The following is a 144,179-nucleotide window of genomic DNA, read 5'->3' on the forward strand; positions in this document are numbered from 1 at the left end:
GGTTACTGCAAAGGTTTTAAAGTTTAGATTCAAGGGGCCCCTTAACAGAATGAGGGATTCATGAGTATTATGGCCATAGTTGTCAGGTTCCATTTTCAAGATCTAATTTTGTATTTCCATTCCAGAATTTTCCATTTTGGGATTTACAGAAATGTCCGTAAACTTTACTGAGGTACTGGTAATTTTCTGCCAGGACATTATACGTTTAAAAAATATATTTTTCTGCACACTAGGCATTTCTCATGAAAGAGCAGCCTATATTAACTTAGACTTTATTTTGCACCGTGGTCATCATGGAGTTATGGTAAAATGCTAAATGCTAAAAGGACAAAGCAGTACAACCCCTAAGTGTCTACTGAATTGAGAAATGGTGTGTTTTATTGCTTATAAATATCACTTTTCATTCTGTTTCCTCTTTTAAGTTCAGTTTTAAGGACTTTTGGAAATGTCTTCAAAACAGAAGTAGCCTAAATTAAGTGCTGTAAGTGACATGCTGTGATTTCTATTTATGTATTGGAGGAAAAAAGCAGTTAATGTAGACTTCAAGTCACTAAATATTTCAAAAAGTGCTGGGGAATATTTCAATAATATATCGACAACGATAGATGAGGCTAGATATCATCTTAAAGTTTGGATATCATGACATAACACGTGCTGTCTTTTCCTGGTTTTAAAGGCTGCATTACAGTAAAGTGATGTATATCATGGACTTATTAACTGTTCTGTTATTTGCCTTTACCCATTGTATCCACATTATTGCTGGTTATTTATCAAAACTCTCATTGTGTTAATATTTTTTGTGAAAGCACCTATAGTATACCATCCGCACCAGCAGATACCCGGGCCAGGCACCAGAAATATTGGCTGTTGCCCCTAGAGGCAACAGCCAATATTTCTAGGGCCTAGAGCTGAATCATCATTTGAGCGATAGCTGACGGGTTCCGAGATTGGCTAAATATTAATAAAACTTCCCCTGATCCCATGATTTCATTTGCATATCTAGAAACCCCACCTTGGGTCCAGACCCCAGGCTCCAGAAACTTGAGTGACTCTCCCAATGCATTTCTGTACATAAATAAGTGGAGTGAGTCATATTTTGTCGATTGTCTACCATTCTCCTACAGTGCAGTCCTAAGAAGCCTTGATCTGCTTGGCATTTTCAGACTTGGGTGGTATGATCTGAACCTGGAAGGGGATGAAGAACTCTAGAAGAGCTAGATGTCATTTTCTGACTTTTCTTATTTTCCTTTACCCACTTAGTCATTGTATCCACATTACTGGTGATTGTTTATCAAAACTTTCATTGTGTAAATATTTTTGTGAAAGCACCTAAAGTCAACCCCACAATACTGTCACAATGTTGGCATCAATGTATTTGGTCAACATATTGTGGTATTTGATTTTGAGTTGTATAATAAACTAGGCTTACAATAGTGTGTAGGGCAGCATAAAGCCTTCACCTATGGTGCATCACGTCACTGAGGTATTAGAATATTTTTTGACATATTCTCAGATATACAGTATGTTAAACATAGATGTAGCACAGTGAATCCTTAAGCTTACCTGTATCTGTGGATGGCTAACCTTGGCTACCTTACCTACAGTCTAGTAGCCTGTCATAAATATTGTTCAAATTTTAAAATCACAAATAGGCCAATTGATTTTTTGCTAATAACATGTTGGACTCGTTTTTATGTATATTTTAGGCATTTTTTTTAAAAATAATTAGACTATACATTAACTTGGGGTTAGGTACTTCAAGTACCCCATATTGAAGATCTTTGCACTAGCCTACCTGTTAGCTAGCTAGCTAGTTAGCTGTTAGCGGGCCGAGGGAGCCACTTCACTCATTAGGGCTCCTTTAAGCCTCTCTCCCCCCGCCGCCCCTCCTCATTTTCTGCATGACGCTCCCTGCGCTCTCCCTCCCCTCTTCCTAACTTTGTTTCGTCCCTTAAACAAACGTCTCAACAACCATATTGATAAGTTCTCTAAAACCACTGCTGTTAAGACAAAGAAATGAGCGTTGTGACGACGGGAATACGTTATCGTGAGCAGCTCTTCTGACAGGTAGGTCGGCTAACGTTCTCCGCTTTTCCTCCGCTGTTCCAGCGCTTTCTGTGGTCGACACACGAACAAGGCTGCTTTGTGCGGATAGGATATTTGGATTATCAATAGCATCGATAACTGATATTACTGTAGCTCCTGTTCCCTTCACCGTTTGGTGGACAGGCATTTACGAAACTAAAGTAAAGCGCAGTCGTAGGACAACAGACTTTTTAAATAAAACTGAAAGACATTTTACTGAGGAAAAGTTAGCATAAAGTTTAAAAAGTTTAAATGAAGGTTTATTCCCATGAAACAGAAGAGGCATCAGTGTCTGCGGAGGGACTGGCAGGCGTGCGTTTTAAGGGTATAATAACAAGAACTCCTGGTGGTTAGCAGTTCCACAACCGTGGAACAAATGGGTGGTAGATATTAATCCGTCATTACTGTATTTGAATAGCACTAAAATGACACTGTGAACGTGGAAATAATAGACTAAGCTACAGGCCTGAGGCAAGGTTCAAGACTAGGTTCAAGTTTGCTTTTAGCATATTGGTTTCAACAACCACAGCTGCATTTTGTTATCACTTTTGTGTCTAATTATTCCCTAATTCATTAAATACAATTACTATCACTACATGAATGACTCCAAGTACCATAATGTGAACAACGTCTGTGACATTGTTAGCAGGGCCGCAGCTAACATTAAGGACCCTGAGGTCTATGTCATGTATTCTTTGTGGGTATTGGGCTGTGTTACCAACAGTAGAGGAGTTTATATTTTACAATTTAAATCATACACCACAGTTCTTTTCCTGGCTCTTTCTGGTTTGTAACTTGGTATACTTACCACTTTTTATTACTTTTAGACAAAAAAATAGATGAATAAACAACTAGGGATAAGTAATCAAGGCCGATACTGATTATTAGTAGATGCAGTAGTAGCCGATTTTTGGACATGCATTTACAGTAAAAATGGAAATTAGGATTTCAGAATGTTAGAAACTCCAACACAAAACTTAGTTTGAATGCTTTAAGCAATTATTTCATAAATTAGAAAGTTATCATGACATAATCCCCAGTAACAGAGACTCAGATAATGTGGTGGGGGGGGCATTAAGTCAGACTCAGTGGTGAGTGACAGACACAGAGCTGGGCGATATGGAGAAAATCAAATACCACAATATACTTTACCAAATACCTCAATATCAATACCGCAACAATATTGTAGTGTTGACTATTGGTGCTTTCACAAAATATTTACACAATGAGATTTAAAAAAAAACAATCATCAGTAGTGTGAATATAATGACTAAGTGGATAAAGGATAATACAACAGTTACAACAGTCTGGTAAGTAGAGAAAATGACTTTACTGTTACGATTATGATATCTAAAATCTAAGACAATATCTAGTCTCATATCAAGATATTGATATAATATTGATATATTTTTGCCCAGCCCTAGCTGTAGTGGAGCCAAAGTAGACCAGTTTTTTTTTTATTATTATTCATTAACTTTATGGCTTAGCAGGCAAATACAATGCAGATACAGATCATTTGTTAATTGCCGAAGATCTGCCCCAAAAATCGGCCAGGCGGTCGATCCCTGATAAAAATGATGTCGAGCCAGTCCCCCTGCTCATACCTTTACACTTGACACTGTCCGACTTGGATCCTCTGTGCTACAGACACAGGACATGACACATGAAAATATTGGGTCTTGGTACTCAGCCCTTTAATGAATATTATATTCTTATTACAGCATTCTGGGGATGGCTTGGAAACAACAGTTAATTTTGAGAAAAATCATGGGCTGCAACTAAAAATAAGTTTCTTTATCTAATCATTTATTGGGCTTCATTGTTTTTCTGATAATGAAGCAATCACTGTCTATAAAATGTTAGGAGATTTGAAAAAGCACCATCGCAGGAGCCATTTTCCCAGAGCCAAAAGGCACGTCTTCAAATGTCTGCAACCCAAAGATATTTATTTCACAATTTTATAAAACTGTAAAATCAGCAATAAATCTTCACATTTGAGAAGCTGGGACCTGAATATTAAATGACTTTTGTATGCATTATATAATTTACCGAAAATGCATTTAAGTAGGGCTGCACAATACGAGGAAAATCTTTAATTGAGATTATTTTGACTGATATTGCAATTGCCATATGATTCACGATATTGACGGGAATGATCATTTTTGTATCATTATACTCATTTTCATTGAAAATGATTAACATTGAAAGAAATTAAAATGATTATAGCGTGATTTTTGCGAGGATCTGTACCAAACAGAGATGTTTTCTTCGGTCTGTAGGGTAGGATGTGTAGGCCGAGACGTCTCTGCAGCAACACAATACTTCACTGATCCACATCTTTTTAGAGAACAAACACCTGATCCAGAAAATAATCTACAGATTCAACAATGAAAATAATTGTCAGCTGCAGCCCTAGCACAGACCTACTGCAGATCCCTGCCAAAATATGATCAGTGATTTAGTGAAATAGGCCAAAGCAGGTACGTTTGAGATCTTATTCCTGTGTCCACAGTAAGAATAGATCCTTGACTCCTGATGCAGTTTCACTTTCACAGCTTTAGTGGGAGAATGAGTCCGGAGTGTTCTTGATGCGTTCATCTTGGCTACAAGGCCACCATCCTCAGGTTCACCACGGCATTTTACGGCTGATCATCAGGGCAGACATTAGCAGATTATCTGTATCAGTGTTTCACTTGGACCGTTAAATAGGCCTGCACGATTCAGGGAAAATCTCGATTTTTAACTTTTTTAACTAGAATTGATATCACGATTCTCTACCAAGATTTTTTGGCACCTATAGCACCTTGCGCATCACCACAAGCCTGTAAACAGAGGCTTTGATGAAGAGGAGGGAGAGCATTGCAGCACTTTAAAACCTATTTTATACAGTCTATGTTTAAAACTCACAGAAGAAAATAGTAGCATTATGATGCAGTTGGCTCGTAAAATTAAATGAGAATCAAAGTCATTGAAAAAATTCAATTATTATTATTTTTTTATAAATCAACTTTATTTAAAATTAAATCGGGAAGAGGGTGAATCGAGATTGCGATTTTATAGAGAATAATCGTGCAGGCCTACGGTTATCTGATAAAGTTAATTCATTAAAATAGCGCCCTGCTTTGGCTTTGCCACAGCTCTGTAAACAGTCTGCAACACTTTAAAACAAACTGGTAGCACGTTAAAACTCCAGGAAGCTATATTAGTTTGGATGTATTCATTTTTTTGACTTTTTAAAGTTTCAGTTTTTTTAAATAATTTTGTAAAAGCAAGTTTTTCACTTTAAATGCATAGCAGTTCTAAATATTGGTAATTATCGGTTTCACCAACTACTAATAATTAGTATTGGCCTGGAAAAACCAGTGTCGGTTGACCCCTCACGCTCCTTGTTGATCAAACACAACACATAAGACAGCTCAGTGCATTGGGATGGAGCCCTGTCCAGACGCTGCTGAGATCACTACCACAGGGTTTTCCAGCTGGCCTTTGCCAAGTGCTCCACAAAGGTTATGGAATTTACTCTCATGTTCAGAGCAGAGGTGCTGGGCCAGCTCTTGTCCTTCCGTAAAGCACAGCACTTTGGTTTCAGACGTGGTTTTAACAGATCAGAGTGATCTTACTGCAGTAATGGGCCATTTATGACCCCCAGGCCTGCTCGGCTGGCCGTCTGTTTGTGCATGGCTCGACTCCTCTGCACGGTTCAAAATTAACTTTATTTTGTCCACCAGCCAACTAGCTAGTTAATGTTCATAGATTAACATTGTGTTTTCTTTATTTCTGGCTGGCGAGTGAAGGAAATCTACCAGCAACTTGCATATTTTACCAGTATTTGGCTGATAGATGGTGCTCATTTTGAACCCTGCTTGTCTGACAATACCACCTCAGAAATAAACCTTTGGAAGTGCATAATAGGTAACACACTGCGCAGTGGATTTGACTGCCACATGGCGATAGTAAGTGCAGATTTTATAGCATAAGGATATCATTGCATTCTTGTGAACTATAAATAAATTAGATTTGGAGCATGTTTAAATGACAGTGACTCCTACATTATGGCACGGTAGTATGATTGGTTCTGAACTGTGCCTCTCTATAATGGTCGACGTTACTATGGAAAGCCTGCATCATCGGGACTACAGCTGTATCTAATTATTCGAGGAATGCAGGACTTTTTGTAAGAAAAGGCTGTGCAGAATATGGGCTGGCTTTCTCAAATCCTTCTCTTCCCCCCACTGTTCCCTCTCAGCTGTGCTCCTTCGGCAATGCCACAGTCCCCACTCTGATGAGACGATGAGAACCTACACCCGTGGGGCCCCCACAGTCTTCTTCATAAGTCTGCTGTGGCCCCTGCTCGCCCGGCTGGCGGCGGCGGAAGTGGACCCCAGCGGAGGAATCCCCTTCATGGGAGGCAACTACAATGGCCATCCCATGCTGTACTTCAGTCGGGGCGATGTGGAGGCGCTGCAGTACGCAGCCACCGGCACTCATCGGGACATGGCGAGGAGGATACGCGAGGCTGGGGAAAGCATGCTGGAGCATCCCGAGATGTACCTGCCCCCCTGGAGCCCCGCAGAGTTCAGCGCCCGCTGGAACGAGGTTTACGGAAACAACCTGGGCGTGCTGTCCATGTTCTGCGTGCTGTACCCACACAGGGCCGGGGCCCTCGACCTGGTCAAAGACTACATGGAGAGGATGGCGTCTCAGCCTAGTTGGTAGATTTTCTGTCTTTTTTATTATTTCATCTCTTTAATTTGACACAATGATTTGAGGCCATGTGCAACAGTCTGTTCACTGTGAAATATTCTCTGTAAGAAATTTAAACCACCCTTTTTCTTTTTAACGAGACAAACAGGAAATCTGAGTTTAATCAAATTTATCTGAGATGGTGCTTGATATCTGTTTCCACCCCCATGTGTGCATCGGCCGGGTATTCATGCTAAATCCTCCCCTCAGAGGCTTTCTAGTCCGCCCCTTCTCCAGAGCGTTCTCACTTTCCTCTGTGGGCAGAGCTCTGGTAAAGATGCATTGTAGTCTGATAAGCCTGTGGTCCAGGAAATATGTTTAGCAGCTGTTTGCTGAACATGAAAGGAAATGAAATGTTCAGATGTGAGCTGAATAGCCCAGTGCAGGGGCCCCGAAGCTCAAGGCCCAGGTGACCAGACAGGGATGCACTCCACTCGGACTAATTTGATTAATTGTCAAAATGATTTAAACCAGGGTTCCCACAGATCCCTTTTTTAAAAAGAGTGTCCAATTTTTTTGGGAGGAAGACAATCAGTTTAAAATAAAATGAGCTGAAATGATCCAGTAATTTAAAAGGAAAGAGCAAAGACTAGAGCAAGAAAAGGTTTCTGCCCTTTGAGCCACTGCTTTACAGTATTGCTACGATGGATTATTAAATGGCCCTAGGATTACGGAGGTCACAGATTAAAAACAAATTAATTTAAAAAGAGTGCACAATGTAAGCACAGCATGAGCTAAAATAATGAAAATCTAAAGCTAGATATTGATACTCAACATCGGGTAATGAAACAGGGCCCAGTTTAGTCCTTATCATCTCCTTTGATATTATGTTGTAGTTGTGAATATTCTCAATCAAATGTACTATTGATCATATTAGCGCTAACCCTAAAATCGGAGATTCTGTCACGTACATAAATAACGTAGTTAACAGGAAAGAATAGTTATTGTATTTCCCTCTAATGCTCTAGATAATACACAGTTCCATAGATTTTAATCACAGATTCATACCATATATACAAAAAATACTAGGGCTGGGACAATATGCTTTTGTCCCGATTCGATTCTTTAAAGATACGTGAGTGCCAATTGGATTTGTATTGTCATTTTTCATTTATTGCAATTTTAGAAGTATTGTGAGTGGAGAGTATTGAGTATTGCGATTTTCTTTTCCTTCTTTAACAAAAACTAAAGTTTGATAATGAGACATTTAAAAAAAAACTGTTTTCTAACATGTAAAAAATACATGAATGAAAAATATTGAAAAGAATCGCTTTAAAAAATTGTTGCAAAAGAAATCAGGGTAAATACAATTTTAGATTTTGGTCCCCGACCATAAGAAATTAAATTATGTAGGAATCAGTAAATAATCCGCCGTGAGAATCAGCTGAATCCATCCATTCAGCCCATTTCTGGACAATCCTCTGGCTTTTCAGTGTCAGCCATGGCCGAATGCCACGCAGGCGTCAGCCTTCAACGCTGCGTCCTTATTTCCCTAACAATGTAATTAAGTCGGAAGTTAGTTCTGCCTCCAAGTGCAAAGTGGCTGAGAGGTGGAGTACAGCCATTCACTACGCCCCACAGCTTCCTTCTCCACAGCTTTTATTTCAAAGACTAAAGGAAGGAAGGTCTCAGAAAATAATGCTTGGAGAAGGTGTTGGGGACCATGGTAACCTCCTGTTCATTCACACATATTCACATCCTCTCACACAATCAGTGCTCACTAGCTACATATGGGGATTTTTTAACATTAACCATCATTGTTTTAGTTCTAATGTATATGTAAAAACATGTACATTTATCCATAAACTAAAGTCATCCAATCCCAAAATGTGGATACACGTTATCTTGTTCTAATGTTTAATTACATAACATGACACTGCATTAATATACTCTATATGTATTATTTTTACTGCAGTGTGGTTGGATCTGTAGACATGAGAAACCAAAGGTCCACAGAGGCAGAGCAAGTGTACGCCACTGCTGTCTGTTAATAACATAAACCTTAACTCTTCCTTCACACCGAGGATTGTGGCTGCAACAACTCTGAGACCATAGTTTCTCTTTCACAGGGGAAGACATCATATGTTCATAATGCTACAGAGACATCCGGGCTAGGGGTTTATTACCAAGGGCTTGCCTAGTTACAGCTGTTCACCCTGAGATGAACATTTTCACCCTGAGATGAACCAAATGTTATTTGAATGAATCGGCCACATATTCTAAAGGTTTATTTTCTCTCCTGATAATATGCCAACACTTAATAAACGTGTAGAAATGATTAAAAAAAAGACACACATATGCCTAGTTCCCATATGGATCCAAACACTTAATTGTATAACAATAACAGTTGTTGGGCAAATATTAAAACAGCAATGGGATGCCTGGGTAGCTCACCTGGTTGAACGTGCGCCCCATTTACAAACCCGTCAATAGAGGCAGAAAAACAGTATGAGCCTGGCTGCAATTCTCCACCATTACAGATGATTGATGCAAAATTAATTGTGGCATACTTACGTAGCTATCCAAAGTCCACACAAGTCAGCTCCCAAAGTATCCTGAATAAAACAGGCAGAGCAAGAACTCCAGTCATTTGGACTGTACTATGTGGACATAATTGCAACAGTAGTTGCGCTGTGACTGATGACTGATGTCGACAAGAAGAGACAAGAGTGCAGATTAAGAAAGAAAGGACTTTACTGAAGACCTAGAACAGTCTTCATCTCACAAATGCAAAGATGAATTTGTAGGCAGTAAAACACCACGTGTTCTCCTGTATGACCAGTAGCTCATAGTGGCTGGTGTTAATGTACTAATGTCAGCACAGGGGTTTCCTTTTTTTCCCAAAAATTAGATGAATCAGATCATGGGAAAAGACGACCCATTTCCCAAGGAATTCCGGGAAATGGTTGTTTAAAAAAAAAAAAAAATTGTAAGCTTGAGTAATGTATTGATAACCTTCAAATATGCGTTCCCAAATCCCAAACAGACTTTTTTTTTTTTAATATTATTTATATCATTATTTTGCCAGGTGGAATGTAAGGGACTTTTTGCAGAACTCCATTATAAAAACTAATGAAATCTGCCAAAGTAAACCATTGAATGATTCCTAAACCATTCTATTAAACAAAATCCATTCTGTGGCTGTTGAGATTTGTAAGCCCGACGCGCTGTACCATGTTTCATGTTTCTGCAGAACCGGAACCTGCTGAAAAGCAGTTTTTAAACTGAGTCAGGCCCGTTTACATTGTAATGTAATGTTACTTGTAACTTTCCTGTATAATAAATATGAATGCATGAATGAAAAGCGTACATACTACACATCAGTCAATCTCTACTTTAGATACATATCAGTCAGTCCTTTGCCTTTACAAATCTTCTCTCCTTGATAGATATAGATAGATAGATAGATAGATAGATAGAAGATAGATAGATAGATAGATAGATAGATAGATAGATCGATCGATCGATCGATCGATCGATAGATAGATAGATAGATAAATAGATAGATAGATGGATAGATAGATAGATAGTTTTTTTAGACATCCCGAAGGAAACTTGCGCTATTTATGTGAAATACATTTTAGCATTTCCCATTATCCTGTTCCTGTTTTAACAACAACATATCCACATTTGATTAAATGCCGATATCCACTGACTACATATACATTCTTCGTACTTACACTACTTTATTCTATTCAATTCCTTTCCTTGACCTAACATTTTTACTCCCTAAATCCTGATTACAAGATTTTTTTTTTTTTTGTCATCAAAGGTTCTAGGATTTTGTAAGATTCGATCAGCTCAGCATCATTTTCTGTGATTGCTCAAGCAGCCCAATCCTTCTTATTCGGCTGCCTGGCTGCTGTGTTGCCTCCAGCCGTTAGACAGGTGGGAGGGGGGGTTTACTCGGCTTGGTATTAATGCAATTTGCAGGACATTTTTCACAATATCAGTATGTGTGCCACAGAGCAGAAGCAAGAAGCCACTGAGCATGTGTTTTCACATCTTAACAACACACTGTGAGTTTTCTCCTTGGCTGCACTTTTCTTATGGTCACTGAACCTCTGAAGGCTTGTGCAGAGTGGCTCCAGGAATCAGTCAGCTGTGGTATTCACATCCTTCAATTAAGTCTCCGTCAACTCCAGGAACCATGTTCCGACGGGGAACTCCTACTTTGTGGCATACTGGTGCCTGCTTCATTTTTTTTCTTTTTACACAGTCTGTGCAAACATACAGAAGGGAGATTCTGTGTGCTTTGGCATAATTCAATATACAGCTCAACTGTGACCTGGCATACATTTCATTATAGTCTTCCCTTTTGCTATATGGGTAAATTGCAACATAAAGAGCAGTCAATGAGCTGACAGGAAGTCATTTAAAAAAAAAAAACTCAGCTGCCACTTAACATGTGGAACCCATGTATTACTAACACCAAAGGGATTTTTTTGTTGCCCTTTCCTGCTTTATTTCCAACACACTTTAAGGGTGCTTTCACACCTATAGTGTGATGTTGAATTTTTCGTTTGGTTCTGTTTGCGCTGCATTTTGTTAAATCTTTTAAATAGTACTGGCACAATTCACAAACACATTCGTACACTGGTGGCTGAGGCAGCCATACAAGGTGCTACCACCTCATCAGATAAACATTCATGCACATTTACACTCAGCGCAGTATCAGGAGCAGTTCTGGGTTCACTGGGTTCACTGCGACATGGGACTGCAGGGCCAGGGATTGAACCAACAACCTGATCCTTGTTAGGTGACTGCTCTGCCACCTGAGCCACGGCTCTAAACATCACACACGGTCAGAACGATCGCTTGTTTATTGGACGGAATATTTGAGTGAAACTCTCCAACACTTCTGGTCTCAAATTTATAACGTATTGGGGTTTCTGATTCTGCTATAGTGTTTCTTAGACTGTATTTTAGAAGAAGGCAAACTATGTGAGCAGCTGACAGACAGCGAGGGAAGGAGAGGGCGGCCCTGATGGAAGAGAGATTATCATGTGTTGTCACACAGACGACCAACGATGTGTGCTCAGAATAACTTATGGATCTGAAACGTTTCATTCCTTAATTCAGATTTTGCATGCTAGTAAATGCACTTTTCTTACCTAAAGTAACCTAAAATCTAGTGCACATAGAAGCAAACTGAGGCCCCTTTTTTTTGAAGCGTCTGAGCGAGGGGGGGGGCAAATCTTGCTAGCTTTCCAACCTTACCAACCCTGCCTTCAATGGATGTCAACGAAAAACACAGCATTGGTTTCTCAAATGAGTAATGAAATATAAAATAATATAAATAAAATGTCCAAGGAATCAGCAACAGTAGACTGTCCATGTCAGACGTGTTCTCACTTCCTGGAAATTTGGATTAGACATCAAGACGTGTGGATGCGGATTACACCGCAGCCGGATAGAAGTTCCTGAACCTTGTCGTCTCTCCAGTTAGACATTTTCTTTGTGTGTCCCATTTTCTTTTTCACCCTCGGATGTTTGTTTTCTTCCCGTTCTTACAGCCGTACGTCCAACGTCATCAACACGGCCACCCGCTCGCTGTAAGTTCTCACAATATTACTTTACACAGACTTTGTACTCGGGTGCTGGAAGGGTAAATTTTAAAGGTTTAATGTCCAGTCCAACTGATTGGGACATTTGAGTTCTCACATGTCAACTCTTGTGTCTAGATGCATTCAGGGTCCCAGTGCCTGTGTGAAAGGGGCTTTAGATCAGAGCTATGGTCTGAAGGGTGTCACTGTTCATTTTGTACTGCATTAAAGTTAACAGTTAGAGAGCAACACTCTGTCAGCGGCAGGTTAACAGCTGTGTTTTGTTATTGAAAAGCCTAAAAATAGTAAATTCATTCCCGTATAGTAATATATTCAGACACCACTGTGTAGACTAATGCAGTGCAAAACAAAGAGTCCGGGTTGTCAGACCATGGATTATGAAAACGAGTTTGAAGAAACAAGTGCCTAATGGTGCAACCCATGTACCGATAACCGAACCAAACAATTGTGACATGGATGTGGTTCCAAAATCACTACTAGGAAATACATGCTATCACAAAACTTTTTTGTCCTCCAGCCAAATGGCTAGTGAAGGTCCACATTTTTTGCAGCTCCTCAAAAATGTTGTTTTTTGGCTGGTGGGTGAAGAAAATGCCCCAGCCACTTGCATATTTTACCAGCATTGGGCTAGTAGACAGTGATAATTTTGGACCCTGCATGGTGTATAACTAAGTTCCAAATAAACGATCAACATTAAATCCCAAATTAAATACACAGCATTCAGTGTATCTGTACCCATATCCTTTATTATTATTGGCAAATGAGCTAACAGTTAACAAAGAAATCAAATCCGACATGCTCTGTCGCAGGTAGCATAACCATGGCTGTAAACTGACGGCTGTTCACAGAGCTGCTTAGTTTTGATGTAATTTTGTTTTGATTGTTTCAAAACCTCAAACTTATTTGAATGAAAGCGTCAGTGAACCGTGGCCAGACATCATGACGTCGGTGCTCGTTTAGATTTCGACAGAATCCTTGTGTATATTTCAGCATGATTTATTGACCTAGTTCAGCACTTGGTTTCAACACCACATCTGAAGTTCCCTTCTCTTTAACTACAGTGAGCAGAATGATTACAGAACACCTTTCTCTCTTTTACAACGTCAACACTAAGAAGTCAGCCTTCTCAGATCCTAGCGCCGGTTAACAAGGAGACAATTTGCTAGACTAGGCTATACTTTTACTGTCTCTTTATTGGTAAGCAATGGTGCGGCAGTTGCGGTGTAAAATGCTACTCAGCATCTTTATTTTTGCTCTCAAAGTGAATCATTGTTTTACAGCTGTGGTGGGGATAATTACACGGCTTCTTGTTCATGATAAACATTTTCCAGTGCTTGATTTAAAGAGTGAACATTTCACACCTGATTACCGCGGAGTGTTTATTTTCCAGCTGCTCTGCATATGTCCTGACGCCTCGCCTTTAGCCCGTGTGTTGGTGTTTGTGTTGCAGGTTGGTTAAAGATGCCCCCTGGGATGAAGTTCCTTTGGCGCACTCTTTGGTCGGGTTCGCCACCGCTTACGACTTCCTGTACGAGTACTTGAACAAGGGCCAGCAGGAGCGATTCCTCCAGGTGATCGGCAACGCGTCCCGCCTGATGTACGAGAAGTCCTACGTCCGAGGCTGGGGGTTCCAGTACCTGCACAATCACCAGCCCACCAACTGTGTGGCGTTGCTCACTGGAAGCCTGGTGTACATGACCCAAGGTTAGCGGATCAGGAGGCATGTCTCTGTAATGTGTTTTTAAAGCAGGGCCAGAGCCAGACGTTGTTAACATCCAAGGTTGAGCCCAAACCTGGGGGGGGGGGGGGGGCGCATGCTCCATTTACGGCAGCTATATGGATTATTTTTCAAACCATTTGATTATAGAAAGCCTAAAAATCTGCAAATCATTTGGGCAAAGCATAGACAGTAGTTGCTAAGGAATAATACATCCTGTTTTTTAGGATGTAGCTCTACATCCTTCTGAAACCAGAACACAAACCATGTTGAGGATGACCTTTTTCCTTCCTGCCACCTAAATAGAGCCAATAATTGTCTGATGTTATTATTTTACAGTTACATAAGATTAGTAGGGTCAGAATTTGGCGTGCACTGCATTACTAATTTGAAAAAAAGGCAATATTTTCCCAGTAATGATTTGGCATCCAGTCTGAGGGGAAATGACACAAAGTTGAAGTTATTTTAAAAACCTCAAAGATTAAGGGCTTTTGAGAAAACATGGGCCCCAGGAGCTCCGGCCCTGTCCCAGAGCCCAAAGAGGAGCATGTTGGTCAGTTTGTACTGTGTGTCAACACTTTGGTCCAGAGCAGGAGACCTTTACAACCAGCGGCTAAGATAGTGATGAACTTTGGTAGAAAGAGATTCACATCCACCAAGGGAGGATTGGGGGATAGGAATATCCCCTTGTATTTCCTTTATATCTTCAATCAAAAACTCTTCATCGGCTCTGATATGAAACAACTAGTGATTTCCTCCTTCTCTCAGCCAGCGAGCTCGTTGCAGTTCTGTGTGCAGCTTTAGGAACCTGCTTTGCTTACCTCAGCATTAACAAGCTTCAACTCAACTAAAGAACTTTCATTAGTCTGGGTTTAGTCTCACATGGTCTCAGGGCTGATTCAAGGTTTACACCCAGCTAAGGTGCTGTTGTAAAGGGATTACAGTAAAAAATGTCATTTTTGACATAGCACTCCAGATTATGAAATGTTAAAGGGCTGGGACGGTATACTTTTATCCCGATTTGATATTTTCCCGATTCCCATGATTTATATCATGGGATTTTCATTTATTGTTATTCTAGAAGTATTGTGATTCTCTTGTCCTTCTTGAACAAATACAAGTTGAATAATACACTTTTAGAGACAATATATCATGAGACATTTTAAACAAATGGACTTTGTTTTTTCTGCTTTCGCTCTGTTTTACTGGAAACAAATGTGACGTAGTCACCGTCAGCGGTACCATAGAAACAGGAAATATTTAGTTGAATCATTGATATATATCAATGATTCAACTAAATATTTCCTAAACATTGGGTTTCAAAGTTCACACAACATACCCACAGATTTAGATAGATAACAGGTTAAATAGATAGTTATAGAGTTGGTAGGGCTGCAACTAACAATCCTTGTCATCTTGATTAATCTCCCAATATGTTTCTCACTTAATCAGACAATCATGTTGTCTTCACATTTGAGAAGCTGGAACTTGACTGTGACTCATTTTTTATTAAATGAGTAGCTGCTGATTCATTTTCCATCAATCATCTACTGAATTAACTCATTATTTCTGCTCTAAAGGTTACTTTAACTTTGTTTAGTTCAAATAATGTCAGTATATAAAGTATGCACTGTATATACACAAGCATGAGTAAAATGATTCATTGTTTATCATGGGAATAGTTTTCATAGATTCATTTTCTATCCATCATAATAATCCTTTGTAACTGTTCTGCAGATGAGCTTTTGCACATTGTGCCTTCAGGTCCGGGCTTAATTCTCTGCAGCATTTCCTTTGTGAGAGCCAACATGATTGTGTCTTTTTGCACCAATGTCATGCACTACATATTGAAAGCGGCAGCAGAGAAAGGTTTTCAGAAGGTAAATGCCTGCAGTGCAGCTTGCTTTGCATGCAGCTATCTTGATTTCTGGTTGAAAAGATCCAGCCCTGATGTGAACGTAGTGACGGCTGGTTTACAGAGAGCCGCTGTGGTCTCAGCGGTTTTTATCTGAGGCTTTTTTCGTAGAGGGTAACAACAGGCGCAACGCTCTGTGGACACTGAGGAGAGTTATGGCCTGATTAGTCTCGCAATGCCAGACCAGCGCTGTGGAGGGTCTGGCGAGTCCACACAATATTCCGGGATGGGAGAAAAACGTGCTCTGGTTTATTGGTATCTCTTTAAACCAATCACAATCGTCCTGGGCCGGACTCAATAACTTGTTTTGGTGGAACATGTGTACGTTCAAAAGTAGTTTTAGTCGTGCAACAGCAAACTCCGATTGGACAGATAGTCTAGCTAGCTGTCTGGATTTACCCTGCAGAGATCTGAGGAGCAGGTAACCATAGTCCTCAGAAATCCACCACAGAGCCAGAGGAAGGAGATGGACAACAGGTTGAAAATGAGGGACATCCGGCACAATTTCCAGCGGCACCTGAACAAATCCAAAACATTGTGGATATAGGTTGTGGCCTGATGGAATGGACTTGTTTTGGCTTCAGTTCATTTCATGTTGCGCTTAGGAAACACTGAATCTGTCTGTTACCTGCTCGGTTTTTACGATGGCAAAAACAGCAGCCCTCATGTGGAGATTATAGTTTAGATCTAGCAGGGGTAAACACAATAGCTTCTTAGAAGATTGCTCACACATAATCTATTTGCAATACTCTCATTTAACTGCTTCATTTAGCAGTCTCACTCAAGTGTCTGGCTGAACACTGTGCAGAGGCCTGACTGCATTCCATTTTTGTATATGTATCATTCATTTCCTGTGCAAAGGGATGACATTATGTCCAAATATTATTCTGCCAAGTTGCCTGTGTATAAATGGAAAGTTTCCAATGACCACTACCAGAAGGAATAACTAGCTCTGTCTTCTTCTTTATTAATTATCTGATACAAACTTAAGGCCCCATTGCTGACTGTTAGACCCTAAAATAACTTTAGGGCAAAATGCTATTAGAATGAGCAATTCATTTCACTCACTGAAATTGGAAATATGCATGCTGCTGTCTGTGAGAGCAGTGACAGACTTTGGTGTAGATAAGCACATAGGAAGGAGCAGCACATTCCAGATACGGGTGTTTGCTTGTTGGTGCATGAAGCTGAAAGTTCAATTTGACTGTGCAGTTTACCCACAGTTCATAGTAAACCCCACCTCCCCTGTCCGTCACATCCTTCCCACTGGCCAGCAACAGAGTCTTGCTTAAGCGGCCTACACATGACCCGCGGTAAAACCGCTCTGCGCTGTGCCGTTCCATTGTTACAAATATCCCCCAAACTCCTGCTCCTCTCCTTTCCTCTGTCACTCTATCACTGCTTTTCATTTGAAGCCTATACCACGTCACATGAATGCACCTCCCCCAACCATTGAGCAGTCAGACTAAACATAGTATTTCATCATTGACTCGGTCCTGCCCCTGATATTAAACAGATGAGAAAACAAAAGGCCAGCAACGAGGTCAGTTTTACACAAGATGCTTGCCGTGCGCTCTGATGTGCAGACAAACTGAAGGCCGAGCAGAGAATAAGTCAACGAGCGTTGTTGGAAACAACAAATCCCCTTGACCTTTCACATTCCTGTAGACATAATGTGTGCTGAGGGAGGGATGTGGGTGTCCAGCCACATCCCTCAGCAGCATTATCCCCTCTGTTAGTCATTAGGCAAGCCAGCCACATCAGTAGACTGGGGGGAAATTAGAGCTGAGAGTTACTGTACACCAAGTGCATGTATGATGGAGTTTGTCTGGTATGTGTTTTTCCTTTTAATGTGGTGATCATTCTCTCTTTTTATTTCTCCTTTCTTGTTATCGTGTTTGGTATTTCAGTAATTTTAGTCGTATGTTCAGCACTGTGTCATCATTTTCCTTAGATTTAGTGTTGATGACATTGGAGTTCCAGTACATGGTACTTCCTTTTCTTGGTTCAGTTATGGTGACTGACCTTGCTCCTGCTTACTGGCCATTTTCAGTTCTGTTTATTTTTTATATTTTTATTTAAATAACAAGCTGCTGATGCTACTGCTGAACATCTAAATTGCATTCTCTTTAGTTGTGTTTTCATGCACTTATTTTTTGGTGCATTTTGAAGCATCGCATTACAAAAGCTGGATGGAAACGGCAACATTTTGATAAAACTTTCTCAGTTGCACTAAAACGTTTTCACGCTCTCTTGAGGTGGTTTTTATATTTGTGGAAAAAGAGTTGTTGCTCTAAAAGCATCAACAGAGAACACAAAACATAAAAGAATAGCAAGGGCGTTCCACAGAGTCCGAGCAAACCACTTCAAAGGCATGGGCACTTTTTTAGGCCTTTATTGACAGGACAGCTGAAGAAATGACAGCGGGAGAGGGGGGGGGATGACATGCAGCAAAGAGCCGCAGGTCGGAGTCGACTGAGCTATCCAGGCGCCCAGCGCTTTCAGTTTTTGAGTGCGAGGGACCAGTAACTACTAAAGGAAACTACTAGAACTGTTGGGTCCTTGTAAATTCTGGAGTGTGGTCTAGACCTACTCTATCTGTAAAGTGTTTTGAGATAACTCTTGTTATGAATTGATACTATAAATAAAATTGAATTGAAATTGAATTAACCCTGGTCAGAAGATAAGAGTGACCAACTGATAATGTAAGGATGGAGCAGGTCAGATGTGGTCACATGGTGCCTGACCATGCAGGGCTCTACATGTCAGAACACCAACCTTAAAACGAATCCACAACTTGATAGGAAGCCCCTGTATAGAGGGTAGGATAGGAGTGATGGGAGTCATCCTGCTGGACCGGTTCAGCCGTGCAACAGCAACCTGGATAGGATTGGGCATCGAGAACCGGTTCCAACTAAATTACATTATTACAATGATCGGCTTCAAAACCAAATTTTCCAAACACTTCCAATGAAAATACGATTCCATTGGAATCATTTGGAAGGTTGCACTCGGTTTTTAATCTGATCATCGGTTCCAAGTTTGACACACGCACGTTTTGGTTTCCGTAGCGGCCACCGTTCTTCCAGGGGCTTGTTGTGTTGTGTGGCTTTATTTCACGTTGAAAAAGCCCTGTAAAACTGTAAATCACCATAGAGTCCAAATAAAATGTTCCTCTTATTTGTAAAATAAGCATGGGACCTGTTTCAGCTCCACCCCTCAAAGAATCGGCAACAAGAATTGATCAAATCCAAAATCGAAAGGAAGAATTGGAATCAGAATTATTGAAATCAAAATGTCGCACAACCCTAAAACTGGACCAGTGTGTAGATGGTCCAGAGTTAAAGTAACTTGAACCCGGTTGTTTCTCAAACGTTGTGTGTATTTTTCCCAGAAAGCTTTGAATGAGAATGAAATATGTTGAACGTGCGGCCCTGGACTGCGTAAAACTCTGTTTGTGCAAATATGTTTTTTGTGCGCGCCAAGAGTTCCTGTTTGATGGTAAATACCTGCTCTGTGTAGACCAGCCCCAAAACCAAACAGTGTTGGGGACGACCCCTGTGGGCGGGAGCTGGCCAGTTACCAACGATGGCCCCAGGATTCCTCAACGAATGGAGCTAGAGCGTTTATGTGGTTGCTTGTTCTCATAGTAAAGGCTATGTGTGTGTGATCTGGTGTGTGTCAGAGAGTATACACGGTGTGGTGTGCCCTGGCGGAGTCATGCTTTCCATCCCCACAGCTAAATTGTGTGTGTGGAAGGTTTCTCCAGGTAACAGACTAAGACGTTGTTGGCTGGAATGCTGTGTTTCATTCATTCCATTAGTGACATAACACACACACACACATACACACTCTAATATACTATATAACACGGCGCCTGAGTCACTTTGTAATGCAGGATCTCTCATTTTAAGTCTTGTTGCAAATATGTATAAATAAGTGAAGCACTTTCATGGAAAAAACGATAACTGCACAGTAGAAATCTATTTATGTTATGTTGCTATGTATAATACGTGTCGGCAGTGATTGTAGGCTGGGGCACTTTTAATGAAAAACAGCTCTTTTAATCTGATTTAAATGTATCAACATAGAAACAAGGGAGTTCCCCTTTGTGCCAAAAATGTAATTCTCCTTTCCGGTAATACAGAAGCAAGAAAGTGTTCTGTCTAAAGATAGCTGAACTTAACGAAAATTGTTTGCATGGTGATTTTTTTTTAACAATTTTACAATCAATTCTTTTCACTAGAATCAATATGTTTTACCGATTTTAACGATTTACCTAAAAATGTCCTGTTTATACGCTACCGTCGACAGCAACTACATCATATACACGTTTCCAGGAAACATAGCTAAAGCAAAAAAAAGCAGAAATTCCATGATATGTTCCACTAAATGTTGTTATTTACAAGTGAAATAAACGTCAGATTGACATGTGATGTGCATTCTCTGTATTATGTGTTTTTAGAAATCTCTCATTTCTAAAAACACAATATATTGTCTCTAGAAGTGTTTTATTCAACCTAAGAAGGACAAGAAAATCGCAGTACTCAGTACTATTGAACCACAATACTTGTTGGGCCCTATTTTACCGATCTAGGCGCACGACATGAAACATTATTGACTGTAGAACAGATTTTTGTTGGTCAACGGCACAATCCCTTCCTGCTGCCTCAAGATAGCAATACGCCAAGAATACACCTGTACACACCTCCCTGTAAGACCAGCATGCCCAGAATACACCTGAACACACCTACCTATGAGACCAGCATGCCCAGAATGCACCTTAACACACCTCCCTGGAAGACCAGCACACCCAGAATGCACCTGAACACACCTCGCTGTAAGACCAGCATGCCCAGAATACACCTGAACACACCTACCTATGAGACCAGCATGCCCAGAATGCACCTTAACACACCTCCCTGGAAGACCAGCACACCCAGAATGCACCTGAACACACCTCCCTGTAAGACCAGGACACCCAGAATGCACCTGAACACACCTCCCTGTAAGACCAGCACGCCCATGGGCGCACTAATGGGTGCTGGACGGGGATTTGAGTCGGTCTTAAACTAGCAAAGACACTTGCGTCAGGCTTTGCGCTGCGCCCGATGCAAGATTGGGTCTGTGATGCATTCTTTTTAGAAAAAAGTCAGTTTTTAGAAATGTCTCAGTCTCTAGAAGTATATAGGGATGTAATAATTACCGGTGTATCGGTAAACAACAGTAGAAATGTTGACAGTAACAATTACAGAGAGAGAGAAAGAGAGAGAGAGAGAGATATTCGGCTGGATAATATTGCGTTGCTGTGTTTGTTATTGCATAGCTGATAGATGTGCAGATTGTTTATAAACTTGTGTCCACATTGAAAATCGGGTTTGTGTTTTGTATATGTGCAAGCCAGAAAGCAGACTAGCCTTTGGGCCACGTGCTTACAGTGGGCTCAAAGTTTACATACACATGCTTAAGTTGCTAAAAGAGGAATAAAAAAATATGTTTTGGAAATTTTTTTAATACCTAAATTAAAAATGAGGTAAAATCCAACCTTTAAGGACCCCAATTTTCTTTGTGAATGAATACGTATTGTAAATAAAAAATGTTCTTTTTTAAAATAAGGGGTCATAAGTATACATACCCCTATGTTAAAATTTCCCCTAGAGGCAGGCAGATTTTTTTTATTAAGGCCAGTTATTTCCTGGGTTCAGGATATTATGCATCCTGATAAAGTTTCCCCTTTGGGCCTTAGAATTAAAAAGCCCCACCCTCATCACATACTCTCACCATGCTTAGAGATAGGCATGGGTACTTTCTATAAAATCATCTCTCAAAGCAAATCAAACCAGGTATTAGTCAACTGAAATAAAACCATGCCTACTCTAAGCATGGTGAAGGAGTATGTGATGATGTGGGGCTATTTAATTTTTAAAGGCCAAGGGAACTTATCAGGATGCATAAATCCTGAATCCAGGAAAAAACTGGCCTTTAATAATAAAATCTGCCTGCCTCTATGGGAATTTAACATAGGGGTATGTATACTATGACCCCTGTATTTTAAATAAGAACATTTATTTTTTTACAATACGTTATTCATTCACAAAAAAAATTGGTGTCCTTAAAGGTTGGATTTTACCTCATTTTTTAATTAGGTATTAAAATAAATTTCCCAAAAACATGATTTTTTTTATTCCTCTTTTTAGTCAACTTAAGCATGTGTATGTAAACTTTTGAGCACCACTGTAGCTATGAAGGTGTATTACACTGTTTGCACCGTTATGGATATGTGTGCTGTAATGGATGTGGCTTATTCTCTGTTTGTTTTACTGAGCAATATGTTACATTTAAGTTAATTATTACAGAGAAATTCATGTAATTTTTAGTATTGTTTCTTTAGTTTTTGTAAATGTTCATAGTAAGTCAGATGCTTCTTAATGTGCATTATTATTTGCTTATATTTCAGAACCACATCCAACTTCACATGTAACATGTATAACTTCATAGTTAACTTTATGTCAAGTCATATCTCTGGTTCTAGTTGTTACTGGAGCGGCCGGTGTTTCAGCAGCCAGTTTTCCATAGTTTTTACAAGCCTTTTGTCTATATTTTTGTAATATAATAAACACTGTTACACTTCTTGACTATTTCAGCTTGTGTAGGCCTATCACTTCTTTCGGAACATATTGAACACATTTTTAAAAATACTGCAATAATACCAAAAATCTTGATAATTTTGGTCAATATAACCGTGAGGTTACATTTGTATAACGTTACATCCCTAGAAGTATATTATTCAACTTTTGTTTTTGTGAAAGAAGGAAAAGAAAATCGCAATACGAATCCAAGCATGTTTTCGAATCAGACTAAAGCATGTGGTGCCAGCCCTAGTATTTACCCTGTGAAACCATCTCCACTTCCTGTGTTCCAGGTTACCTCCAGGAGGCCTACCTGTGGACCAAGCAGGTCCTGTCCATCATGGAGAAGTCCATGATCCTTCTGCAGGATGTGACGGACGGCTCCCTGTATGAGGGCGTGGCCTACGGGACTTACACCACCCGCTCTCTGTTCCAGTACATGTTCCTGGTGCAGCGCCACTTTGCCATCAGCCACTTCGACCACCCCTGGCTGCTGAAACACTTCGCCTTCTTGTACAGGACCATCCTGCCAGGTAACTGGCCCTTCACCTGTTGCAGCCAGCACAGTTTACTTTCTGAAAAGCTGGGAAAGGTATGTGATACCTTTTCACTGCAATGGATTTACTAAGCCTGTGGTTCCCATCCGTTGTGGTCCGAGGTACCCCCACAGTCCTCACGTACCCTGTCATCGAGCCCTAATGTATGTTTCAAATGTAAAACTGTTATATAAATTATATACAAGTTATTATCTTCATACAATTATACTGTGAATGCTTTTATTGTCGTTCATCCGTACAAACACTTGGCTCATAAATACTGCCTTAAGTAAAAACAAAATAAGTATAAAAAATAAATACAAATGCCACATTGTTAGTCAGTTTGGTCAGCAATCATACTAAAACTAGCCTACTAGGCTACTGCTACGTGGAGTGAAGCAGAAGACTAACATTAACATTACTAAAAACTAACTATTGTAACTATTTCTCAATTACTTTTAGCTAATAAACTGTCCTGTCATTACTTTTGACTACCCGTTTAAACTTCCGTGCTACATTGCTAACTAGGTTTCACACACTCTGATATAACTGCAACATGTAGTGTTCAGGTGTTACAGTTGACTTAATATTTATATGTGGATATATTCTTTTAATCAAATCATAATTTCAATTTTTTCAAATGGAGTGGAGCTTTTCTTCAATCTTTCCACGTACCCTCTGGCAACCGCAGAAGTACTCCCTGGGGTACGAGGACCCCTGGTTGGGAGTCAGGGTATAAAGCCAGGAGGGCTGCACGATATGAGGAAAATATACGATAACAATATCGCGAAAACAACATTACTTCCGATACATTAACAAATACTAAAATGTACTAATTTCTCCAATTTGGCTGCTTTCAGTATTCTGATAAAATACAACAAGGGTTGATTTTAAAACAAATGAAAGGAAATCATTTCACACAGTCCTTTGAATATGAAAGGCACCACTAAAAAAAGAATGTGAGTTTAAATCAGTTTATACCAGTTTAAAATGCAGTTTTATACTTGTATTGTTTTTCAAATAACAAAAAAAATCTAAAAAAAGTGTCTTTCACAATATGTGTATTGCGCCAGTTAAAATTGCTACGGCAATAAAAAAAAATCAATATAGTGTGCAGCCCTGAAAGCCACCCAATCACAGAGCAGGTCAACATCTGTGAGTAAGGGTTGACTTAGCTATGAGTGACTGACACATCGGGTTAGTCCTACTGAGAATGCTCTATTCCAGAAGTTGGATGTATTGGATTAGACTGAAAACAACATTGTGAGAGCAGCTTCTCCTCTGAGCCAATATGGGGTATGCATGCGTGTGGTTATTACCTTCCTGGATGCCTTTCAGAGCTGAGCAGAGATCTGCAGGATATGTGGTGTCCTGGGAGTTCTGCAGGTCAGGGGGAGGGCAGCAGCCGAGGAGGGGGCCTCTAGGTCAGCCTCGGACATTTCACAGCCCCCTGCCAACAGTTGGTGTGTTGTGGCTGAGCAGCACCGCTGTACTCAGAAAGCCCCTAATTACATCAGCCAGGAGAGTCTTGGATCTGGATCCACAGTAGCAGCATGAGTGATCTGAGAGAGGCTAAAGACTTGAGTGTTTGCATTACTAGGTGCGTTACCAGCCATCTGTTTTCAGCTTTAAAAAAGGTTTGAAATTTGCGCAAAAAAGTGTTTTTACGCTTGGCTGAGGTGGAAAAGTTTGTTTTGATAAAAGCAAAATGCAATGTAAACAGATTTAGCGAATAAATGATGAAGCATATGCAGTGTTTCCCACAGAATTACACATGTGGACATCCGCCCCCTTCTAGCCACTCAAATTCAGCCATCACAAACCTGCTGCAATCAATCTTCTAAAAGTACTGAGCAGACCTTTATTGTTGCACCATCCAAATATAGCTTGCTAGCTCGAAGTTTGTTTGTGTTCCCCAAAACCAACAGAGTTTTGCGAGGGACTTCCAGCAGAAGATCCGGCGGCGATGTTCTACACTAGGGTTCTATGGCGCTCTTTAGATTATGTCATCTTGTTGCACCCTCTTTTTCTGCAGTGGTATAATGGTTTTCTGACTGGAGAATGCTTATCTCGAAGAATTCAGTTGCATTTTTTTGCAGATTTCCTTATAATTGCGATACATTTAGATGAAAACCTGACAACAGAAAAGAGTTAAAATATCAGTCAAACAGAGCACGTCGGTAGCCGAAAGGTTATTATCCATAAAAATGCCAAAGAAAATACATAACAGTCAATGTTGAGGCCTGAAAGCCGTCAAAGTATCAGCTGTAGTAGTGCAACTGAAACATCTGATTAGGGCTGCAAGTAACGATTATTTTCAAAGTCCATTAATCTGTTGATTATTTTCTCCATTAATCAATTAGTTGTTTAATCTATCAAAATGTCAAAACATGGTTACAAAGGTGGTTCAGTGTTTCCCAAAGCCCAAGATGACGTCCTCAAATGTCTTGTTTTGTCCACAACTCAAAGATATTCAGTTTACTGTCACAGAGGAGAGAAGAAAGTAGAAAATATTCACATTTAAGATGCTGGAATCAGAGAAATCTTTTTTCTTTAAAAAAAAATGACTCAAACCCATTAATGGATTATCAAAATAGTGGGTGATTCATTTAATAGTTGACAACTAATCGATTAATCAATTCATCGTTGCAACTCTAAATCAGATGATGTTCAAGCACAGAAAAGAGATCAAACGCCAGTTGGGAGGGACAAAGGGAGTAATAAGTGGACGTGCGCAAGTAAATTACTGTCAGGTCAAGTGGCAGTTGAAGTGAAAGCTGTGTGTTTTTAACTTTAAGCACTGAAAGGAGCTGAGTTGTCTGTGGGATGATTGCTGCCTTATTGCTGCCCATGTGTGTTGGGATGCTTGTGTGTTGGCATGAAGAGTGGTACTTACACAGTTAAAGAGCCCTGAAAGGAGCTGGAGTGTTCTAAGCAGCGAGTGGGAAACGTCAGTCGGTCGCTGTCCTCTCGCTGTATGTGTCTGTGTGTTAACATCATAGATCCAAGACAGTATTAAACGTTACTATTTCTCTTCATTCTGACTTTATCATTGCAAATAATCCCTGCCTAACCTGCAATAACATTAGCTTAATTCCTGCAATTGATATCTTGAAGAATGTGTTTCTTGTTTAGCCCTGCTTATAGGGATAGTGAAAAAAGACTTTACTTGACTAAGTGTTTTGTTTCTGCAATTTTTGTCTACAATTGTTGTTGGTTGACAGATGATTGACTGTGATTACATGCTGTAGTTCCGATAGCTGGTTTCTAAGAACCCGCTGACCACAGAGTGCAAGGCTTGCCTCACATAATTACAGACAACAAGACAGTGTGAACCATTTGTGCTTGGTTTGGGACTGAGCTGGGTCACAGCAGACGGGACTGAGGTTCACGCTGGGTGGGCACTTTTGTTTCAGATCCGTTGTCACAGGCCAAATATTTTGTACTGAGCTGTGTGCGGTAGTGTGCTGGAATTTACCAAGAATCAGCATATCGTTTGAAGTGATATTTTTATGCATTTTTGGCACTATAAACTTCAACATCAGCATCATGTCATCTCATTTTATTCCACCATCTCATCAGGATTTCAGCGGACTGTAGCCATTGCAGATTCCAACTACAACTGGTTCTACGGGCCGGAGAGCCAGCTGGTCTTCTTGGACCGCTATGTGTTACGTAATGGCAGTGGAAACTGGCTGGCAGATCTGATTCACCAAAACAGGGTGATGGAGGGGCCAGGGCAGGCTGGGAAAGGCCAGAGGTGGTGTACTCTCCACACAGAGTTCATCTGGTGAGCTGCTGAATTTTTATAATACAAAGGAAAATTACTTTTTCTTTTTCATGTCACAATATCACCTCACCGGTCACTTTATTAGGTACCCATGCTAGTACGGTTGGACCCCCTTTTGCCTTCAAACTGCCTCAATTCTTCGTGCATAGATTCAACCAAAGGGGCTGGAAGCATTCCTCAGGGAGTTTGGTCCATTGACATGATGGCATCACACAGTTGCCGCAGATTTGTCGGCTGCACATCCATGATGCGAATCTCCCGTTCCACCACAAACCCCAAAAATGCTCTATTGGATTGAGATCTGGTGGCTGTGGAGGCCATTTGAGTACAGCGAACTCATTGTCATGTTCAAGAAAACCAGTCTGTGATGATTCCAGCTTTATGACATGGCGCATTATCCTGCTGAAAGTAGCCATCAGAAGTTGGGTACATTATGGTCATAAAGGGATGGACATGGTCAGCAACAATACTCAGGTAGGCTGTGGCGTTGCAACGATGTTCAATGGTACCAAGGGCCCAAAGAGTGCCAAGAAAATATCCCCACACCATGACACCACCACCACCAGCCTAAACCGTTGATACAAGTGCAGGATGGATCCATGCTTTCATGTTGTAGACGCCAAATTCTGACCCTACCATCCGACTGTCGCAGCAGAAATCGAGACTCATCAGACCAGGCAACGTTTTTCCAATCTTCTATTGTCCAATTCGATGAGCTTGTGCAAATTGTAGTCTCAGTTTCCTGTTCTTAGCTGAAAGGAGTGGCACCCGATGTGGTCTTCTGCTGCTGTAGCCCATCTGCCTCAAAGTTCGACGTACTGTGCGTTCAGAGATGCTCTTCTGCCCACCTTGGTTGTAACGGGTGGTTATTTGAGTCACTGTTGCCCTTCTATCAGCTCGAACCAGTCTGCCATTCTCCTCTGACCTTGGCATCAACAAGGCATTTCCGCCCACAGAACTGCCGCTCACTGATGTTTTTTCTTTTTCGGACCATTCTCTGTAACCCTAGAGATGGTTGTGCGTGAAAATCCCAGTAGATTAGCAGTTTCTGAAATACTCAGACCAGCCCTTCTGGCACCAACAATCATGCCACGTTCAAGTCACTCAAATCACCTTTCTTCCCCATACTGATGCTCGGTTTGAACTGCAGGAGATTCTCTTGACCATGTCTACATGCCTAATGCACTGAGTTGCCGCCATGTGATTGGCTGCTTAGAAATTAAGTGTTAACGAGCAGTTGGACAGTGTGTCCTAATAAAGTGGCCGGTGAGTGTATATGCAGGGGGGAAAATATTGCAATGTCAGTTTTTTCCCAATATCGTGCATGCCTATTCTAGCGATTTGTTTAGCCGACAGACAGTGATAATGGTCTTGATATGTACTAATGATCTGAACTGTTCCTTGAAAGCAGCACCGTCACAGCTTTTCCCTCAGGGTTGCCAAAAGGCATTCTGGGAAAACAAAGGGAATCACATATGCACGGTACATGTAAATAAAGCAGGTTGATAAAAACTGGGGACACCAAAAGTGTAATTGCAATTTGTAATCACATAATAACCTCTGGAAAACTGATAGGAATATCCATCAGGGGTTGCTTTTGATTATTGATGCCCATATTGGTATGTCATCCATCTGATATCCCTCTTCTCATGGTATTATTCTGCAGGTATGACCCAGGACTGTTTCCAAAGCCTCCTTCAGATTTCGGAACGTCCCAATCCCAACTTAGGGGGGGTGGGACGTACGAGCGCTTCCCCTGCTGACACCAACCGCAGTTCCTCCCCTTAAAGTCAGGGAACTGGGGGGGGGCCCATCTTGCACTTAAAATAAACAATACAAGGGGGGGGATAAAGGGTGGAGGAACTTTAAACCCCGGCCACGGCCCCGGGATCAAAACACTTCACCTTTGCCCCCAATGGCCCCCTTTTCATCCGGAGGCACTGTACGGCCCCAAATCCTTGTTGAAAAAATGCGGTGTTGTTTCGCTCCGCCATCTCAGGGAGTTGCTTTAAGCCGTGGGCTGGACAGGTTACGGAAGCCTGCGATTCCAAGTGGCTGAAGTACAAGGTGGGGTTGGCGGCGGATGCCCAGGCGGGGGAACCCCGCCCGGAGAGACGGGGAATGGTTTTCATCCGTGGTGGGGGACTTCGGTTATAACCAGGCAAAGACCCGAAACTTCCAGGGGAAAACTGCCCCTTTTTCCCCCAAAGCCCTGCCCCTCGGGACCACATCCCTGGACCAACAGCCCACCCGGAGCCATAACCCCCCTTTTTCCAAAACCGGAACTCCCTTTCCGGGTAAAAAGGGTGGACGGTGTTCATGGAGCGTTTGTATCACACGGTGAGGATCGGTATAAGATGTTTTGGATGGATGACACGGCTACATAACAAGGGTGGTGGTTTCTGGAATCCCCGAGGGGAAACCCTTTCAAGGTCCAAATAGGAATCCAAAGCCATTTAGGTACCCAACACCCGGGGGGCCCACATTTTTTTGGACCAGGCTGGAGGCAAGCTTTAGTTAGGGGGGGACGACCCCGAGATGGTTTTACCTGGCCACCAAGGGATCCACCTCACCTTACCTGGGGGAGAGGGGTCAGCAGCAAGCTCTGTTTCCCCTGGGCGCTGGAACAAAAAGATTGTGTTCGAGAAGGCGGGGACGGGGAAGACGCTCCCCGAGGGGGCGAGGAGTACTCAATGATGGAGGGCAACCCCACCGTCCCAAACCCCTTTCCCCGCAGATGGAGAGACCCCTCCCCGGGCGGTTCTCAACACCGCTAGCTTGTAAGATGCGGACGCCCCCTCCATTCCCCACAAGAAAACGGAGGGGTATCAGAAAGTTCGCCCTGTCCCAAAAAAAAAGGGCAAGGGTAAAGGGGAAAGAGGGAACCTTGGGGAGAACTTTCGGGACTCTCCGACATTTTTTCACGATTTGGGGGAATGGAAAAAAGAAGACAGAGGGTCAAAGCGTACGTATGAGGACAGTCCGGAGGAGGGAGAGGGAGATTCGCGGGCCTTTATGGATTACACAGACGGCCGCAAAAACAGAAAGGGGGCCTTTGTCAAGGGCCGCAAATTCAACGAGGTTCACATGGTGGCCACGGCAGGCAGCGAGGGTCTGAACAGCACCGCCTCCTACATCCGACTCTTCCTGCTCCTGAACACCGCCACCTTCTTTCTGCTGCTGGCCGTGTTACTGACTCGCTTCCAGAAAGGTCGCAGTTTGCACACGCAGAGATGTTTCTACACCATCCTCCTGATCGACTGCTTCATCTTACTGTACCTGTACTCCTCCTGCTCGCACACGCAGTGTTAACGCCAGGAGGGCGAGGGGTCGTCTAACTTCAGGTAGGGCTGGGTACCAAATTCAGTTCTTTTTAGGCAGCGACCAAATTGCCTCCTTAGTATCGAGTATCAAAAAATGCCTTGCCATTTTTACCCAATTACAATACCTAAGGAGTAAATATCATCGGAGTCAGTGAGCCAATCAGCATGCAGAATGCTTCTACCAAGATCTGATGGTGTCTGTGATTGGCTGTCTGACGTTACACGTCATAGAGACACGCAGGAAAAACTCTACGTAAAAATATATAAAAAGGTTTCTTTGTAAATGTGTAACTTTGGTAATGCAAAAAGTATTGTTTACTGTTTACTGTGTGCGGTACCAAAGTCACAGTACTGGTATTGGTACCAGTATTACATTGTTTTGAATGATACCCAGCCCTAACTACAGATCCAATGAGCTGTTGTTCTGCACCCCCCACACCTCAGTCAGAACCAGATCTTAGGACACAGTATTTGGGACACATTTAGAAAATAAAAAATAAAAATCTGAGATATCCTGGTAAATAAAAATAACATTTTGAGAAAAAAGTTGCAGTATTTCAAGGATCGAACAAAGTCATAATGTTATGAGATTCTTTTTTAAATCCTTATATCTGCAGTCTGTCAGCTTTTACTCTTCAGACGAGGGTTGTAAATGTTATGAAGTTATTGGTTTATATCTATAAGCATAGATTTTAGAACATGGAATAAAATGAAAACAATGTTGCAGGATGTTACATGTTTGATTGTAAAATCTTGAAATGAAGACTTCTCTGATGATTCTCCTAATATTATCACTTTTTCCCCCAAAAGCCACTTACATAGATTAGATTTGTATTTCCTCAACATTAATTTTTTTCTCATAATGTAGTATTAGGATTTTTATTCCCTGAAATTGTTGATACTTTTATGACTTTTTTTTAATTATGAGTTCATTTTTACAATATTATGATTTTTGTTCTCATATTTCTTTTTAGAGATTACAACTTTACTCTCCTAATATGACTTCTTCTATTTAATTTATATAGCCCAAAATCATAAATATGCCTCAGGATAGTATTCTTTCAACTTTATTCTCATAATATTATGACTTTTTCTAGAAATTTCTACCGAGTTTCTTCCCCTCAGAATATATAATGAGTGTCTTCTTGAAACTCTGATTATTTATTTATTTTTTTAACTGTGGCCAAATATTTGGAGATTGACCTAATGGGTGCTCAGGAAAACCTAACAAGTGATTCCAAATAGGAATTGATGAATTACCAGGACAAAACCAGGCCCCCCCCCCTCCGATGTGGAAGCTTCTGTGGAGCTTTCCAAGTCTGCGTCTGTGTGGAGTCCAGAGGTCCGGGCCGGCCGTGTACCTGAGATCTTTAGCCACTATGATCCAGTCACAGCCACATCTGTACCTGACATCTGTCCTGTCTACACACTTCATAGGAAATACATTTAAATGTATATATATGACAAAGCAAGATATATTTTTATGGTGTTTTTTTTTTTAGCATTTGTAAATAAAATTACCACATGCATAAGTGTGCATTGATTGAGTGTTTGTCAAGTGAAGGTTTAAACTCAAAAATATGGGTATGAGTTCTACAGTACGTTGGACTCAGAGCTGTAACAACTCCAAATGTTACTGTACGATTGTCTCAGAAATAATTGCGAAATAACTAGCGTAGCTTTAGCTCCACAGTCCAACCATAAATCACTTATATAATTACAATTTGGCTTATCTAAACAAACTCAACAATTACCATCGACAGTCATATCAACACATTACACAGATACGTTGACATCAAAACGTCACAACATTTTGACGGAGAAAAGCAAGGAGAGCACAGAGGGGGAAAGTAATACATTTCAATCACTGGTGTTACTGTAGTTGAGTATTCTTTTTGTGTACTTTGACTTTTTAAAGTAGTTTTTCAAATGGGTCATTTTACTTTAATATGTTTTGTTTAAAGTGGCTACATTTGAAAACACATCATTACTGAGTAAAAAAAGAAAAAAGAAGTTAAAAATGGTCTTAAAAAGGTCTTTAATTGGACTTGCTGAAACCTGTAGAAACCCTGACAAACTCCAGCAAAGAACCCATCAGGGGTCAGTTCTGTATCTTAACACTTTCAGATGTGCACCAGGTAGTAGCCACACTGATAAAATTTTTACGGAATTTTGTAGTTATCATTATTGTTATGATTTATTGGTTGCTGTCAGCCGCTGATTTATCTTATGGGTCAGTGTTTTGAGTGAGGGGGTCCTCACTCAGCTCCGGTGTACCCTAGTTATTCATTAGCTGAGATCCTGAGGCCTTTCATTGACTTTCATCAGCTCCTTTAACTCACTCACCGGTTAGAGAGTGAAATAAAACCAATTTCTTCGCATTCTTCTCCTCGCAGAAATGCTGTGGGTCTGTTGTGTTTTGATTGAGAAGATAATGGCGTCCAGATGTGGGCCATATGGCTTCCCTTATATAAAAAGTGACCTCTGTTGTGGCTGGCCTGGTCCGATCGCCGGGAGGATGGAAGTGAGAACGGATTTAATAACTTCTCCCTGACAAATGAAACCTCATTGTGACAAACATTTGAACCCGGCCCTGATAGAACATGGACCACAGATTGAAGAACACCACTTGGTCACGATGAGGCCTTTTTAAATGTGTTAGGATGTACAATGCTGCCCTCTGCTGGCCACGCAGCGGCTCGTCTCATTGGAACATGTGTTTGAAAGTTTTTTTTATTATATCAGAATAGTGGTGTGGTCTATGTCAGTGATTCCCGAAGTGGGGGTCGCGAGCCAGAGAGGGGGGGTCGCGAGTTGATTTCCAGAAATAAAATAAAAATTTAAAAACGATTAGAAATAGCATGTTAGCCATGATTTTAACACAAGATAAAACTAGTGGATAAATTTAAAATAAAACCAAGCAACTAAATAAAAAGGGAACAGCTGTTTTGATTTTCTTTCTTTCCGAGTAGCGGTCTCAAACATTAACACTACAACTGCCGGGATTCCAAAAGTACTGGAACCGCAAGATTCTAAACTCTATAATCTGTCATGATAAATACCTAATTGCAATTTTAATGCAGGTACTGTGTTAGGATATCTTTAGAAAAACTAAATAACACCAAAATGTAAAATTTAACGTGTTTAATTATACACTTGAGTTGCCCAGGTGCTTCAATAACTCATAACATGGCATAGTAGTAAAACGTAATTATTTCATTCACATCTGAAAAATATGGTATGTAAACATGCAAATAACACCTAAAAGTATTTTCTTTGAACATTATAACCTAACCTAACTGTCACTGCCCTCGTGTTGGTGTCTGCCGTGGTGCGCATTGCTCCTCGGACCGGTCCCCCCCACCCGGGGTTCGGACGCGCCCCGCTCCTTTTCCCTCTCTAACTGTGTCTCAGCTCCTCTGCCAGTTGCTGCCTGAATTCTCCAGACAATGTCCCTGCTGGTGCCTCCTTGGAGAGGATGTGTGTGATTCAGCAGTTTGAGGATGTATAAAGTTGTACTAAACACGTAGGCAGCCCCCGGCCATCTAGCTCCGTGTCCGCTCCTTCCACAGAGCGAGCGCCCGGCGTGCTCCTGGTCCAGAACGGAGTCATCCCGCCGTATCAGGTGGTAGCAGCGTTACCAACCCGGGCTTTACCTTCGCCCATCGCTGATGCCCACAGTTGTTACTCCAGACGATTAAAACCAACACCACGAAAATGCCGAATACTGTAAGGCCGAAATAGGTAAAAGGGATTTTCTTTTTTTTGGCTAGGTGTATGTATATAAAAACTATTTAAATTAAAATATAGAGCTTTTTAACTTGCTGTGCTCCAAACATACTGCACTACAAACTCATTAGGTGGATTAAGTTCAAATTAAAGTAATGAGTAAATTACTGTAGAATAATGTCATGGCTGTTGCGTTATTTTGTGTCGTCAATAGCTCAGTTTGGATAGCCTGTAGTGCGTGGCCGCGGTGCGCGCAATGTTTATAGTGTTGGGGGGGGGGGGTGGGTCGCGAGTCACTTGCACCGTTACTTTGGGGTCGCGGCTGAAAGTTTTGGGAACCCGGTCTATGTGATACACAGGTATATACAGTATACCCACTAACAAAGCTCCAGGATTCCATATACCCACTTTCGAATGCCCAATGACACGCAACAACATACTTTCCATTATATTTTGATAAATTTTGAATTGTCATCTGTGTTTTTCTTTAGGCTAAATAAAGGGATTTCTACCTTAAAGTGGTGCATAGAAGTGTATCCGAATACAGGAAATGAAGTCGTCTGTGCTCAAAATTTCCCTGGGGGAGGACACCCGGACCCCCCACTATGATACGCCCCTCCGCCAAAAACATTCTGGCCAATACACACTGTACAGTATACCCACTACAACACATTAGACTACACCACTGTATCCGAAATATGGGTTTCATTCAAAAATAACTTGGAGGCATGCATGTATTATTATATTATATTTTTGCAGGTAAAATTAATGATGACTTTCATTGAATTTTGGGTGTTTTATTCAGTTTTACAGCATTTAAAAAGAAAATGGTTTCAAACAGTGTCCTGACCACTTTGACATGAACCAGTCTGTGATCCCCTCAACATCCTCTGATGTGAACTATTAGTCAAAATAATTAATAATTTCAGCTTTTTTTAAACTCCAAAATTAGGTATAATGTAATTTAAATTACAGGTTTACAGTTTTTTTTGGAAAAGGCGCTAAAAAATGTTCATTTTAATTGTCTTACCTGGAAGGAAGACAAGTTCACGGTCGATGGGAAGACAACACAAAGGTTAAACTCGACTGCAGAGATCCAAGTACCCCACGCTGAGAAGTGGGCTTCACCTGAAATCATCTGTAACGCAGATCAAGGCCTGAACGCACGCTCGGCGGTGCCCTGCTACGTGCCCTGCAGTGACCCGCTACGCCATGAACTACTACAACCTCTATTTCTAATCACGGTTCCATTTTCTTTATTGTGACTGTTATTGCTACTGTTCATCACACCCCCAACCAGCACCGTCAGACGCCGCCTACCAAGAGCCTGCGTCTGTCCCAGGTTTCTTCCTCGCCACTGTCACACTAAATGCGTGTTCATTTGGGGAAATTACTGGAATTGTTGGGTCTTTGTAAATTATTGAGTGTGGTCTAGACCTACTCTATCTGTAAAGTGTCTTGACTTTTTAAATTAGTAGCAACATTTAAATTAGTAGCCTATGTCTTTAGTCATTTACTTTGAAATCCTAAAAGGAAATTTATCTTACAGTTCTTCTCCATTGGTTTGGCTCATTTCTTGAAACAGAAAGGACATTCTCAAAACAACATGGACAAACCTCCAAACCACAACAGAATTGAATTTCTCATTCGTTTCATCAAATTGCAAATGTCTTAGTACACGTCTCAATGTCTCAGTACATCTTTGCAAATGATTAAGTACAGGTAGCCTACATTTAGCACAATTTCCAAATGACCAAATCTTGTTGATCTTAACTGATTGTTGATTCTGATTCTGATTCTGATTGGTTGTTCTCTCCAAAACGTGTCAGCGTCATTTTCTTGTCATCACATGCACAATAGTCCCTTCAATTGTCAAAATTAGTCAAGAACATAATACCATGAATACCATATATGAATCTCTTGGAACCTTTTATAAATTGATTACAGCTATTGACAGTCAGGTGAAACTAGAACTTGACTAAGGAAGGAGGAGCATCACACATCTCAGAAGACCAATCAAACAGTTTAGTTAGCTGACAGGTGCTGTCCATGATTGGGAATGCTGACAAACGTGTATTTATAGAGCTTGACCATGCAGGACCAGGACAATTTCTCAACATGGAGGCACCTGGCCAAGGAAATGAACAAGGGCAACCGCCTGCTCGAGGAAGAGGAAGAAGAAGAAGAGAAGAAGTGGGGTGGAGGAATAAGGGGAAGGGGCCGAGGAGCACGAAGACACCATGCTGTCCCGGATGTAATTTGGGCCAAAATTATAGACCGTGTCATCAACCATGGCGTCACAATGGCGGAGGCAGGTGGCCGAGTGCAGCCTAATCCTCCATCATCCAGACCTTTCACAGGGAAACAGGTCTGTAGTCAGTCAATGATGGAATTATATGTTGTATAGGACAGGACACTGTGCATAGAGCAAGAAATATATTATTTACTCATTTACCTATTCATTTTGTGTGTGTGTGTGTATATGTGTGATAGGCCTACAGTAATACCTTAACTCAATAGGATGTTATGATACTAAAAATGACAAGAAAAAGATTTGGAGTAGTGGATAGTTTATTTTCTGCAGTATTGATGATACAGTTTCCAGTAGCGTTCCAGTCACTTTGCAGTGATTATTAGAACTGTGATAAAGTTACTGTAAGTAAAACAACTATACCATTTTATTTACAGCACTATAGGCTATACATCATTTTCCTTGTTTTTTGTTAGTGTGTTTATATTAGAGCATATTATGCTGTGTACATTTTCTTTTTACTCTGATGTATGGAAGTTACTTTATGTGTGTGATTAAAAATGGTTACAGTTTCCTTGGCAGCATGAGTGCAGTGTGTTTATATGGGAAAGGAATTTAGTTTTGAAGCATGAGGGGGGGAGATATGAGCTTTTTCAAGTGAGCTATAGTGTTGTGCTGAACTGGAAGACTGTTTTTCCAAATGATCTTAGAGTTTTGAGAATGTAATTTCTGTTTCAAGAAATGAGCCAAACCAATGGAGAAAAACTGTAATAACGCGCGTTTCAGAACCAGACAAGGGTTCATACAAGGGCATACATGTGTGTACCGCTCTTTTGCAAAGACATCCATCTTTTTGCCTTCCATATTTTGTAAAGTGTTCTTTCTTTGCCATATTTTAGGAATCAACAGAAATGATTATGTTCATACTGTATATTCAAACATAAACAAAGTGGTGTCCCATAGCAACAATAGAATTACAGCTAGAATGGAATAGAATCATTAACCATTTGGATTGAAAACATAACAATGCTTGTTGTTGTTGTCATAAAGACACTTACTACTACCCTGTTACTAGAACCCAACTATAGTTCTGACACACATTCACTCAGACAGCAGTTTGTAGCAGAGAGTTATTTGACTGTGACAATCCAAAGGTGCACATTGCAACAGGAGAAAAAACACTGGAAAACAAGGACTTCAACTCCAGAGAGATTCCACCAATCAATTTCTATCTCAGTTACCTTGAAGAACAAGTATGGCGTGAGCTGAAGGACAGCGAGGCGACGCTCACCCAATGTGAATCTGAGGGGAGAGTTCACCTGATCATCCGAGAGGACTGGCTGGCCGATCTCCTCGATCAGCTCCAACAACAGAGAGAGGGCACCAGTTGGAGGCATGAGAAAGAGCTGATGCAGAGGGAGGTGTGTGACCTGACAGTTCAGCTGGCTGACCATGTCCCCTCCCCACCCAGGGAAACAGAGCATCTGAAATCCCAGCTGGTCAAAACCAGCAACAGCCTGCGAAAAGCCCTGGAAGTTCTGGACCTGCAGTACTTCATTACCGAAGCCCTGAAGGTGAATTGGAGTAGATGAAGGGAGAGAAGGAGGCCCTTGAAAAAGGGAAGTGGAGACTCAGAAGATGGAGTTTTGGGTAAAAGAGAGACAGAAGCTCAAAGTAAGTAAGACACCAACGTGAGGTGGAGAGCTGTCTGGAGAGGAGAGGGCCCCAAGTCAGGACCCTGAAGGATAAATTGAGCAATATGGAAGAGTTCCTAAAACAGGAGGAGGAGGCAAAGGGATAATGGAGAAGATCCAAGGTTCCTTAGGCCAGCTGGATGGGCTCTGGCTCAAGGGGCCATCCCAACCCAAAGGGGAAACACAGATCTGAGATCCAGATTGGAAAATCAACAAACGGCTGGGAAAGCCCTAAAAGATCTGGACCTTCAGTATTTCATTACTGAAGACCTGAAGGGGCTGAATTGGAGCAGAGAAGGGAGGAAGGAGGCCCCTGAAAAAGGAAGTGGAGACAGAAGAGGGAAAGTTTTGTAAGGAGAAAACTGTTTCCCAGTAGCTAAAGACCAACAGGGGTTTAGAGTTGAGAGCTATCTGGAGAGGGGAGGGGCTCAAGCTCACGAGCTAAAGGATAAATGAGCAGATGGAGGAAGCTCTCTGAGAACAGGAGGGGAAAGACAATACTAGAAAGATCCCAGGTTCCCATAGAGCCCTGTGGAGATACAGGACCGAACAACAGGAAACCTCCTCGCTGCTCTTGGGGAAAAAGTCTGAACATTGGCTGGAGAGTCACCTCAACGAGTGGAAGGGCACAGGTATCCCCCTTTAGGCCACAAAAAACCTGAAGCTGACAAAAGGAGCAGGAGTGAGAGAGGACAGAGAGCACCTGAGGTCCCGGCTGAAAGATCTTAGAGCCAGATTTAATAAAAAAGCAGAAGAAGAAGAAGTGCCCGAAAGATTTGCGGGAGGAATGGAAAATGATTTGACTTAATTGGTGAAAAGTTGTGTGTGTGGGGGGGGGAGAGGGGGGGTGTGTTGTGCATTTTTGTGGCTGTCTTGTGTTGTGTGTGGTGTTAATGTGGTATTGCGTTTTGGTGTGGTGTGGGGTTTTGGTTTTTCAATGTGTTTTTTTTGGTGTTGGATGGTGTGTGTGGTGGGGGTCGTGTGTATGTGTCTTTGTGTGTGGGGGTTGTGTGTGGCTGTCTTGTTTGTGCATGTGTTTTTGTGTGTCGGTTTTTGTTGTTTGTATGGTATGTGTGTTTTGTGTCATGTCGGTGTGGGTTTTGGTGTGTTGTGTATGTGTGGTGTGGTTTTTTGGTTTTGTGTGTGGGTGGGGGGGGCTTTTGTGTGTTTGTGTGTGTTTGTGTGTGGGTGTGTGTGTGTGTGTGTGCGTTGCAACGGGCGTGTGATATCAGTGCCGTAGTAGTGCTTTATTTAAGGTTACATGCAGCATGCTGCAGGCAGAGTGTGTGTTGTTCCCCTCGCCGGTCATAGCCTCTCCAGGGCCAGACCTGTACACGCCCCCCCGTGGCACACGGGAAAATGTCCCTTGTGGTTCCAGGCTAATTTGTCAGGATCTGGAGAGCAGGGGGCCTAGGACTGGAGCGGGCCCCATCAGGAGTAGAAACCCCCTGGGCCCGTCAACCACTGTCCCATTTGGGTAAATACCCCCAGCTATGGGTTAATAGTAAAGGGACCCGACATGGTGCAGGGGAAGAGGTGGTGAGGACCCCACAAGGTGGGAAGGGGAAAGAAGGCAACCCCACAGCCACGGGGTTTAACTCAGGGGGTACAGTGGCGGGGGGGGAAAAACCCCAAGATAAACGCACCTGGAGACAAGCACGGAGGGTCCAAACCTACTGGACCAATTATATTTTTGATTAATCAAGAATATAATAAAACTAAAGGGAGACTTGGCATACAGCATGATCCGGTTGGGGAGAGTTCTAGCCCGACCAGGCTCTTCTCTTACCCTGTCTCTCTTGGTTATGCTTTGATAAAAGCTTATAGTTAGGCATAGAATTGAATATTGTTAGGGAGTGAGGAGTCGCAGCGTCCACCTAACCCGGCCCACCTGCTTCTCGTCATAGTTGTCAGATTTATATCATATAATCAAGCATATAATAAAAACTAAAGGGAGACTTGGCATACCGCCGATCGGTTGGGGGAGAGTTCTAGCCCGACCAGGCTCTTTCTTACCCTGTCTCTCTTGGTTTGCTGTAATAGTTTTAGACAGCTGGGGACTTCCTTTGATACACCGAGCTCCTCTCTCCTCTATCTTCCTATCTTTTCATTTATGTGCATCTATGTCCCAGGAAATGCGTGTTAGTAACCTAGCTCTGGGGAGTCATTCCCCCGAGTTCTTATGTTCTTTTTCCCCAGCATGTCCTCGGATCAGGGAGGGCTCCAAAATCATGGTAGCAGCTGTCGCCATGGTCCCGCTACACGTTGCAGTGCAAGGTTTATCTGCTACACTCTGCGGTGCCCAGCTACATCCTGCTGTGCTTGTAATGCCGCACAGTGCCCTGCTATGCCATGAACTACTACAAAGAACTGCTACAAACTACTAATTTTTCTATTTTAGTTATTTCCACTCTTCATTCTAACCCCAACCGGCCCGTCAGACGCCGCCTACCAAGAGCCTGGGTCTGACCAAGGTTTCTGCCTAAAAGGAAGTTTTCCTCGCCACTGTCGCACTGTTGCTTGCTCTGGAGGAGACTACTAGAACTGTTGGGTCCTTGTAAATTCTGGAGTGTGGTCTAGACCTACTCCATCTGTAAAGTGTCTTGAGATAACTCTTGTTATGAATTGATAGCTACTATAAATAAAATTGAATTGAATTGAATTGAATTGGACCGGCCCCCTGCAACTCCAACCAGACGAAGGTTGTCATGGGTTCCTCATGCCGCTGAAGGTCTATCTGGTAGGAGTGAGGTCTGCGCACCCCCCCCAGAAAAAGTCCTGTGGTGATGTAAAAAAAATGAAACTAGTCCTCACAAGCTGGGTATGTTACACAAAATTGGTTATGGAGATGTTCCCAAATATTTTAGAAAATATTTTAATAGAGTAAATGAAGTTCACAGGTACTCCCATAGAGGTAGCTCAACAGATTTTTTACACTCCCCCCCCCTGCCCAAAATAGAAAGAAGTCTTTGGGCTTTATTGGGTCATCCCTGACTATTTATGTATTTTAATGTATGACACAGAATACTGTTTTCATATAATAACTACTGCATACAAACAAACACTAGCTATACAAATAATCTTTTAAAAGAAATGTCATGTTTGTTGGTTTATTGCTGTTTAAGTTGCACTGCAGTCATGTGTAATATAGTGTGATGTACAAATCAGAGGACAAACACTCCTAAATACCTTACTAGTTAGGCCTACTATCTCAAAATGATGTCTGTTCTCATATATTTGACTAATTTCCTCAAATTTTTAATGGATGATGACTTGTGATTTGCATGTTTTTACTTTTAAAACTTTAAGTTTTGATTTTCTGAGTATTCTTTTACCATATTTGTATTTTTTAATACCATGTTTCTAACTATTCCTTTTGTTTTCTTTCAGTAATAGACAGACTAACCTTTTTTGTAATCGTTTGTTTTGACCATTAGGAATGGAGAAATAATAGAATATTCCAACCACACGGAGTCGCTGCTAAGCTCTGTGTTCGCCTTTCCACTGTGAACTGAACCTGCTCGCTCACCGTCGACAGTTTCAATAAACTTTATTGGTAGCGGTTCTTTGCGTAACATGCCAAACATGGGGGCACGGGTAGCGCGTATGTTCAGAAATTTCAACCTAGAAAACCGGGTACACCGAGAAATATCTAAGGAAAAGCCACGAGTAGCACCCCGACACGGGACCACACTCCCGCCCTCCGCCGCCAGCTCTCACGGTGGGTGTCTATGTAACGTTAGGCTAGCGACATGCCATGGTAATGCCCCAGCCTCTGATGTAACTTAACGGCTCGCGACAAGTTTCCCTGCTGGAAGTCGCGGCGTCATCTAAATGACAAGTAATTTAATGTTATGAAATGAAATGAAATGAGCATGTTGTGTGTTTCAGCCGTGGAGACAGCGGAAACCGTGAACCAGAGGAACGACCCTCTGCTGACCCTGCTCAGGGCCGTGTATGTGGAGTCTACAGACCCAGCAGCAGAGGTCAGGCTGGGGACTCACTGTCTGTTTGTATGGCTCTAATGATGGATGACAGGGGTGGGGAAACAATTCTATATGTTGTATATGTGTGTTGTTTTGCGGCAATTCTCAAAATATAAAAAACAAATAAATATATAGAATACAGAGAAATATATATATATTTACCAATTATATACCTAAATATTTCTTCTTATACAGTAGGCTACTGCCGACTACATCATACCTGCGTTTGTGTGCTGTTTAGTGTGCCAAATCCCACGTTGGCCACGCCAAGACCCGCCCTTCGAAGCAGCCTGATTGGTTGGGGTTAGGCATTTCACCTTGAGTGGTTAAGGTTAGGCTAGCCGATTGGTCAGGGGATATGACGTATACAAATGTGGTTACGTTACGGGGAATTTGGGACACTCACTCACTTCTTAAAGTAAATGTCGGACTGAATGACATGGGATGTGCATTCTTCTTAGACAACAATTAGTTTTTAGAAATGTCTCAATGTATGTCCATAAGTTTATACAACTTTTGTGTTCTTCAAAAAAGGAAAAGAAAAATCACAATACTCAAAAATATAATGATTCTTCTACAATTGCAATAAATAAAAATAGCAAAATAAATCCAGTCGGCCCCCACTTGTCGTGAAAGAATCAACTCGGGACAAAACCACATTGACCTGGTCCTAATGGATGATGCTTTATTTGATTTAATTAGATATGCATCGCATTGTACAGCTGTTTGATTTAGTTGGTCAGTCATCTCTAGTCTCCTTGCTGAGCCCTCTCCCCCCCCCCCACCACAGTGATTAGGTGTGTGACGCTCAGTCACTTCACTGCTGTTACTTTGCATAGAGCTGACTATTTCAAATAAAAGGAAGACACATGATCAAAGAGGGGGTTCGCAGGCTAATGTTTACTTATGAGGAGCCGCCTAGAAAATTAAAAACTTGCACATACTGTACATATAGTATATAATTCAGTCCTTCCAGGATTTTTTAAAGATTATTACGGCTCAAAATGCCTGATGCTGCAGGAGCTTTTGTAAAAAATTACGATAAAAGTCGCAATGTCTTTTGTATGTTTGTTGCAATGAAGTTGCGGGAGAAAGAAAAAAGTTGGGATTTTTTTTTTTGTATAGGTTTTTTTTTTGTATTGTTCTTCAAAAAAAAAAGAAACTTTTTTTGGGGAGAATAAAACTACTCTAGGCTGAGTTTTCCTAGTAACCTTACCAGAAATGCTCAGGATGCTGCACATGTTGATTGTAATATGAAAATGGCTGGTGGATTTAAGACAAAAAATAAAAAATTATAGAAGGAATCAAATTTGAACATGTGTGCCAGTAGCTTGTTGATCTTTACATTGTTAGTTTCCTATCCTGGGTTGGGACACACATTCATACGGTTTGATAAAGGACTTATTGGACTTTAACTTACTTTAATCTAAGTACTGAGTTTAACTAAATCTAAGTTTACCTTTAATCATTGCACTTACAATAGCAGCAAATGAATTTGGCGACGTACGTGTGACGTTAACACTCCCGCTTGGTCATTGGCTCTCAGAGCCACATGCTGATACAGAGTCTGGCACATGGGACTGCTGGGATTGGTTGACGTTGCAGGAAACTGCTCAGGGACACATAGATCGATGTGTCACAGTTGGATTCAAACCCAGGTCTCCCACACCAAAGGAAAGTGACATATCCACTGCACCATCCCCACCACTTGCACATACTTTGCACACATACATACTCACATGTTATGATTGCGCAAGTGAAGTATGCATGTGAAGTATACACAAATCCCAGTTCCAATGCTATACATGGATAGTTCACTGGTGCATACATACAAACCCCAATTTCCAAATAATTGTATTTTTATTTACGTTTTACACAACGTCCCAACTTCATTGTAATTGTGGTTTGTATGGATGCACAAGTGAAGTATATATGTTCAGTATGTATGCTCAAGTGAAGTATATATATGTATCATCACGTGCCCAGTCATTGCCCAATCAAGTGTTTAGTACCAGTAATACATATGTTTGTGCAAGTGAAATATGCATGTATGAGCCAGTGTTCAGTACCACACCGACCACACCACAGCACTGAAACGGCTCTTGTCAAAGTCTTTAATGACATCACCTTAACACAGATAGTGGCAAAATTTCAATCTTAGTATTACTTGATCTCAGTGCTGCATTTGACACGGTCGACCATGACATATTACTAGACCGACTGGAAAACTGGGTAGGATTTCTGGCTTAGTACTAAACTGGTTTGAATCCTACCTAAAGAATAGGGATACTTTGTGTCAATAGGTAATTATACATCTGAGCGTACAAATATGACGTGCGGAGTTCCGCAAGGCTCCATTCTGGGGCCTCTTCTGTTTAACATCTACATGCTTCCACTGGCTCAGATTATGGAGAAAACAAAATAAGTTACCATAGTTATGCGGATGACACACCAAATTTACATAACCTTATCGCCAGGGGACTATAGTCAAATACAAAAACTGACTAACTGCATCGAACAAATTAACGACTGGATGTGCCAGAACTTTCTGAAATTAAATGAAGGAAAAACTGAGGTAGTTGTTTTTGGAAAAAAAGAGGAACGATTAAAAGTCTGCGCTCAGCTTCAAACAACAATGTTAAAAACAACAGACAAAGCCAGAAATCTGGTGTAGTCATGGACTCAGACCTGAACTTTAACAGCCACATTAAGACAATTACAAAGTCAGCTACTATCACCTAAAGAACATATCAAGGGTTAAAGGACTTATGTGTCAACAGGACTTGGAAAAAACTGGTCCATGCTTTCATCTTCAGTAGATTGACTACTGTAACGGGGGTCTTTAAGGTCTCCCTAAAAAATCAATCAGACAGCTGCAGCTGATTCAGAACGCTGCTGCTCGAGTCCTCACTAAGACCAAGAGACTGGATCACATCACTCCAGTTCTGAAGTCTTTACACTGGCTTCCTGTGTCTCAAGAATTGATTTCAAAGTACTCTTGCTAGTTATAAATCCCTTAACGGTTTAGGTCCAAAATACATTTTGATCTGCTACTACACTATGACCCCCCAGACCTCTCAGGTCATCTGGGACAGGTCTACTTTCTGTCCCCAGAGTCAGAACTAAACAGGGTGAAGCAGCTTTCAGTTTCTATGCTCCTCATATCTGGAATAAACTCCAGAAACCTGCAGATCCGCTGCTACTCTCAGTTCTTTTAAATCAAGGCTGAAGACCTTTCTTTTTGATGCTGCCTTTCTTTAAATTAATGTCATTTCTTTCTTATGCTGCACTGTAACTTTTATTTTTGTGTTTTATGTGTCCTAATGTTTCTATTTGTTTTTAACTGTCTATTCATGTGTCTTATGATTTTTAATGCTTATGACTTTAACTGTTTGTACTTGTGTTTTATCTGTTTTAATGATTTTGTGTAAAGCACTTTGAATTGCCCTGTTGCTGAAATGTGCTATACAAATAAAGCTGCCTTGCCTTGCCTACCAGTAATAATGTGTGTGCGTGTGCAGATGAAGTATACAACTTGGCCAAGGCGGCTTCTCATATTCAATGGTTACTTTCAATGATTGGAGAATAGAAAGTGACTTCATGTAGGAACTAAATGTAGTGACATGAAGTCAGCCCTTATAGTAAAAACATCCGGACCCCCCCCATAGACTAGAAAATATAGGGGCCCACATGTTTATTAATTAAAAAATTTACTTTAATTTTTAAATGTTTATTAAAAGAAGAAGATAAAAGAAAGGATCTTTTATAGTTTTTTTTTTTTATTGAAAAGTATTTAAATTTAACAATATATTAACATTTTAAAGTACTTAAATATATTATAAGTAAACCTAAGTCACCAAACACACAAATACAATAATTTAACAAATAACAATTACACTATTAACAAGTAACAGAATAAATGTTGAGTTGCTATGCTAACCAGAGCCCAGAGGGAAAATACGGCCTTTTTAAAGTAGCCTACATTTACGGTAGCTAGCTGACGGTAGACTACAGAGAGAGTGTCATGTGTTTACGTTCGTTTCGGAGCGACAGAGGGAAAATATTTCAGTCAGCACATTAAGTGGAACCAAAATGAGGAACCGGAATTTACGTTCTAACCCGGTCCGATTCTTTAAAAAAGCTAGCATGCTAACGAACAGTTGCTTTCTAATCTCTAAAATGTAATTACAAATGGCAGTGTTGTTTGATTAAATGTTGAAACGTCATGCCATTTTCATTTTCTTCTGCTTAATCGTCTCACAGGCACCAAAGGAAGCGGTGGCGGACCAAGCAGCGGAGCGGCGGCCGCTGAGGTTCAGTTTACCGGGGGACCTTTACGGCCTGGTGGAGCTCACAGACGTTCCTAAAGGCAAACTGACCATCGCTGAGGCTCTGAAGGCCCTGAGCAGCCACCACCGTCAGCCCCAGACATGGACGCCGGGAAAGATCGCCCAGGAATATTCTCTGGACTTAAAGGACACAAAAGCTCTTCTAGAGTTCTTCATCCCCTTCCAGGTTCAGATCATACCACCCAAGTCTGAAAATGCCAAGCAGATCAAGGCTTCTTAGGACTGCACTGTAGGAGAATGGTAGACAATCGACAGAATATGACTCACTCCACTTATTATGTACAGAAATGCATTGGGAGAGTCACTCAAGTTTCTGGAGCCTGGGGTCTGGACCCAAGGGGGGTTTCTAGATATGCAAATGAAATCCATGGGATCAGGGGAAGTTTTATTGATATTTAGCCAATCTCGGAACCCGTCAGCTATCGCTCAAATGATGATTCAGCCTCTAGGTCCTAGAAATATTGGCTGTTGCCTCTAGGGGCAACAGCCAATATTTCTGGTGCCTGGCCCGGGTATCCGCTGGCTGCACCAGTAGATACAGAAAGTAATCAATATTGCGGATAAAATGAATAAGTGGGTAAAGGTAAATAATAGAACAGCTAGTAAGTCTGGAAAGTCCATAATATACATCACTTTACTGTAATGCAGCCTTTAAAACCAGGAAAAGACAGCACATGTTATATCACGATACCATAATTTAAGACGATGTCTAGCCTCATATATCAATGTCGATATAATATTGATATATTGCCCAGCCCTATTTGAAATTGAGAGACTAGGTCTCTATAAACAAATATCTACATTATAAATGTATTAAAAAGAAAAATCCTAGCTGATGGGTTCCATTTCGGCGAATGCGGTCCATCTCTTATGCGGTCCACGTGGACGGTTTACCTGCATGCAACCAGAGCCCGCTCAAACGTGATCGGTCACTGCTACTCGGGCTCCAAGCGCAAACTAGAACACTTCCAATACCAAAATTGGTCCTTTTCCCTTTCAGACAGATATTTTTTTTGTAAGATTAATACTAGAAATGAAACAAACCCAAATTAAAAAAGAAGTAAAAATATTTAACCCTTTATTGTGTTTTTTTCCCAATCTTTTCAAATATTTTCAAATCCCAATAAAAAAAGTAACAAAACTGGTTGTTCACCATGGGCATTTTTTGGGTTTATTAATTTTTGAAAAACCCCGGGTTTTAAAACTCGGGGGGTAAATGGGGGGAAATTTAAAGGAAATTCAGGCCGGGCCCTAAAGGCCTCCATCAGGGGGAAGCAGGGAAAAAGCCCCCACCCAACTGCGGTTATTTTAATTTTGGTTTTTGGCTTTGTCTTTCTCTTCATCGGGCTGTTTCATTCCCCTTTTTTTTCTTAATTTTTCGCCTCTCTTGTCCTTAAAACAAAAAAAATGTCATTTTTTTTCTAAACAGGGACCCATAAGGTTTTTAAAAAAGGGAGCTTCAGATACAGTATTGGGGCCCCACTAAGGAAATAAAAAGGTTTTTCCAGATTCAGTTTTAAGGGGACCAAAAGGTTCTAAATCGGGGACTTCAGATACAGTTTTTTGGGGCCAAATAAGGCTATATAAAAGACCCTTAGATCCCATTTTGGGGGAAACCACTAAGGTTATAAAAAAAAGGGGGGTTTCGAAAAACGGGAAAAAAAAAGGGGGGACCAAATAAGGCCTATATAAAAAAAGTTTTCCCGATAACGGTTTTGGGGGACCCCAAAGGCCTTATAAAAAAAAGATTTCAAAAACGTTTGGGGGGACCATAAGGTCTATAAAAAAGCCCCCAAAAAAGCACCAGGCAGGGAAATTTTAATTTGAAGGAATGTGACAAAACCAGACCTGTTTTTCTCCCGGGTTTAAAAAAACGGGGGAAGGGGGGAAAAAAAATTTTTAAAAATTTTGGAAAACAGAGCCTAGTCCCTCGTCCCTCCCCCCCCCCTTTCCCAAACCCAATATTTAATGGGAAAAGGGAAAAATACACGGGGGCGGGAAATGGGAAAACCTTTTGGGAGAGGTAATATCCATTGGTTAAAATTTGCCCCAACCACTCTGGCAAAATGGGGCTTTTTAAAATTTCTTTTTTTGGGGGCTATGTTTTGGGAGTTTGGGTTTTGGGATTGATCTTAGGAATTTGGCTGTTTTCACTGCGGAAACCCAAACTGCCCCTTGGGGAGGGATAAATTTTAATTTTTCCACAACCTTCCCCTTGCTCTTTCTTTTTGGGGTTGGGTGCTCCCTCCGGGGGATTTCTGGGGCAAAGGGTTCCCCCGCTCCTCAGATTTTTGTGCAGGGAAAATCCAAAACAGCTAGCTAGACAGGGGGTCCAATCTGATTTTTTGTTGCCGACAAAAAACTTTTAAAACGACACATTTTCCCAAACCAAAAAAATTTCCTTCCTGAGACTACTTAGCAGAAGCACCGGGGGCTCTGCCCGGACTTAGCACCCCCCAAAGACGATTGGATTGGTTTAAAGAATCCCCAAAACCCCGAGCATTTTTTTTTTTCTACCACCCCGGAACCCCCTGTGGGGACTTGCAAAGATTTTTTCCTTTTTCCTTTAAAATTATTTTTGGGTTGTTTATAAAAAGGGGATTGTTGAAAAAGGGGAAAAATTTAACTTAAATTTAAAACCGGGGTTGCACTTTTTGCGCGGCATCCCCGCACCTTTTTTTAAAAAAAGAAAGTTTTCCTTTGTTTTTATTTTTGGGTTGTGGGCCCTTTTTCCCTTTTTTTAAAATTGGGAAAAATTTTTATTTCAGCTAAAGGGGGGTTTCAACGGGTCCCTTTTTCTCCCAACAGAAACCAGAAAACAATCGGGGGTTAAATCCTTTTAAAAATAATTTTTCTGCTTACCAAAACCAAAAAACCCAAACCCAGTGATAGCACTGAGTTTCCTGTGGGTTTTTTTCGTTTTTTCCGACCTCACCCCCCGCACTTTCCCCAAAAAACCCCCCCAAAACCCAACCCCCCCATTTGGGAATATTTTTAGTTTCTTTTGGCGGGGGCTAAAAAGGGGGGGGGCCCCTTTTTAAAAAGGTAAAGCTTGTGCCCCGGAAAGGGGGGCTTCTGCTGGTTCGGTATCTCGGGAATTACCAGCTGCGTAAAAATAAAACCCGGGGGGGAGCGCGATGTGCCCGACGTTTCCGATGTTTTTCCCTTCCCAAAAAAAGGGGTAACCCAAAAAAATTAAAAAATAAAAAATACTAAAAGTTTGTCGGGAAAAATAAAAATTAATAACAGGGCTGGACGGAATCATGGCACTTATTTCCCAAAATGAAGGGGGCGGCTAGGCTTATTAAAAAATTGATTGGTCGTACATTTGGACAAAACAATGTGCTGAAATTTCCTTTAAAAAATTAAAGCACTTGCTGGAAAATCAGTTTTCTTTTTTTTTACGTTTTTAAAAAACCGATTTAAATGTATTTAACAGATATGAAAAAAACCCTTCTTGCCCTTACAAAAGGTTTTAACTTGCTTGAAACAGAAGTGTTTCTACATTCTTGCTAAAACGGGCCCCCCTTTCACTCAAATGTGAAAAACGGGTTGGATTTTGTACTTTAATTTAATAAAATAAAAACTTTTTGCCCTGAAACAGTCAAATTTAAATTGAATTTCTTAAAAACCAAAATTTTGGGGGCAATGTCCAACTTTGTAACTGTAGAATTAAATAAGCCCCCTGTGTCAAAAAAGCAACTTTCCAGTAAATTCTCAAATTTTTTAAAATTTTCGGTAAAACTTTCCTGTCCCAGCAATGCCCCTTTTGGTGTCTTTAAAAGGCCCAATCTTAAATGCATTTCCCTTTGCAGCTAAATAGTTTAAAGGGAAATTTTCCTCCTTTTTTGGGAAAAGCCCAAACCCGGGAATTTCTGTTTTTTTAGGCCGTTTCTTTCGTGGTATTGGTAGAAATTTAGTTTGGGAAACCCCTTTTGGGTTGAAAATTGGGGGCACTTTGGGCTGATACCCCTCGGGGGGGGGAGGAGGGGGCCGTTTCCTCTCACATCTTTTGAAGGAAACAGGAGGGAAAGAAGCCAAAGGTTCACCCCCGTTTCCAACAAAACGTGGATAACACGCCCCCCTCCCCCCTTTTGCAAAAACCCCCTTAAAACCCAAAAGCGGGACTAACCATACGCGGTTTTGGGACTTTTCTACGACTTCGGGTTGTGTATGTAAACGTTTAGTTGAAATCGGGGGGCGGCTGCCCGCGGGGGTTTTAAACTCCCCAGCTCCCGGGCTAACGTTACACCCCAAAAACCCCCTCCCGTTTGGGGGAAAACCAACGTTAAAGTCCTCGACTACAACGAGGAGGAGACGGCAGTTTTTTTGGCGAGGAGATGCACCATTTAGAGGACTGAGCTCGAGCACTTCGCTCGCTCCTGAGCAGCCGACATGGGAGAATGAAGCAGGTAATATCCGTCTGAACCCACGACGACACGATAACAAAAAGAATTATTTCTCAAATATGGTGGATAAATCCCGAAAAATGAACGAAGACGCAAAATGTACGTTAGGCTCTCTGTTCCGAACAGGCGCTGCTCTCGGCTCGTCCACAGAGGGGAAACTCTCCGTGGACTTACCGCCAGTCTCATGTTTGTCATCTCAACCATTTTGGTGGCAACAACGACGCAGTCGAGGCTGTGTAATTGGTTTCTAAAGAAGCTCCTACCAGCCAGGCTGTTAGAGTAATGAACTGCTGCGGCTGACCTCGATTGATTTTATGGTTGTCGATGAAGTGAACGCGCGGTGGGGGATGAGGTGTAATAATTCTATGTGCTTTGGATTTCCCCGACGTTTGAGACAACCACCCAGACACCTGAGCTCGGTCTCTCCAGGGTTTAGCACCCGTTGGTGAAATGCTCGGATGTGATTTGCCTTGTGAATGTAGTATAATCTGATCTCTGATCTCTGATCTCTGATCTCTCATCCAGGGACCTAGGCTATATATTCTACATTATAACAACACGCACCAAACTTAACTGTAAGGATCCTGTGAGCAGCAGAGTACCTAATGTGTGAACTTGTATCACTGCTGAATAATAGATGTTGAAGTTCAAATGCCACTGAAATGTTTGTTTTTTAATCAAAGTGTTTTTGTTGCATTTTCACATACAACAGACACATAAAAACCCACATTGCACCGCTGCTATGAAAAGGGGGGGGGGCAACAATATCCACATCGTACAATGTCATTAGAGTCCATTTGTTCAACCAATGTAAGAACAGGTTGCCAGACTTTACTGAATTTAAAAGTATTACCTTGTTAATAATAAGGACTTTGTCACAGTTCTATTCCATTTGCCTATGCCAAGTTCTTGTGGTACTACTCCAAAAATGGCAATGACCGGTGCGGCCAGCCATAGATCCTCTGATATTTCTGTGTGCAGCTCTGCCTCCCATTGATATTTTAATACTGTCAATGGCTTCAAATTATCCACGCTGAGTAGAGGGTGCAACCTACCAACAACCTCCCCAAGCCAAATGGGCATCTTAAGTATTTTGTTTAAAAGGGAATCAGAGAAGGAACATTTGCAGAAACAAAACTGCAAAGTTGTCAATATCCCAAAACATGTGAGTGAGCAATGTCAACATGCGTGTTTAAGTGGTCAAAAGATTCAAAGGTGCCACCCATATATTTGTCTTTGACGGTTTTCAGACCCTTTCCAGTCCATATTTTAAAAGCATCATCAGTCATGTTACTTCTCAACATAGGGGTATACCATACATGGAAATCTCAGTTTTAGAGAACGCCCGTCTGAACTGTATCCATAACTTGAGGGAGTGCCTCACAAGTGGATTTATGCAGTATATTGATATAGATTCTGGAAGGGGTATTTTAGAAGGAGCTAGTGCATGTAAAGAGACTTGTGTGCACGATGCACGCTCAAGCTGTGGCCACTTGGGACTGTCTGCGACCCTAGAGAAATGAATCCAATGCCTTATATTTTTATTGTTAGCAGACCAATAATAGTGTTGCAGATTGAGTAGGGAAAGCCCACCATATAATCGGTGATGTTGCAGAATTTCCCTACGTATACGCGGGGTTTTACCATTCCAGATAAAACTGGACGAAAGTTTATCTACATTTATGAAAAAAGATTTGTTAAGGAGATGGAAAAATACATACACTGGAAAATAAACAAATCGAGGCATAATATTCATTTTGGTTGAATTTATTCTCCCCCCTAAGGCCTGGAAGGAGATTCCAACAACCTAAATCTTTAAGCAGTCTAAGAATGGAGAGAAATTGACTTCATTAAGATCTTTGAATTTATGGGATAATTTATATGCTTAAATCTTTATAAATGTATATGGTTTGAATTAGAGCCGCAAAAGATGAGTTAATTAGTTGTCAACTATTGAAAGAATCCCCTATTACTATTGGTTCTGTTTAAGCCATTTTATATGAAAAAAATCTAATCTATGTACCACAGACATAAAACACATTTTATTCTTCAGCTGTGGGGAAGTACAAGTTTAACGATACTTGGCTTGAAAAAAGCTGAATTTAGAGCTCACTTGATGCTGTGATAAAAGTCTTAAATATCATTCATAATGGTCTTTAAAAGCTTTAAATTTGACCTGGTGAAACCTGCAGAAGCCCTGGTCCGTAGACCCAGACTTGTCTCAATCCATACCTTTTTAAAATGTGTTATGGTAGATTTAATCTTCAGTGTATTCATTTAAATTTTACAAATGCATTTCTTTCCACTACTGCTACATTTTAGAATCTGCTGTAACTATTCATCTCCATCAGCTCTTATGTCGGCCATTATGCAGAAATCATTTCCCCCACAGTAACATCATCAGAGTTGACCAAGGCTAACTGAAACCAATAAGGTACACTCTGACAGGTGCTTATTGTCATAAACTAGCAAATCTTACCATAGGTTAGGGTTAGGATTGGGCATCAAGAACAAAAATTATGATTCCATTAGAATTGTTTCTTTATCGGAATTGGTTGGAGGATTTTGGTTTCAGATCTGATCCATGCTTCCCAATTTAATATGCACAAGTTTTGGTTTATGTAAGCAGCAAGGTGCTTGTTGTGGAGTGCAGTAAGTAGGGCTCTAATTTGGCTTTATTTTACATTGAAAAAGCTGTAAAACTGCAACCCATCATTGAATAAAAAAAAAACTTTCCTCTTATTTGTGAAAATAGGCATATGACCCGTTTCAACTCTACCCCTCAAAGATTCGGAATCAAAAAGATAAGGAAGGAAGAATCGCAATTGGAATCGTTAAAATCCAACTAACTAACTAACTAACTAACTAACTAACTAACTAACTAACTAACTAACTAACTAACTAACTAACTAACTAACTAACTAACTAACAGGCAGGTCTCCAGTTCACATTGTCTCCTTATTATATTTCCTAGTGACTCAAGGCTGAAAAACACTCGGTATATTCTCTCTGAAAACTCTGTTGCATAATTGCGTTGTCACATATGGTATTTGAATAATTCCCACCCAGTCTTTTAGAATGCCAAGTACCCAATCACCCATTTTTTTATTTTTTTATTTGCAGGTTTACTTGATTGCATGGAAGCTGAAGTGGCTATTTTAACATTTTATGTCACTTCAACACCTAAATGAAGAGAAAGAGATGTCGTATTACCCTTCCACGAAGAGTTAGACTGCTGCCCACTATGTTCAGTGCTGTAACTAGGGCTGGGCATCAAGAACCTGTTCCAGATCATCGGTTCCAAATTTAACGCACGCAGGTTTGGGTTTCCGTAGAGGCCGCCGTACTTCCAGGCGCTTGTTGTGTTGCAGCCTTGTAGCACAGTTAGCAGCGCTCTAAAGTGTGGCTTTATTTTATGTTGAAACAGCCCGGTAAAACTCACCATTGAATCAAAATGTTCTTATCTGTGAAATAAGCAGGTGACACGTGTCAACTCATCGATTAGGCTGCACAATACTAGGAAAATCTCTAATTGTGGTCAATTTGACTGATATTGCAATATAATTCATGATATTGGAGGGAATGATCATTTTTGTATCATTATTCTCAGTTTCATTGAAAAATATATATGTGGAAAATATACACTTTTTTTTTTTTTTTTTTTTTTTTTTGCTTGCAAGGATCTGTACCAAACACATATTTCTTTCTTCAGACAGTAGGATATGATTTGTAGGCCTGGCGTCTCTGCATCACCACAATACTTGACTTTAGAATGGTTTGACACAATTTTTTCCTTTTAACAAATAATGCGCCCCCCTGCGATATGGTTATTGCACATTGCGATTTTGATTAATTGTGCAACCCTGGCATCGATAAGAACCGAAATTGAAAAGAAGAATCTGAATTGGAATCAAAATGATGCCCTGACCCATGTCTGTATATGGACGTGAGGTGAATGGAGCAGGAAGTAGGCCGAGATTAAACCAGTATGTGATGGAGCCGTGGGTAACTGCAGCAGATAACAGGCTTGTCATCATCGTATGAATAAAGCAACGTCTTCCCCTCCTCCCAGGTGCCAGCCGCTTTATCCCCGTACGAAAGCCTTTTCTCTCTCGATTGTCTTTGTGACACGAGATAACGCTATCTGTTGAATGGCTACATATCAAAGCAGAATCCAACACTACATAAAGGGCTGACGTGCACTGTTCTCATAATAATTGCCTAGTATTGCATTTGCTTGATTTTTAAACCTACACAGGACTGCAAATTATAAAAGAACTTCATTTATGTGCAAATGAAATGCATTATTTGAAGTACTTACAAATGGACTCTTCTCTGCAGCCTGTTTTATTATTTGGCGTTTGCTGCTCAGCCATTGGAAATGATGCCAGGCAGCCTGAAATAACAGTGTCCGCTGTTTATACAAGTGATAAGGGATTGCAGTATTTGACTTGTCCCCAGTTGAACACCGGCTGTTGGTTACGGGCAGCAGTTAAGACACGCACTTCAACACTTTAGGCAAACAGAAGAGATGTTTTCTTTCTTTTTAGGCATGATTTCCAGTAACCTTTTTGTTTATAGTATACGTCAACATTTTGGGAAAACACTTTAATCTGAGATTAAATGAGAAGAGTAATAGCACTGGTAGTGCTATTAAGTGTGTTAAGTAGGGATGCTTGATATTGGAAATAAATTATAATTATGATTATTTTGGTCAACATTGAAATCACGATTATTTAACATGATTACACAGTGACTTTTGGAAAAGATGTTTCAATTACTTAACCTAATCTGTGAAAACCGCTTGAACTGTGAAATTTCCCCTTATGCTTTTGCTGTTTTTAACTTTCATTTTTATTCACAATAGAAATCTTTTTGTGATCATTAGGATTAATCAAGATTTAAAATGTTTCATTGCACCGCCCTTGTGTTAAGTACTGAGCTGTTGTCAGGAAGCAAATTTATAAATCCTACTATGGCCACGCCCTATAATAACATTCACACACTACAATTGGCCAGGCGTCAATGCCTACATGAACAGGTCCTCTCCCCTGTCCAATCGGCTATCCTTACCTTAACCACTGTTATGGAGCTGTCAGTGCCTAACCTCAGCCAATCAGCTGCTATTGAAAGGCGGGTCTTGGCGTGACCATAGTAGGATTCGTAATTTTGCTGTCAAGACAGGGTAAGCCTAGCTTAGCAGAAAGACTGTATGGGGAAAAAAGGAAAAACAGCTAGCCTAGCTCTGTCCACAGTTCAAAACACCTATAAACCTTATTAAATAACGGGTTGTATCTTCTTTGTGTAATTTGCATACAAACAGAAATGTAAAAAAAGACAATTTGTATTTTCAAAGGCAGTTGTGCAAAGTAACACTTTTTTGGATGATCATCAGTGTATTCCTCTTCTGGTGGTCCACTACACTACAGTGTGGTTTTTCACACACAGTGGTATGCACAGGCAGGACAGGAAGTAGAACGGCAGGAGCATCCCGTCAATTTTCGAAATAAACACCCTGTGCAGACCCTCGATCTTACTTTATATCACACCACTGCAATGAAGCAAAATGCTTTTCTTGTCCTATCCTTTTTGAAATGCCCATACCTTGACATCTTCAATCACAAAATGATCATTTTTATCGTTATTTTATTGGATGATTTGAACCTGGGGCGCATGCTCCACTGGTTGAGCTAGAGGTTGCCCCTAAACATTTTTTTTTTTTTTTTTTTTTTAACAAATGAAACAGCCATACATCTTTGATCCAATGTCGTTCATAACTGCACTAATTGGAAGAGACCATTCAACTACAAAGACTTACTTACCTTAGTTACAAATATCCAGGAGAAAGAAGCAAATCTGCAAGTCGGGCAGGCAAAACGCTGCGCTTCTGAAACGCTCCCTGTGTGTTACGACGGAAAGAAAACCAAGGCACAGCCTGAACACGGGCGCACCTGCGCCTGCTGGAATCCCAGCCTAAGAAGCGCCAAGAAATAGTTCCTGTCCACACCTCCTTCTTAAAAAATGACAACTTGTGGTTCTGCTAGATTAAACAAATGAGTTGCAAAGCTCTACTTAATACCCAGGCATGGGATTGGTATAGATCTTCTCATCAATCTCACTCACTTTCAAATGGAAAATGTGCGTTTCCCAAAATCTTGAAATATTACTATGACTTTATTTACAAATGGAGAGAGAATATTGAAAAAGAATTGCATCTCCTATGTACATGTCCCAAATATGAAGACTTAAGAATAATATTTCCAAAAAAATTGAAAAACATATACCAGGCTTTACTACCTACACTAAGGACAAACCGCTTCCTTTTTTATTAGGGGAAGATAAAAGCACGGCATGGCTAGCAGCTAAATATGTCTTCTCCTGCCACAATACAAGGCTAAATAGAGAATTTTACTTCTTATCATTTTTTTTTTTTTTATTGTTTCAAAGTACCCTTTGAGGGACATGTACACAATTTGTTTAGTATCTGCAATTATATAATATATAACTATAAGTATCTTGTTCACTTGTATTATTATATCAGATGTATTTACTCATCTGTTGTTCATATGAGAGAGAGATTTGTTGGAAATGGCTGTGAAGCAAATTCGAACCCTTTGTAACTATATTTAGCATCTAAACACTGCATTTAGTTCCAAAAACGACTATACTAATATTCCTATTCTGGCAGACTGCAGGTTTGAGAGTGATGGCTGTGTGAATTAACTGGGGAAGATGCAGGTATATAACCCTGAATGGATTACAGACTCACTGTCACTACAACTCTGAGGATATTTTAATTAAAATGATGCTGGCGTGTAATGTGCTTTCACATGCTCTTCTTCCTTTCCTTGCCATTGACTACATTTTTGTGTCTTAGGGTCTCACAGCCATGAAGAAGCCGCCCTGTTGCCTTGAGCTGGGAATACCTGCACCCATGGCATCGTGTTTAGCGTGAGATCAGCAGCAACGATGCCGGTTCACCCTGGGGAAGAATGGTTCACTCCACTGCTGTTCCCCTTCCAGAGGCAGGGGACGCCAACGCCAGTCTCTGCCGCCTCGTTACGGGACTGCTGAACCCCTCCGATAGGCCGCCGATGGAGAACATCTCCGTGGGCTTCCGGTCGACCCCGGAGCCGGCCACGCCGACGGCGGAGGCCCCGGCGAGCCTGCGAGGCGTCGGCCTACCGCTGCAGGTCTTCTTCTGCTTCGCCATGGTCGCCATCCTGCTTCTGGCCCTGTTGGGGAACATGGTGGTGTGCTTGATGGTGTACCAGAGATCGGCCATGCGCTCGGCCATCAACATCCTCTTGGCGAGCCTGGCGTTTGCGGACATGATGCTGGCCATCCTGAACATGCCCTTCGCCCTGGTCACCGTCATGACCACCCAGTGGATTTTCGGAGACGTTTTCTGTCGAGTTTCGGCCATGCTCTTCTGGTTCTTTGTGATGGAGGGCGTGGCCATACTGCTTATAATAAGCATAGACCGTTTTCTTATCATTGTCCAGAAGCAAGATAAGCTGAGCCCACAGAGAGCTAAAGTGCTCATAGTGGTCACATGGGGACTCTCTTTGGTTTTCTGTTTCCCGCTGGCTGTTGGTTCCCCCCCCCTACAGATCCCTCCCAGGGCCCCTCAGTGTGTGTTTGGCTACAGCGTTGAGCCTGGTTACCACACTTACGTATTGATTTTACTGCTAGCCTTCTTCTTCCTACCCTTCATGGTCATGCTGTACACGTTTATGGGGATCCTGAACACCATCCGCCACAACGCCATCCGCATCCACAGCCACACGGACAGCATCTGTCTGAGCCAGGCCAGCAAACTGGGCCTGCTGAGCCTCCAGAGGCCCTTCCAAATGAACATCGACATGAGCTTCAAGACCCGTGCCTTCACCACCATCCTCATCCTCTTCTCTGTGTTTACAGTGTGCTGGGCGCCTTTCACTGCCTACAGTCTGGTAGCTACCTTCAGTGATGGCTTCTACCACAAAGACAGCTTTTTCCAAATCAGCACATGGTTCCTGTGGTTGTGCTACCTCAAGTCAGCCCTCAACCCTCTCATTTACTACTGGCGGATCAAGAAGTTCCGCGATGCCTGCCTCGACCTGATGCCCAAGTACTTCAAGTTTCTTCCTCAGCTGCCGGGCAACACGAAGAGGCGCATCCAGCCGAGCGCCGTGTACGTGTGCGGCGAGCATCGCTCTGTGGTCTGAAGGAAAAATCCACCCTCGACACTTCAACACTGTTAAAACCCATCCTTACATAATGTGCCATGCAGGGCCCGTTCGGTTGTTTGGGGATATACTTCTCTCTGCAAAAAAACAGCACTGCGTTACAAGATAGGCAAGGGGCTGCTGCTACAGGTACCAGTGAGAAAATGAAATGCATCCGGGAGTTTAAAGGCATCAGGCATCATCATGGTTTCTAATAATAGTCAATTTTTATACCTCTGCATTGTTTGAAATTGTTTTTGGACATGCTACCCGATCAGTACATTATTGATCCTTTACTTAAGAAACATAAACATTCTTTTTTACAAAATCCTTTTTTTTTTTGATTCTGCGCAAAAGAATTGTTGGATGCGCAAATTATTTCTTTGAAAAGCTTTTGGTACGGTGTGCTAAAAAACGGTTCATTATATAAATTTATGTCAAGTAAAACACAAAATTCAAAATAAATAAATATAATGGATTATAATGCGTAAAGGGAAGTTTATTTGATTAGTATGAACGGCATGGGCTTTTTTCCCGAGAAGGAATGTTTTTGCTACAAATTTCCTTTTGCGCTGGGGGGGGGGCAAAACTTTCTCTGTGCAGGAACAACCCTGATATTGCTCTGCCCTAGTGTGCACTTTGATTGGCCAGTTCACTACGTTGCCAGATGGCATTGTAAGAGTTGAGTCAGGGTCTTTTGAAAATTAAAAAAATCCTTTATCTTTTTTTTTTTAAACCGAAGACTTAGCATTTCCGTGCTGGTGCTGTGTGCATCGACACCCCTGCTGTGTTTTAACGCAGTGCTGATATTTTTCTGACTTGCTGTTTGGCTCTGAGGTTCAACAACAATCGGGGTGTGTGTGTATGAAGATTCTCAATCAGTCATGGGATGTCAAGGCAGCTGGACTCACTATGGGGAAGACAGGTTTTTTGTTGCTGCATCTAATCAAAGAGGCTTCATCACTGCTGAAAGCTCCAACTTTTCTCTCATTGTGGCCAAGTTTAAAAAGACATTTGCTTCCCATCAGAGGACGGTCTAGACCTGCTTTTTATGGAAAGCGCAATGAGATAACTGTGTAAATTTAGTGCTATATAAATAAAATTGAATATTGAAAAGGGGAGAACACGGTGGCTGTACTGAAAGTAGCTGCAGTGTCGTGCTTACTTTTCTGTAATATTCCGGAGTTCCAACGGAAGCAGGTCATTTAGGAGGACTCCACAGCTGATATTTCTGAGTCTTGAATCCTGATGCAACATGTCTTGTACACTGGAAGTCCAGTTGCCCTAACGTCTGTGCAGATTCTTTTACTCAGTTCTTTTTTTCCCCCACAAAGTACCAACTGAGGCAGCGGGCCGTTTTGTCTCAATTACCAGACCACACCACCGGTACATTGGCCTTTTGATTAAGTAATTGTAGATAAACAACCATATATCTCTTTTAAGCCCAGTTCAGACCAAAGATACAGTACGTGACGAGATGAAACTGTTTTAGAACGTCGCAGAGAAAAGTTTCAGCGGTCTGAACTGGCTCGTCTCAAACCAGCTGATGGTGTTGCTGCGACTCAGCTGGTGGAGTCTCCAGAGGCTGGTTTCAGAACGTAAGAGACGTCTCCTGTTTCTACAGCCAGGAGAGAGGTCAGCCGGTGGAGCTCGAGGGAGAAGGAGCGCTTAGGACAAGTCAGGAAATTATAGAAATAAAACATGTTTTTGCCAATTCATCACTAGAGATGTAACTGTAGCAAGCATCTCACGATCACTAACGTTATTCACATTCATATTTAGACGCAACAAATGATATATCCAGCTACAAAAAGTTAGATGAGTACAAATAGTTTTTTTTCTCTGGAGATGATGCACCGTCTCGTCGCGTTGGTGTGGCAGGTTGTAGAACGCTGCAGACCGACGCGAGTTTTAACTCGTCTCATCGTGAATCTGGTCTGAACTGGACTTAATCGACTTGGTACCAATACAGAATGTTTTATTTTTTCTTCTTAAATACCAACACTTTCAAGTTGCACGTTGTCTAAACACAAGCAACCACACAAGATTTCTGCCTAAATATAGTGAAAAATGGACAGAATTATTGTTCAAGTCAGGAGTTTTCAAGAATCCCAAACTACCTGATATCACCTTTTGATACGTGACAGTTTTTTAGTTTTCGGTTCTACCGACACATTGCTCTCGGTGTCAAATGTATTTAAATTTGATAACCAGCTCTACACGGTAGACCAGAATGCAGTGCAGCAGCGCGGCGTTTCTAGCTCGAGATACAACCGTGGATGAACTTACTGTGTCGAACTCAGACTTTAAAAAGAAACAAATTTGCGATGTGTCCAAAACAATCGCAGTCCTGGACAAAATACATTTTCCTTGAAACGTAATTAAGAATGCAGTTTAGTTGTATGGGAACATCATTTTTATTAGACAGGGCTGGCTATCGCTGTAGCTATAGCTACGGCTCTTTCTCCACCCGTCAACCCAAAATACAGACTTCTTCTCTGAGGGTGATGCATTCTCATTCTGGGTGATTGGAAAAAAAAATGTTTTAAGTGAAGAAGTCAACTGAAGGGAACTATAAAAGCAAACAAAGGCTTTTATAACTCCTGGAATGCACTGAATGGCACATACTGTGTGAGAGTATAAACGGGTGAGATTTTTTCCTTTTCATAATGTCCTGGTTTGTTGAAGACAGACGCTGCTGGGTTTTGTCTGTCCTTGAGGGACAGGACGGTGTGTTTTAGCTGTGTAGGATTTGTTTTAATGAGGCATGTAAATTTAATAGCTTAAATGGAATTTGATTATGGTCAGAAAGTGGCCCCGACACATCTGTACGCGTGTATTTCTATTTAAATGTTTTGGATGTGCCTATTGATTAGTCCATTTGCCAGTCAGAATGCTGCTATATCTGGTGAAAATGTGCAATTTCAGTGTACTGTACTGTTGAATGTAATAAAGAAATGGGAATTTCGTACCTTGGTAAACAGGCTTAAGTGGGTTTTTGTGTTAGTGCTTCTGTTGTGGATTGTCGAGGTCATTGGTAAGGCTGGTTGGGTCCCATGTGGACTGGGAGACTATACAAGACCTTTCTCAGGTAAATTAACGTCTACAACAGCGCTTGCTATTGGAATTTAAAAAACGTCATTTGAACAAAGTTAAACAATTAAGATTTTACTTAGCATACAGATATCAACATTTACGATTGTTCAGACAGAGAAAGACTTCAAGTCCAAAGAAAACCAAACTAAAACGTAACAAACTGAAGAAGGGCAAATAAACAAAAGAAAAGCAAGTGCAAGCGTGGGATTTCCATTTCTGATTGAGCCTCTGAGCTGCCGGAAGAAACAACCTTACTTAACATGACTCATAATCACACATCAAACTATTTGCAGTTAGATACCACTGGCCGTCAGTGAGGGAGGACGGAGGCTTTCAGGTATTTTCATTCACTAAATTAGTCAAACACAGACATTGCCATTTAAAAAAATCTGTTTTACTAATTTCTACTAACATTAACAATGTCTAATTCAAGCGTCCCAGTAACTCATGACAGTGAGCCAGGGTGCACAATGTGAGGACACTGAAGCAGCTCAATGGAATTCAGCCATCATTTGATTATTTAAAAAAAAAAAAAAAAAGAAAACACAAGCACAGCAGACATTGTGACATGACATTAAACATCGGTGACATTGAACAGCTCATTGTGTTGAAGCTCGCTACAGTGATGTGTTAGATGTTCAGTTATAGTAGTAAGTCTGGTTGTAGTGCTCTCGGAGCTGTTTCTGGTATAACACAAATGATTTTACTCTTCTACTCTGTAGGAATCCATGTTGTCCGACACTTAATAATATTGAATAATAATCTGAGTCTGTCCGTTGTAAAAACGGCATGCATGATGCATATTCGCCCTTTATCAGGGATCTTCAACAGGGGGTCCGTGACCCTAAGCGGGTCCCCAGAGTCAATGCAGGGGCTCCAAATTATGGTTAAATTTTCTACAAATTTAAAGTCTATTTAAAAAATTAGAATACTCCTAACATGAATCTGACATATTACTTGCAAATATAAATGCCCACTGATGATGAGCTAACTGGCCTATAGGTAAGGTAGCATCCACAGATCCAGTTCATCCTGAGGACTCACTGTGCCACATTTATGTTTAACATTAAAACAACTATTTTAATAGCTTAGTATTCTATGCATAAAAGGTACGTATGAAGGTTAGTCTAGTTAAGGGCCTGGCCTATATGATTATATTCCAGCCCAGTTCACGGCTGCTGCTCACAGCGTTCTTGCTCAATACTGGACCATGAGTACGTTCAAAAGTAGTTTTAGTCGTGCAACAGAAACCTCCGATTGGACAGATAGTCTAGCTAGCTGTCTGGATTTACCCTGCAGAGATCTGAGGAGACGTTAACCATAGTCCTCAGAAATCCACCGGGGGTTAGAACACCAACACAGAGATAGAGGAAGGAGACGGACATCCGGAAGAATTTCTGGCTGCAACTGAACAACTGAAAAACCGGAAGTGCATATAGACTACCCCAGCTGCAGTTGCTCGCCTTGCCTGGCTAAAAATATATAATCCACATTCATTTGTATCCACTTCTAAGTGTCCAAAGCGGCCGGTAGATCTGCTTCACACACCAGCCGAAAACAACAATGCTAATTTAGAGTGGCTGGTAAAATGGGAACGTTCACTAGCCGTTTGGCTGGTGGACAAAAAGGGAATTTTGAACCCTGCTTTCTGACTCTGTGGTGCCAACAGAAATGTGAGCTTACGCTTTCAGCAACAACAAACTCAAGTGTGAGACTGGGAACAGACTGGAGGCGGGTTGTCAGGCTGATACGGTTTCCTGGCATTTTCCGTTATCAGCTGCGTGGCACAACAACCTGTCCACCCGACTGTGAGGCGTGTGACTGGCAGGCCCGTTCCAAATAAAAGCAAGCCTGGGGAAAATCACTGTATGGACGAGCAATGAACGAATGCCCAGCGGGCGTGTGTCGCCCTCGAAGGGCACTCGGCTGAGACTGTGACAGGAAGCAGAGTCCCTGGGTGGGAAGAACAGACACAGGTGACACACCGGAAGAATGGAAATAATGCAGAGCTTACACGGAGGCATCACATAAACACACCCGTCTCCCAGAAGTAACACCTCCTCACACGTCTGATGTATTTGCACGCACAGAGCAATGCATCTGCTATCACAACCACACGTTTGGTTGGGACTGGATGAATGACACTGGATACACTTCGCATTTAGTCTCTAAAGATGACTTTACTCGTCTTACGTACAGATTTAAGGGTATGGGACTCCAGCAGTCTTATGTCCTACCGTGATCACATTTTAGAAATATGGATCAGAAACAGGAAGTGTTTACATGCCTCTGTATCGCAGCGTGTAAGATCAAGATATTAAAAAGTAATTTTGTTTTGTTTTTCAACCTGGACCCTATTTTCCTATGCATTGGTGTGTAAGTAGTCTGTCTCGACCCGTGTGGCTTCACCTGTCCAGGTTGAGAGCCATGCGTCAGTGTCAGCTTCTGGAACACGTGCACTCCTGTTAAACGTGTACAGTTACAGTTCAGCCTCTGGAACACGTGCACTCCTGTTAAACGTGTACAGTTACAGTTCAGCCTCTGGAACACGTGCACTCCTGTTAAACGTGTACAGTTACAGTTCAGCCTCTGGAACACGTGTACTCCTGTTAAACGTGTACAGTTACAGTGTCAGCCTCTGGAACACGTGCACTCCTGTTAAACGTGTACAGTTACAGTTCAGCCTCTGGAACACGTGCACTCCTGTTAAACGTGTACAGTTACAGTTCAGCCTCTGGAACACGTGCACTCCTGTTAAACGTGTACAGTTACAGTTCAGCCTCTGGAACACGTGCACTCCTGTTAAACGTGTACAGTTACAGTTCAGCCTCTGGAACACGTGTACTCCTGTTAAACGTGTACAGTTACAGTGTCAGCCTCTGGAACACGTGCACTCCTGTTAAACGTGTACAGTTACAGTGTCAGCCTCTGGAACACGTGCACTCCTGTTAAACGTGTACAGTTACAGTTCAGCCTCTGGAACACGTGCACTCCTGTTAAACGTGTACAGTTACAGTTCAGCCTCTGGAACACGTGCACTCCTGTTAAACGTGTACAGTTACAGTTCAGCCTCTGGAGTAACGAGAGGAGTGGGGCGACCTCTAGCTCACCCAGTAGGGGGTGCACCCCGTGTATGCTGAGTGTTCGACAGCGGCCAACCCCGACCCGTGGCCATTTGCTGTGTGTCTCCCCCCCCCCCCTCCCCCCCTTTCCTGTCTTCAAGCTTTCCTATCAATGAAAGGCCATAAAAAGCCACAAAAATAATCTTTTAAAAAGAATGAGCAGAAAAAATACCACATTCCTCGGATTTGTTAGAATAGTTCAGGAGTTAAAAAACAGCAACATTCTCAGAGTATATTTATATATATATATATTCATACGTTTTAATAAATAATATAATAACCTTTAAATTATATATATGTATGTATCGTATGTATGATTATATATGTATATATACGTACATATGTACATGTATATATATATATATACACAGTATGTATATGTATATTAGTACAGTACTTAAATGTATATATTTGTATTTGTACATATATATATATGTACATATATATATATATGTACATATATATATGTGTGTATATAAGGGCAATATCAAACGGCAGAGTAAACACATCGCCAAAAAGGTTTTTGTGTTACTTGAAAGAGAATACCAGAAAACATTTTTGTAGTGGTGCCTTTTATATTCAAATCAATGTTCAATTTGTTCAACAAAAGAAAGTTGGAAGTGATTTCCTTTCATTTGTTTTAAATTTGACAAGTAATTTGTTGTATTTTAGCAGAGTACTGAAAGCAACAGAACTGCAGAACTGAGAACACTTTAATATCTGTTCATTAATTATGACCCTCAGAGGGTCAGGGTTATGTGTATACTGTATTATACAGTAGATGTACCACAGTCTGATGCCTCCTGCTGGCCATGCTGCCTGCCCATGTTGGGTTGCTTGAGTAATGAATATGGCAGCACATTTCTTTTGGAAGAGAATGCTTTAGAAAGCAGCCACCTTTAACGTCAGCCCAATAGACTCATCAAAGGGGAGCTAATCTGTGGGGAATGGGAGACATGAAAGCGGAGCAAATGAGGCTGCTGGGAGCCTGTAGCATCACATGGAAAAGGCCGGCATCCAGGAGAGGTCAGCAGGTTGTTTTGGCGAGACCTCCAGCGATCCGGGTGAGCCTCTGCAGCGGGGTCAGGTCCAGGAGCTTCCCCCGGGTACTGAGACCAGCTGCGTTTGATTCGCTCCACGCTTATTCTTATAACAAGGAGCTGGATTTGTTTCTTTATGACATGCGTATAAATAAATGATCTAAGAGAAGAAGAAAATATGTTTGAGAGAAAAAGTTATCACACTGATAGCAAAAAAGCATTTTATGAGAGAGAAAATACCAACAGCAAAAAAAAAAATCTCTCTCAAAAAACTTTTTTAAACTCTCAATTATAGATTTTTTGCTATCAGTGTGAAGAAAATATCTCAAAAAAAAAAGTCTCTCTCTCAAAATGTTTTTCTTCTCGCTCTCAAAACCTAAGTCTTTGGTTATAGATTACATTTTTTTGCTTTTGTCTCAGGATTTTTGTCTCAATGTGAAAATAGTGTCATGGGCGGGGCCACGTTCCTATTGGCCAGTTGGGTGAGCACCGTCTTGTCCTGGGAGTCCATCTGAATCATTACACCACTGTCACAGTCATAGACAGATAACTAGCAGCCAGCCCACTTCTAAATAAATACCTTTTAATCATCTCAACACTTGTTAACAGTCAAACTGAAACACTGGCTCCAGGTCCTGCAGGTCCTTTTTTTGAGAGTATAATTTTTCACACTGAGAGCAAAAAATACATATTTGAGAGATTAAAAAAAGGATTTTGAAATTTTGACAATATTTTTTTTCATTTTGGTATGAAAAAATGGTACTTTATCTCTCAAATAATTTTTTTGTCTTTCATAAAATGCTTTTTTGTTGCTATCAGTGTGAGAACGTTTTCTCTAAAACATTTTTTTTTCTTCTCTCAGATCATTTCTTTTCTCGCATGTAATAAAGAAAAAAATACGGCTCCATATTATAAAGGGTGGCCTTCTTAATCAGGATTCTTCCTGGGATTCATTATGCAGCCGGCAGTGAGTAATAAGCGTGCCAAGAGCTTTGAAGCTCGCTTTAATCACAGCACTGAAGACTATTACTAAGCAACAGGAACTTCTGTGTCTCCGAAGGATGCGTGGTGACGGTGGGCGTAGTGTTCACTTAAGGAGATGAGATAAAGTCAAAGAGCCACTTGTGGTTATCCAACTGTGTGTGCCAGCCTGGCGTTGGTACTATTCATCGGGTATCACTTGGTTTCAAGGTCCATAATCCTTGTTTTGGAGCGTGAACAAATTCCCCCCAAAGACAGAAAACCAAAAAACAAACTCAAACCAGTAATCAGGGCTTATGCAGGCAAACAAATTGGAAGAAAAAAACAGTTTGACTGACATGTACAGTCCTGTTATGTGTTTCTGAAGTAGTCCTGTCATGGTGGTGGTTTTCACTTGGGGTTTTATGCCTGTTTTTTATTGTCAGTTTTTTACTGTTTCCCTGTTATTTGTTCATGGTTATGTTTGACCTGTATTCTTTCGGTCTTCTCTGTTATGTTGTCCAGTGATGGGAATAACAGCGTTATAAATAACGGTGTTACTTTTTTCAGTAACCAGTAATCTAATTGACTCTTCCCATCTTAACAATGCTGTTACCGTTACTGCCGAAAATGTGGCGTGTTAATTAAATTGAAGCTGTTTTTTGGCTGTGGCTCAGTGGTAGAGCTGTTGCCTGCCAATCGGAAGGTTGGTGGTTCGATCCCTGGCCCTGCAGTCCCACATCAAAGTGTCCTTGGGCAAGACGCTGAACCCCGAGTTACGAGTTGTTCATGGTTATGTTTGACCCCTGGAGCTGTGCATCGGAGTGTGACTGTGTGTGAGTGTTTATCTGATGAGCAGTTGGCACCTTGTACGGCAGCCTCGGCCACAGTGTATGAATGTGTGTGAATGGTGAATGTATCATGTATGATGTAAAAAGCGCTTTGAGTAGTCGTTAAGACTAGAAAAGCGCTATATAAATACAGCACATTTACATTTACACCATCTAGATCTCTGAGCCGAGAGGCAAAGACTTTTTTCCTTACTTGGTTGGTGGCCGTGCACGAGACAAGCACATAAATGCTGACGATTGGCTGAGGTTGAGTAAAATTTCATGGTAAGCCAATCAGAGGTAGAGTTGGGCGGGTGTTCATAAGCACGCATAGTCAAAGACACAATGAACAACACTAGTGAGTCAGTCAACGAGAGACAGGCATGGCATTGTGAAATAAAGGGGGGGGGACTTTTCCCGTAAGATTTCCCACCGTGGTCAGAAAATGTAAACACTATGACTCTAGAGTGGCTACTCGCTCCGAAGCTAATCGCTGTTACTCTCTCCCTCGCTCTATCACACACACACGCAAAAGAATAAACTTACATAATTTGCACTACAAAGAGTGTATATACAGTGCCTTGCGAAAGTATTCGGCCCCCTTGAACTTTTCAACCTTTTGACACATTTCAGGCTTTAAACATAAAGATATAACATTTTTATTTTTTGTGAAGAATCACCAACAAGTGGGAAACAATCGTGAAGTGGAACGAAATCTATTGGATATTTTAAACTTTTTTAGCAAATAAAAAACTGAAAAGTGGTGCGTGCAAAATGATTGGGCCCCTTTACTTTCAGTGCAGCAAACTCACTCCAGAAGTTCAGCGAGGATCTCTGAATGATCCAATGTTGTCCTAAATGACTGATGGTGATAAATAGAATCCACCTGTGTGTGATCAAATCTCTGTATAAATGCACCTGCTCTGTGATAGTCTCAGGGTTCTGTTGAAAGCGCAGAGAGCATCATGAAGACCAAGGAACACACCAGGCAGGTCCGTAATACTGTTGTGGAGAAGTTTAAAGCCGGATTTGGATACAAAAAGATTTCCCAAGCTTTAAACATCCCAAGGAGCACTGTGCAAGCGATCATTTTGAAATGGAAGGAGTATCAGACCACTGCAAATCTACCAAGACCTGGCCGTCCCTGTAAACTTTCAGCTCAGACAAGGAGAAGACTGATCAGAGATGCAGCCAAGAGGCCCATGATCATCTCGGATGACTGCAGAGAACTACAGCTGAGGTGGGAGAGTCTGTCCATAGGACAACAATCAGTCGTGCACTGCACAAATCTGGCCTTCATGGAAGAGTGGCAAGAAGAAGCCATTTCTCAAAGATATCCATACAAAGTCTTGGTCTAAAGTTTGCCACAAGCCACCTGGAGACACACCAAACATGTGGAAGAGGTGCTCTGGTCAGATGAAACCAAAAATCAAACTTTTTGGCCACAATGCAAACGATATGTTTGGCGTAAAGCAACACAGCTCGTCACCCTCAACACACCATCCCCACTGTCAACATGGTGGTGCAGCATCATGGTTTGGGCCTGCTTTTCTTCAGCAGGGACAGGGAAGATGGTTCAGATTGAGGGGAAGATGGATGCAGCCAAATACAGGACCATTCTGGATGAAAACCTGTTGGAGTCTGCAAAAGACCTGAAACTGGGACGGAGATTTATCTTCCAAGAAGACATAGATCCCAAACATACAGCAAAATCTACAAAGGAATGGTTCACAAATAAACGTATCCAGGTGTTAGAATGGCCAAGTCAAAGTCCAGACCTGAATCCAATCGAGAATCTGTGGAAAGAACTGGAAACTGCTGTTCACAAACGCTCTCCATCCAACCTCACTGAGCTCCAGCTGTTTTGCGAGGAAGAATGGGCAAGAATGTCTCTCAATGTGCAAAACTGATAGAGACATACCCCAAGCGACTTGCAGCTGTAATCGCAGCTTTGCACGCACCACTTTTCAGTTTTTTTATTTGCTAAAAAAGTTAAAAATATCCAATAGATTTAGTTCCACTTCACAATTGTGTCCCACTTGTTGGTGATTCTTCACAAAAAATAAAATTTTTATATCTTTATGTTTGAAGCCTGAAATGTGTCAAAAGGTTGAAAAGTTCAAGGGGGCCGAATACTTTCGCAAGGCACTGTATTTTGTAATTATTTTGCTATACGTGGCATCTGATTGGAAGCCAGTCTCACTTTGTCCCACAGCAACATACATTGCGTACATTATTTCTGTTAATGTTTTGGATCAAGTGTTTTACCATGAATAATTGAACATGCACATGTATTTTATGTTCCGTTAAAGAGGGGGGGAGGTGGGGTCACATTTGAGCATTTAAAAATGTACTTGAAAGTAACGCATTAGTTACTTTCTGACGTAACTTGACCAACACTGGTTCTAGTTCCATCCGTGTATGTTTCATGCTTCAGTTTCCTGTTTTACCTGTTTCTCCTGTGTCATGTCTTGCCTAACTTCCTGCCTTGTATTGTCCTACCTCTGTTACTGTCTGCCTTGCTCTGATGCGTTTCACCTGTTCTTTAGAGTGTAATGGAACTCTTTTTGCCTGCCTGCCAACAAAGGACCTCCTTTGTTGTAAGCTGTATTAACAAATAAATCTTCTAAATCTTCCGCTGCTTCCTCGTCTCTGCACTCATATGTCTGTCAAGCTGTGCAAGCTGTGTGCTGAATTGTCTGCATGGTTAAAACATGGTGCGACCCAGACTGTGTTTGGAGGGGTTTACGAGGGAAGCCTTGTTTACCTGAGCAACTTTTTCCTTATAATGGCTAAACCCTCACATGGGCCAAACCGTGTTTCAAAGACGGGTATGATTGATTTTGTTGCTCAGAACTGGGACTCTATTGGTATCACCACAATAATAATAATAATAATAATCTTTATTTGTAGAGCACTTTTCAAAAACAAGTTACAAAGTGCTTTAACAAGTACACAAATACAAAAGCATAAGAACATTAAAAGACTGAAATACAGTTAAATATAAAATTTGTAAAATACAATGAAAATAAGAGGGGTAAAATGAAAGTCAAATAAGATCGGGAAAGGCTCTCCTATAAAAGTATGTTTTAAGAAGCGACTTAAAAGAGTTCACTGACTCAGCTGACCTGATTTCCTCGGGCAGGCTGTTCCAGAGCCTCGGGGCCCTGACAGCAAACGCTCTGTCCCCTTTAGTTTTCATTCGAGACTCTGGAACAGATAGCAGACCTCTGCCCGAGGATCTCAAGGTGCGTGCTGGTGTATATGGTACTAAAAGGTCAGAGATATAACAAGGCGAAAGGCCATGAAGAGCTTTAAAAGTGATCAATAGAATTTTAAAGTCAATTCTAAAACATACTGGGAGCCAGTGCAATGAAGCTAAAACAGGAGTAATGTGATCATATTTCTTTGTTCTGGTTAAAAGCCTGGCAGCTGAGTTCTGGACAGTCTGGAGTCGATCAATAGATTTTTGAGTTAAACAGGTGAAAAGGCTATTGCAATAATCCAGGCGTGATGATATGAAGGCGTGTAAAAGGGTCTCGGTGTCTTTAAAAGTTAACATAGATCGAATTTTAGCTATATTTCTAAGTTGATAAAAACATGATTGAACAAGTTTTGTGATGTGCTGCTCAAAATTTAATTGACTATCAAACCAAACACCGAGGTTCTTTGCCACGGGCTTAATGTAGTTTACTAGCGACCCGGCAGATGGCAGTATTTGCTTTGCCATTTGCTGAGACCCGATGACGAGGATTTCTGTTTTGTCTGAGTTCAGCTGGAGGAAATTATTTGACATCCATTTTTTAACTTCACCAAGGCAGTTGTTAAGTGAACTCAGCATTCCAGGGTCTGAGGATCTGACAGGTAAGTATATTTGTGTGTCATCAGCATAAATATGAAAAGAAATGCCATGTTTATGGATAATATGTCCAAGGGGAAGCAGATACAAGGAAAACAAAATGGGTCCTAAGACCGACCCCTGAGGCACACCATATTTAACTGGACTGAACGAGGAGACATAGTTATTTACAGACACGCAAACTTCCTATTTGTCATGTATGATGAAAACCATTCTAGAGCAGTACCAGAGATCCCCACCCAGTGCCTCAGTCTGTCTAACATGATGCTGTGATCAATGGTGTCAAAAGCAGCACTGAGGTCCAGAAGTACAAGGACCGAGCACATGCCTTCATCACGACATTAAAAGGTCATTGGTGACTTTAAGCAGGGCAGTCTCGGTGCTATGGTACTTCCTAAAACCAGACTGAAATTTTTCAAATATTTTGTTATTTTCCAGTACAGTGAGCAGCTGTTTGGACACAGTTCTTTCTAAAATCTTTGCAATGAAAGGCAGTTTTGAAATTGGTCTAAAATTATGTGGGAGGGAGGGATCTAACCCAGGTTTCTTTAAAAGTGGGTTCACGCAAGCCGTTTTAAAATAATCAGGGACACAACCAGTAGATAGGGAGCTGTTAAAAATTTTGATCAAATGGGGCCCAACAGAATCTATCACTTTCAGTAAAAATTTTGAAGGTATTACATCAAGTGGGCTGGAGGACACTCTCATTTGTGATACTGTTTTTAAAAGCTCAGACAAGTCGATGGGATAAAACTGGTTAAAGCTGTCTTGTTGCTGGTGAGGAACCTCTGAGTAATAGGCCGCGGGGGTAATCGAGGCTCTGATTGACACCACCTTATTGATAAAATGAGATAAAAACAAATCACAGTCATCATTACTTCCAGCTGAGGCACAAGGAGGGGTTGGGTTTACCAGCTGATCCACAGTCTTAAACAGAAACCTGGGATTGTGTTTATGTGTAGTAATGAGTTCAGAAAAATAGTGTGTTCTCGCATCCTTAACCATGTTATTGTAGTTAGTTAATAAATCCTTCAGACTGAGGTAATGGACTTGGAGACTGGATTTTTTCCATCTGCGCTCTGCTTTCCTGCATTCCCTTTTTAGGCTGCGAATGCTGTCATTTATCCAGGGTTGCTTCCTAGCCTTAGACGTAGGCCTAACCTTTAGAGGAGCAGTAATATTTAGTGAAGACAAGCAGATATGGTTGAAGTGATCAACCATATTGTTGGTGTTAGAGTCAGACAGGTGTTGGCTTTGACTCTTAAAGGATGCGCAAAATTTTGAAACACTTTGTTCATTCAAAAAGTGAGAAGACACGGAGCTTGGTGAGATGGCATGAGTAACAGGCAAATTGCAGCTAAAAACAATACATCTGTGGTCAGATATGGTCATGTCCACTAATTCCACAGAGGAAATGCTGACACCCAGGGTAAAAATCAAGTCCAGTGTGTGACCACGATTATGTGTTTGCTCTTTGACATGTTGTTTGAAGTTAAAAGAAGTGGCCATATTTAAGAAGTTAGTTGCATTAACATTATTGGGGTCATCAACATGAATATTAAAATCACCACAAAGAACAATTCTGTCATAATTTAAAACCAGATTAGATAAAAATTCAGGAAGTTCAGATAGAAATCTTCCAGGTGGTTTTGGGGGGCGATAAATTATAACAAATAAGATAGGTTGCAGCCCTCCAACCTTAAGAGTGAGAACTTCAAAGGAGTTAAATTCATCACAGCGTACTTGATGACATTTTGAATTTTTCCTATACACGGTCACTAGCCCACCACCACGACCACTGACCCTTGGTTGACTAAAACAATCGTATTGAGGCGGACACAGTTCAGATAGCTGTTCACAATGGCTGATGTCTTGTGTGTGCTCAACTGAACGTGGGTAAGTTGGGATGGTGGGTAAGTAACCCAATCAGTTTGTAACTATCCATTCCAGCATGTTAGACTTTATTGAGTTAACCCCAGCTAGAGGATATTCGTATTGTCTAGTTGTAGTTGATTTATTTTCAAAATGGATTGAAGGCTTTCCATGTAAACATACAGATGAAAATCTACTGCCAGATGTACCTTCCATGGGGAATTCCACAAAACTGTCCTCAGATAACGGGCCTCATTTTGTTAACACCACCATCAGATCTTTTAGCAGACAAAACGGGTATTGACCTCAGCCGGCACTGTTGGGAGAAAGAGCTAGTGGAGTTTGGAAGAACGAACTTACCAAAATGATGAAATACCCAATTAGATTGGGTCTTTTGTCTCCCCCTTGTGTATATATGGGGGTCACACAACACTCAACCATAGGCCTCTTGCTGGATGATAGTTTTGACAGGTAGTTATGTGTACACAGATCAGCCCACAGATCAGATCCTGGAAGATGAGGCCATGGTGGCCTAATGTATTGTGAGTTCTATCTCTGCCCGGGTGAAAGCAGCCCTCCAGACGCCTTTGAAAGGGGAGAGACGGCACATCCATTCCAGCCAGGTGACTGGGACCTGGTGAAGGATCTGAGGAGACAACACTGGCACTCTTCACGCTGCACAGGCCCCCATCAGGTGCTACTCACTACACCCAACGGCGGTAAAAGGCATCAATGGCCACCAATATTGTGAGAGAAAAATGAACATAATGAAGTTTGTGATGCTAACTACGATGATGTGTTCACTAGCGTTTGAGTTGGTGATGCCAACACAGGATAAAAACATCACATTGGTCGACTCTTTGGGAAGTGCTACAAGACTGATGGAACCACTGATAACAGATGAATGACGATTATCTGCAGCCAACAGCGGCCATGGGTAACACATGGTGTGCAATGACATCCTCCATGGTAAAACATACACATCCTGATCAGAGAGGGTTATTGCCAATAGTTGCACTAACCTGTGATAACGTAGATACTTGTTTACATCCTGTTGGGAGACCACTTAAAGAGGATGAGATGCCAGGGGGTTTGTGTAAATATACTGAGCAAATTGTAATACACTTCTTGTCAAAGCCGTTTGATAGTGAATGTGGCATTGATGATGATTGAAGTATAGTTCACTTTATTAGTCTACTTAAGGAGCAGACCACAATGAAATCAGCACCAGGTTTAAGTATGGCTACATGAAACACTTATCTTACTGTTTTTGTGTGCAGAATGAAAATCCCCCCCCCCCCCCCCCCCTTATGCAACTGGCGAATCAAAGATAACAACATTGTCGGGTGTGGCTGAGTGTGCAACATACGGAGGACAGTATCCTGCCATTCACCGTTTCAAAGGAATGTGACAACTGTGAAAATAGCATCAGGTCCAACAGTAGGATATTTTGCAACAAGTACTTTGGTTGATCTTGTTTAAATGTGGCCCCCCCATGTGGAGGGCGGAATTAATGTCATTAGTTGTAGAGATATTGGTCACAATGTATTCATTATGCACATTTCACCTAGCCAATACATCTGATTTGAATGCCAGATCAACAAGATATTACTTTCTACGGCACTGTTCTTAAGTGGTTTGAGTCGTATTTAACAGACAATTTCAGTACAAATGGGACAGTTTTCATCCTCAGTGGCCCCTCTGACCTGTGGGGTACCGCAGGGGTCAGTTTTGGGTCCACTGCTATTCTCCCTGTATATGCTACCATTGGGATCTATTTTCAGGAAACATGGCATCTCCTTCCACTGTTTCGCTGATGATGTGCAGGTGTATCTACCGCTAAAGTTTCCAGCTAAAGAATCTTTGCAGACTGTGATAAACTGCATGAACGATATTAAGATTTGGATGGACCTAAACCTTTTAAAACTTAATGAGAACAAAACGGAGGTTGTCTTGTTCGGGCGTCCAGAGTTGGTTCAGGTTCTTACCAGCTCCCTTGGCCAACTAACACCTCACTTAAGATCCCATGCCAGGAATCTTGGAGTGATTGTTGATAGTGCTTTTAAACTAGATAAGCAGGTCAGTGCTGTGGTTAAGGCTAGCTTTTTTCAACTTAGACTGATAGCTAAAGTCAAACCGTATCTGACACAGGCTGACCTAGAAAAAGTCATTCATGTTTTAATTACTTCTCGCCTGGATTACTGTAACTCCTTGTATACAGGCATTGGGAAGTCTGAGCTTTATCGTCTGCAGCTCGTACAGAATGCAGCAGCTCGTCTTTTAAGTGGCAGGAAGAAGCGGGAGCACATTACTCCAGTGCTCTCATTGCTTCACTGGCTTCCGGTAAAGTATCAGATTGATTTTAAGGTTGTTCTATTTTCCTTTAAATGTATCAATGGGCTTGCCCCAGAGTACCTTACGGACCTTGTCAGGCTGCATAGGCCCCCCAGAGACCTCCGTTCAGCCAGTCTGATGGTCCTAGAGGTTCCTAGATCAAAACTGAGATCCAGAGGTGATCGAGCCTTTTCAGTGGCTGCTCCAACTCTGTGGAACTCATTGCCTCTAGCTGTGCGGACTGCTAGAAGCTTGTCCACTTTTAAATCATTGCTGAAGACTTATTTATTTAAAATAGCGTTTGGCTCAGGGGAGCCGCCTTGATTAATGTTGTATTCCATTTTCTTAGTATTTGTTATTTACTGTGTCTTCTATTGTATCTGTTTCATTTTATTTTAATTTTTGTGCTTTTTACTGTAAAGTACTTTGGTAGGCCTCGGCCTTGGAAATGTGCTATATAAATAAATATGACATTGACATTGACATTGACAGCGACTGGTTTGACTGACACTGTTGTTAGATCAGATGTTAGATCAGGGCACAGAATCGAATATTGTTAGGGAGTATTGGTTAGTCACATAGTTTTCAGATTTATCTATCATATAATCAAGAATATAATAAAACTAAAGGGAGACTTGGCACACAGCCCGATCCGGTTGGGGAGAGTTCTAGCCCGACCGGGCTGGAGCTCTCTTTACCTTGTCTATCTTGGTTTTGTTGTAATAGTTTTAGACAGCTGGGGACTTATTTTGATACACTGATCTCCTCTCTCCTCTATCTTTCCATCTTTCCATTTATGTGCATCCATGTCCCAGAAATGCTTGTTACTAACCTAGCTCTGGGGAGTCATTCCCCGGAGTCCTTATGTTCTTTTTTCCCCAGCATGTTCCCTTGGATCAGAGATGCTCCAAAATCAGGGTAGCAGCTGTTGCCTTGGTCCCACTACACGTTCTGTGATGCCATGTTCAACTGCTACACTGCAGTGCCCTGCTACGTCCTGCTGTGCCTTGTAATGCCGCACAGCGTCCTGCTATGCCATGAACTACTACAAAGAACTGCTACAAACTACTAATTTTTTCTATTTTTGTAATTGCCACTCTTCATTCTAACCCCAACCGGCCCGTCAGACACCGCCTACCAAGAGCCTGGGTCTGACCGAGGTTTCTGCCTAAAAGGAAGTTTTTCCTCGCCACTGTCGCACTGTTGCTTTCTCTGGAGGAGACTACTAGAACTGTTGGGTCCTTGTAAGTTCTGGAGTGTGGTCTATCTGTATAGTGTCTTGAGATAACTCTTGTTATGAATTGATACTATAAATAAAATTGAATTGAATTGAATGTGTCTTACACAGTCTGACGTGAAAGCCACAGGTATTTGTGAGGGAAATGGTGTTTAAATGACTCCTGTGTCTTGTGTTGTTTTTGATTTTCAGTGGTAAAAAGTTCTGTTATAGTATGTTGAAAAAAGTGATAAAAAAGTCATAGTATACTATGTTGAAAGTGATAAAAAGTCATGGTATAGGATGTTGAAAAAAGTGATAAAGAAGTCATGGTACAGTATTTTGAAAAAAGTAATATCAAATTCATAATAAAGTATGTAGGAACAAGTGATAAAAAAGTCGTAGTATAGTATGTCAAAAAAAGTCGTAGTGTAGTATGTTGAAAAAATTGATAAATAGTCACAGTATAGTATGTCAAAAGTCATGATAGGGATGTTGATAAAAGGAATAAAAAAAAGTCAGTATGTAAAATAAAAATCATAGTATATGTATATGTCAAAAAAAGGGATAAAAAGTCACAGTAAAGTTAGTTGGATGACACGCCTCTTCAACATTGCGTGGAAGTCTGGGACAGTGCCTAAGGAGTGGCAGACCGGGGTGGGGGTTCCCCTCTTCAAAAAGGGGGACCAGAGGGTGTGTGCCAATTACAGGGGTATCACACTTCTCAGCCCCCTTGGTAAAGTCTACTCCAAGGTACTGGAAAGGAGGGTTCGGCCAATAGTCAAACCTCGGGTTGAAGAGGAACAATGCGGATTCCGTCCTGGTTGTGGAACAACGGATCAGATCTTTACTCTCGCAAGGATCTTGGAGGGAGCCTGGGAGTATGCCCAACCAGTCTACATGTGTTTTGTGGATCTGGAGAAGGCGTATGACCGGGTCCCCCGGGAGAAATTGTGGGAGGTGCTGCGGGAATATGGGGTGAGGGGGTCCCTTCTCAGGGCCATCCAATCTCTGTATGACCAAAGCGAGAGCTGTGTCCGGGTTCTCGGCAGTAAGTCGGACTCGTTCCAGGTGAGGGTTGGCCTCTACCAGGGCTGCGCTTTGTCACCAATCCTGTTTCTAAGATTTATGGACAGTATATCGAGGCATAGTTGGGGCGGGGAGGGGTTGGAGTTCGGTGGGCTCAGGATCTCATCGCTGCTTTTTGCGGATGATGTGGTCCTGATGGCATCATCGGTCTGTGACCTTCAGCACTCACTGGATCGGTTCGCAGCCGAGTGTGAAGTGGCTGGGATGAGGATCAGCACCTCTAAATCTGAGGCCATGGTTCTCAGCAGGAAACCGATGGAGTGCTTTCTTTGGGTAGGGAGTGAGTCCTTACCCCAAGTGAAGGAGTTTAAGTACCTTGGGGTCTTGTTCGCGAGTGAGGGGACCATGGAGCGTGAGATTGGTCGGAGAATCAGAGCAGCAGGTGCGGTATTACATTCCGTTTATCTCACCGCCAGAAGGCAAAGCTCTCGATCTACCGGGCAATTTTCGTTCCTACCCTCACCTATGGTCATGAAGGCTGGGTCATGACCGGAAGAATGAGATCCAGGGTACAAGCGGCCGAAATGGGTTTCCTCAGGAGGGTGGCGGGGTCTCCCTTGGAGATAGGGTGAGAAGCTCAGTCATCCGAGAGGAGCTCGGAGTAGAGCCGCTGCTCCTTCACGTCGAAAGGAGCCAGTTGAGGTGGTTCGGGCATCTGGTGAGGATGCCTCCTGGGCGCCTCCCTAGGGAGGTGTTCCAGGCACGTCCAGCTGGGAGGAAGCCTCGGGGAAGACCCAGGACTAGGTGGAGAGATTATATATCCAACCTGGCCTGGGAACGCCTCGGGATCCCCCAGTCAGAGCTGGTTGATGTGGCTCGGGAAAGGGAAGTTTGGGGTCCCCTACTGGAGCTGCTGCCCCCACGACCCAATACCGGATAAGCGGATGAAGATGGATGGATGGATGGATGGATAGTATAGTAAGTCAAAAAAAGTCATGGTGTAGTATGTTGAAGAAAGTGAAAAAAGTCAAAGTATAGTATGATAAAAAAAGTGAAAAAACGTCAAACAGTATGTTGAAAAAAAGGATAGTATAGTATTTTGAAAAAAGTGAAATAAGTCAAAGTATAGTTTGTTAAAAAAAAGTGATTCAAAAAGTCTTATTATAGTACAGTATGTCCAAAAAAGTCATGGTATGGTATGTCAAAAAAGTGAGAAAAAGTAAGTATAATAGTATAGTAAGTTGAAAAAGTTATGGTATAGGAAGGCGAAAAAAGTGATAAAGAAGACATGGTACAGTATGTCAGAAAAGTGAGAAAAAGTCATAGTACAGTATGTTGAATAAAGTTATTAAAAAATGATAGTATATAAAAGTCATAGTATAGGATGTCAAAATAAGTAAAAACAGTAAGGGTATAGCATGTTGGAAAAAGTCATAGTATACTGCCGTGCAAAGTGAAACGACCAAAATTAGTTATTGTCATTTTTGAAACATTGAAGATCTGCTTTAACATGTGGACAAATATTTTAAGTCAAATGTATAGTTTTTGGGAGAATTGTCTGTTGTGCTAACCCTCAGCTGTAGAAAAAGCCACGGCAGAATACCGTATAATACTCCATTCAAAACCAAGTTGCTCTTTGCTGCGCTGGGGGGACGGTGTTACAGGCTAGCTAACTGTTATCATATCTATGACTGTTATGAATCGCTTATGGAACGTGACTTTTTGTTTGTAGACAGCGTTGTGGAGAGTGAAACGGGAGACTAGAAAAAGGTTCAGCAGTGTTGTTAGGATGGCTACAGGTTTCAATGTAATGGCTCGTTAGGTCGTTAAAATTGGATGGCCGTCTGAAGTCATTTGAACCAGATTATACCTACCCCTCCTGTTATTGCATCTCTGCTCAAGTCCCGCACTGCACACACCACACACACACACCACACACACACACACACACACACACACGCACACACACACACACACACACACACATACATACAGCTCTACTCTAAATAGCGAATTTTGACAAACAAGCTAAAACAAAAGCTGTGATTTTGCAGATAGATATATAGCTAGATAGATAGTTAGATAGATAGATAGAGAGATAGAGAGATAGATAGAGAGATAGAGAGATAGATAGGATAGATAGATAGATAGATAGATAGATGGATGGATGGATGGATGGATAGATAGATAGATAGATGGATAGATAGATAGATAGATAGATAGATAGATAGATAGATAGATAGATGGATAGATACTTTATTCAACTCGAAGGAAATTTTATGTTCCCATCTTCATTCTTGATGATGGTTGTATCCTGGCCCTCTACAAACTACAACTGATGACCCCTGACCTAGGACTAGGTATATATTATGTACATTTGCACAATGGTGTTGTATTAGACATAGGCCCAATTTGTTAGGATTGACATTGATGAAAATATGATTTTATATACACTCACTGACCACAATATTAGGAATACCAGTTGTACCATAAAAGCATGACAAATAGTATTGTTTTATTACAATTCTATACAACAATATTGATTAGGGTAATACAAGTTCAGAAAAGTGATGAAGTCAGTGAACAGGCTCAGTAGTGAATCAGTCAGACAGCAGTATTAAGTTTTGTGATGTAAGCTACCAGGCCAAGCATGGCTCTAGCAGCTCAGCGCCCGCGTGTGTGCAACTTAACAAGGGTGCATTGTATTCCTTTTCTAATTCACCTTTAATTTTTAGGCAGATCACTGTTTTTTCTTCATTCAAAAGTTGCATGGTAACACTAACTAACACTAACAATTTTCATGATTCATGCATGACTTCATGAATGAAAAAAAGGATGAATTCATTCATGTGGCACTTCAGATTGTTCAGATAGGTATCTCGTGCATGAATTAATGCAGGAACAATACCTTATTTAATGCATCAGTGAAGGTATTTGAATCATCATGATTTCTGATTTATGGATGATGGTCAGTCTTCTTTATTGGCAAATCTGTAGTTAAAGTGATAGGCTAAAGAAACTGAATTGTTAAAATCATGGTTAATTAATAAATACAATATGATTTTGTCAATGTTAAAGCTGGAGCAGGTTAGCACTTTATCTGAAGGGCCACAAACATAAAGTACAATTCTTACACATATATATTATATATATATATATATATATATATATATATATATATAATATATATATATATATATATAGTACATACAGTACAGGCCAAAGGTTTGGACGCACCTTGTCATGAAATGCGTTTCCTTTATTTTCATGACTATTTACATTGTAGATTATCACTGAAGGCATCAAAACTATGAATGAACACATGTGGAATTATGTACTTAACAAAAAAGTGTGAAATAACTGAAAACATATATATTATATTCTAGTTTCTTCAAAGTAGCCACCCTTTGCTTTTTAGATAGCGCTGCAAACCCTTGGTGTTCGCTCAATGAGCTTCATGAGGTAGTCACCTGAAATGGTTTTCACTTCACAGGTGTGCCTTGTCAGGATTAATTAGTGGAATTTCTTGCCTTATTAATGGGGTTGGGACCATCAGTTGTGTTGTGCAGAAGTCAGGTTGATACACAGCCGACAGCCCTATCGGACAACTGTTAGAATTCATATTATGGCAAGAACCAATCAGCTAAGTGAAGAGAAACAAGTGGCCATCATTACTTTAAGAAATGACGGTCAGTCAGTCCGGAAAATTGCAAAAACTTTGAATGTGTCCCTAAGTGCAGTCGCAAAAACTCATCAAGCGCTACACAAAACTGGCTCACATGAGGACCGCCCCAGGAAAGGAAGACCAAGAGTCACCTCTGCTGCTGGGGATAAGTTCCTCTGAGTCACCAGCCTCAGAAATCGCAAGTTAACAGCAGCTCAGATTAGAGACCTGATGAATACCACACAGAGTTCTAGCAGCAGACACATCTCTAGAACAACTATTAAGTGGAGACTGCACAAATCAGGCCATCATGGTCAAATAGCAGCTAGGAAACCACTGTTAAGGAGAGGCAACAAGCAGAAGAGATTGGTTTGGGCCAAGAAACACAAGGAATGGACATTAGACCAGTGGAAATCTGGGCTTTGGTCTGATGAGTCCAAGTTTGAGATCTTTGGTTCCAACCGCCTTGTCTTTGTGCGATGGAGAAAAGGTGATGGATGGATTCTACATGCCTGGTTCCAACCGTGAAGCATGGAGGAGGAGGTGTGATGGTGTGGGGGTGCTTTGCTGGTGACACTGTTGGGGATTTTCTTTCAAAATTGAAGACATACTGAACCAGCATGGCTACCACAGCATCCTGCAGCGGCATGCCATCTCATCCGCTTTGCGTTTAGTTGGACTATCATTTATTTTTCAACAGGACAATGACCCCAACCTCCAGCACACCTCCAGGCTGTGTAAGGGCTATTTGACCCAGAAGGAGAGTGATGGAGTGCGGCGCCTCCACAGTCACCGGACCTGAACCCAATCGAGATGGTTTGGGGTGAGCTGGACCGCAGAGTGAAGGGAAAAGGGCCAACAAGTGCTGAGCATTCTGGGAACTCCTTCAAGACTGCTGGGAAACCATTTCAGGTGACTACCTCTTGAAGCTCATCAAGAAAATGCCAAGAGTGTGTAAAGCAGTAATCAGAGCAAAGGGTGGATACTTTGAAGAAACTAGAATAAAAGACATGCTTTCAGTTATTTCACACTTTTTTGTTAAGTACAAAGTTCCATATGTGTTCATTCATAGTTTTGATACCTTCAGTGAGAATCTACAATGTAAATAGTCATGAAAATAAATATATGTATATATATATGTATATATATGTGTGTGTGTGTGTATGTATGTGTGTGTGTGTGTGTGTATGTATATATATATATATATATATATATATATATATATGTGTGTGTGTGTATGTACTCTGCTGTGACCGGTCAGTTGTTTTGAAGAAGACATGAACATCATTAATAAACCAGAAATCATGATGATTTAAATACCTTCATTGATGCATTAAATAACACATTGTTCCTGCATAAAGTCATGCATGAGATACTATTAATCCTTGTACATTACTGACAGTTCATGAAGTACTGCACAAATGAATTCATGCATGAAGTCATTGTAATTCATGTACCATTGTTTATAAAGTGTTACCAGTTACATAGTGATTATTCAGGTTCAAGAATGACAAAGAATCTTTGCATATTTTAGTTTCTGCTGTCATTCAGCATATACATTTACAGTTGACTACATTTCCACAAATGTGATCCCTTTGTGCATGGGACAATATGCTTTCAACTGTTAACTGTGTTAACTGCATCCAGAACAGGAACATGCACGCTAATTATGTAAAAAGAAATTCTGTCAGACAGCGAGGCATTCAAAGTGAATTTACGACATGGACATGAAACTGAGTGCGTAACTGCACTGCTGGGAGTTTGAGCCTAACAGCCCTGTTTCTTTTTGCTCTCATCCAATCCATCCACTCTTACAGGAGGTATAACTGCAGGCTGCTGAGGCCGTGTGCCCTGATTGTTGCTTTCACACCTGCCATGTTGTGAAGCTGGTGTTCTATGAATCCTAATGGGGACAGGCCCTGGGATGTCTGGGTAACCTGAAGCATATCTACAGGGAATCTTAAATCCTCTGTGAAATGTAGAGGCCTTGGAATATTTTTTTTTCAGTTTAGATCGTCATTGTCTTGTTGCTTGTAGAGAAAGTCAATGCTACTTAAATTATCCTGTAAGGGCAGAACTGCAAGAGGAAGACAATGTAAGATTGCACCGCTTGAACAGCGCCTGAATCTATTTAAGGGCTGTGATTGCTCAGACTAAATCAGGATCATGGAAATGTGTGTTGTTGCTATGCACTGGGAAACAGAGTCAAATAATTAGTACATGGTGTATAAAGGTGAATTTAGAAGGGGCTTTTAGGGTTTACATAAACAACATCGATTCCACTGACTGTATAAGCTGATTGCTGAGTGCTGTATAACACACTGGGGACGGTGTGGAACTAACTGCTAACGTTAATGGCGGATTCCCTCTGGGTCCAAATGGGATTCACAAGGACCCATCCAAACATGTTTTCACTAAAATATTCAGGATCTCTATACAGAGGTGACTAATGCATGTACTCATAACATTATGTGTATTTACAATTTGGGAAATATGCTGGTGTTATTTTATGTATTTGTTTTTGTCAACACATTTTATCAACCCTTATGTTATCTTCAGGTCAAATTTGACCCGTGTAGTGGAAGTTTCTGTTCAGCGAGGGAGGAATTTGTGTTGAAGAAGAGACCTTGTTGAAACAAAATAAAGACAGGCTGCAAACTGGTTTAAAAGTTTAGATATTCGGTGAAAGAGTTTAATTGTTTTCTGCAGAGAACAATCAAATGACGAGAACAGCTTTCACAATGTACAGAGTAACAAAGTGGCCACAGTTCTGGTAAATACAATCAGTAATACACTTCTTTATATGCAGTGCCCCCAGAGGAAAACCAACCCTTGTTTGGAAACCAGTTTAATCTCAAACATAACAATCAGTGGACCTCAGGCAGACAGTTGGAGCTCTTACGTATTTCTGAATCTGTCCCTCGTGTGTCCAAGTGTCTTGACCGGTCATTCTATCTTAGCTTTAAAAGGACATCTTGTCTCTTGGATAGGCTCTGGTCTCGACCTGGGACCTGCTGTGATAAACACCGTTCTAGGCAACTGTTTCTGTCAGGCTCCACGTCATCTATCCTTGGTGGGAAAATGTAAAGTCATAACATATCCAGTTGTCTCCTACAAAGAGATCACACTGAGGACAGATACAGGAACCAAATACTCTGAGAGGCATTGAAGATATTATTATGAATAATTAATATGAAAATCATTGGTTAAATGTAAATTTTTTTTTTTACATCCGAAAAAAAGGAAATCGAAACACGAGTGAAAAATGTTGGAAAAAGCAACAGAATTGATGAAATAAAAACACCGGCAGAAAGTGTCAAAAATGTTGGAAAAAGTGACAAATGGCGAAAATATCACCATTAAACGTCAACAAAACGTCAAGAAAGGGACAAAGACATTGAAAAAATGTTATTGAAAATAGTGACCAAAAACCACAACAAAAAAACCTCTTAAAAAAAACTTTGTAAAAAGCAACAAAGACATTGAGATAAGGGGAAAACGTTTTGCATGGTCAAAGGGAAGGGTCAAGGGTTAAAAGACCAAAAGCAACATTCTGTGTCTGTCTGTCTGTCTGAACATCTGCCTGAAGACTATACACAGACCTTTGTAGTGCATAAAATACTAGCTATTGAAATAATTATTGCCATGTTTGGTGTTAAACTTGAAGTGAGTCCTCAGGAAGGTGGATGGTTACCTTGGTGACTACCTTACATATAGGCCAGTAAGGATATCATCAGGAGTTTTTTTTTTCCAGAAATAGGCTGATTCATGATAAGATCTTTTAATATGTTTTTTTTAAACTTCAACAAAAAGTACAATAACTTGGTGCCCCCTGTAGTATATGTTGTTTGGCAGCTGAGTTCAAACACCAACAATCTTTGTGCAGCATCGCTCACACCTTAAACACTTTATTTTTTTTTTTTCAACGGTATACACAACACACCATTTACAACATGAACACCTCCCCTTCCTCCGAACACCCCCCTCGTTATTAACACTTCCTCAAAAAGAATTAAGACAAAATAAACAGCTGTAAACCAACTAAACATACATACAGAAATATATATATATATATATATATATATATATAATATATACACTGTATATATACACTACCGGTCAAAAGTTTGGGGTCACTTAGAAATTTCCATTGCACTCCATTGTAGACAGAATACCAGCTGAGATCAGTTGCATTGTTTTTTTAACCCGGGCAGCAGTTTTCAGATTACATTATGTGCTGACATCATTGCAAAAGGGTTCTCCAATGTTTTCTCAGTTAGTTTTTTTGAAATGATGTCAGATTAGTGAACAGAATGAGCCTTTGGAACATTGGATGAATGGTTGCTGATAATGGGCAATGTAGATATTGCATTAAAGATCAGCCCCCCCACTCAGATCAGCTGCTATTCTGTCTAACATCGAGTGGAATGGAAATTTGTAAGTGGCCCCATACTTTTGACCGGTATGTATATATATATATATATATATATATATATATATATATATATATATATGTGTGTGTGTGTGTGTGTGACAAAATACTAAGCACATTGTGTACATCTCTCCACAGTACATGGTGTCTTTCCGTATTTTCTATTGTAGACATTCAATCTGGCCAACCATTTATATGAGTTATTGCTAAAACACCGCCGCTCAAGACATCTCACAACCCAACTCCTGGACTGACGGCACGCCTTCCTTCCTCCATCCTTCCTCCTTCCTTCCTCCTTCCTTCCTCCATCCTTCCTCCATCCTTCCTCCATCCTCTTAAAAGAACATTCCTGGTCTGCTTTTAAACTACTTTATCCACCACTGCGTGCACTGTATGTGTATACTCTATTTTGGAAAAAGTAACTGCAAAGGTGTATGTTATCTATGAGTCTATTTTTCTGAAGTCAAAAGGGATCAATGTGGTGTCAATTTTGCATCAGCGTTGCTATGAATCATATTCAGAGAGTAGGAGGCTCTGTTCTCATTTTAGAATGAAATTCTTTTTTGACTTCTCTCGCTTGCCAAAGCTGGAGGCCTCGGCGGTAAGTGAAAAAGAAAGCAAAAGAAGCTGTCCTTCGTGAAGAGATGCTTGTTTCCATGGCGATGTGGAGCATGTGCTTGAGTGTATGATGACCTCACACATATTCATATTCTCCCGAGCAGCCTCTTCCTCTGCCAGGATGCAGACAGGCTGTCTGCTTCCACACATGGTGCGCTCACATGGCAGCCTCCACCTGATTCTGGGTTCAACTTCAGAACGGGAGGAATTCCCTGCTCAAGTTTATTTGGGGAGGGATATTTTGAATTCCCAGTGCTGATCAGCGGATGTCATAGAAACGTAGGAGCTTTTCTCCAGATGTAGCAAAGGGGGAGGTTGATCAATTCTCATCAGGGAATTTGTCTTTTTTTGTTAAGCATTAAAAGGAAATATCTCCACAATATATTACTGAGCTGCTTTGCAACAGGTCCAGTGATTTAATCCCCACTCCTAATGTCCTTAGGCTGCACGATATGAGGAAAACATTCCATATGCAATAACATTGAATATCGCAATAACGATATTTTAATCTGGAGAGACTTTGTTGCAGATATGCAACTCTTTATTGTACATATGAATGACATGAAATGTACAGAGTCTTTTGAGATTAGACTATACATTGTTATAAACTGATGTTTTAAAGAGGTAGAGAAACCAAAACATATCCCCCCTTATGGAGTCTAGACACTGGTGGTGGTGGCGGTGGGGGTGAAGGAGCCCGAAGGCCAGACCGAAGGAGCCGGGAGCGGTCTGCTGGAGGAGGACCCAGGGTGCCGTGGGTGCCGATGACTGGAGGGGGAAGGGGAGGAGGAGGGTTGCACGCTTTGCCTGAAATGAAAACTGACAGTAGCAGAGAGAGACACAGATTTAAAGCAGGGATGCCTTGCTGTGATTGGCTTGTGAAATTAGTGGCTCTTTCTTATTGGTTTAACTGAAAAGTGGCCGCCTCCACCCAGCTGATCAATTTAGGAAGAGAGAGAGAGGTGGGGGAAGTTATTAGAAGTCTTCCTGAAAGAATTTGCCCTGAGCGTCATTACTTGCTTTAAATGATACTACAGATACTAAATATACTACAGATACTAAATATACTACAGATACTAAATATACTACAGATGCTAAAATGTACTCACTTCTGCATTCCTGCTGCTTTCAGTATTCTTCTTAAATACTGCTTGTTGAATTTAAAATCTAATGAAAGAAAATTGTTCTTGTATTAAACAAATAGAACACTGATTTAATATAAAAGGCAGCAGTAAAAAAGAATGATAGTTATTTTCTCTCAACTAACACAAAAAAAATTTCTCTTTGTGATATGTATTTTACGCCAGTTGATATTACGACAATAATATAATGTTACTTTGTGCAGCCCTATTTGCCATGTACTTTTTAATCTATGTCTTTCGAGGCAGATTTCTAACCATGTGCCTTGTTTGTGGAGCACTTAGGGTCACCTTATGTTGTCTTACATGTGCTAGCCTACATAAATAAAGTTGACTTGACTTTAACCGTTTCACGATTAATATTACATATTACATTTGTTTCCCTCACTTCCGACTCAGAGCAACGTTATCGTTCATTTTAACCCGTTCTCACTCCAAACTCCAAATACAATGGGTCAAACACAGGACCAATACTTTCACCCAGGAGCGCGGGGTTGGTCTCCCACATGGCACCTTTCCTTTTCTTTCTTCTTTAAGCGTCCCGTTATTCCAACGTGTCACAGAAGCGTAAACCCAACAAGCTTTTCCTTAACCTAACAGAGACAAAATGGACGCCAATAGTCCTGACCAAGCGTGTGTTATATCACGCTAAAGGAGACTTTTAGCGTCATATAACAACGAAAAAAGGCACCTGACCAAGCGTCCGTAGTTTACGAGATGGGAGTGAGAATGTGTTGTTCATTTAGAGTCCTGTATGTGCTAGTCCACTATTTGCTCTCCTTTTAGCGGTTTGTGGTCTCCCAAGAAAAATCTTTTTGGCTGCCAAATGGACCGTTACGTTGACCAGCTCGATCACACGTGTCAAACTCAAGGCTCTAATCCTGCCTCATGAAATGTTAATCAGGCCCGCATATCAGTTTATAACACATTTGGGCCTGCCTAGTTGTGCGCCAGACCAACAAAATCAAGAAACTGGTTTTCAAACTGTAATTGCGAAACACTCAAAGCAGAATTTAGCAGATTTGCCAACTTTGACGCTCAGAAATCCCCACACAACCGGTCAGTTTGCAAAGTCAGGCCTGTGAAACAGCTCAGCTTGATTTACTAAAGTCTATGATGGCTGAGGAACTCTGATACTGACTGATTTTGGACTTTATCTCGACCAAAACTGTAGGTGAGAAGGCTATTTGATACAAGCAATAATACAAAGATATTTGCCTTTTTTGGTTAAATAAAAGCTTGTTAATAAACTCTACATGTCTGGCCCTTTGATGTGGGGCCCCCCCCCCCAAAGTCGCTAACTTGGTTTGTCTGCATCTGATAAACCCAATGGAAGCTATTAGTCGAGCACCAGAGTGTCCCCTGACAAACAGCTGCCTGCTGCTGATGGAGACGAGGTTAAGGAAAACAGAGACTGAACTCATTCCGTAACTCGTCAACCTTTACAAATAAATAGCTCAAACACATGAGGAAGAGAAGAGCTTTAATGAACGCATAAAAATCAGAACCTCATTGAGGGGTTTCATGTTAATTAGGTTTACAGGGAGACATCCCACACAGGAATATCCTTTAATAATTTAGAATGATGTCCACCTGGATAAATCAGTATTGCCAGCTGATCTAGCAGGATTAGAAGTATTCATCTGAACATGTAAGACCATGAAAACATTCATCAGGGTTTCCCCCAGTGGATTACAGGCTTGTTGGGCTTAGTTGCCCCCCACTGGGCATTATTCATGTTTTTTTAAGACATTTTTAAAACTACAGTTACAGTAGGGTGGCTTGATTGTAAACTTAGACATTTTCAGTCATATTTTTTTGAAATCTCCAGTTAGCTTTTAGCCTTGACTTAATGTAGGGCCCTATGAAATCTGTCAAATAGCTTTTTTAAATACTTAATTTTCCGATTCCGTCCATGATTCTGTAATCTTAAACTTTGTGGCTCTGCCATGAGTCTCGGACTGGCCCCAGCCGGGCCCTCGTCAAGAATAAAGACACTTGCAACTTTTCTGGGGGAAACCCTGTTATCATCCATCAGTTCCAACATTCATTCCTCCGGTCTTTGAAAAGGGTTCAGTCCTCTGTGACAGTTGTCTTCTTCTGGGACAGTATCAGATCCTTGACTTGTGGAGTCAGGGCCGTGAGCTGTGTCCGGACGCTCCGGGCCTCGTCGTCCTGCTCCGCCTCGCCCTCCGCCTCGCCCTCCGCCTCCTCCTGCTTCCTGCTCTGACTCTGGCTCACCAGCTGCTTCACCACCAGGCTCTGGTACGCAGACAGCAGCTGCTGCTGCTCCTGCAACAACACAGGCAGTGACACACACACACACACACACACGTTTCAGCACCTTAACCGTTAACTCCCCAAACAAACGGACACGGCAGCAGATGGAGGTTACCGACCGCTGCTGAGTCTGAAGACTGGACGTAAACAATCCTGAGACGAAGCAGCGGGTTGCCAACATTTGCTGAAGCATTTAGACCACACTGAAGCACAAATAAACATGTCTACTATAACTTAGCTAGAGCTGCAGTATTGGAGGTTTTTATGGAAACCTGTCTCTAGATAAAAAAAAAAAAAAAAAAAGTATGTAGTACACGTACTTACTCTGAACTGAGATGAGTGTATTTGACCTTACGGTACCAGCGTTGAAATGGATCCAAGAAGGAACACAACATGACCACATTACGGGTGGGAGTGGCTGACTGGGTTGTGGATCAGTAATTTAATAAAATAATAATTTATACTTTTTATTGATCCCCAGTGGGGAAATTACAATTTATCCACTCTGTTGTTGCTATAAATGTTAGCGTGTTAAATGGGCAGAGGGTATCATCTGATATGGATCTCAGGCCCCTGAATTGAATCAAAATCGTATTGTGACAGACGTTAAGAAATCAGCAAATAACGTAATGTTGTACCAAGAATCTATATAATATTGTATTGTGTTAAAACTTATATTTTACACCCCTAACATTGATCAACTAACATTACTGAGTGAGTGTCAGACATACCGCGGGTATTCGGCCAGTGAGGGTGCCGATGATCTGAGGCACGCAGCGTCCCGGGGCGTGCAGCATGGTGTGGGTGCTGCCCTGAAACAGCAGCACGCTGGCCAGGTGGAGGACCAGAGCAGGGTCCTCCGTCTCCTTCAGCTGCTCACTGAGAGCCTGACGGTGCACGAACAGGGCCTGTCTGGATCCATCACAATCACAAAGGAGTTTATTGCTACACTAGTTACACCATGTGACATTTGCCTGTGTGATAGATGCATACATACACAAACAAACGCATTAAACATGAATAAGAAATAAACAATGAACACCGAAACAGAAACAAATATATACAAAATAACTGTAGAGAGAAAGGAGGCTGAATGGGTTTAGTGCAGAATGCAAAGAAATATACAGTATCATAGCAGATGTAGAGTCCATGATGAAGTTGTCCGGGATGTCTGGAAGAGCTTAGTAATGAAACTGTCAAATCATATTTCAGTTGATTTTTGTGAGTTGATGCAAATGTAACTGATTGTGTTAATGGGCTTATGTATCTGTCGCAGGCCGCTGAACTGAATGGAATCAACATCGTATCATGGCAGGCTTTGTGATATCAGCAAATATTGTAGCGGTATCCATATAATTAAAATAATATCATATTGTGATAAAACATGTGATTTACAGCCCTACTGATTTAATACTAAAGGCTCTATCCTGCACCCAGCGTTTAAGACCGACAGTTTTTAATTTCCCTTCCAGCACCCACGTCGTTTAAATAGCAAGTGCAACGGCATCCATCTGTATCCCATGGGCGTGCTGGTCATACAGGGAGGTGTGGTCAGGTGCATTGTGGGCGTGCTGGTCTTACAGGGAGGTGTGGTCAGGTGCATTCTGGGCGTGCTGGTCTTACAGGGAGGTGTGTTCAGGTGCATTCCAGTGCGTGCTGGTCATACAGGGAGGTGTGTTCAGGTGCATTCTGGGCGTGCTGGTCATACAGGGAGGTGTGTTCAGGTGCATTCTGGAAGTGCTGTTCATACAGGGAGGTGTGTTCAGGTGCATTTCGGTGCGTGCTGGTCATACAGGGAGGTGTGTTCAGGTGCATTCTGGGCGTGCTGGTCATACAGGGAGGTGTGTTCAGGTGCATTCTGGGCGTGCTGGTCTTAAAGGGAGGTGTGTTAAGGTGCATTCTGGGCATGCTGGTCATACAGGGAGGTGTGTTCAGTGCATTGGCTGCTGTTTAAGGAGGCATTTAAGCATCTGCACTGGTCTACAGGGAGGAGTTCAGTGCATTTGCGTATGTCTTTAAGGGATGTGTTAAAGTGCTTCTGGCATGTGGTCACAGGGAGGTGATGCCATCTAGTGCTTTTGCATTAGGAGCATTAAAAAAAAACTGTTAAGCATATACAGTTCATTTTTATGGGATAGTAAATGTGCCTAGCTGCACGCGCGCCTATGCTTTGCAGCATTAAAAATATACTATGAAGTAGATTATGATTTCTCTGCTTCTTCATGTCACACGAGCCAACATCTCTCCTCCTCAAATCCCATTAAGCAATGCACCAAGGTCCAAACGCACGTGGCTGTTAAAGGGATTAGGAGGCTCTGATTGGTTGATTGCATGTTACACCCAAAGACACTAAGTACAACCCTTTAGTACCATGCGCCCAGTGCACAGACCCTTTTTTTCCCACTGTCAAACTACCAAAAGGGGATTTGGACATGCTATAAACACACCTAGATTGTTAAAACAGGGCCCTGAAAGTAAAAAGAAAACGTCCACAAGAAAATGAACTTCCATTACCTCTCCTTTTTCTTGTCTGCCTTTTTCAGCATGAACCCACACACCTCTGCACAGATCTCTATGTTGGTCAGGAAGTCTTCAATACTCTGGGAACACATTTGCCACAACTCTATTTCAGTTTCATCCTTCAAGTTCAAGCAACCAGCTGGTGATGTAACCGACAGGAAACATACTCACTTTGCCGTTCAAGCTGTTGTGCAGCTTTGTGAGAGGCCCTTTGGTCTCCTCTGACAGTTTGCCCAAAATCTTCACTCTGACCTGAGCCAACACATCAGAGACACTCACAATCAAGTCCAAACTCTCGGCTCTTTGTCTCTGCAGCTGAATCCCATAATTTAAGGCTCCTGAGAGAAGCTATGTTTACATCCACTTACAGAATTATCTGAAGTTCCCTAAAAACACTCATGCGAACAAAGCCGGTGTAAGCACGTTTCCATCCAACGGCTTTGAGGCGAATAAGAAACCTGTGCGTAAAGACGTCACATGCGGTTTTGCGAGGAAATTGGTATTTGAAATAGATTGGAGACATTTTAAGGTGTTTCCATTCATTTTCGTACTGATTTGCACAACATTCAAGCTAACATTTACGAACAAAGTTTTGCTAGCCAAAATGGATGGGGCCTACACAAATGATTACAATTTCACAAGTTGTAATAGAGAGCCAAAGTCACGCTCTTCTACTTCTTGGCCATCATTTATCAGGAGAGAAACGATTTGACGTAAAGAAGTTCAACATTATTTTCTGTGTGAGATTGCTTAGTGAACTACATCTCTCGTCTGGAACCATATACGTCACCAGAGAAATATGGCTGTCTCCTTGTCGAGCTTTACCGTCTTCTTTCAATACAAAGGCAGAAGTGTCAAAAGAGGTGACCCTTCAGGTCATGCTGAGAGCTGCAGCTACTTGAAGGGAGCGGAGGGAAAATGTGGTGACGTCAGGTAACTTGCACTTGGACTTTTACTCTAATACCGTATTCCCCGTAGCAATTTACTTAACTATCTTGCAAAAAACTGTGACATTCTTGAGATGTAAAATATTTTTTTATTTTGAAAAACGTATGTGTAATCCAAGGCACAAGTTGACAGGGACCAGAAAATAGTTGGTCTATCGCCATTGACCACCATTGTTTTCCGAAGATAGGTCCCATGGAGGCAAATGGAAGGGGCAGGACTTTGGCTCTCTATAGTGCTAATATGCCAGCTGATAGCGACTTATCAAGTTATAATAAGACAACAACGGTACTGAAACACCGCTATGATGATGCAGATGGACGTTAATGACAGACATTTGATCTGACTTAATTAGCATAAAAACCTCGTTGGTGATGGTGCTGGGGTTCTCCACCGACATCATCAGGTCAGTAGCCAGGAAGTTGACCAGGATGTTGGTGACATCTGAGCACAGGGTCTTCAGGATGTGCTTGGCAATGTGGACCTGGGTATCATCTGCATGAAAAGAATGGCCATGAAGTGAGGTGGTGTTGTGTTCCATGTTCTAGTCTAGTTTAGTAGTAGTCTTAAAGACTTCTGAAAGCACTTCTACATAGTACAGGAACCATTTACAATTCACACACATTCATAAACTGTGGCTGCCGTACATGGTGCCACCTGCTCATAAGATAAACACTCACACACATTTACACACCGATAGGGCAGCATTGAGGGGAACTTGGGGTTCAGTGTCTTACCCAAGGACACTTTGACATGGGACTGCAGGGCCAGGGATCAAACCACAAAACTTCAGATTGGCAGGCAACCAATTTACCAATTATCCACAGCCCCAACAAGAAGGAGCTAGAAGGAGCTTTACCGTCTCCAGGCTGTTCAGAACTCTGTTACAAGGCTTAAACTCACATTAACAAAAGAGCACATATCACGCCTGTTTTAGCAGCACTTCACTGGTTACCAGTCCAGTACAGAATTCATTTTAAAATCTTGGTACTTACTTTTAGAGCCCTGCACGGTCAAGTTCCTCCTACATTTCTGACTTGATAAAGCTTCATACTCCCACCCGTAGTCTGAGGTCATTAGGTCAGAGGCAATTAGTGGTTCCCCACACTCATTTTAACACTAGAGGGGACCGATTGTTCCCAGCAGGGGCTCCTAGGCTGTGGACATCTTGCCTCCCTCTTTACGTTGTGTGAATTCTATTGATTCTTTTAAGAATTTGTTGTATTTATCAGATTTTATTGTGAAGCACTATGCAATTTTTATCCGTGAAAAGGTGCTATACAAATAAACTTTACTTACTTAGTTAACGATATGTCCGACATTATGTGCATTTGCTTAACTTACAGACATATAGTTAGCTAATATTTGGATATTTGGCTTGGTAACAAAATTGTTGCTGTACACGTAACGTCGGACATGTCGTTAGCTTAGTGTCAGGATGCCACAGTCTTCCCATTCCCTCGCTGATTCCTCACGTCTGTATCAACCTTAGTCTTGTAAAAGCTCAGTTTTTCAGGTCAGCAGCTTGTAAGAACTTCAGAAACCAAAACTTGCTCATGTTAAATTTGGAACCGATGATTGGATGCAAAACTACGTTTTCCAAAAGATTGCAAATTCATAATTTTTTTTAATGATTCTTGATGCCCAATCCTACTACATATATTGTGTACAAATCATTTGTGAGGAGTGATCTCAGCAAGATTTACCAGAGAAGAACTTGCAGCCCTTTTCAAATAGTCGGATGTTGTTGTACAGGCTGGAGATCTCCTCCTGTAGATCCTTCATGCTCTTCTTCTTGTTGGCACCTGATGGAGAGCTGGTGGAGGACATGAAACACCGTCCGCAGCACTTCCTGGTAGGCTTTGTTAAGAGGCCTGCAGAGATATTAACAGTGACAGAACAGACTTATTGTTGCCAAGTGTGAGCAGAGAAAACTAGGACTTCAGACAGAAACCTGTGTGTTACCTCACTAAATGCTCGGCCAGCTCAGAGAGGATTTCTTCGGGGCAGTCGCTCACTCTTTCCTCTAAAACGGCCACAATCTCTTCCTGGGCCATAAAAGGGGCTGCAGTCTGTTTACTGCGATCTTGGTAAAGGTAAAACACATGCTAATTAGTCTCACAGGGATACTACGGTTACCTCTGGTTGTCTTCCATAAGAAAAAAAATAAAGCTCAACAACCCAGGGGAGAGATTTCTGGCCAACCAGCCATAAAGCTCCCGTTAAGAGTAAAAGGCCTCACTGAAGAGGGCTAACGTGCATATGGACACATGACGTCCCAGTGAAGATAGAATAGCTCGGTGGCTGTGACTGTACTTTGCTGTGACGGTCCGGTTTCCTCATCGCTGTCCTCATCTTTCCTCCCTTTCTTCTTGGTTTTACGAATCCGGATCTCTCGGGCGTTGCCTCCTCCACCTGATTTCACACTGCCACTGCCCTCTGGGAGACAAATAGTTAACAGATGATATACAGGTAAAACTCAAAAAATTTGAATATTGTGCAAAAGTTCATTTATTTCAGTAATTCAACTTAATACATTATAGACTCATTACATGAAAATTGAAATATTTAAAGCCTTTATTAGTTATAATTTTGATGATTATGGCTTACAGCTTATGAAAATCCCAAATTCTAAATCTCAAAAAATTTGAATATTGTTAAAATGTTCATAATTTTAGGCAATATTGTATTGTAGTGTCACATTTTAATCAGATAATTAATCCAAAACACCTACAAAAGGTTCCTGAGCCTTTAAATGGTCTCTCAGTCTGGTTCAATAGAATTCACAATCATGGGGAAGACTGCTGATCTGACAGTTGGCAGAAAACCATCATTGACAAACTCCACAAGGAAGAAAAGCCTCAAAAGGTAATTGCAAAAGAAGTTTGATGTTCTCAAAGTGGTGTATCAAAGCACATTAAAAGAAAGTGGAAGGGCAAAGCGTGGAAGAAAAAGGTGCACAAGCAGCAGGGATGACCGCAGCCTGGAGAGGATTGTCAGGAAAAGGCCATTCAAATGTTGGGGGAGCTTCATAAGCAGTGGACTGAGGCTGGAGTTACTGCATCAAGAGCCACCACACACGGATGGATCCTGGACAAATATCGTATTCCTCTTGTCAGAAGCATCTTACCAATCTTTGGAGCCCAAAGAAAAGTAATGAGTACATATGCATGGTTAAACTTTTCAGAGGGCTGACATTTCTGTATTTAAAATCCTTTTTTTATTGATTTCATGTAATATTCTAATTTTCTAATATTTAGAATTTGGGGTTTTCATAAGCTGTAGGCCATAATCATCAAAATGTTGACAATTAAAGGCTTGAAATATCTCGCTTTGCATGTAATCAGTCTATATAATGTATTAGTTTCATCTTTTAAGTTGAATTATTTAAATAAATGAACTTTTGCACGATATTCGAATTTTTCAAGTTTCAGCTGTCATCAAACAACAAATACACTTCTTCACATAACACAGATAAGCTTAAGGTATGCCTCCTTTCCAAAAGAATATGAACTGCCTGCTAAAATGGTGGAGGAATTGAACATTACTGAAACATTTTAAACAATACAGGTTTAGTTTCCATCTCTGTTTAAGTTGTTACTTTGGCGTTACTGCCCTCTACTGTTAATCGTGCACGTGACTGATCTTAGACGAGGTGCCCCGACCCACTTATTCCAGTTGCAGAAATGCCAACCTGTAGCCTTCTTCCTTCGCTCTGCTTCTCTCTTTTCCTTTTTAGAAGTTGCGGAGCTCTCAGTCAGCATTGACGCTTGCTTCAGGTCATCTTCAGTTATCAGAAACACTGGATTGTTCTTGACTTCCTGAGAGCCATAGAAAATAAAAAAAACACTGTACGTTCAAAGTGTTTAATACTTCATTTGGACCTCTAACTTACTCCAAAAAGGAGGTTTCTCTGGAGATGTGATACAAAGGAGCTGTACAAAGGTGGTGCTGCCTGAGTCTGTCTGTGAGCTTTCTGCATGTTTAAATGTAGTTGTCCTCGCCACTTTTGCACCAAATGATTGCTCATGGGGGGGAAATGTTGAGTCTTTGTACGTTATAGAGCTCCCAACCTTTTTTGTGCCAGGGACCGGTTAATCATCTTTTTTTTTTCCAGGGCCCAGTGGTCAATTTTAATGCCTCAATGTCAAATAATAGAGACTGTTACTGTTTACACCATGCTTGATCTACAGTATCTCTGCACCTATGCTTCACCTGCCCCTTCACGTGCAGCACACTCCGCGGTCTGTTCAGATACATACGTCCAGAACCAAAGAGCCGCTAAGCAATCACAACGCTGACGCTCAAAAAAAAGAAGACGTTTGGATCTATCTAGGCTATTTATTGTTTTGGATTTAATAAACAACTGTTTAGCACTTAACACTTTAAAAAAAAGACAATACTCATAAGAAAAGAAAACTAAAACCTTAAAAAAGGTTGAAAAAATATTTCAAGGCCTGGTACTAACGGGTCCATGGACGGGCACCAGTCCGGGGACCGGGGGTTGGGAATTGCTGGTCTACGCCTACTCTGTCTGTAAAGTGTCCTGAGATAGCTCCTCTTATGATTTGACACTATAAATTAAATTGAAGTGAATTGTACCTTCTGAGCTTTCTGCTGCATGGCGTCATCAAATAAAGAGAGGCAGTTGCTGAGGAACTTCTCACTGACGACGACCGTGTCTCCCAGCACTCGAGCGGAGGACTGGACGTTGGTGTTCCTCATAGCCTGGCTGATCAGCATCCCGATGTCCTCCATTGACAAGCAGCTGGGCAAAATTGGCTAAAAACAGCCAGAGTGAAAAACAGAAGCAAAATATAAATATGTAACATCTTCCCAATAAATAGTGACTCGGGTAAAGGCAGAGCTGTGCCAGCACCTGAATGTCGGTCCATGTGGCGGAGTTGACAGCTTCCTCAACAGAGGCCTCCACCTGGTCCACCAGAGCCTGGCCGACGCAGGCGGCTCGGAGGAACAGCAGCTTGTTGGACTTGAAGCGCTTCTTGATGTAGCTGGAGGGGTCCGGGATCCCCAGTCTGACCAACGCGTCAAACTCTGCAGAAGCAAGACGTCAGTATTTTCATTTAGACTACAATGCGCACACATCCCGCTGCTACTCCAATCCCCACGTGTGCACATAGACTCAGACAGTAAGCCCATGGACTAGAACCTCCACATAACATTCTGCCGCCTCCCTGTGATTTAAGACTCAGAGGTCTCCCTGAACAAGGCCTATACCCATAACTTTGAATGTTTGTCATATTTAAAAATAAAAACAGATATTTAGATTTTAATATATTTACAATATATTTTAAACAAAACCCTTAAATTGAACAAAGTGATTTTTTTGGGATACAAATGAGTTGTAAACTGTAAAAGTTTAAGAGTCAAAATAGATTTTTTGGTATTGTGGTTGTAGAAATGTAATTTATGGTGCTCTTGGTCAACACTATTTTTCAAAGGCTAAACGCCAACAAATATGGATTGAAGTGGAATTCGTTGTTAGATAAAAAGGCATGAGTTTTGGAAATTATTTTCTTTTCTATATATATACACATTGTATAAAATCAAGTTGCATATTAACTGGGCCTACAATGTTGTGTGGGCCGCCTAAAGCCTTTATGAAGACCTTTTTTGCATAGAATACTAAACTATTCAAATATATAATAACAGTTGGTATGCTTTTTTTAAATCCTGTTTTAATGTTAAACATACATGTGTCACAGTGAGACCTTAGAATGACCTATCTATGGATGGCCTTAGTGACCACCTTACCTGTAGGCCAGTAAGCAGTGGGGATTTATATTTGCTGATGTGTTGGATACATGTTAGACTTTATAATTTACTTTCAAATATTAACAAGAATTTGCTGAAATGGGGCAGGGATTGAACAACACTGAAATTGTTATGTTGTTATTTTGTCGTTACTGCCCTCTACTGTTCATCTTTCATCTTGAGAGATTAAAACAGTCTTGTGAGATCCCTTTATCCTAGCCTGACGTCATCATACTCAGATTTTAGTCAGAGTAGGAGTCTGATTCTGCTCCATTGGGCTCGTTTGTTTGTTCAGGTTTATTGTCCTCATGGGGAAATTATGTTCTAGTAAAATCACATCACATGGTATTTAAAACAACATTAGGACAGACAAGACAAGGAACAAGTACGTGACGACACCGCAGAGCAGCCACTGTGCAGCGCCCCCCGTGCTCTCTCCAGTCATTGGGCTAGGATTATGGGGCGTTTCAACCGAACCAGGAAGCAAAATGTCTCTGCACTATTTTAGGATAGACCTCCAACCAATACGATCCGACTGCATCAAATACGCTACTACTTTCTTCAGTGAGTTTTAAACATAGACTGTCTAAAATAGGTTTTACAGTGCTCCAAGCGCTACTCTGCTCTCCCTTCTCTTCATTGAAGCCTCTGTGTTTACAGGCTTGTTGTGATGCACAATGTGATATAGGTGGCAAAAAAAAATCTATGTTTGGTACTGCCAATTTGTTTTGTTTTGTCATGGTTCATGTGTGCAATAAACATTACACTTCATGAGAACAAATGCTGGCAGAGGATCGTGATATCAATTTTAAGCTAAAAAATCATCGAAAAAAATCTTTTTTTCCCCAATTTGTGAAAGCCTAGTCCAGACCTCAAATGTTTTGAGCGGGGCTAAGCTTGGCTGGCATCCAAGCTCACTTTATTCAGTCCTGTGGGAAGAAACGCCTATTTGAGGCAAAACACTCACCTCACAAAGCAACGTTTTGTATTGTGATGGGATTGTAAAAGTGCCTACACAGTCAGAGGTTTAAAGCTGAAACATGAAAACAGGATGTAACACAAATAAGCAAAAAGTATCAATCATTTGAAACCCCTACCTAGATATCCGTTCTGCTGGAGAAAAGAGTCAACCCAGGCGTTCTGTGTTTTGGCATAAATATCAGGGATGTACACGGCTTTGTCCTGCCGCCCTCCGACCACGCTTCCCTTCAGGCGTCCAGTATTCACCAGCTCCTCCAGGACGGCTGGCAACAACAAAAGCCATCACGATGTCAGACACTGAGGCACGCCTCAACCAATCGAATAAACAACTATCATACGTCTCTCCTTACAGTACAGGAGATGCTCCTGAAATCCAAATGTTCCAATCATGCTGCTGACAGGTGTCGGCCTGCAGAATAAAGTAAACAGGAGGGCATTTAGTGTCAAACACAACACAATTTAATTAAGAAGGACAGTGGGCCTCATTTTTACTTTCTTATCCTAAATCTCTCTCATTTTTTTGGGTCAACTTTGCTCATACAAGGGTTCAAAGTGGGATTCCTTAAACTCACTAACTGTACACTCATAAAACACTGGTTTCAGCCTGATGTTTGTCAATGTTTGAGATAAAATGTAAAACATGTTTGGAAGGTTTTTAAATTTATATACTTTATATTTTATGTATATCTGTTATCTTGCTATTAATTTATAATACAAAATATATGATACATTTACAAAATATATAATATATACCGAAAACTATTAAAAGTTGAATGATGGGTGAGAAAATAAGCTTTGGCTTCATCCTGCTCCCTTTTTGGACAGATTGAACATTGTAACACTTTATAGATATTGTTTTTCCTTTTGGTATGTTGCTATGCACTTATTGTGTTTTATTATTTTTTTGTGCAAAATAAATATAAAGAAATAGAAATGGGCATAATTGACACTCGCAAAACTATATAAGGCTGGCTGTCCGTTTCAGAACAAATTTTAATTTACAGTAATGTAAAAAAAAGGTGTTGACCACATACAGTATTAATATTTTGTTTTTTGGTCATTTTAGGCTTTTATTAGACAGGGCAGCCTGAGACGTGAAACAGAAGTGAGAGGGGGAATGAAATAAGGCAAAGGGCTGCAGGTCGGAACCGAACTTACAGCCGTTGCGGTGAGGACTGCGCTTTTGTACATGGGTCGCACACTCTACCATTATTGTAAGTATTATTAGCGCAGCAGTGTAGACATAGAGAGGGAACGTTTTGACATGAAGCCAGATGCTAAAAAATGTCTTTCTTAAGCAAAGCAGCACATGACTTAGACGGGAGGTGTTCAAAGTGACGCGGCAGTCATGGAGAAAGATAAGAGGATATGGTCCATGTTACACTGTCACCAGTGTAAAGATGAGCGAGAGTACCTTCCTGTGAAATGTAAAAGCTTTTGTGCCAAAATAAGTCAATACACTAAAAATAGATAGGAGATATAAATAAATTTGGCAAGACTCTTAGTAAATTGGCAGCCATGACGATGATAATTTGGGAAACAATGTTAATTTTGCATTAAATTAATTTGATTTCTTTCAATTAAAGTTAGTATTATTATTTTGTATCATATTTAAATATCAATGAGATTAAGGCGTCAAGTCCAACAGTATTGTACTCATTGTGAAATAAGAGCATGTACATATACATGGTGCTATTTACATAGTGTGACAGGTCTGGAACGCTTGTAAAATGTGTTCGTACTTACAAGAAAATTGGTAACAGGGGAAAGTTGTCTTAAAACAAATTTAAAAAAGACGATGTTGTGTGTACTTGCTGGTTTAGGACAAAAAAGTTCAAGAATGTGCAAAGAAGGTCAAGTCTCCAAAACAGCTTAATGCTCTGGAAAAAGGCTTCCAATATTGCAAAGAAGGCCCACATTTTGGGCACACATTTCGGCCTTCCTCAGGTGTATCTCATTGCAGTGACCCATGACCCTTATCTGTTTTCATCGCATCACAAGGTCAGAGGTCATGTGATATGCAAAAAATAAACTTTAAAGTACTATTTAGACATAGATGTATTGTACATACTAATACTATGCAGATTAGGCAATTAAGATGACAAAATAATGACCTCACTGTTTCACTGTACAATTAATGGTTTGTTGTTTCAGACTACCAGACTCCAGTGGGTGTGACCCTCATAAATACAATTCAAATACACATGACTTAGGCCAACTTGTGGGCTGCAACATTAAAGCATTTTTCTGGAGCATTAAGCTGTTGTGCGCACTTTTCCTTCTAAAAACACTTGTGTGTTTGTACAAGTGCTTTTTTTGCATGAGCCCTAATGTGTTAATTATATGATCACCTCGTGATGGCGCTGAAAAGCCCTCGTATCCTGGCTTTGTGACGGGCAACAAAAGCTGGAGTAAATATAACCCCCCTGTTGTACTGGTCCATTTCTCCTTGGATTAGCTTCCCAAAACGCTTGGACAGCTCCTGAAAGATATTAGAACGCACACATGGATTCACTGAACAGCAGACGTCTCTTTAGGCATGTAAACAGAAATACCAACAGAAAAATATTTTTGGGCTCTGTGGCATCACGTAACAATTCTTTTCATAGTTGCAATTTTTTGGCCGCTATGAAACGGAGCCTGGGGGCCTGATCGCTTGCATCGGCATGGGATGCACCATGTTTGTTGTCTACTAGCTCCACCTACATCATTGGCATAACTACATCAAGTCAGTGGGAAACAAGAGTGTTTATCAATATCAGGTGTAATACAAAGCCCTTGAACAGTAGCCATTATCCAGATACAGATCACATGTTAATACCAGATGAAAAAAGTATTCTTTCTATAGTATAAGAATTCCCAAGATACTAAATACACTATAACTTATTATAGTTGCCATCGTATGTCTGATTTACATCCTGCTTCCCAGCCTAATGTTAGTACTCTCAGTCTTTGCATCAGATGTTTATGCAGTATCTCTCAAAGCGTATCAAATTATAATCCAAAAAATGAGCAAATAAAAAAGCCACAGGGGAAAACATATGTTAACAAGTAGTTTCACCCGGCAATCACCAGCTTTAATTCCTTTGTGCTACTGAGTAATCATATTCATCACTGTAAGGTTGGCAGCGGCCATTGAAGACTGCCCAGAGGAATCAACAAATCTAAATACAAATGTGAACCAATTTACTGCCTAATTTCTCATGAGTTCTTCTATGATAAACACACGCAGGTAAAGACTCACCTCAGATAAGAAATCTCCCGGGAGGTCATAGTTCTTACACAGTTCTGCAATACTGATCAGGCCAGCTTCCTGCAGCTTGTCATTCACCTCCTCAGCCAATCGGTCGAGGTACGTGCTAGAGACAGGACAGAGTCAATCGACATTGTTTTAAGCATATGTTTTTGATTTAGCTTCTGGCCTTTTTATTTCAGAACAGGGTTTTAAACGTCAGTTTAGATCTGGATTGTTTCCCTGAAAAGGGTTAAGTCGTTGATTTATTTTAGTATGTGCTGTAAAGCAGTGTTTCTCAAACTGTCTGCAAGTTACTCCAAAGCCTAATAGTGAGCAGCATAAATGTGTTATATTCAATTTATTATATTTGAATTGGCTGTTCAGCAGTGAAGCTGACCATTTTTACAATATGGCCTCCATATTACATCACAAATTGATCAGCCTGACATGTAAAAGAAATTCAGAAAGATGTTTACGTTAACGTAATGTTAACGTTTACAGTCATAAGCAACACCATTCCTCCAATTACTTTGGCAAACATAAACAATGAGTGAGTAAGCTATTTGTACAACTGTCATTTTTGCTGTATTTTGTAATATACTGTTGAAGAAGAAGGCCAATGGTTTTGAGGGATATTTTGGCAGTTAGGTGGTCCATAGTTTTTCTTTTACTGGGTTATTGGTCTGAAAACGTTAGAGAAATACAGTTCTAAATAGTAGAAATAGTACATAGTATTTAAATAGTAGTAGTAAGGCCGAGACAAAATGCTTTCCCCTCAATTGGATTCGTTCATGATACATGGGTGCAAATTGGACATTTATTGTGATTCTAGAAGTATAGCGATTCAATAGTAGGAGTATTGGGATTTTCTTCTCTGTCTTTAACCAAAACAGAATTTAAGTACGACCTAAAACAGGCGTAGGACGGGTGTATGACGATTCCTATGCAAAGCTCAGCATTTATCAATTTGAACGTGAGCATACAATATGCTGCAATAAAATCTCACGTCTGGTCGGACTGCGTCAGTTGATCAGGCAGATCTGGCTCTTTAAGAAGACCCCTATGCACCGGTACAACAGTGCACATGTACGCACACGGGCCACAGTGGAGCGCTCCATCGGATTGATTAAGGGCAGTCGGCTCCTTCCAAAATTGAATTGATTTTGATTGTTTCCAGCCACTGCATTTATCAATGTACGGTCATTCTTCCACTCTGATTGGTGTAATACAAACGCGTATCACACGTAAGGCCTGTCGTAAAATGATTTCTGCACTCACATCTGCGCTGGTTTCTAGGATACCTTGATAAATGAGGGCCAATATATCATGAAACATTTTAAAAAACAGTTTTCTAAGAAGAATGCACATTTAGCTGGAAACGGATATGATGTAATTGCAACCAGCGGTCCAAGAAAGAAAATATTAAAAGAAAACAAAAGAAAATAATCTTTGGATTAATCGAGTAATCGGTTAAGAAATACTAAGAAAATAACTAGTAAACGGTAATTACTTTTTACTAGTTTAATTAATTAATTTACTAGTAATAAAAAAAGAAAAAGCAACATTTTTAAAGCCAAGACCCTTAAAAAAACAAATTTTTGGTGGCCCAAATGTTAATCTTTTCCACCCCCTTCCCCTTCTTGCCTCTGGCATTTTGCACTGAATTTGCAAAAGAGCTGTTCACTGAGGTAAATGTGACAGTTCAAAGCTAACAGGAGTTCCACTCAACTACACTGTTCAGAGGGCACCATTTTCAGAAGCCTACCACTGAGTGAGGAGAAAGAATATGAATGCCGGTCCGGTGATGTCATTCACGTGCCTATTAAGTCGCCATGCTGGGGGAGGAGCTGGTTTGTCTCTGGCACCAGCTAAGTTTCAGAGCTGCATGCAGTTGTGTGAGACGGCGCGGTGGACGAGAGCAGCAGACGATGATGTTCCCATGTGTCATGGAGGAGTACACTGGATGTTTTCTACTGAGATGATGTAGCAGCACGTTTGCAACTTAAAATTATCCCAAACCTTCTGTTGTTTTCTCTCGCCTGTCTCTTCTCTTAGACCCCTCACTATTTTTGCTGTCTTCCTTCATTTGTAATCTGCACCGTCAGTCTTGTGTCCACAGAAGCGTTAGCCTGTGCGCTAGTTATAATCCACCGTGCGGAAACACAGTGAGCCGTAAACCGTTAGTTACATTGAGTTAATGAAGCTTCAAGGAAAAGAATTTTGCTTCAAGGATTTTTTGTAATCAAATTATTCGAGGAATTGTTTCAGCCCTATGCCAGACCTTCCTCCGCAGCGCTGTGAAGGAAGGTCTGGCAAAGTGAGGACAGACGGGCTAATGTTGCCTTGGGTTTCAGAACTAGTGTCATAAAGGTGTCACCTAATACTCACTCATTAATAAGTTGTCCCAGAACAAGTTGAACCCCTTTATCAGATTTGGCAATCTCACTCGCTCTGTTTTCAACATGGACCCAATCCACGTTGAGAATCTGAAAGAAAGAAGATTGAGACATAATTCAGTTTTCGTAAACTACCCATAACATGAATTCAGTGTTGCGGCTTTCTGTTGGCATATGGCAGCAAAATTTCAACTTGCTATTACACACCTGCTGGAGGTCAACGATGTTGATTCGCCCTGTGAAACAGAATGACAGGATGCGTTCACGGTTATCATGTATCATGATTGAAAAATACTTTTGTAAAGTATGACAACATAGAGCCATTGGAAGTATATGAACACGTGCAGTGGTGGAATGTATCTAAGTATATTTACTCCAGTACTGTACTTAAGTACCAACGTTGAGGTACTTGTACTTTCCTTTAGTCTTTTCATGCCACTTTCTACTTCTACGCCGCTAAATTTCAAAAAGAAATATTGTACTTTTTATTCCACTACCTTCATCTGTTACAGCTTTAGTTACTTTACACATTAGGATTTCTGCACACAAAACACATGTAATTTATTAAATCTGATGTTTGACTATAAAGTAAACTAGCCTACTAGTCCAGCTGAGATGATTAGACCATAAAACACACAACTGTTTGGATCCTTTACACTTTCTAACATGTTTTAATACTTTAAGTACATTTTCTTTTACTTAAGTAACATTCAACAATGCAGCATGTTTACTATAACAGACTAGTTTTTACAGTAAAGGATCTGAATACTTCTTCCGTTGCTGTACATGAGTCTTTCTTAGCTTGCTCAGGCGGACCTGTGTCTTATGTTGGTTGTTGAACTGACCTCCATGGACATAGAGTTCATCTCGGATCTCCCTGCTGATCTGGGCCGGCGTTATGTACTCCTTTCCATCAAGAGTGTGCACCACATCCAGCTTCTTGTCTTGGACCAGTTTTGCAATAATTTCAATGCAATTCCTCTCCGACAGCCTAATGGAAAAAAAAAGGTTCAATGTTACAAAAGTGACTAGTTTCATTCGTTAGTCTGTTTTAACCTGATAATATCCACCGGGTGACACCAGCGATACCAAATACTCCCTAGCTCCCATTAGAGTTAGGCCTAGAGTTTGGAAACTTTTATACACGTGTTGTTGACAAGCAAAGCCTGTCCTTCAGAACCTCCACTGGCTCCCGGTTTCCCAACACATCCAGATTAAAGTCCTCCTCCTAGGCGCCCAGATAGCTCAGTTGGTAGAGCGGGCGTCCATATTTAGTTTTACTCCTCAAAGCCCAGGTTCGACTTTGACCTGCGGCCCTTTGCTGTATGTCATTTCACCTCTCTCTCCTCTTTCATTTCTTCACCTGTCCTGTCAAAAATAAAGGCCTAAAATGCCCGAAAAAATAATCTTTAAAAAAAAAGAAGAAGAAAAAAAAAGTCCTCCTTCTCACCCTTAAAGCCCTCCACAACCAGGCTCATTATCCCCCCCCTGCTTGTTTTATGGGTTGGATTAATTGCTTATCAGTTTTTAAGGTGATATATGGGCTGGTTTAACTGTAAAAGTAAAGTGTGCTGAGTAACACGTGAAATGCTATATAAATAATTGCTTTATTGTTGATTTTGTTATATTCTGGAAACTGTTTTTAACTCCTTGCTACTGTAGCACTTTGAGATTTCATTTGAAAGGTAAAGGGCATTATAAATAAATTGTATTATTATTATTAAATACAATGTATTGTAATTGTTACTATTTTCAAATATGACGCTCTTTGGACGAGGACCAAAAAACTGCTGTAATGTATGTTGTGTTTTAATCACATGCTTTAATTATATATAAGCACATTTTCAGAAACAAAGAAATATGGTTTCAAATCATACATGCATTTCGGCCTTGCAGTTCTTCAATGTAGGTATGGCAAAGGGGCGAAAATCTAACAAAATTGCACAATGCTAATTCCCATCTGCTGTCCCTGGGCGTGTATGATAATGTACATAAATACATGAACATGTTAATTTCACATATCGTTAACATTCATATCATAAATATACACGTATACAACCAACGAGAATAAAGTTTAATAGTTAGATGCTTTCTTTCTTGTTACTGCTAACGACAGATGTTAACAAAAAGGAGAACATTCTCAATAACGTTAACGTTAGCTTAGCAGCGTTACTTCTAAATGAAAGTTTTACGCTAGCTAGCTAACGTTAGCGTCGCTGCTAACAGCGGCTCGTGGCGTTACCTTTGCACTGTGTCAGCAAACTGTGCTCTCTGAAAATCAGCAGCGAGCCGTCGGATTTCTTCCCAGTCAGCCGCCATTATTCAAAGTTTATGTGTTTACAAAAACAGCCAGCTGTCAGTGCTTAACGCTAAACCATCCACTATCAAGAAGCGTGTCCAGCTAGCTGATTATTTGCTAACAAGACAGCTCTCTACAGTGCACACGTCAACATAGAGTGACGTACAACCGAGAGCCACGAGGACCACATCTTCCCCTGCCACCGTTCGCGCGCTGAGTTCATCACGTATAGCCTACAGTAAGGAACGTGACATGATACCCTATGATCCAAAACCATTTTATATACAGTTTATGCTTCAAATATGATGCCAGGGAATTGTGAGGTCCTTGAGGTGATCTAAGAGAATGCAAGAATGGCAGGTAGACAGATACCTCTAAATGTAAGTAGAGCAAATGCAAAATAGCTACAAAGTGTTGTAACATAAAACGTAATTCTCTCTCTCTCTCTCTCTCTCTCTCTCTCTCTCTCTCTCTCTCTCTCTCTCTCTCTCTCTCTCAATTTCAGTTTGATTTATTGGTATGAGAAAATCAATACATCTCTGTTGCCAAAGCTTAACAACAACAAGGAGTAAATACAATGTACAAGTGAACATTATGACATAATTGTAGATAATAAACTGATTAAGTGCATTTTGTCAAAAGGTATGTTTAAAACAATAATATTAGAAAAAACGAGAAAAAAAGCCTATTTAGCTACTAGCAATGCCGTACTTTTATATTCCCCTGATTAAAAATCTTTTTGTTCTCAGTAGTGAAGTCTGGTATGCATTTTCAAGTTTTTGGAAATATTTAGTTCTTGAGGTTCATATTTCTAGTCTTCTGTTTGGATATCCTGGTGGCAGTGTGTACAGACACGTTAATCTCTTGGCTTCAATTGTTTTTCAATTTCCGGCTCATGATCACTGACTGTATTGTGTTAAAATATGTTTTTCTTTTGGATTTTTTGTTTTGAGACACTTGGCCAATTGGATATCTCTGTTCAAGGGTCGATAACAGAGGAGTTTGTGTTGAATTTTCTTTTCTTTCCCTTTCTTTCTCTACTACTATTTTGGACTTTATGGGACAATTAAAGAAGCTACATTGTTATTTTTGTTTCTACTAATTATTGTCTGTAACTATTAATTGGGCTGTGAAAAGGTCTGTCAGGCAGATGCTTTGAATAAGCATATAAACTGGGAATAATATGGATCATGCTACACAGATCATGTAAAGAAAATAGGGCAGTGTTTCTCAAACGAGGGTATGCGTACCCCCTAGGGGTACTTTGGAGGACTGCAGGTGGTATGTTGTAAAATGTTTATTTTAAATGTATCATTCATGCATAAGTCTTCCTAAAATAATTATACACTATGATAATTAATGCATTTAGTGATCCATTCTAAATATTTGAAATAAATTGAAAGTATTTAAGTATTTTTTTTTTTTTAAGTTTTACGTTTACAATATCATTGTAAATCAGACACTGATGTTGCAGTGCTGTACTGTACCTCTATATATGTGTATATTTTTTATTTTTTATCATACTTTATTAATCCCACAAGGGGAAACTACAATTTACACTCTTTTGTTGTTACACACATTACACACAGGCCTGAATTACACACACACATGCTCAGGACCTAAACGTGCACTAATGGAGAGATGTCAGAGTGGGGGGGCTGCCCATGGAAAGACATCCCGAGCAGTTGGAGGTTTGGTGCCTTGCTCAAAAGCACCTTGGCAGTGCCCAGGAGGTAAACTGGCACCTCTCCAGCTACCAGTCCACCACCTGGTGCTGGTCAGGGGGGTACTTGAATAAAAAGATATTTTCGATGGGGGTGCATTATTAAAAGAAGTTTGAGAACCACTGGAATAGGGTATGAAGTAGGACCATGCATCACACTGTCTCTCAATCAAATGGACAACTATCACAGAAGTTAAACAGGGTCAGTTGTTCAATCAGACACACACGCATGCATGCACGCACGCACGCACGCACGCACGCACTTGCAAAAGTCATTAAGCAAACAAATCTGTGAAACATCACACTATCAAAAGATTAGAAAAAGACAGATAAGAAAAAGCAGATAAGGACAAAGGTTGGAATATTCACCAGGATGCAGAATTTGACTGGTTTTACTGCACGTAAATGGGTCCTACAACAGCAGCCATATAACTTCCCCTAAGCAAAAGGTCAAAGAATAAGAAACACAAAGGACTTAAGATTTAGAGCCACGCAAATAGTTTGTATCCAAAATGTCAAAAACATTTAGGCTATGTGTACATAATGAAATATGCTTGTATGTCCCTGTATTATGAGAGAAGGCAGGTCGATCAGTGCAGTGACATCCATGCAGTGCACTGTCCTCAGCCCCTGACAATCGGCAATGAGGAAGGAAGAAACTTAAAATGACTTCATGCTACTGTTAATATAATTAATAATGCAAGCCTCTTTGAGAGCAGAATTAATGTGCTAATAGCTTACAGGTTGTTTGAAATAAATTTGCCATTTCTGCGTCTCAGCCTTATGTTTCGCTTGAAGCCGAACTAGAACAGCGGAGGTGTGAAGTAGTAACGGCGGTACTTGGCTGCCCAGCTGCCACCCAAGCGATTTTACAGCTTTTGTAGCAGGAGTCAAGTATTGTACATTTCATTGTCTAGAACTAGAACAAGCGCATTAATAGAAGATATGAATCTGGACCAGCAAGTACTCTGCAAGGCTTGGTCTATATTAGACTGTACAACCCCCCCCCCCTTCACTTTGAGTTTGAAACACGCCCCTCAGGCCGTAGATTTACAGTACCCCGGTTCAAGAGCAATAGGAGTAAAAACTCCTTTGTTCCCTGTGCAATAACTCAACTTTATTGAACATGTAATGTAGACTCTTTCAGAGATTGCTCGTGTAGTATTGTGTAAAACAGTTTTCTGTAAATCGTATGTACAGGAAACATTTTTTGCTATATCTTGGTATTTTGTCTTTTTTTATCTTGCTTTTTCATCACCTCCTTTTTTGTAAAAGGAGGAGCAGAGTTGCTGCCGAGGGGCCACCAAATTGTTGTTAAATGTTTACAAAAAAATGTAAACCCATCCATCCAGCATCATGAAATGTTTTTGAAAATATACCTTTATATGAATCCAACATATTTTTTTAATTAAAGATATGTTTTGATGTGGGCTACACAACACTGATGATAGGCTTAATGGCCTACAGCTACGGTAGCCATACGGTACAGTCAAACTTTAATCCAGTTCAATTTCATTTATTTATACAGCGCTAAATCACAATAACAGTTATCTCATTGCGCTTTCCATAAAGAGTAGGTCTAGACCGTACTCTGTGATGTTATTTACAGAAACCCAGCAATTCCAACCAAGAGCAAGCACTAGGCCACAGAGGCAAGGAAAAACTTCCTTTAGAGGCAGAAACCTCGAGCAGAACCATGGCTCAGGTGGGGGGCATCTACCTCGACCGGTTGGGGGTGAGAGAAAGAGAGACAGAGAAATAGAGAGTGAGAGAGAGAGAGAGAGAGGAGGGAAGAGGGAGGATGAAGGGAGAGGAGAGAGCGAAATTGTAGCAGAGGTGTTGAGCAGAACATGGGCGAAGCAGGTGACTCCAACCATAGATCCAGACTCCACAGCTCCAGAGTCAGAAACACCTGCAGGAAGCGATAGGAGGAGAGAGGAGAGGGTCGAGAGAGCACAAGACTACGGGGGTGAGAGAGCACAAGACTCCAGGAAAGGGAAGAAGTTGAGTTAGTAACATGCATTAATGGAATGAGGTTGAATACAGTTGGAGAGAAGGAGGAAGAGAGAGGTGCTCAGTGCATAATGGGAAGTCCCCCAGCAGTCTAGACCTATAGCAGCGTAACTAAGGCATGGTTCAGGACTCTCCTGAGCCAGCCCTAACTATAAGCTTTATCAAAGAGGAAAGTCTTAAGCCTACTCTTAAATGTGGAGACGGTGTCTGCCTCCTGAACCCAAACTGGAACCTGGTTCCACAGGAGAGGAGCCTGATAGCTGAACGCTCTGGCTCCCATTCTACTTTTAGAGACTCTAGGACTTTAGGATTCACTGACACATTTCAACATTACAACATGATGTATAAATATATGAACATGCCAAAACTTTTTGTTTTATTTGCTTGTTATTTTATGCGCTAAAAAGGTATGTCTAAAGGCTTTAGACCGCCCTACACATTAAAGTAGGTCCAGTTTATTATGAAATTTAATTTTATATAATATACTGTATGTAGTAGAGGGACAATGGTCCGTCTCTCTTTCAGTTAATGGGTCCTTGGCCTAAAAAACGTTGAAGACCCTGCTCTAAACTAATGACACAAAAGTTTTTAAGTGCTCATATTATGATTTTTTTTCCCCTTTCCTTTATTGAGTTATGTATCTTTGTTGTGCATGTTATAGGTTTACAAAGTGAAAAAGGTCAAAGTCCCCCCCAAAGGGAGCATCTCCAATGGAAAACACTGTTCACTACCTGCTCCAAACAGCCCTATTGTAGTCCAGCCTTTGTTATTTATTTATTTAATATCTCAGGATAATGCACATTGTTTATCAATAGTGCAATAGTACACGTTAAAATGCCAGCTTGTTGCCTGAGGGCTAATTTCCTTTACTTAAGAGACTAAAGTGCATCACTTTGTAACATGTTATAATGCTCGCCTAGCTGCTAGCATGCCTTGCCCTCACACTCTGCTTCTGACTGACTAGTAGTCCTTACCCAGGTACTGTCAGGGCACGCCCTCATACTCTGCTTCTGACTGACTAGTAGTCCTTACCCAGGTACTGTCAGGGCACGCCCTCATACTCTGCTTCTGACTGACTAGTAGTCCTTACCCAGGTACTGTCAGGGCACGCCCTCATACTCTGCTTCTGACTGGCTAGTAGTCCTTACTTAGGTACTGTCAGGGCACGCCCTCATACTCTGCTTCTGACTGGCTAGTAGTCCTTACCCAGGTACTGTCAGGGCACGCCCTCATACTCTGCTTCTGACTGGCTAGTAGTCCTTACTTAGGTACTGTCAGGGCACGCCCTCATACTCTGCTTCTGACTGGCTAGTAGTCCTTACTTAGGTACTGTCAGGGCACGCCCTCATACTCTGCTTCTGACTGGCTAGTAGTCCTTACCTAGGTACTGTCAGGACACGCCCTCATACTCTGCTTCTGACTGGCTAGTAGTCCTTACCTAGGTACTGTCAGGGCACGCCCTCATACTCTGCTTCTGACTGGCTAGTAGTCCTTACCTAGGTACTGTCAGGACAGCCCTCATACTCTGCTTCTGACTGGCTAGTAGTCCTTACCTAGGTACTGTCAGGGCCTCCCTCATACTGCTTTGACTGTAGTAGTCCTTACCTAGGTACGTCAGGGCATGCCCTCATACTTGCTCTGACTGGCTAGTAGTCCTTACCTAGGTACTGTCAGGGCATGCCCTCATACTCTGCTTCTGACTGGCTAGTAGTCCTTAATTAGGTACTGTCAGGGCACGCCCTCATACTCTGCTTCTGACTGGCTAGTAGTCCTTAATTAGGTACTGTCAGGACACGTCCTCATACTCTGCTTCTGTCTGGCTAGTAGTCCTTACCTAGGTATTGTCAGGCACGCCCTCATACTCTGCTTCTGACTGGCTAGTAGTCCTTACCTAGGTACTGTCAGGGCACGCCCTCATACTCTGCTTCTGACTGGCTAGTAGTCCTTCCGTAGGTACTGAGCATGTGGAACTCCCAACAAAGATTAAACAGAAGTGCGATGCTTCACTCTGTAGCTAAAACAGAGAGCTCAACACACGTGAAAAGAGGAGCGGCAGCAATGTGCAGTACAACAAAAAATTGGCGTTTCAAAAAATTAAACCATGTAAACCTATTCTGGTACAACCTCTAAATACAATTATGAACCTGAAAATGAGCAGAATATGAGCACTTTAAATGTGTTATGTTTTTGACCAGCTAATGTCAAAAGCATTTGTAATTGAAATCCCCTGAAGTAAAAACCTATGGAAACCCAATTCTTCAATCTGCCTTTCACTAACAGTGAAACATGATGCCGGAGGAAAAGGAACAGAGGTTGCAGTGCAAATCTGTCAACTCTAGGGAGCAGTAGACTACAAGCCAATAAATTCCTTCCAGGGATTAACAGATGGTGCTGTATTGTATAAAGCACTCCATCATGCCAAAAGAGACCTGGTAGAAGTGAACTCTTCTGTAATTATATGTCATATGCATTCTCACTGCAGGCCTGTATGTAACTAATTGCAAGTTAATTTTTTAGAAAGCACAATCTCAATGAGAAAACTGTCTCTCTGTGTCTGGCAAAAAGTGAACTATGTCTCACAGCCATGCACACTTTAATAACTTCTTGAAATACTCTGTCTTCAGAACCAGCCTCCACATCAGTACATAGTGACATACACACTTTCCACAAGAGTGAAGAAGGGACTAATCAGTAGCCTCAAGCTTAGTTTAAGAATCAGGAGAAAAGTTGTAAGTAGATTTGTTCAAACTTTTAGCATATGCTATATGATTCTCTCCGTATATAAATGTCTGCCTTCAAGCTGAGATTTAAATGACTGGTCAATGTAAAGGGAAATTATGAGATTAAAGTAAGTTATGAAGGGGTTTGGGCTGCTTCCAGAGGAGTGTGTGGGTGGAATACACCTTCTCTGCGAATGGAGAAAACAGAGCAGAGGAATGTCCTAGTCCCAGCATTTAAACATGAGATCATTTCTAAAAAAAAAAGAAATTGCTAAATGGTGGGTCACTGCAAAATTCCCCTTCTGTTTGGGACTGTTAATGCAATTCCCCATGTTATACTGTGGGCATACGTCCCAATAATTAATGATCTCATTCTAGCGCCTCAGAGCTGCCAATGTACAAAAACACAGCACACACCTAACTGCGGAGAGATGTACTGTACTGTATACTGTACGTATGTCAGTTGATCATCATGCTGGTGTGTATGCTAGGGCTGCACAATATCAACTGGCGCAATAATCACATCGCAAAAAGCTGTGACATATTGCCAAACATTTCTGTGTTGACAGAAAATATCAGTAGAAAACGGCACATTTAAAATGTAACTGTCAATTATTTTATTTTTTTTTAGCTCTACATTTTATATTCAATTCAATGTTCAATTTGTTTGAAAAAAGAATGTTGGAAATTGTTTCCTTTCATTTGTTTTATATCCAAAAAGCAATTTATTTTCATTTAAAGAAAAATGCAGAACTGAGATCTGTTTATTTATTGCGAGTAATATCGTTATGATATTTGACGTTATTGCATATTTCTCTCATATTATGCAGACACATATTGTTTCATGTTCTTGTTCCATGCGCCCATTGTAGGGGCCTCCATTTTCTTCCAGATGAGAGCCATAGACCGTTTTGCCTGCAGTATAGTAAAACCAAGACATTTATATTTTTGGACTTTCAGATTGTTTTTTTTGTTGTTTTTTTTACAATTTCTTTATTGATATTTTGCGCTCACAGGTAGTGTACAACTTTTGTTTAGCAAGTTTCCCCCCCTCCCCCCCAACGCAACCCTCCAAAAGGTTTCTCTTAAACATCTGTCACATTATGTCATTTGTGTAAGACGTAGGCTAATGGGGTTGTGCAACATGTTGGTGTGCAATATGTAGGCTAATGGGGTTGTGCAATAACTTAGTGTGCAAACATAGGTTATTTGGGTCATGCATCATGTTGTGCAATATGTTACTTGTGCAATTCGTAGGTGATGGGGGTTGTGTCATTATGTCATTTGTGCAATACGTAGGCTATTGGAGTTGTGCAATATGTTAGTTGTGCAATATGTAGGCTATTTGATTTGTTCAGTATATCATTTGAGCAACACATAGGCTATTGGGGTTGGGCAATGTGTTAGTTTTGCAATATCTTACTGTGTAAGGGCTGTGCTGCACGTGTTGCAGAGAATGCAGCAGACAGGGTTGTTCAATTAAAAAGTGCCAATGAAAGGAATAGTTAATGAGCTTACTACATAGGTACCTGTCTAATGTACATGAAAGCATGTTTGTGTTTCATCACAGTTTGTGCTGAGAGATGCTTAATTCCTGTATTTTGTGTTGTCTTTGTAAAAACAAATTTCCCTTCGGGACAATAAAGTATGTGTTATCTCATCTTACACCATAGGAGCAAAAAAACAAGAAAAACTAAAATTTAATTATATGAGAGTATCACATGTACAGAACAAGGGCTCCTTAGCAAAGCCATGATACTCATGAATACATACTACAATAAAACCACCTTTGCTATCAAGATCTAAAACGGGTCTCAGTCCTGTCCCCTTCTGGGATTTACCACTTATTTTAATTTCAGGTATCCTGTCCCACATGATCCCTCTGTAGAAGCTCCCCCTATATCTCCTTTTTATTATATTGGTCAAATGATTTCCAGGTTTTTTTGTCATACACCCCCAATTTTTTTAACATATAGAATTATAAGGGCCTCCATTTTCTTACAGATAAGAGCTATCGTCCTTTTGGCCTGCTGCATAGGGAAACCAATACAGTTATGTCCCTGGGGTTCCAGATTTAGGTTTGTTGGATGTTATTATGTATTTGTGTGAATGTGGATGAATTTGTAAGTCCAGTGTCACAGGTTTGTTTCAATGTCAGCACAGTTTAACCCTAGTCTAACCCTAACCCTAAGTGAAGCTAGTTCTACAATAATACAAAGGTAAAAATAAAAACAACTACCTTAACAGGCCTCACCATTTTGTGCTAAGTAAGTAATCAAATTAACCCGGTTCCTAGAATCAGAATCAGAAAAGGATTTATTATTAAGTAAGTAACACTCACAAGGAATTGGCCTTGGTCGTTGGTGTATGCATAAACAATTTGTTCAATAAAATAAAGTTGAAAATTATTTCCTTTAAATTTGTTTTACAGTCATCAAGCAGTTTTTGTATTTAAGCAGAACACTGAGAGCACCAGAACTGAGTATCCTTTAAAATCTGTTCATTTATCGCAAGTAATATTGTGAAATTAAACGTTAATGCGTGTCACATATTTTCCTCATATCGTGCAGCCATGAAATGTGGAACTATTTTTTTTTTTTTTCATCCCATAGACAGTATGTGCCGTGTGTATCTTCCATTTCTCTCCGTCATGCTGGTTTGCAGCAGTGTAAGCAGACTGCTCTCTTCAACAGATTGGAGTCAGATTGGATCCATGCACACACCCAACAACCAGATGCTCTGTGGTTTATGTTGCTGTGTGATGGCCGGGGAATCCTGAATGATGTCATTCACAGGGCCGTAATGCTTTAGGAACATGCTCCATTCCTAAAACAGACCGTGAGCATCCTGTGGGATGGGGGCCAGAACCAGCTCTAACAGCCTGTTTATATCGTCCCATTCAGTTCTCTACGACCCTCCAACAAATCAAAGTCTAAAGTGGCTTTTAGACCAGAGATGTGGCTAATTGAGTTTTCAAAGGCTTTGATATTAACGCTTGTGTTGTCTCTTTTTTTTTCTTTCTTTCTTCTTTCTTTCTTTCATTCATATTGAAGGATCAAAGAAAACGGAACAAAACAATTAAAACAATCAGAACTTACCAAAGACCAAAAAGAACGATAAAAAAGATAAGTTCAAGAAGGAGCAAGCAAAATCATACAGCTTATTAGGTCCTGACCCTACATCACAATTCCATTAATATTATTACAAAACAAATAGATAGCATACAATCTTTCAGGTCTTACAATAAGTCACAACAATATACAACAATACCTTTACATTACAATTCCATTCCTATGTTTCGGTCTATTCCTTTCTGTATTGGTCAAGTATTAATTTCTTTAATATATTTTTGAACTGAATGATATTACGGCTCTGTTTGATGTCACTGTTCAGTCCATTCCATAATGTCACCCCACAAAATGAAACACACATGCTTTTAATCGCAGTTTACACAACAGGTCGTTTGAACATACATTGTCCTCTTAGACGATATTCCCACCGTTACTTTCAAACTCGGGAAATTGTGGTTAACAGAAATTGGGCAGTTTTGAATGTAACAATGTCGATATATGTGTTACACGCTACAGAGATTTTAAAAAGTAGGATGATTAACAAAAGTGAGGCATGAATGTAGTTTGTTTCATTTTTTTCTTGTGCATATGTGTGTAAATATAAATACAGAAATAAATGATAATACATTTTATAAGATTGATAATATCCTGAGGGACCTAAGAAGAAAATAAGAATAAAATAGAAAGTATGAAGAGTAGGCGTAATAAGTAAATCCTTCAACCTGCACCTTTTGGATCAGTAGTGATTATAAACGAGTTAAGATGACACTGTTACTAAAGTGACACTTTTTTTTAACCATTTATGTTATGTAAGTGATGTTGGGAATTTATGTGATTTATTGAAATAAACTAAATAAAACTAAATTCTACTTCGACCATGCAACTTGTTTTTCTGGGTCAACATTTAAAATTAAAACTTTTTCAAAACTTTCCCGAAGAAGAAGCTCTTTCTGATGTTTTCGTCTCTTTTTTCCAAGTTTTTTGTGTCTATTTCCGATGTCTGTCGATTTTTTTTGCACTTCTTTTGAGTGTTTTTGTTGTTTTTTAAACGTTCTTTTAACAATTTTGTTAAATTATTATGAATGCTATAAAACTGAATAAAAACACCCAAATTCAATGAACGTAGTAAACTGATCATTTATTTTCTACTTGTGCAGACCGTTGCATGACACCATCCACGTTATGCTTTGTGACCATTTGGTTGAAAGTAACCCAAATTTCTGATCTAGAATTTTTTGAAAATGTGTCAAATTTGACCCAAGGACAACAGGAGGCTTAAGAATAAGATCTACCCCAAAAATAAAATCTGTAAAATAAAATATATCAATCTTGTTCATAACTTGTAATAGGGTACATCCTAATACTCTCTCCTACCCTACCCAACATGTCCTCACTCCCATCGTGTAAAATACGGTACGACATTTGGTCGGGTGCCTTAGGTGTTGTTATTGACGCTAAAAGTCTCCTATAGTGTCAGATCTAAGCGCACTTTATATGCCACGTGTACGTGACACCCGGTACAAGAACGGGACGGCTGGGTTTAGGAAATGAACAAAGCGACGGTTTAAGAAACTTGACACGTTGTCTGGTTTAGAAAAAGAAGAACGGGATGATTGGTTTTAGGAAAAGAAGAATGGACAGTTGAGTTTAGTTGAAGAAGAACGGGACAGTTGGGTTTAGGTAAAGAAGAACGGGACAGTTGAGTTTAGTTGAAGAAGAACGGGACAGTTGGGTTTAGGTAAAGAAGAACGGGACGGTTGGGTTTAGTTAAAGAAGAACGGGACGGTTAGGTTTAGTTAAAGAAGAACGGGACGGTTGGGTATAGGTAAAGAAGAACGGGACGGTTGGGTTTAGGTAAAGAACAGGAAGGTTGGGTTTAGTTAAAGAAGAACGGGACGGTTGGATTTAGGTAAAGAAGAACAGGAAGGTTGGGTTTAGTTAAAGAAGAACGGGACGGTTAGGTTTAGTTAACGAAGAACGGGACGGTTGGGTATAGGTAAAGAAGAACGGGACGGTTGGGTATAGGTAAAGAAGAACGGGACGGTTGGGTATAGGTAAAGAAGAAAGGGATGGTTGGGTTTAGGTAAAGAAGAACGGGACAGTTGGGTATAGGTAAAGAAGAACAGAATGGTTGGGTTTAGGTAAAGAAGAACAGGACGGTTGGGTTTAGGAAAAGAAGAACAGGACGGTTGGGTTTAGGAAAAGAAGAAAGCAACAGTTGGGTTTAGGAAACGTGACACACGGGACATGAACCCCAGTCTCCTGGGTGAAAGTCTTGTGTTGTTTTTTACTGGTTCTGTTCTTTATTTCTTTCCTTTTTTCTCTCTTCTGATTCATGTTCTGGTTTTGGTTTATTATTATGTATTACCTATTCATTTGATTGTAAATTGTAAGAATGACAAAAAAAACGCGTGCTTGATAATGCCTGCTTTATCTAAAAGGAAGAATGAAGGTTCCTTAGTCTAATTTCAGAACTTCAAAGCGTAGCTTCCCTGACTGAATGTAGGTCAGATTTCCACAGTGGATAAGTATTGTGAGACTGCCTCTTTGAATTGTAATCAAGTTGCCGTCCTTAAGTAAACACGCGTGTCTCATGCACAGCGAACACGTCTCTCTAGTGACTACCAACAGCTGAACTGTTAACTGTGTGGGAAATTTGCTTTTGAGATGTCACTGAACAAAAAGCAAGATGCTTGTTAATCATGATCCTTTATGAGAAATGTCATACATTCAGAGGTTTACACACACTAAAGAATCCAGATTATGCCATTGTTTTGACAATGTGTATGTGCACTATTATAACCTGCTTACTCCAATCCATGCATAGGTGAGGGAGTGACATGGAGTCCAACTCAAGTCGCTATTCTGTGGACTCGTGACTCGAAATGGACTCGCGCACTGATGACTTGGATTTGGACATAGACTTGAAGACTTAATGAAATCGGACTCCGGAGTTTCGGACTACTTGTGTAATGGGCAGCGATGGAGTACTCGAGTCCTGGACTCTGGACTCAACTCAGACTCAAACTCAGGTAATGGTTACTTTTGCCCCGCGCTTGTGTTTCCTTCACCCCAACAGAGAGGGGCAAAGGAAGCAATGTGCAACATTCATTTCCACCAGATTGGGTCCAACTCATTAATCCAAAATAAAAAAATTACAAAAAACGATTTGTACTGGAAGAGGACATGTGTATGTTGTCAACAAATAAATACATGGTTACACTGAATAAATGCATCCCTGTGCAAAGAGAGATATAAAAAAGAGTTATACTCCCAGAGTAATAAACCTTGTCGGCAACATTTAGTTGTGACAGAAATTTGTCTTTTATAGGACAGGCTCAAAAATACATGCAAGGACATAAAAGATACTGTAGAAACAGTCTAGAAACATTTACCGTTCAAACGTGCAAAATGCAAAAACAATGCAAAAAGAAGCCTGAATGGACCAGTTGGATACTGTCTATGTCTGGCTGTTAAGTGCAGTCATGGCAATGGGAGGAAGGATTCTAAGGTTTTTCCTTGCAAATAGGACTTTGTAGCATCGACCTTATGGCAGTAAGTGAAAGGATTGGTGAAGGGGGGGTGGGTGGGATCATATGTGATTATAGTGGCTTTTCTAGGTACTAAGCCAAAATTGAACAGGCAGCAAGCTGTGGTGGATGTTCATCAGCATCCTTTGTTTTCTCCTCTAAATACTTGATGTACAACTTGTCTGATCATGTGACTGCTCAGGTTTCTCCACAATGATTGAGAGTGATAGAACCAATGGAACATGGAAACCAAAACCCAAGTTGTAATAAACACTTTGCGTTTGAGTTCTGGTAAACACACAGATGTTCATGGTGTGTAATGTTGTTTATTTGAGTTCTAAAAGTGCAGCCAACCAAAATCTGACTCAATCTTGCCTCCCTTATCTTTTTAGGCTAAAAATAGAGCAGCACTAGCATGAGGCCTGATACTGGTACAGGCAGCTACAGGTGGATTCTGCCTTCCAAATGGTGTTGACATCTCGTCTCTCGTCTCTCTCTGATTCCTCGGGGTGGAAGTGGGTGGAGGTAGCTCTCTGACAGTGATTATAGTGGTCGGCGGTGGTGGCCGCACGTAGGTGGAACTCATTCATTCTTACCAAACAGTCATTGTATTCTGGGTGCGATAAAAAAGCAAGAATTACATCCTTCCAATACCACCATGGATATAGAGCCACTGGGCCAGCCATGCCAAAACCCTTATTTCTGAACTTCAATATCCAATGGAAAATTATCTCAAAATGAAACAGCACAACGTGGTGTCAACATCAAACACAGAGCTCTCAAGTCAGGTATTGAAGTTCACTTTGTGGTTAAAACCAAATACCTTCACCCAGGAAACGCTTGTTCGTTCCTCACGAGTATTTTATTCCAAATGTAGTGATTGAAAACAGGTACGTTTCCTGAACAAACAGGAGCGGGAGGCCACGTACAAATATAAATGGAATTTATTCACAGTTTGCATAGATTAAAAACACTAGTAAAAAACAGCAAACAGCGCCAATAATAATTTAGAGGCTATGCGTTAGGACCCAATACACACAGTAAAAGAGCAATATAACAAAATACCACTGCACACTTAAAACTCAAACATTAATCACATGCAGGGAATAATAAAAGGCAACATGTCTAACATGTCATACTAGTAAGCAATAAGGGGTCTCTAAAGCTATCGTTAAGCCTCTAACCAGGCCTAAGATTGAGCGATATTGCACTTTACCCTTTAATAATGATAATATTTCAAAAGAACAAAACAAACCCAACTAAGCAAAGAAAACAAGTTATAGAAATAAATGCCCGTTACTTTAAATGAATGTGGGAAAAAACAATGACAGACAATATTGCACTTGCAGACAGTCCTATAAAAAAATCAAAACAATATTAAACCCCTTTCCAGAATATTTTAAAACATTACATTTTATAGAATGATCGGACAGTTGGCCGTACCTTCAAGTCATTTCATTCAGACCCGCAGCATGATTTTAACGTTGTTATTACTAGAAAAGGGAAAAACAAAAACAGTACACTGAACATTCTGTTATATGTTTGATAAATTTCACGGTACATAATTTACAATCATTACCTCTGCTCCAAGATTGAGCTCATCTAAATATCTGAAATGTTTGGCCTGCACACGTCGCATTCACTTCGCTACCCTTCCTGAACTGCGAGCCGTGAGAGAGAGAGGGAGCGCGCATTACCTGTGTCCCTAAATAACCTCCGCCCTTCACAGGGCCATGACGTCACACCCATTACACAAACCATCATCTTTATCCTACACTTAACGAGTCGTTTAGGTGCCTAAACTCAAATGTTGCATGACGCTCACTTTTTCTGGCTAAACTCACAACTTTTAGGAATATAATACATAGTCTATTGTTGAAGTAGCATTGAGTACTTTGAGGAGGGATACTTTGGAGATAATAATAACCCAGCGTAGGCAGGGACATGAAGACCACAAAGGGGGAAATCCCCCGCACACACCCCTCTCGCCGGAAAATCACACCCTGATTGTATTGCAGAACTAACAAAAAAGACAAACTGCATTAATTTCTATCGAGAAAATGTGAAGAGACAAACCAGGAGAAAACACATTAGTATATTTTCACAAACAACTGAGCTCCTACTCAAGTTAAATTTAGGTTCTTTCATACTCACTTCAAAAACACAGCAGTGCATAATGTTAGTAGCCCCGCGGTGAAGAGCTGCAGTTTAGGTCAGGGTTTTAAAAAAAAGCTTCAGAGTGCCTTTAGCCCTGGGCTAATTTCCGCTGATTAAAAAGGTGTGCTGAGGTCACAGCATATAGAAACAGAGCACTTTCAGAGGAGAGATTTGACTGTATACCGAGCTAATGTAACAGTATTTCATTCTGTGTAGCGTATCTGCCGAATCAGACGGAGCGGCGGCCGAAGTTGGCAAGAGAAGCAGCAAGAGGGAGAGAGGCAGGCAGTCGGAGAGAGGGGAACAGAGAGAACGCGTCTGCTGTCCAAGCGCTGCTATAGCTGGAGAGGTTATGGGCATACACGCTGCTGCCAAGTGTAATGAGGGTGCAGCACATGACCACTGATCCTCACACACTCTCACACACACACACACATACACACACACACATCACTAAACTTTCTCCTGTTTGGGAACTCTCTGTGACCTCAGAGCACAAAACACAAGTGCTTCTTTAAAAGATCATTTCATACAAAGGACTAAAGATACCCCCTCGTTTGAAGATGCCACAAAAAGAACAACAAAAAAATCTAACCTATGAACAAGTTTTGGGGTCAGGATGGTCTCGCCAGACCTTCCTCCGCAGTGCTGTATAGTCCACACAGCCTTCTGGGATGGAAGAAAATATTTTTCTTTAATCCAATCAGTCTTGGGGGGCGCTAAGCCCCATACGGAGCAACATGGCTCTGCAAAACAGTCTCAGGAAGGAACTTGTTTTGGTGGAACACGTGCACGTAGGGAGTTAAAATGGCTGTTGAGTGTGTGGTGAAAATTTAATTAAAAAGATAAATATTATTTGATTGGCGGTTCTGGCAAATCGACCTGAGTTTAGAATGGCAACACAAAGAACGCGGGACATCCAGCTGAAAATGAGGCTACATTTACACCGCTGCGTTTTGGTTTAAAAAGGAATATATTTTGGTACGTTTTCCCCTCTCATTCCCCCTGCTCTGGTGTTCCCTCCTCTCATTCTCCGTGCTCTGGTGTTTTCCCCGTCTCATTCCCCCTGCTCTGACATTTCCCTCTCTCATTCTCCCCTGCTCTGGTAGTTCTTCTTCTCATTCCCCCTGCTCGGGTGTTTCCCCCTCTCATTCCCCCTGCTCTGGTGTTCCCCCCTCTCATTCCCCCTGCTCTGGCGTTCCCTCTCTCATTCCCCCTGCTCTGGTGTTCCCCCCTCTCGTTCCCTTTACTCTGGCGTTTTCAAAAAGATAAATTTGAGTACAAGAAAGAAAACCAACACAAACAAAATCCTCTGCACAAATCTTTCAAAAGCATTTCCATGGTTTGTGTTACATTTTATTTTGTTGGTCCTACCCACTTCTGTTTTTTATATTGTTTTATCCTTCACTTATATACACACTTACACATACACACAAACATGCACACATTTTTATTGTTTCAAATGTCGTTATTAAATTATAAAAGGAAAGGAAACAAAAGCAAAGGAAGGACAAAGAATCTTAGAACAAGCAATGAGGAGGAAAGGAAAATGAAAGCTATGAAAAGGAAAAAGAGAAGGCCATTGAAGGAATAAGAAAGGATAGGAAAAGAAAAGAATGGAAAAGCCAAATGGAGGAAAGGTAGTGAGATAAGATTTGCCAGTTCAGTCCAAGTTCATGAGAGGATGAGTCTATCATCCTCCTTTTGGCAAGGTCTGCGTCCCGTGTCCTTGGGCTGCAGATTGCTTGGATCTGTCATACTGGGCAAGAGACAAATTCCATCAGCAGATGTCATGGTACTGTTGTGGGTAAGGGACCTTGAATGATGGGTACATGTTATTCTATGGCACACACTAGAAAAGGCGAGCCAAAACCACAGTTAGATATTTGCTAGAAGAAAACCAGAAAATAACAGCAAACTGAATGTCTACTGCAAATCAATGGTGACAAACTACCCACACATCAAGCAAAGTGCCCTCTACTGACCACCAGCTTGGAATATTAGATCGCATCAATATCAATACAACTAAAATAGGAACTGATTAACAAATAAACTGGGCTGTCTTTACTGTTGAATAATTAACTTTTACCCTCTCAAACTTCCCAAAGCATCCCTCTTGGTCCTGTCCAGATGGATTTAGCTAGAAAGCGTTGGACCCATATTCAATCAAGTTATTTATACATCAGCTTGTTGGCTCTCTACAAATAGTCTCACATAGTCAAACCTTCCTCCACATTGCTGTCAATGAAGGTCTGGCAAGTCCACACAGCATTCCTTGATGGGAGGAAAACATGCTCTGGTTTATTGGCATTTCTTTGAACCAATCACAATCATCTTGGGCGGTGCCAAGTGCCGGACGGAGCTACGGTGCCTCTGCAAAATAGCCTCGGGAATAAACTTGTTTAGTCGTGCAACAGAAAACTCAGATTGGACAGATAATCTAGCTAGCTGTCTGGATTTACCCTACAGAGATCTGAGGAGCAGGTAACCATAGTCCTCAGAAATCCATGGGGGGTTAGAATGCCAAAAAAAAGACAGAGAAAGGTGAGGGGACATCTGTCTAAAAATTAGGGACATCCAGAAGAATGAGCAATCCCGGAAATGAAATGCTGACAATATAGACTACTTGAGAAATATGATGGACTCTTCTGAAGAGGTAATTATCTTCACTCGAGCAACCGCACACTGCAAGTTGCAGGGCAACACCATTTTGTAAACTGAGAGATACAGAGAGAGATGTGTGGAGCTGATGGTCTTAATTAGCTCTGTATCAACTCATTTGGCAATGGCTTGAATGTAACGGATGTTACATTCAAACCAAACAAAAGTTACTCTCTAAAGCTTTAATGCTTCAAGCAGCATCAGGTACACAATGCCATTTTTTAATATACTACTTGTTTGCTGGCACTTGTTGCCTCTCACACAGACTCATTAACATCTTAGCAAATTAAACTGTGATTCGGGAGCGCATATTGTACTGTACAGCACAGCACGCTGTTGATCTCAACACCTCTGTTCCCTTCTGCTAATGATAGTTTGGAATTAAAGCTGAAAGCTATCTGGATCTTGGCTCTACTTGCCTGTTCCCTGTGCTGCGGTAACAATTGATCTTCCCCTCCAGGATCAATTAACTCTGGTCTCGGAGAGCTGATCAACCTCTGTCTTTATTTGGAGAAACTCTACGTTTATATTGCTTGAATAATACCAGGTTAACAAAGGTTGTCTAATAAATGAGCAATTCAGGGGAAACCACTAACTTTAGCACCTCAATTGATCTCCTTCTGTGAAGTTTAGAAGCGTCCCACAGGATTCAGGACCTTCCTACAAAGAAAGGTTGTGGCTAGTTTTTTAGCTAAACTACCTCCAAGACAGGTTGACCATGATTAATGTTCCAGTGATTAAATGCTGATATTCTGTATTTTAGGCTCTTTCATGTCATTTTCCTCTAGATACACTAATCATTTACAGTGGAATATCCAATGCCAATCTCTCAAGCTTTAGCATACAAGCTCATTTCTGTAGCTCGGTGCTAAATTTCCTAATAGATAGCTTAAGTTCTATTGAATTGATCGTCTGACTTCTGGTTTTGTGTTTCTCTGTGTCACTCAGAACTTTAGCAGACTTTCCCGAACTCGCTGCAGAGCCACACAGCGCTTTGTCAGACTTGTTTAAAGGAGAACTGTTATATTCTGTTTTTAGGTTCATACTTGTATTTTATAGAGCTGGGAAGATGTCCTGATTCGATACTTGGGTGCTGATTGGATTTGTATTGCCATTTTCATTTATTGTTATTCTAGAAGTATGGCGATTCAATGGTATTGAGTATTGCAATTTTCTTTTCCTTCTTGAACAAAATAAAAAGGTTGAATAATACACTTCTAGAAGCAATATATCATGGGACATTTCTAAAAACAAGTAGTTTTCTTAGAAGTATGCAGATCACAAGTCAGTCAGTCATGTCTGACGTGAATTTCATTTATGTAGAAGAACATGACATGGCTTTTGGCTTTTTTGCTTTTGCTCTGTGTTGCTGAAAAAGGTATGATGTAGTTGCTGTAGCGGGGAACTGTGGAAACGGAAAATATTTGGGTGAATCATTGGTAAAAAAAAAGAAGAAATGTTTGCATTTTGCTTAAATTTCCAAAAACACTTTATTCTTCTCATACTTCCCATGGCTGCTGCACCTGTATTCACCATCTGTCTGAGACGCTTTGATGGAGCACCTGTCTCTTTAAGCCCTCCTCTCCTTAAAAAGCCCAGTATGCTCTGATTGGTAAGCATTTCCGGGTCTATGGAGTGTCCGCATCTATGCTCTGCTGTTGCTGTCCAGTGTTGCTAACTTGGCTACTTTCTCACTCAGGAATGTAACCTGAAATTGGGCAGAAATTAACAACATCGGCATCCAACCATCAACAAACTAGTGTCTTCAAAATAACCTGAACTTAAACACCGGACCGAGCACTCTGCCCTTTCCATTCATGGAGAGGAAGTAGATGTGTGAGAGCTTTAAATTCCTTATGTTGTCTGACCTCACCTGGACCACGCATATCTGTCACCAGGTGGGAAAGGCACAACAGAGGCTCTACTTCCTAAGGAAGCTAAAACTCACTCACCTCCCTCTCCACCTGCTGACCAACTTCTATTGGTCAGTGATAGAGAGCATCCTAACCTATTGCTGCTGAGCGCCTCATTGGAGCACCATTGCCTTCACTTAGACATCTACTGGCAGTTGTCTCTTCCAGGACATTACACACCTTAGCCACTCTCCTTTTTCTCTACTCTCCTCTAGTAGGAGATTCAGGTCCATCAAGATCAATCAAGCAGGTTAAAAAACTATCCGAAGCATCCATCCAAAATCTGTCAAATCCATAACCCCAGATAGCCATTGGAAAATAACTGCTATCACACCTGGGACTGTTCTTTTTGGGCGTGTAGCCTGTTTGTCTGTCTGTTAGCACTGGATGCACTTTCATCTACCCTAATAATTTATGCAACTTTTTGAACTCTCAAATTTGGTTATTTTGTTATTGTGGCATGACTGTTTGTGTTTTTAATGATGTGTTTTGCCGTCAATGCGGAGCTGCTAAACTGCTTTTCATTGTCTGTAAAGGACTGAAAAATATTTAAAAAAAACTCTTCTATTCAAGATTACAGGTTTCCCTGAGCATGTAGCTACAACACGGCAGTTCCTTGCTGTGTGGAGCAGATGGCAATATATGGAAACCCAGCTCAGTATGACATTATACCCAGCTGAAAGTAGAAAAAGTGTTGAAATCAAAGAGTTCAGAGCTGTGTGATATGTGAGGTTTTGCTTACAGGAATTTCTTTTAAATACGTTCTTATGATCATCTAACATTCTAACATTACGAACATGACAGAAAATAAGGAAAATTAAAATATGTTTCCTTCAAAAAGCATTGCATCTGTCCACATAATGCGGAAAACACTTCAGTGTCTGCTTCTTTGTTAAGCATGAAATCTCAGAAAAACTGCTTTTGGAATAAATGTGCTTAAAATCTGTTTGTTGAGTAAAAAAGCCAGAAATGCAGCTTTTTATGCTTAAGATATTGCGTTGCCAGAACCTTCTCCAAAGCGCGCCAAGGGTCTGGCTGCTCCACATAGCATTCAGGGATGGGAGGAAAACGTGCTCTGGTTTAATAGCATTTCTTTAAATCAATCAGAATCGTCATGGGCAGCGCTAAACTCCGCAGAGATGCTTTAACATAGTCGTTGCGTGAGACAACTCAGATTGGACAGATAGTCTAGCTAGCTGTCTGGATTTACCCTGCCGAGATCTGAGGACCAGGTCACCATAGTCCTCAGAAATCCACCGGAGGTTAGAACGCCTACACAAAGAAAAGGGACGGATAAGACATACATCCGGCGGAATTTACTGCAGCACTGGAGCAATCCCAGAAGTGAAACGTCAAGGATATAGACTATGCTTAAGATGACCCCAGTAACCTACATAAATATAATAAGGGGAAGTTGTTTTTAGGTAGAAGACGTTGAACTCAATTGCAGAGAGGAGGTGGCAGGCAAAGTGATGAGCTTGAATATTTATTAAAAGAAAGTCTATTCCAAACAAACAGAGTCCTGAACAGAGCAGGCAAAAATCCCTCCAGAACGCAGAAAGCAAAAAAACAGAAATACCGACAACTCAAACACAGGAACTCCACACGCATAACCTCTTAACAAAACAATATACGGACACTAGATAAAGACAACACAGAGACTAAATACAACTGGTAACTACGTTAAACAGAACAGGAGACACAAGGGCTGGAAACAGGTGAAAGACAAGAGGGCGGAACAGACAATCACAAAGGACGGGAAAACACAATACAGGATGTTAACCAGACAGAAAACTTCAAAATAAAACAGGAAACAGAGCAAAATACACAATCACGACTGAAGGTCCAAACTGTGTTTTATGATAAATTAAAAACTGTTTCACATTTAACAAGTCATTTTGATTGCATGAAATAACACTTCCTTATATTATCCTTCACCTATTTCTTTATTACACAGGGCACACCACTTTCTCCTTTACATACCCATTCATTTGGAGTTTTCGTCATGAATTTTAAGTTGGTAGAAAGGGATTTTTTTCACAATAGCTAATAAATTATGTTTTTTAAGATTCTTATTTATTCAGGCATACAGCTTACAATTTCAGAGTTTACCCCAAAACTGGGACGTTTTAATTACATAATAACCCCTTAAACTTTAACAAAGCACATTTCTGTATAATAAGCACGTTTTCTGTGAATTTTTGCTAAATAGAACAAATAGAACACAGGGATGCATTCATGATTTTAGCTCAACTTCTCATGCCCAACGTCCCCAATAAACTAAAAACCTAAATGTTACAATCCATTCATTTTTCAAGTCAATCATGTAATCTTGAATACATTATTATCAATGGTAACATTTATGAATTTTAGGGTAAGTCTTGTAGATTGACCTTCGTTTCTCCAACCGCAAATCCACCTGGCCATCCATTTTATTAAAAATGCGGACTGGTTTGCAGACAGGCTTTCCAGTATTTCTGTGGCTCTCTTATAATAGCATGTCAAGTTTCATCTTACAATACAAATGCAGGGTTTTACACCGATCCAGCTGACTAATTAATTTGTTCATCACCTCTAGGGTAAGCTGACATTCCGTCTTGGGGAAAAAAAGACGAGCATGAACTCACAAAGGTTGTATTCCCACACAGACGGGACTCTGAGAAGCTAGTTATCCTTTCATAGACTGACAGGAGAGAAAACAGCCCGGGCTCTGAGGTTTAGCCACTCTCCAGCTCATAAGTCTCTAGAGGTCAGCTGTTCTGATAGCTGGCTATATAGGCCCTGTGACACCTACTTTATACTGGTGCACATTTTGCTACAGGGATGAGATGAATCTGGGCACAGAGGCTCATCAGTAGCATTCCTGAGGTCAGTGGGGCTTCTTATAACCTTATCCAAAGTCCACAGATTGTATTTTCCAGTTTATTTAACCTTTACAGACTATGGACCCCCAGAGATTCTTCATCTTTATTTTCATGCTGTCCCATCAAATTCAGAAGAAATGCAACCTAATCAGACCAGAGTGTGTTTCTTACAAGATATAACATATTGGCTTTTGGCTTTAGAGCCTCAAGGTTCTAGGATTTTACCACTTTTTTTGGGGCAGTATACTTCAGATGTTCATCACCTGCAGTGACTGTTGCCTCTGACCCAGCCTGTCATTGCTCTCGATAAACTACTTGGTGAAAGATTCTCTTTACGTCTATAAAGACTCTGTCCACATCTACTTTCTAACAGACATCCCTATTTTTGTAACTATTAGGGTAGAAGTGCAGACCCTTACCTTAAATTATGTCAACTTCTTCACGTATAAGTCACATAGCTCCAGGGGCGTAGCACAAAATTATGGGCCCTGTAGAAAGGCATTCTCTATGGCAGGGGGTCAAACTCATTTGGGCCACATACCCCTAATTTGATCTCAAGTGGGCCAGACCAGTAAACTGCTCCAGAAAGATCAGAAACTTTATCTGCCACAGAGTTTCATGTTAGCTTTATGTTGGTAACTGCAAGTTGCTTCTTCTCAACAGCATTCTAAGGCCCAATGTAGGAAAAAAAATAATGTGACAGACCCAGGAGAGAGGGGTTATGTTGCGAATAAAAATTCAGAATTTCTAACATTAAAGTTGCAACTTTACCAAAAAAGAACTTTTTTCATCTCAGGATATTCTCTGAGATGAAAGTGGTAAATTTGGAACTGGAATTAATTTACTTCTCTGCAAAGTCTTCGAATGGGTCTGATTGGACCGATTCTGGCTAACGGGCCGTATGTTTGACACCCCTGCTCTATGAGCCCCTACCCACATTGCCAGCTACTCATTCTGGCATCTTTTTGGGCATCCTCATATAAGGGCCCTGGGTACTCAGTCCCCTTTCCACCCCCAGTTCAACACCCCTGTGTAGCTCTGGTGCTGGTGAGTGTGGACGGATTACTGAATGTGGGCCACACATAGATATTTGTTGTTCCATGAGAGAGATTTGTTTACACATTGTGTTTCATGCACATGGCAATATACACGGACAAATAAATCAACAGATAACATAAAGACAGGACTCATAGAAACAACCAGGGCTTGACATTAACTTTGGCTAATGGTTTTCCAAAGCTACTAGCCACTCAGTATCTTCCCTAGCCGCTATTTTGTGGGTAATTACGTTTTATTTGAATAAAATTGACTATAGTGCGCTACAATTAACTTGAAGAGCCAGATTAACAACACTTTTAAATAGAAGTGAGCACTGAAAAACAAATCAAGACCAGTGGTGGTGCCAGAGTTTTTCTTTTGCTGGTGCTACATGGTTGCTCGATACATTAACAAAAAATACATTTTATATATAAACCACAATTTTTTTTAAAGGTAAGGGAAAGATACTTTATTGTTACACACACATACATGTAGCAAAAGTAATTCTCTGCATTTAACCCATCCCTCAGGGGAGCAATGGACAGCCATTTACAGCGGCAGGGGACTGCAGATCTGAGCCAGTGCCTCTATCAAGGGACTGACCGGAGAACCTAGAACATGTTTTTTGATGATGGGGAAAACCGCAGCATCCAGAGAAAACCCATACAGATGGGGAGAACATACAAACTCCACACAGAAAGGCACGAACAACCTGGATTCAAACCTGAAACCTTCTTGCTGTGAGGCCACAGTGCTAAGCATTGGGCCACCGTGCTGCCACCATGCGTTAAGTAAATTGTCCTGCTGCGCTCTCTCTCTGCACTTCCACAAACCAATACAGACGCAACCGTTGCCTTGGCTTGTCATGTTACGCGCATGCACTGAACTCAGTTCTGGGGGATATTTTATGGGGTTGCCATGGCTCGTGTTGGAGCTAAATCCTTCTCTGGTCTCAGGGTTCAGTCAATTAGTAGTCAGAACCTCAGATGCTGATGTGTGAATCCTTTTTATTAAATAGGATATCCTGAGACAAAGTTACCTGGATCAAGCTGTCACAGCTCTCCCCTTCCTTTGTCTGGCTCTTTGGCTCTCGCACCCCTAGTCTTATTTACAAAGGGTGAGGTCTCCAGGTCACAGTGATGTGATGTGTTTGTGTGCTTATTCGTTATCTTTCAGTTGGAATGTGACTGAAAGTTTATGACCCTCAGTTCAGGTCTTGCAGAGCAAAAGATCAGTTGGGCTGTAAAAGTGGGACTGAAACCAGATTCAGGAAGCGTCCCTAACAATCAATTTTGCTTCTGACACATTTAGGAGAATGTACCAGAACATCTTATATTATAGAACAGAGTATTGTAAAACAACTTAATGAATGAACAACAAACTTAATACATGACCAACATGTCTTCATTTATGTTGAAATAATGCTTTTGCCTTTTAGCTTAAATGCATAATGCAAATCACACACAATGTTTAAGCATATATAACATTTTAAATTCCAACACTTGCTGGTCTGATGTGCCATACGGGCCCGTACGTGCCACCGTACTCCAGCCGTGGGCTTCACACTGGGTTACAGCTGTGTTGGGCGGTGGCACAGTACTCTAGCCACCAGTGTTACAACATAAATGCATGCCACCCGACAATTTGGCTAGGGAGAGGGACAGTTTAACACGCCACTCCTGAAATCTACCCGTATTTGGCAGTTCGGGGATGCTAATTTCAAGCCCTGGAAAAAACCATATTTCCAACTACACCGGATCTACACAAAGTCAGCGAGATAGTTGTTCTTCTGCAGTGCATGGCAGAAGTGACAAAACTTGGGCCAGAGCAAGTCCTTCTACATCTCAGAGTCCTGTAACTGTGGCCAGATGGCAGCACTGTGTGAATATACAGTAGAGACAGATAGGTGTCAAAGAGACACAAAACGACCACAGAAAGACAGAACGACAAAGACCACAAAACACAACTACAGAGATGCAAAAATAATCACAAAGAGATGCCAAGCTACCATGGTTTTTTGCGTCTCTTTCAGTCTGACTGTGTTGCTCCTACGGTATATGCTCCCTATGGAGCCCACTGTTTCATAACCTGCCATGTTTGAGAGCTGTCTTTTTGGCTGGGTGTTGAAAAGAAAGATTGGACTGTCTTCTCACAGCCAGTGAAAAGAAAACAAGTTGCTCATGCTACATGATTCCTTCATGAATCATTTGCATTCTGGAAAAGAAAACACTGAGAGGGAATTAATAGAAAAACTATCATAGTCTGCACAGGTCAAATTTGCCTCGTATAATTGGAGCTGTGAATCAATACCTGTAATTACTCTCACTTTGCTGCTTTTGACTCCTAGCCCTGCAGTTAGAAGGAACCCTTTTTGAGTCCTTTCAAGCTTTTTCTTTGCACTGTGTTGGAATTGGTAATTAAATACAGGAATGTGTAGCATTTCAGAGCCCTCAATAAATAAGGGGTCAAATTCCTAATTTTGGGATTATTTTTAAAGGCTGTCATATTATTTTCACTGTGGAACTTTGACATCTGAACTTCTACTCACTCATGTAAATCTAAATTTACAATGTTCAGAAAGAGTGGGTTATGCTTCAAAGATCTTTCACCCACAATAGAACGCATTCCCATCGAGCCCTCTCCATGCTAACTTACATTTAGTTTGACATGTGGAGCTGCAGGCTAACTATCAGAAAAAAATGAAAGGGTCAGCTCTCAGAAGCACTTTGTTTCTCCCCAACCCTTGTATCAATACATAAAAATGTGGCAATACTTTTAGGCTTCATGTTTATGCATGACTGCACTTTAGCTGAGATCTTTTTTGCATGGCGAGAAAAGCTTGCAGTTCGAGTGTCCGTAAATAGACTCTTGGCTGTCCTGCGTGGGAGGCCTGGTGGAAGTGGGTAACCAAAAAAGAATGTTGAGCTAAACTAAATGTCTTGCCAGTACACCTGAATCACATTAAACCCATCATCTTTGGTCATCCACTCAGCCTGTATCTATTTTTTATAGCTGTTACATCAGGGGTTGGACTTTTATTGTGAAATACGAGAGCTTATTGAGTATCACAGTGTTCAATATAGGAGTATGTGAGGTGGATGGTTATGGAAATCTATTGGATAATATCTGGATGATTACACATTGATTTGCAGAGTAGCAGAACTTTTTGGCTGCTGAATTAATGAGTTGTGCCCCTGCAGTGGTAATTTGGCCAGGTCCCCTCCTAACTGAGAGCAATCCAACCTTAACCCTTCCTAAATATTAGTTAGGAAAGGATTAGGCAGAACTGCATTTGAGTATTATGCTCCATATAGTTTGTATCCGTGACGTGGAATTTCCGGGATTACTCTGGTGCCACCGTAAATTCCAACGGATGTCTCTCATTTTCGTCATCTTCCTCCATCTCTGTGTTGGCGTTCTTACCTCCAGTGGATTTCTGAGGACTATGGTTACCTGCTCCTCAGATCTCTGGAGGATAAACCCAAACCCAAGACGATTCTGATTGGTTTAAAGAAATGCCAATAAACCAGAGCACGTTTTCCTCCCATCCAGGAATGTTGTATGGACTACCCAGACCTTCTACCGCAGCACTGTGGAGTAAGGTCTGGACATGCAAGACTACTTGTAGGAAGCCAACAGGCTGATGTATAACTTGATTGAATGCCCAACAAAATTGAACAGCCTGATTCCATGTAATTTTAAATTTCTTATTAATGAGTCCATATATTCGGAATGCACATGTGCTCTTTGAGTTTTTTAACATTCTGTAAGTGTTTTATATGTACACTGTATATTATTAATTACTATGTTCAGTCATTTGTATACTGTATTTATTGAAATTTTATATGGCATGTAATTAGTGTGTCTTGGAAATGAGAGCTTGCTCTCATTTGGCCCTACCTGAATAAATAAAGGTGCTATGTTTTAAATCGGCCATAATTAGTGTCTTTAGCTTAGCTAAGTGTTAAGTGAAATTGTATATGCTTAGATTCAAAACCATGCAGAATTACCCCCCAACTCAGCAGTTGCCCTCAGAACTGTGGAGCTTTTTAGCTTCTTTTAAGTCTTCGTTCTGGTTTTCTTGCACACAGTTTTCAGCCCAACATGCATCTCTGATAATCCAACTGTACACTACCGGCCCTGTAACAAACCTCAGATAATGTTTGCATCTAGGGTAAATTTAGGGTAGACTTATTGGAGCATTTAGTAGCCAATAAGGCAGATCAAATGTTCTAATTGTATGCCCTGGCCTGCAGGGAAACCTGCTGCTGCATGAAAAAAGAAACTCTTCTCTTCCACTGAAAAAAACATTTATTATTCACAACTTTTGGGACACTTAAGACATAGGGTATAGGCTAACAGCAAAATAACATACAAAATAGTACTAAATCAATTCAAGATATAGTATACCTATCCAGAACATTAATGTCCTAATAAAAAAAAAAAAACTGAACTAAAAATGCTACCCACTCTTTTGGATCCCAGGGCTACTACGTACTGTATCATTCTATTTACACTGTTTTACCAATGTGAACAACAGCATGCTGGCTGTCTGGAAACAAAGAGAGGAGAGCCCACAGAGGATAAGGACGCCAGTCTCACATACCAGTATCTGCTTCTTTGGAACCAATGAGCTTCATGGAACAAGGTACATTCTCTTCTACACCATTATGTACACAGCCAATCAGAGAGACTCACCTGCATTCCATTAGACACATAAACTGTGTTCCAAACCGTTCCCTATCACAAAAATAGTTCTCGATTGTGTGTTTGCCATTTTGTAGTGGTGTTCAAATTCTCAGCGGTTAATTTAATTCACTACCTTGTCCACTGTAAAATACCCCCAATGCACAACTAATTTGTGGAGTGTACATGTGATGTACCCTGCATTTTACCCCTTTATCCCACAATGCAACATGTCCAATTTTCCCGGAAGAGAAGAAGAAGCAGAAGCACCCGTAAAACTGAAAAGGGAAAAATGGAGCGGATTTTCATTTGTAGAGAGTGGAACTATAACGTGCAAAATACTTTATATACAGCATTTTATTATTCTCCTGGGTGCTAGGTTTGTTTGAAGGACATATTGGCATTTATATTATTATAGTAGTATTTTTGTTTGGGTTTGTTTACATGAATAAGTGGCGCATCTCCTGATGCAACATGTGGCAGTAGCTCAGTCCGTAGGGAGTGGGGTTGGGAACCGGAGGGTCCCTGGTTCAAGTCCCCATACGGACCAAAGTAGGGTGGTGGACTGGTAGCTGGAGAGATGTCAGTTCACCTCTTGGGCACTGCCAAGATTCTCTTGAACAAGACACTGAAACACCAACTGCTAAGGGTGCCCTTCCGTGGGCAGCCCCCCCCTACTGACATCTCTCCATTAGTGCATGTATAGATACTGAGCATGTCACTGACAAATTAGGATCACTTACTGATCTTATAATCATTGTTTTCAGTGCATGTCCGAATGCTCAAATTCCCTCTATAGTACTATTTAATAAATACTATTTAGGGAATAGTGAGTGACTGAGGGAGTGGTTTCCATCAAGCTACAGAGCCACAGAGTCAAAGTTGGACTCACATTCGTCAGGTGGACAGAAATGCGACTCTAGATCTAATGTGTCAAACTCAAGGCCCGCGGGACGATTTCGATTGTTCCCACCTTTTATATTAGGTTCACCCTAAAGTTTGGCCCTGCCTAGTTGTGACCACACAAAAAATACGAGAAACTGTTTTCAAACTCCAATCACGCCACACTCACAGCAGAATTTGGCAGATTTGCCGACTTTGAGACTCAGAAATTCTCCTAGAAGCGGAGAGTTTTTATAAGTAGGCTGTGAAATCACTGTTATGCTTGATTTGCTAAACTCTATGATGGCTGACTTTTTTAGGGCTTTATGTCGACCGAAGTTTGACAAACGTCAAATTGAGTGTCATAAAAGCAACGTTGCAAAAACGGACAAAAACGTCTGAGAAAGCCAAAATAATCTGAAAGAGCAACAAAAACGCCTAAAAAATAATCAAAGATAAGATACCTGACTATATGTGTTTAAAACCATATCCGTAAACTGTACAAGTCTGGCCCTTGATGTGAGATTCTTTTCCAGTCTGATTCTTAGTAAAAAGGAGTTTGACATCCCTGCTCTAAATCAATAGTCCTTACCTGCTGATTGTGTCAATACTGGTAACACAGTTATCATAACAACTTCATGAGGCAATAATGTGTGTACAGGTTGCGATGCTAAATAAAGTGGGAGGCAGAGGAATTTAACAAGAGTTCATTTTGCTTTATTAAAAAAAACAAAAAAGGAATTCTATTGAGAAGAATAAAGGGAAGTGGGACGTGTATCTTCAACCTGATTTGCATAGAGGTCTGTACATCAAAAGTCATGGATGCTCCCTTTAAAATATTCAGATGCAGCTTGTTATACGCCCCATCACTGCTTCTATCAAAGGCAGATGGATGCAGGGAGAGAGCCAGAAAGCTTTTTCTCTCTCCTTGTTCCCCCCACCGGTCAGCCTGACTGTTCTCCTGCCTGCAGGCCTGACAGACTGTCATTCTATAGGGCATCCCTCCCTTATCTCCCGCGAGTATATCATGCTGACAAGCACTGGCTGAAGTGAGCATGACAGTGGACGTGTTGAGGAAGATGTTTCCTCCTTGAAAAAAGAGTGCTGCCATGGCACTTCTGCCTGCAGGAACAGACCAACCGGCCGGCTGGTGTCCCATCCTATACAAAACATGGTGTTTCTCTGGAGCAGCTAGCATGTCGAAAATATTTAGGACCTATACAGGAAAATGATTGACGTTTGACTACCACATGGGGCGCAAAACAAGATGATAGCTCTGCTTACCAGTTTATCTTTGTGGTGTGTGTGGGCAATTACATGAAATAAATAGTGTGTGTGCCAGGTGCTCCTCTGTGTGGGTGTGGATTCTTTTAGCCCTCACATATGCTCGTATTAAAGCGCAATAAATCAAATTAAAAAGTAATGCTTCTGCTGTGTTTCTATGCAAAGCAATCTCTAGCATGTATCATTAGCACAGATTGGCCATTCATCATGCACACTGTAGGTTGAACACTATTGTCAAATCGACAAATATCAGGTAAGAAGGGAAGTTAGACTGAAGACTTTACTAATGAACATATATTTTGAAAAATAGATGGGCCTTGGATGACTCTACAGTCTGAATGGCTATTCGGTCATTCATCACACAGATTAATCAGCGGCAATTAACGTTAAAGAGAGAGCCGTATTCTTTTATGGGAAGCATACTCATTTTCCTTATTACTCTGAATGTTAATGGAAAATATATCCCTAATTGTTTCTAATTTGTTTCTGTCTAACAGGGTTTGATTTTAAATGTCATAGTGAAGTTGAATGAATTCTTTCTTTACATCACAGGGAACACTGTACTCCATTTGCAACAACATTTGTGGTTGTTTAAGCTTGGTTGGTCAGGGATCCTTGAAAGTCATTGAGAATCTAGAAACTGCAGCTCTCTGGAAAAAATGGTGCTTCCCTTTTTTAAAACTTACCTATTTTAATCTAAACCACAAAGTTTCCCTTAACCTAACCAAACGTTAACCATACTATAGTGTAATCAAGAGAGACTTTGTTGCAAATGTGCAAAGGTTAATTTGTATGTATGCATAATATGAAATTTACAGAGTCTTTGGAGATTCAACTCTATCATTATAAAATTATTTTAAAGGGGTAGCTAAACCAAAACAAATCCCCCCCAATGGAGTCAAGACACTGGTGGCTAAACGGCCTGCAATGCCCTGTTACATCCTGCTACGCTCGGTGGTGCCCTGCTACGTCCTGCTGTGCCCTGCTATGCTGTTAACTACTACAAACTACTATTTTTAGTTACTGTTCCATTATCTTTTACTGTGACTGTTATTGCCACTCTTCATTCTAACCCCAACCGGCCCGTCAGACACCGCCTCCCAAGAGCCTGGGTCTGTCCGAGGTTTCTTCCTAAAAGGGAGTTTTGTTCCTCGCCACTGTTGCACTGTTGCTTGCTCTGGAGGAAACTACTAGAGCTGTTGGGTTCTTGTAAATTATAGAGTGTGGTCTAGACCTATTCTACCTGTAAAGTGTCTCGAGATAACTCTTGTTATGAGTTAATACTATAAATAAAATTGAATTGGTGGTGGCGGCGGTAGTGAAGGAGCCAAAAGGCCGGACCGAAGGAGCCGATGGGAGCGGTCTGCCGGAGGAGAACCCAGGGTGCCGTGGGTGACGATGACTGGAAGGAGAAGGGGAGGAGGAGGGTTGCATGCTTTGCCTGAAATGACAACTGACAGTAGCAGAAAGAGACACCGATTTAAAGCAGGGATGCCTTGCTGCGATTGGCTCGTGAAATTTCACTGACAATTCTGGTTGGTTTAACTGAAAAGTGAACGCCTGGAAACAGCTGATCCGTTTAGGAAGAGAGAGAGGTGGGTGAAGTGCAGAAGTCTTTATGAAAGAATAAATGCTGAGCTTAGCTTGGCTGATAGGGCCTCACATGGAAAACTGTCAATGCATTTTGTCATTTAATTGGAGGGACCCACTGATAATGTTATTTCCATGACGATGATTTGTTAGTGGTGTGTGAACATAATCGCTACAGCAGGAAGGTGCTTTTGTCATTTTGCAAAAGAATTGATGAAGCTTTTGTTATGTTGACTTGCAGTGATGGAATGCAACTTAGAGTAAGTGTATTTGCTCAGGTAGGCTATAATTCTTCAAACACTGTTGACTTGTATTAATGCAACGCATTGTCATGACTGGCTTTGAATGATATTGTCTGAAAATGCATTCACAACAATTTGTATGATAGCCTAAGAAATTACGGCTAACGGCAGCCGGTCACATGACAAAGTGTCACATGACAAGTAAGTTTAGGAGTCATTACAGTTACATTTAGCCGAGGAAAGGTGACTGTGAGCTGGATAATGATTGTTGTTGTTTAAGCAGCCGTTGCAGTTAAAGGGTAACTTCCTTTTTTTTCTCTTTTGTGTTTTTGTGGCTAAGTGACACAACAATCTTTGACATTGGTCCAGTGTTAAGCAAGATGGCTGCAGGTGGCGGCAGCAAAACAAGCTACAAAGTAAGTTAATTAAAAAAAAAAAAAGGTTCTATCTCTGTAGGGATACAGACACACACTTAGAATAATAAACAGAGCCTGTCAGCGGCAAAAAAAGAACTTTTAGTGGACAGACATTGACGATGCACATTTGCCCCATGCTTAATACTGGACCAATGTCAAAGATTGTTGGAGTATTTTTGCAGTATGGTATTAGTAGTTAACTTAAGTAAACCATCTGAATACTTCTTTCCCTACTGAATCTAACATATGGCTTCAGCTCTCTGGACTTGCAGATTGTTTTAATGTCCTATTAAAAGCTGTGCTCACCTTGGACCCAGTGTGCTGCACCTTGAGCAGGGGCAACGATTATTCAAGTTTAATTGAGGTAATAAAGTATTGATTTCTCTTCCCTTTTCCTCTTTCTTTCCTCACAGCTGCTTGGCCTCAGGCATTTGAGTGCCTGACCAGCCGGTAACACACAGGCTTTGATGCACCAAGAGCTGTGTATCATTGCTAATGACCTAGCTAATTATCCGCACGATAAACATTATCTGGTCATTTTTCACCTTGTACAAGCCTAACGGACATTGGCTTAGCCTGCTATTGATATCTGAAGGTGTTGAGGGAACGGTGTGGGATGAAACGCTCAAACAGGAAAGGGCTATCCTTGAAGTGATTTTCTCTTAACACATTTATTGAGTATAACAACATTGTCTTTTCTTAGGGGATTTGGACCGACCTGTTCTGAAGCAAGTTTTAATATCCAGAGGATGGTTACGCTCCCTCTTTCATGTGTGTGTGTGAACAAAACGAACAAGGCATTCATTTATTCATATGATATCCTAGAAAATAATCAACCCTCAGTGTGAAATGAGAAGCCCTGGGAGCAGCCATTCATCAAATCCAAGTGAAGGACATTTTCCCTTAAGTCGCTTTAGTCTGGGGGGGGGGGGGGGGGGGGGTGTCTGTAGTTTCATTGACCTCTTTCTGTGATGTTTCGTAGGGTAGAAATAAACAGAATGAGTTTAGATCAAATATAAGTTAAGGTTTTACATTGGTGGAAAAACAAATCAAATCAAAACAAGAATTATACAGTACTGACACTTCATGGACACTTTTCTTAAAAAAAAGGACATCTCAAAATCTTTCTGTACATTCTGGGCAAGAGTTTTTAGACGAATGAACTTTTAACTTTTCTACAACATTTATATTTCATGGGACTACAGTTTTTTCAAGGTGTCGAAGTCCAAACAAGTTTCTCTGGAATCTTAATGTTTCTTTGAGGTGCACGCATGGCTGTACATACTGATGTACATACAGTAACCTCTATTGTATTTCTAATAATGTTACGTTTGTCAAATAATGCCAAGGGTCATACAGTGCGACACTATACCACATAATGTTGGTAAAACACTTTTTGAATGCGTTATTCACATTTTCATCATGACCATGTTTGGTTATTGTGGGCCTGCTGGGTATGATTCTGCCACAACAGCCTCTGTTCAATTCAATTCAATTCAATTTATTATAGTATCAATTGATAACAAGAGTTATCTTGGGACACTTTACAGATAGGTCTAGAGCACACTCCATAATTTACAAGGACCCAACAGTTCTAGTTCCCTCCAGAGCAAGCAACAGTAAATGTGCTGTATTTATATAGCGCTTTCCAGTCTTAACAACTGCTCAAAGCACTATTACATCTACAGGAAACATTCACCATTCACACACATTGCTGCCGTACAAGGTGCCACCTGCTCATCAGATAAACATTCATACACATTCACACTCCGATGCGCAGCACCGGGGGCATCTCGGGGTTCAGTGTCTTGCCCAAGGACACTTCGACAATGACTGCAGGGGCGGGGATCAAACCACCAACCTTCCAATTGGCAGGCAACCGCTCTACCACTGAGCCACAGCCGCCCACAGTGGAGAGGAAAAACTCCCTTTTAGCAATAAACCTGGGACAGACCCAGGTTCTTGGTAGGCGGTGTCTGACGGGCCGGTTAGGGTTAGAATAAGAGTGGCAATAACAGTCACAGTAAAAGATAATGGAACAGTGACTAAAAAAAATAGTTTGTAGTAGTTCATGGCATAGCAGGGTACTGTGGGGCATTACGTGCCACAGCAGGACGTAGCAGGGCACCGCAGAGCAGGACCACGGCGACAGCTGCAACCATGATTTTGGAACCTCCCTGATCCAAGGAAACATGCTGGGGTGAAAGAACATAAAGAGCTAAGTTAGTAACAGGCATTTCTGGGACATGGATGCATACAAATGGAAAGATAAAGGAGAAAAAAGCTCAGTGTGAAGTCCCCCGGCAGTCTTAAACTATTACAGCATAACTAAGAGAGACAGGGTAAAGAGAGGAGCCTGGTCAGGCTAGAACTCTCCCCTGCCAAATCAGGCTGTACTGCCCTGCCTCCCTTTAGTTTTTTTATATTATTGATTATATGGTAAATTAATCTGATGTCTATGAAGATAAGCAGTGAAGAGAAGGAGGTTAGTTACTACCTTCTCAAGGATCTTGGAGAGAAAGGGAAGGTTAGATATAGGTCTATAGTTTGCTAAGACCTCAGGGTCAAGGGAGGTTTTTTTCAGGAGAGGTTTCATCACAGCTACTTTAAATGACTGTGGTACATAACCTGGTATTAGACACATATTGATCATACCTAGTAATGGAGTGTTGACCACGGGAAATGCTTCTTTAAGTCGCCTCGTTGGAATGAGGTCTAAGAGACAGGCAGATGGCTTAGCGAAAGAGACCTTTGACATTTATTGTTGAAGGTCTATAGGACAGAAACAGTCTAAGCATATGTCAGGTCTTGTTG

At 41.0% G+C, this 144,179-nt stretch overlaps 4 protein-coding genes across 4 annotated transcripts; 3 read left to right on the top strand and 1 right to left on the bottom strand.

Annotated features, from left to right (window-relative positions):
• The first annotated feature begins 1,818 nt into the window (after positions 1-1,818).
• Positions 1,819-30,823, top strand: LOC116705941 (dermatan-sulfate epimerase). The gene is given in 11 exon segments (XM_074783888.1): positions 1,819-2,067; positions 6,332-6,797; positions 13,846-14,099; positions 22,950-23,189; positions 26,775-26,982; positions 28,649-28,945; positions 28,947-29,120; positions 29,122-29,208; positions 29,210-29,688; positions 29,691-29,741; positions 29,744-30,823. Coding segments are annotated over 10 exon segments (2,763 nt in total). The 5' UTR covers positions 1,819-2,067; positions 6,332-6,375; the 3' UTR covers positions 30,295-30,823.
• A 10,654-nt stretch (positions 30,824-41,477) lies between these two features.
• On the top strand, positions 41,478-46,758 carry ndufaf4 (NADH:ubiquinone oxidoreductase complex assembly factor 4). The gene is made up of 3 exons (XM_032542479.1): positions 41,478-41,700; positions 41,871-41,965; positions 46,229-46,758. Exons 1-3 carry the CDS (start codon positions 41,556-41,558, stop codon positions 46,532-46,534), a joined length of 546 nt encoding a protein of 181 aa, XP_032398370.1. The 5' UTR covers positions 41,478-41,555; the 3' UTR covers positions 46,535-46,758.
• Positions 46,759-50,426: 3,668 nt separating this feature from the next.
• Positions 50,427-59,952, top strand: gpr63 (G protein-coupled receptor 63). Its single transcript, XM_032542463.1, has 2 exons — positions 50,427-50,726; positions 57,601-59,952. Exon 2 carries the CDS (start codon positions 57,716-57,718, stop codon positions 58,931-58,933), a length of 1,218 nt encoding a protein of 405 aa, XP_032398354.1. The 5' UTR covers positions 50,427-50,726; positions 57,601-57,715; the 3' UTR covers positions 58,934-59,952.
• A 29,656-nt stretch (positions 59,953-89,608) lies between these two features.
• On the bottom strand, positions 89,609-108,782 carry ufl1 (UFM1-specific ligase 1). Its single transcript, XM_032542426.1, is given in 20 exon segments — positions 89,609-90,436; positions 91,156-91,336; positions 92,939-93,024; positions 93,116-93,196; positions 94,254-94,384; positions 95,596-95,722; positions 95,724-95,763; positions 95,855-95,975; positions 96,206-96,328; positions 97,584-97,710; positions 98,492-98,671; positions 98,769-98,944; positions 100,762-100,908; positions 100,996-101,054; positions 102,997-103,127; positions 103,890-104,004; positions 106,269-106,366; positions 106,484-106,512; positions 107,122-107,267; positions 108,519-108,782. Coding segments are annotated over 20 exon segments (2,394 nt in total). The 5' UTR covers positions 108,596-108,782; the 3' UTR covers positions 89,609-90,217.
• Positions 108,783-144,179: the final 35,397 nt, after the last annotated feature.

The sequence above is a fragment of the Etheostoma spectabile genome, chromosome 18 (assembly GCF_008692095.1).
Source record: "Etheostoma spectabile isolate EspeVRDwgs_2016 chromosome 18, UIUC_Espe_1.0, whole genome shotgun sequence".
Taxonomy (NCBI): Eukaryota; Metazoa; Chordata; class Actinopteri; order Perciformes; family Percidae; genus Etheostoma; species Etheostoma spectabile.

What these genes read in the sequence shown, in the direction of transcription:
- ndufaf4 (XM_032542479.1), top strand. Translation starts at nt 41,556, where the DNA reads ATGCCAAACATGGGGGCACGGGTAGCGCGTATGTTCAGAAATTTCAAC. An exon ending in CTCCGCCGCCAGCTCTCACG is followed by an intron (nt 41,701 to 41,870) that starts GTGGGTGTCTAT and finishes TGTGTGTTTCAG; the next exon opens with CCGTGGAGACAGCGGAAACC. An exon ending in CTACAGACCCAGCAGCAGAG is followed by an intron (nt 41,966 to 46,228) that starts GTCAGGCTGGGG and finishes ATCGTCTCACAG; the next exon opens with GCACCAAAGGAAGCGGTGGC.
- gpr63 (XM_032542463.1), top strand. Translation starts at nt 57,716, where the DNA reads ATGGTTCACTCCACTGCTGTTCCCCTTCCAGAGGCAGGGGACGCCAAC.